Source organism: Phalacrocorax aristotelis, chromosome 15 (genome assembly GCF_949628215.1).
Source record: "Phalacrocorax aristotelis chromosome 15, bGulAri2.1, whole genome shotgun sequence".
NCBI lineage: Eukaryota > Metazoa > Chordata > Aves > Suliformes > Phalacrocoracidae > Phalacrocorax > Phalacrocorax aristotelis.
The window spans coordinates 2,720,055-2,861,905 of NC_134290.1; the positions used below are offsets into that span (position 1 = coordinate 2,720,055).

Sequence of the window (141,851 nt, forward strand, 5' to 3'; positions counted from 1 at the left end):
GGTCTGCTGACTTATTTCTCTGCTTAACCACAAAAACTCATTACGTTTGGCTTGGCTTGGAAAAGAACCACCCTTCAAGGCTCTGGTGTTTTGTCTTCATCCCTACTGATGAATTTCTTGTTGCAGAAAGCTCTTCAGGACCAGACCTACTTAAGCTGTAGCTGGGAGGTGGTGGGACAGGCAGCTACAACCCAGTGTGGGAAACCTCTGCTGCGATCTCACCATTGTTGTTGCAGAGATGGAGGGCTCTGATCTTGGTGGCTGGTGCTGGAGATGCATCGCTGAAGTCTCGCAGAGCCTGGGCATCTCCAGGGGGAGGCAGGGAGGAGCTGGGCTGGTGCTACAGTATCCACCTGGGAGCACCCTGGAGCAGGCTGAGGTGACCTTTTGGTACCAGGTCCCATACGTGGGTGCTGAGCACACCCTATGTTGGTCACCACCTTAGTTGGGAGAGGCCAGGAGAAGAGCTCTCCTGGTGCCGGCTGTGCCTCTGAAGTGTGCTGCCCTGCAGAAGGAGTCCTCCTTCATTCCCCCCCCCCTTGGTATTATTATTCCCCCCCCTCTTTAAATTCATCTCCCTCTGCCATCCTGGGCTGTCCCTGCTGGAAAATTACTCTCACAAAAGCTCCCTCAGCAGTAATTACCTAAATGGGGGGAAGGGAGGGGAGATCCATTTAGAATCCACTTCATTGTGGGATTAGCTAATTAATTAACGGTTTCACTGACAACTCGAAGGGGAAGAGTGTGTTAAATAGGAAGGCTTCGGAGCTTGATTTATATGATCTGACACCCACGGTCTCTCCGCCAAGTTGCCATCCTGCCTTCCCCTGGCCGTGGGGTCCCACTCACCACCTCTCTGGGGATGCTGTGGGGATGGTGTCTGCCCAAGGCTGCCAGAAGGCTGGGGCCCATGTGCCTGTGCGTGGGGAGAGAATGCAGAGGTGGATGGGAGCACGGGGTTATTAGCTGGCAGATGAAGCTGGGCTTGGAGGGGGTGGTGGCCACTGAGCTGGTGGGGCCACCCATCTGCCTGGCTCTGGCACAAAGAGCCCAGGAGGAGCAGGATGCTCCTGCCCATCATCCCTCCCCATCCCATCCTCTGTTTCTGGGGGAAGGAGGTCGTGCAAAGTTGGATGTGAGCTGCCTCTGCCTTGTCACCCTCCACCTCCAAACTCCCTGTGGTGACTGCAGTGGGTCTTTGGGTGGGTGGGGGATGGGATGGGATGCAGGGTTTGTGGCCCCTGACTATGAATGAAGATGCTGAGAGGTCTGGTAGCCCCAATCAGTGGATTAGTCCTCTTCTCTGCCACAGGTTCCTTGCACAGCCCTGGACATGTCTCTCAGTCCCACGATGCTGACCTTCCCTGCCCACCACCCAGTGTGGTCTCTTGGCTCCTTACCTGCAGACCTGCGAGTACCTTGGGAAGCGTCCCTGGCGCCAAACTTGATTGCATGTCCCCAAACTAGCTCCTCTCAGCGCTTGGACCGGCGCTGACCCCAACCCAGTCTCCCTCTGGAGACTGATCCTCATTGCCTAGTGGCCTGGGAAGACCCCAGACTGCACCAGGGATGGGGTTGGCTGGGGCTGCTGTGCAGAAGAAAGGACCAGCACGGCCCCATCCACACATGGCCATGCCCAGCCCAACGGGGACAGGGAGCCTGGGGGATACAGGCTGTCCAGGAGAAAGCTGGCAGCATTGCCTGGCCCAGGATACCCCACGCCATAGCTGGAGTGAGTTTGTTGGGTCTCAGATGGGACTAGCTGCCCACTAGCTGGAGTGGGATCCCAGCAGCAGGAGGACAGTGACCTCAACTCCCCCCTCAAGCATCCCTTGCTTTGACCGTGCTCTGCTCACCTTCCCCTTTCCTCTCCATTATTTTTTTGTGGACTTGGGGGTTCTTGGAACAGATCGGGCTTCCAGGCTTTCTCTGCCCACCACCCAAGTCCAGACCCTGCTACCTGATGCCTCTCACCCGCACTGGCATCTTGGGGGACAACCAGCTGTGTATTTGGATGGGAAAAAATAAAACTTGAGAGTTTCCAGCTGGATTTGTTAATTTGAGCCATAGGTTAAAACTTGTATTGAAAAAACCATGCTTTTTTGGGTTAATTTACATTTGTTTGTTTGTTTGCATTCTGCAAAGACTGTAATTCCCCTTGGAGGGAACAAAACTGCCAAGTTTCACACCTTTGCTGGAGGTGAAAATTTCTCACGTCCGTTGGTTGCAAACCCACAGATTGGTTTGGGGAGAGATAGGAGGGGGGAGAGCAGTAGGGACGGGTTTTCTTCCACTTTCATCTGCCTTTACAAGGATGAAAAGGAAATATTGATTAACAGTTGCACTGGATCTGCCCGTCCTTCCTGTAAAACTGGAGGGGGCCAGAGGGATGTGGTAGGGCAAGGTGGGACATCCAGGGCAATGGCCATGGGATGGACATGGGGAGCCTCAAGGGTAGGTAGCTCATCCCAGCCTCTCTGCCCCACTGCAGTGCAGGGCTGGGGGGATGCTCCTGCCCCCACCCTGCTGGCGTTCAGCCCTGATCCCCCCCCAGTGCTGCCCAAAATCTCTTGCCATTGACTTTTGACGATTGTTTCAGCCACTTGAATGCCAGAGGCAGGGAGCGGGTTAAATCTAAATAAATGTTAAAGCCCAAATAAATAAATAAAGGTAGTTCTGGGGTGGGGTGTGCCCATGTCTGGCAGGCCTGCGCTCCCCCCGCGTGTGTCCCCCCCAGCACTTTGATTGCTTTTTTTGATGGCTTCTAAATAGAGGCGCCCGATCGCATCTGGGAGGAAAATGAAACAGATTTCATTTTTCACACGCAGCACAATGGCCGCGCTGACAAAAGAGGAAGGCGGCCCATTGTCCCGCTCTGCATCTTCACATCCTACCTCTGTCCCCCGAATTAACCCCTTTCACCTCCGTCTTTGTGGCGATACCACTTCGGAGCTGCTGAACAAAGGCGGCAGAAAGCCCTTGCCGTGTACCGGGGGGGTGAGCGGCGGTAGGGGGGCAGCGGGCTGAGGCACGTTGGTGTCCCTCATCTCGCTCCCCAGGGCCGGCGGTGGCTGTCCCTGTCCCCTTCCCATCAGTCACTTGCCAAACAGGCCCTTCTCCATCAGGTCCTACCTGCACTGCTGGCTGCGAAGGGTGAGGAGGGGACGTTTCTCGCCCCCGCACCTCCTCTCCCACCAGGACGTGGGGTTTGCAGCAGCAGGATCAGACCCAGAGAGCAGCTTCACCCAGGGAGCCCTGGGGGAGCAGGGTGCCTTTAGCAGCATCGTGGCCCCTGCCGCGCCACACAGTTATATGGCACCTGGCTCCCTGCGAGGGTCCCGCAGCATGCTGCGCTCCCCCTCTGCTCCCTGGGGCTGAGACCTGCTAGACCAAGACCCAGAGCTTTGGTGGCCCCATTAACCACGTCCTCTTTTTGCACATTAAGGGTTCATTGGGCTTTTTTTGTTTTTTGTTTTTTTTTTCTATAGCTTTTTGTTACCAATTCCACGATGATTTGGCTTATCGCGTTTAGATCCCAGCCAAGCAAAAATACAAAGCTAACAGGGGAAAAAAAAGAGCAAAGTGCTTTTGAGCAAAGCTCAGAAGCGTTTGGGATTTGCTCAGGCCAGTTTTGAGCTGAGCCTCGTGCCTTCATGGAGAGCACAGCAGGGCTGGCACGGCTGCTGAAGCCAGGACCAAGATGCACACTAGCATGGGTCTGCAGCACGCCTTGGACAGCAGAGTTTTAAGTCCATGGGAAAGTGATTTCAGAGATTTTAGCGTTTCTTAGAGCCTGGGGAAATCTCAGGATTTCTCTCCCTGGCATGTTGGTTTATCTCCTCGAGGTCTCATTTTGGGGAGAATGCCATATTTTGTCTCGCCTGATCGTTTTGACTCCCATGCTCCCATCTATCTGACAAACCATTCTGTTCAAAGATGACACTGCTGCGATGAAGTCTGTGATAATTTCCTCCATCCCTGCAATCAATGCCCTCTCGCGCAAAGGCTGCCTTCAGCTGCAGCGGTATTTTTAGATGCAAAAAAAAAAAAAAAAAAAAGAAAAGAGAGAGAAATCATACCCGGAGATTTGTTTTTCTTTTTCCAAGCTCAGACTTTGGATTGGCCCCCGGGGTGCTGTGGTCAGCGGCTCATCATGGGGTCCCGCAGCTATTTGCTGCCTCCTTGGGCTTCCCCAGCTGGGATGTCCACTTGCATTTGAGTAGGGTGGGGGGAAGGATCAGGCCAGGCAGATATTTTGGGGGGGATTTTGCTAGCAGCGGGATTTCCTTTCCCCAATCAGAAGGTCACCATGTGCATTGCAGAGCAGACAAGGACCTGGCTAGCTGATGTCCCCAGTGGTACCCAGGGCCGCACAGTCCCTCTCTCTCGCTGTGGCTGCCTCGTGCAGTTCCCGACTGCAGCATCCCTTTAAATAGCAAGGGACTGCACTCCCACCCGGGGCCTGCAGAAGGTTAGATAAGAGAATACAAACCACGATGCTTGCCCTTTTTTTTTTTATCTTTCCTTTTTTATTATCTTCTTATGGCTTTAGAATTATCTTCACAGACACTACATGAATTTAGTCAGGGCAGGTAAGGTCATGCACAGACACAGTTGCTCATATTTATGTATATTCACCAGGCAAAGGAGATAAATGGGAAAACAGGCGCAGAGGGGGACGGGGAGGGGGGAGGCAGGTGTGGGGGGAGGACGGGATGCATCAACCCCGGGGTAGGATGGGGAGGGGCAGCGAGTGGGCATGGGCATCGGGGCCATGACTAAGGTAGGGCTGAGCAGGGTACCATGGTGTGTGATGGAGGGGCAGCTGGACAACAGCCAGGAGGAGGTAGAACAACACCTGGGCAAAGGTAAGGCCATGTCTCATGCTGTGGTGTTGGAGCCTGTGATGGGGGGGGGGGTGGGCAGGATTTCTTGCAAGGCTGGTGGAAAATCGCCCTTGAAAGCCTTGGGGTTTGGTCAAGCCCTGTCTTCTGTATGTTTGTGACCATAGGAGTCAAGCCAGCAACCTCATGGGTGGGCTCATAAAGTAGGTCTCAGATACATCAGGCTTTGATAGCTCACTTAAGGTACTGAAAAGGTAGGTGAGATAATTCTAACTCTTGGTTCTTGGCACAGAAGGCAGTGTTGTGTTGGGTGATGCATCTGGGCTCTGGCTTCCAGGTCAGACAGCATCACGGAGAGGTGGACATGACCACATTGTGGTGAGGTGGGTACCCTGTGACCTCATGCTTGCTGTGGTCATGGCAGAAGGGTGTGAGCAGTGGTGAGCTCCAGTGCTTAGTCAAGGTCTGGCTACAGGGAGCATAGAGTGGGAGCTGATGGCACGAGTGCTGCTCCACACTGAATCGTAGTAGCCCCAGGGCACGGGAAGCCTGAGCTGGGGTTTGGCAGGTGATAGGCACCCTCTCCAGGGATGTGGGAATGAGACACCAGCGGCTGCTGCAGCCTGCAAACCAGCTGGGGTGGTGTAAGCACAAAGCCAGCTGCAAGCCAGCCCAAGCAATTGCAGCCTCATGTGTGGTAGAAGGGACCTCGCACACATGGGCAGGGTGACAGATGACATTTGTAGAGCTGCTGAGATGACCAAAACACTGACCTGAGCTCAAAGAGACCCAGTACCTGCTCAGTGGCTGCTTGCTGGCAACTTTTCAGGAGAAGAAAAGCAGACTGAAAGGCCTAAAGGGCTGCTGAAATCAGGATCGGCTTGTCCAACCCTTAATCACGCCAGGTCACACCTACCCACGTGAGCCTTTTAGTCATGAACTGTAGGCTCACCCACCCCTTGGTGTCCATGAGCATCCCAAGGGCTGAGCATCATCTGTCTCCTGCAAGCAAAACATCCCATGGGCTCCAAGCTGCGAGCCCACAAACCAGGAGGCGTTGGGCCTGCTGTCAAAGAAATGCAGCGATAAAGGTGATTTTGCAAAGGTCTCTTTCTGTCGCAGAGATCTGGGTGGGAGGGGAGGTATAGGGCAGGGACAGGGGTCAGGGGGTCAGGGCTGGGCATCAAACCATTAATGGCAGGAGCCCTTCTGGGAATCTGGGTACCAGAGCAGAGTGTGATGCTATTTCAAGGGAAATATATAATGCACCTAAAGAAATTGTACAGAAATTGCAAACAAAGCATGCACAGGAGGATATAAAATACTGAGTACAAGGGCACCCACCGATTATAACTTGATTTAAAACCACTTAATTCACTAAATAATAAATGCAGATTTACCAGAGGTGTCAGGACTAAAAGCATGCCTAACAATGCGTTTATTTAATAACTGTTTGCTCTCAATGTCAGGGCACAGTGTCTAGAAAATACAGGCAGCAAACAAAAGGCTGCGAATTTTTTTTCTTTTTCCCAAGGCCTAGTATATCTAGGGGGAAAAAAAAAATCAAGAAAGAGAAGTCAGAAATTATCTAGTCAAGATGAAACCTGGCTTCCCTTTACCCAGGGAAATAGGAAACTCTGATGGGAAGTGGGAAGCAGAACAAATCAGCTGAGCGTGCTAATTCTCTGCTGGTGCATGAAGATGCAAAGGAAGGAGAAAGAGGTGCTGGTTTAAACGAAGCCGTCCTAAGTGAGCATCAGCCAAGGGAAATGGTCGCAGAAATGGGTCCTCATGTCACATACGGGAAGATGTTTTGTAATTCAGGATCAGATGCATTTTTGCCCAGGAAAACTGAAGGAGCTGCACTCTCTGCTGATGACTTGTAGCTGCTGTTGGGATGGTGTGAAGTTAACCAAGTGCTTTGTTGGCCTGGTTCATCCTCTGTGGTGTTTTAGTGGTTTGTGGGGACTGCGGACTTCTATTGGCTCTGCACTGGCAAGATTTGGACTGCCACCTACCAGGCTTTGAGGAAAACTGGAGAACTGGGGGGGTTGGTGTTGACATAGCAGAGTATTTTGCCAGCACAGCCAAGCTGGAGGAAGGTCTCAGGGTTTCTGGGGGGTTCTGCTCCACCCAGGGAAGCCCCATGCTACCAGCAATGCCCTGGGCTCTGGGTTTTTAGCCATTAAAGAAGAATGTGGATCATTTCACGTATCGCATGACTTTTCAACTCAGTGCCATGGGGTGCTGAGCCCACGTCCTTGGAGAAATGTACAGACCAGATACCACCATTTGCCAACCTCAAGTGTAGCCCATAGAAAATAATAAAAGGCCAAAAAGACCTTGTTCAGGAAGACCTGTCTTCTGCAAAGCTTGCTGAGAAGCATTTGCTGGAGCTTCACATCAACGCATCTTAGTAAAAGCAAAGCAAGAAACTCCCCCACCATGGCCACCACTGAGAGAAGCTCATTTGAACCACTGTGTTCCCTCTAGTTGGAACTGAGCATCCATGAATAGTTTGAAGTCTGAACCTGACAAGGAGGTGAACCGAAACATTCAGCTCTGCTGATGGCATCACGTGGGGACTTGCTCTGGAAGGGGGTGATTTCCCCCCAGGAGCCGCCTCCTGGTCTGTCCCCCCTTGCCCTCTGCTCCATGCCCAGCCCTGCTCAGCACGGTGTGGGAAATCCAGGCTCATTGCCTTACACATCCTCCTTTTTTGGTCTTTATATATAAATTTGGTCGCTATCTCCACTGCCACCATTCCAGTGAACATGAGCTGCTCCTTGACCAGGTCTTCCTCCCTCAGGAATAGCCTGTGGCTCTCTGAGGTCCACACAGGGCAATTTTCAACAGCTCCCCAGGTTCCCCAAGCACTTACTGTGCAAATTGATATTGACAAGGGTGTCAGGCTTTGCAAAAATAGCCCTGTGTTGATATTAGTAGGTGGTGTCCACTTCCGTAGGCAAAACATGAAGGACCTGGCAGGGCTACGTTGGGACCGGCAAGCCTGAGTCAGTGGGTGACTCTTCTTTGCTCATCTGAAGGGGGCTCAGCACTGACGTAGGCTGTGCCGGGGCAGAAGAAGGTATAGTAATGAATTTTCTTGTAGCCTTTGAAAAATCTAAGGCTGGTTTGTTGGTTACCCCATAAGATACAGCAAGTGCAGGGCGTGCATCGCCGAAGCCGCCTTTGGCCCTTGCTTTGGGAAAAAGGGCACATGCGAAAGCTTTGTTCCCCATAGCAACTTTCCGCTGAGTGCGGTGTTGACATAAAACCTCAGGCTGGAGGAATCTGTCATGCAACTCTGTTGTGCAAATGTTGAAGCTGGGGGGACAGCCCCTCAGGGAGCAGAGGACCTGTGAACGAGCCAAGCCAGTGGGGTGCTTTGCTGGGTGACCCTCCAGCTCTGCCCGGCTCTGCCTCTGGTGATGATGGAGGGATGGAGCATGATGTGGTAAATGGAGATACGTTGCTTTTAAGTGGCTAAAACCAGGGAAAATGAATCTCTAAAGGAAAATTTTAACACAGCGGTAGTCCCTGGCTGCATATGGGTTTCTCCAGGCCCACCCTTTTGCTTCCCATGGAAGCACTGCTCCAACGGGGCTGGCAGCATTCACGCTGCTCCCAACATTTGGATTTGACCGAGGGGCACAGGGGGTCCGGCATGTACCTCTCCAATGGCCCCCCAGGGTGTCCATCACCCCAGGGAGCTGCCCCTTCTCCACTGAGATCAACCCCTGCCACCTGTGTCAGTACCAGCCCTTTCCAGCCGTAGGAGTGGGGTTCAGGGAGAGGAAAGAGAAGCCCACGTTTCTTTCTGCTCTTTCTTAGTGACGCAGGTCCCTGAAAAGCTGGTTATCTTCCCCAAATCCTGCGCCTGTCAGGGCAGCGATGCACAAAGAGCCCCCAACCCCTTCCAGCGCTGCATCCAACCCACAGCGGAGGTCTCTGCTGGGCTCCTCTTCCTTATTCCTCCCCCCTGCCTCCCCCACCACTGTCTCCCAGCCTTATCTTCTGTTGTCTTCTTGTGGAAGAAGAGATAAAAGTAATTCTTATGGATGCTTCTCCAGCGAAGGCTTGCCTCCTTCCCCCCTCGCCTCCCCCAGCATCTCCCTGCTCCGTCCAGATAAAGGGTGAGGACCAAGCACATGTCATTTTCTTTGTGCAAAATCAATATTCAGCAAAGTTTATCTGTCCGACATAGCAGGAAGCGCTAATTTCATCCGCGTCAATTACTTTGATGAACGCTCATACTGTTCAGGGTGCGAGAACAAGATAAAAGAATTACTGAAATAAAAAGCATACACCCGCAAACGCACACAATTCCTCCTGCCCCCCCATCCCCGCGCGCCCCCATCCCAAATCGCCCCTCCTGGGGTTGTGCATTGCAGCGCGGGGCTAGGGGTGGCCACTGGAGCCATGGAGCAAGGGTCTGGAATGCCTGTGATGATGCCCAGGCAGTGTGTGCAGCCTGCCTCTACAGAAACAAGCCCAATTTGGGTGAAAAAAGCCATGGTTTGGGTTGGGTGAGAAGTCAGAGCCCGCTGCTCTGGGTACCCGGGCAGTTTTCGGCAGCAGGCACATCCCACAGGGGCTTGTATGTTTGCACGTGGCTTTTTTTGGTGTGCACAGAAGAGGTCATAGGTACCTCCAAGGTTTTCCAACACTCAGTTTTCCCCTGGTCTCAAAGCAGAGAGCAGCAAGGTCCCCACATGCTTCATCATGCCCGGCTCGACCCGAGCACTGTGACAGAAATGCCAGGGCAAGGCACAGGGCAGAGCATGGGTGGGATGGATGATGGATGGATGGATGGATGGATGGATGGATGGATGGATGGATGGATGGATGGATGGCAGCCCAGGTCAAGGCTTGGGGATCCACCTGGCGAGGGTGAAAGCTGTCGCTGAGATTATCCAGGACAAAAACTGACTTTGATGCTGCTTCATGTAAGAAATTACCCCAGGGGAATAAGATGAGCCCCTTCTGCCCAGAGCCACCAGCTCCTCTAGCCTCTGCCTCACCCTCTGTGCTTGATATGGTGCATAACAATTTTATAGTATTGCTACTGCAGAACTGAATAAGCAGATCTCAGGGCCCAAGTCTTTAATTAACCAGCCAGGCTTGATTTTCCAGCAAGGCTGGACATACACCCACGCTGTCACGCTGACAGTGTGGCCCAGACCTTGGAGACATCAGCTCTCCTCCTTACTCTGCAAAACCTGCCTGCTCGTGCCTGCGGGCACCAGCCTGGCCCCACCGCTTGTGTCCCCAAACCTGGGGTGGTAGGAGGGGTTGAGCCTTCCCAGGCTCAGGGCTTAGATCTTGGAGGATCATGTTGTTGGTTTTTCTTAGTTTCTAGAAACTCATCCCATTAGTGCTGGGCTTTGTTGGACCTGCGCAGCAAGCCCCCTTCTCCTTCCATCCCAAGCTCTGCGGGAATGGTTCCCAGTCGAGCCGAGTGTGATCCCCCCATCTTCACATGCTCAGCAGCTCTGGCAGGAACATGTACAAATGGCCCTTTCAAATATCTCTGCTGCTGTCCGTCCCAGGCAATTTGTCAGCCTGGCACTCCCCTCCCAGTCCTTGGGCACTTGGGGGCACGGAGCAGCACCAGCTCTGCCATGGGGGTCCTGGGAGGGATGGGAGTTTTCCATGTGGACGCCTCAGATTGTTGTTTTGGGAGACAAAAACCAGCACAGCTCTGGGTAAAGTCTCATCCTGGGTTAGAGCTGCCTGATTTTGCCCCATTTTCTTTTGGGAGGTGTCACCCTCCTTGCCAGGAGCAGCTGCCCCAGGTGGGCAGACCTTGCCCCACCAGGCAGTCTGGCAGCAAAGCCTCCCCCGGCTGAAGCACCCCACAAGCCTAAAGCAAATAAAAACCAGGATCCTGGGGGGTGCCTTCTGCTCCAAAATCACTATGCTCTACAAAGCCTTGATATATATTGGGTCACATGATGCATAAAGAGATCCTAGAATATCCCAAATGCCTGGGGTTGGATGTGGATGGATCCATGAGGGGCAGGCTGGACCCAGCTCCCCGTGTGCTGCAAGGGGACAGGAAGATGCTGGTGGGGGGGGGTCCCACAGGATGCAGCTGAAGCTCGCCCCAAGGCTGGGGAGGTACCCAGAGGTGCAGGGCCATGCCCCCACTGCCAGGCCACAGCTCCTGAGGGAGATGGCATTCGCTGGGGGATTGACGACGGCCAGCCCCTTCAGCCAGGTGACCCTTTGGGTGTGTTGCAAACAGTGGAGGAAAATGTGGCTTAAGCAAAAATGCTGCCTGCACATGTGTGGGGGGCTGGGAACGTGCACTGGAGCGATTTCCACAGCTCAGCGCGGCAGCGGGAATTTGTTAAGTCACGGCAATTTGCCAGCTTGTGGTGGTGTGATCAAGAGGCTGTCCTCATTTCCTAGCCGGCTGCGTGCGCCCCTGCCATGCCAAGGCTCCCGGAGCATCGTGCTGGCACCTGCAGCACTGCCCCTCGCCCGCACCGCGGGGCGTTTCTAGCCCTGCTCGGTGTTAAAGCAGATCTATCTGGTCCTATCTGAGGAGCACAGGTATCTCCTGCAGCCCATGTGTTGGGGTGGCTGTGGTCCCCCCAGCTTGCACACCGTGCCCGGCTGGGCGCAGCTCTGCCAGGTACCCACCCCAGGGAAGATGCTCTGTGCTGGGGCAGGTGGGGGAGGCCCCCAAATTAAGCTTTTGGGGAGCAATCTGAACTGGTGGCATCTCAGAAGCAGGGGGATGGTACCTGGTCTGGCAAGGGATGGGGAAGCCCTGGCTCACTGGGCTGGCAGCCGGGCACCCCTGTGCTGGGGGAGGCTGGGGGTGCCTCTCTCCCCACTGGCTACAGGGGGAGCCAAGACATCAAGCTAAGCCAAGATGTGCATTATCCACGGATGAAGGTAGGCAAGGCATATGGTGATGGTGTGCTCCCACGGGGACCCGCTGATGGGTCTGGGGGCAGCTGGGGCAAAGCTGCCAAACCCACAAGATTTTTTTTGGGTGAAGCTGGAAGTGCAGCATCTCAGTGCCCCAGGGGATATCTCCATCATGGCAGATGTCTCCAGCTCTTCTCCCTTGCTGGAGCGGGTAACCCAGCCAGGTGCTTGCCAGTCCCACCCCAGCCCACCTTTTGCCCCCATGTCTTGCAGCGAGGAGTTCCCCACTGTGGCAGGAGGTCCCTGTCCCTGACTCTTGCTGCTGGGGGTATTCAGCATGGGAGCAGGAGCACTGGTGCCAGCGAGGGGTCCCAATGTCCCCTGTGGGGTGGCCAGAGGAGATAACCTAGATGCAGGGCAGGATCCTGACCTCCTGTCCCCCCTGACCTCCCTCATCATCCTCCAGCCCAACCCAGCAGGTCTCCTTGATGTTGGTACCAAGCATCAGTGTGTTTTGTGCAGCAAAAAGAGACCCAGAAGAGATGAACTGAACTAAGAACGAGTTGCACAAACGACAAGGTCCTTACGACCAACCCAATTACTGCAGGATGATGTCCTCACCACAAAGCAAACCGACCGATGACCAGAGGCAAACACACAAGACTTAAAATTGTCCAGTAAAGAATGATTTAATTTTGGAGATACTTTCGAATCATGTAATTATTTGCTTGTTGGGTTTTTTTATTTTTGGTCTTTCTTAAATTAGACGTTGTTAATGACACTTCAACGGTCTTACTGCAAGTGCCAAATAAAAAGTCTGTCTAATTAGTAATACTTCATTTGGGAAGAATAATCCTTTTCCATTATTATTTGGAACAAGCAGACTTGGTCTGTGTGTGTAAGTATAAGTGTGTGTGAGAGGGAGAGACCAACCTACCAGCCGAATTATGCAACTAAATATTTCAAGGCAGCTGTCAGGGCACAAGGCTCTGATTTAAGTGTGCGCGTGAGTGTGGTCTTAGCTTTAAATGGGGCTGTCCAGGTGCTGGGAGCTGCCTAAGCCCAGCATGGGTGTGTCCCCAAAAAGTCTCCATCACCCCAATGGGTTGAGGAGGGATTGAGCTGTGCCGGCTCGGGACGAAGGCCCACCAAGGAGGGAGGCATCAGGCAGGATACGTCCCCCGGCTCCGAGCCTGCCCCATCCCCCGGCCCCCCGCTCCCTCCCAGCTCTCTCCCAGAGAACACAAAGCTGAGACTTGGATTATCTTAATTTCCATATGGAGAGCGATGTAAGCCCGTTCAATGCATGGCCGGTCATTTTGTTCACAACTTTACAGCAAGCAGGAGCAAAACCCACTGGGGAAATCAACTATTCAGCTCCTCTCACCTTGTGTGCACACGCATGGATCAGGCAATGCAGGAGCCTGCTTAAAATAAAGCTGCCTCCCTGGGCTGGCTCTGCCCACCCTGGATCTCTTGGTGCTTTTTTGGGGTTGAACTCCACCCTGGGGAGTCCACTTGCGCCCCGATGGGGGACAGATGTCAGCGCCTGGGCCAGCGTTTCCCAGCAAGGGATGGTATCACTGCCACCGCATCCTGGGATGCTGGTGCCCTCCGTGCCCCTTGCCCGCATCCCGGCCCAGGGCAGCCCCAGGCCCCTGTTCCCCCCGTCCAGGGCCTGGCAGCCCTGAGCTGCTCCATGCCTGTCCCCACCGGTGTCCCCTGCGATGTCCCTGGATTGTTCCCGCTCCTCCTGACCTGTAGCCCCCTCTGCCGTTCGCCGCTCCCGCCTCGCCCCAGCCTCATCCCGCAGGATGCATCCCGCCGGGAGCACATGCCCTGCTCGGCTCCAGGGTGCTCCTGGGTGCTGCGTCTCCTCTGTCCCCGCTTTTCCTCGGGGGCCGTGGCCCCCCAGTGCTCCCTGCATGCAGCCAGCATCCCTCTCGCAGAGCCGCCGGCGTTGGCACACCCAGCACAGCGCTGCTCCTTTCTTGGGCCCATGGTGTGAGGAGGGGAATCGAAGGAGCCAAATTCCAAGCAACTCAACCCAAAACGCTGCTTCCCCTCCCTCTTGTCCTCTTTGGGGAAAGGAGGTGAGCTTAAGCAGCTGGGCGTTGGGCAGCCCCTGCCTGGCTGTGGGGATGCTGGGGGCACAAATGGGGCTCTGCCCCCCCCCCCCCCCCCCGCCGACTCCGGGGCTGGTCCCCGTCTGGCTCAGGACGTTGTCCCCTGTCCCCAGCATGAAGCCCCGAGCGCCTTGGCCACAGCAGGGGTTGGGGTTCCAGCCCCCAAGGCCAGCCCCTGAGGACACTGGGAAGGGTGTTTGCTGGCTGGGTGAGGAGCCTTGACATTTCTCTGCCACAAAATTTTCCGGCAGGCACTAAGGCCTCATTAATGGCTGCGGGATAATTGCACGTGCTTCAGAGCAGCAGGCTGAGAGCCCTGCTGCAGCCAGCCCAGATGTGCCCATCCCCAGGACCGCTCTGCTTCCCCCTGGCCAGCCTTGGAGCCACGCTGCCCTCCCTGGATTTTCAGTTGTCTTAGACACCAAGTTTCACCTCAGGTCGGAGCCTGAACACCTTCCAAGCTGATTGCTGAGCCTGGTTCGGAAGAGGTGAAGCTGGCGGTGGGTGTATCACCCCTTCCAGCCCTATTCGCCATGGAGGTGACAGGCTTGGAGGCAAAAGGCTGCTGCAAGGCCAGTGCGTGCAGAAATCTGGCAGAAGTGTGGCAGAACACCATACCATCCATCCGAGAAGTCAAACATAGCTCCCCTCAAAAGGCGGGAGCCTCTCACCAGCAGCACACCACACCCCGAGCCAGGCGCCCCACCCTGGCGTGGCGGCACAACCCTTTGCCTTTGTGGGTAAGGGGAGCACGCTGCCACCCCCAGCCCGCCCCGAGCCCCCCGCCGCCGCCCCGCTTGGCGGCAGATGGAGGGAGGAGGCGGCGGGAGCTGGGCAAGAGGGCCCGCAGCTGCTCCCGCATGGGCCAGGGCGGCTGGGGCTTGTTTCCCTTCTGCTTTTTTTTCTCCTCTCTTTTCTTTTCTTTTCTTTCTTTTTCTTCTTTCCCCCCCTCCCTTTTTTTCTCTTTCCCTTCTTTTTTCCTTCTTCTTTTTTCCTTTCTTTTTCTTCTTTTTTCTCCTTTTTCCTTCTTTTTCTTCTTCTTACTTCTTGTTTCCTTTTTTCTTATTTTTCCTTCTTTCTTTCTTATTTTTCTTTTTTCTTCCTTCTTCTTTTTTCTTCTTTTTCCCCTTCTTTTTTCCTTCTTATTTTTCTCCCTCTTTTTTCCTCTTTTTTCTTTTTCCCTTCTTTTTCCTTCTTTTCCCCCTTCTTTTTCCTTCTTTTTCCCTTCTTTTTTTCATTTTCCTTCTTTCTTTCCTTCTTTTTTCTTCTTTTTTTCCCCTCCGCCTCCTCCTCCTTGGGTTTTTTTTTCCCCCTTTCCCGTCCCTTTCCCCAGTCCCCCTTCCACACTGCTCTCCCCTGGTGTCAATGCGGCACGGGTGATAGGACACGGTAATAGATCTGCCTCGGCCACACTCTACAATAGCTCTCAGACAGTCTATTAGTCAGCAATTGTCTGCCAGGCAGCCTGGCCCGGACCGTGTGCCGCAGTTGATAATGGCAAAGAACAAAGATGGCAGCTGCTTTGTAGAGGAACAGATTTGTGGCAAATCGAGATAAAATAAAGAGGAAGGAGAAAGGAGTGTAAGAGGGGGGGGGAAATCCCATATAAAAAGGGGGAAAGGAGGGAAGAGGAGAAAGCGATGGCTGGGGAGGGAGGAAGAAGGATGCTGTGTGCGAGCTGTCAGGCTGCAGGAGCATCGCCACGCTCTGATCTGGTGTAGTTATGGGAAAGGGGAGAAGGAAAAACACCACAGGAGAAACAGAAAGGCTGGAGTACAGGAAAAAAAAATCATTTTCAGGTTTCTAGTGTCAGAGGTGGAGATAAGCACAGACATGGAGGCTATCAGGCAGCAGGGCAGGGGGTAACGTCGCCGGCTGTGTATCTCTGCCTGTATCTTGGGGTGTCCCCCCCCAGGAGGAGCTGGGTGATGCCAAGGACCATGGCGTGGGGCACGCCAGCACTGCTTTTGCTTCCCGACGTCCATACACCCAGCAGGGCAGCGGGGGCAGCCCCAGCAGCACTCAGGCCCTTTTGGGCATGGAGAGCAGGGGCTTAGCCTGGCTGGGGGCCACTGTCCCACCAAGCATCCCTCCTGCGGGGTGCCCAGGGACCACTCCCCCCGCCAGCATGCCCTTCCAAGCAGAGGGGTACATGGTGGGGTACTGCAGCCTCTCACCACCCACCTGCCCCAGGAATTGCAGGTGGGCACGCAGGAGGTTGCCCCAGCGCTGACATGGGGGCAAAGGGAGGGGGGGACGGGACATTCCTAGGGACCGCTTGACACCACGCCACCCAGGTGAAAGTAGAGATGGGGCTGAGTGAGCTGCATGCGTCCGCTTGCCTGGCTCCCGAGGGTTTGCACGCAGGGCTGTGTGCGCAAGGCTTGGCATGCAGGAATTGCATGCAGCATGCAGGAGTGGGCATGCATGAGCTCGCATGCAGGGATGTGCACGCACCGATTTGCATGTAAAGGTTTATGTGCAGGAGTTTACAGCCAGGAGATTGCGTGCCCAAGTTTGCACGTAGGCATCTACCAACCCCACTTTGCTGAGGCACCTGAGCCCCTTACAGCCATTGCAGCGACGCTCAGCTCCTCCAGGAGCTGGCAGCTGCTGCTCTCCCCCTCAAATCCAGCCCATGGCTGTGGGGAGCAAGGGAAACGCAGCGGCCGGCGGAGGTGAGGGCTGGTGGCTTGAGGTTGGCTGGGCTGGCTGACCCCAGTGACCACAGTCACACCTGCGATGCCCAAGGACTGTTGCTTATCATCCTGAGCAAAGGGTGGATCAAAATCAATTACAAAAAAGAAATTAAAAGGTGGATGTTATAATTAAAATTTGATTTTTTGCTGAAGCTGGTGGTTTTTTTTTTAAAATTTAAGTGAATTACATTTTGCCTTGAAAACTTAATCGAATTAAAATGAAAGTTAACATTACGGTAAACCTAAGTTAAAGCCTAAATTTAGGATAATCTAGTAACATTTAAATTAAATATATACATATTTTCATATACATACATATATAAAAAAATAGCTGTACATATTTGCTGTTGAAGTTTTAAAGAAAGTTACATCATCCAACCGCTGAAAGTCAGCTGCTGAGTACTTAAATCCTGAATTGCCGGGGTGGTTTTTGCTAATAACATCCTATGTGCAAAGATAGGGTTTTTTTTACTGCATTTTGGCTTTCTCAAGTGGTGCGGCTCAAAGACTGGTTTGTCCAAGCTGGGGGAGTAATTAGAAGATTGAAGGCAGGAACACGTGGTTTTGTCTTCCCACTTCTGCAGGATAAACCCATGTGAGGGGTGAAGTTCGCTGGGCGGGGCAATCGGTTTAGGTCCCTCCAGTCTTCCAAGAGTCTATTTAAAAGGGAAAACTTATGTTTAGGAAATGCAAGACCTTTTTTCTTACGTATGCAGATTATTTAAGGTTTTGTTAACCTACAAAAAAATTGTAAAGTCCTATTTTCATACATGTTTAACTGAGTTCTGGCTCCCATCTAACTAGTGCTCGATATGACAGAAAAATTAATAGCCACCCATGTGATCCCTTCTGCTGTCTGTGTTCGGGGAGGAAATCCCGGGGCTCCCCTGGCCACCCGGCACCGAGTGCGTGGGGGTGGCCAGAGCCAGGCTTAGCCATTGCGGTGCCGGTGGGACTCCAGGGGAGCGATGCCATGTGTGGGGTGAGCCCAGCGGGACGATGGGGGGGTGTGTGCATGGACAGGTAACCGCGCTACACCCATCCCAATGCCAAAGGATGCTGAATTTCCCCATCCCGCTGCCTTTCCCAGCACCCCAGCTTGGTGATGAAGGCTGCCTCCATGCCTTCACCCCCAGAGCATCCTGAGCTGCCCTTCCGGATGGAGCCCAGCCGTTCCCACTTTAGCCGGACGGAATAGCCAGGTCGCTGCCGCTGGGGATGCCGACGCTGGGCATGGACCGGGTGATGTGAGAGCCCCCGGCTAATGGCAGCATCACCCTTGCCCGTCTTCCTCCCTCCTGCCTCGTCCCTGCTTTGTCCCGGGAGCCTCCCCCAGGGCCCAGCTCCGGGTTAGTTCAAGTCTAGCCTATTTAGATAACCTTCTGGTGGGTCTATAGAGAGCCGAATATCCCTGCTGGAGGATCTCACTACAAATGAGCCAATCCGCCTAATCTCCTTATCGTTGTAGGCCTCAGCCTCCGGGCCTGGTTATCTATATGGATAAAAGAAAAGGGACACTGCACAGCACCTATCCCAGCAGAGACCCCTCCCCTTTAATCCTGCCAGGGTTGTTTCTCCCTTTATCCCCCTATTGCAAATCCCCAGCGAGAAGCCCCCGGCCCCCCCAGGCCCCGCTCCCCTCCCTTCACGCCTGAGCAGGAAGGCAGAAAGGAAGCGAGAGGGCTGAGCAGTGCTGGGATGCTCTTATCACCAACACCTGGAGTGGGAAAGCAGGGCTGGGGGGCACAAATCCCCGCGGCCCTGGCTGGGAGGGGAGGCTTAGAGGGGCTGGGGGCTGCTCCCGTGCCCCTCCAGAGCTCCCCGCCTGATAAGTACCTTAATCACGCAGGGCCAGGAGTCCCCCGGGGTGTGGGCTAAGCCCTGCGCATTCCTGCCGCACACAATTAGGGCTCTTTCTCCCTCCCTCTTTACATTTTTCCTCACTTTCATGCTTGCTCTCCACCCTTTCACCTTTGCATTAGCCCCCTCTCCCCTGCTTGGCCCCCAGTGCACCCCTCCCCTGCCCATCCCCATTTCTTTCCATTTCCCTCCCTCCCTTTAGATTTCCCTCTTTATCCAATTTTTTGTCCCACTCCACCTCTCTCCTTCCCCCATCCCATATTCTCCCCTACCCTGTTCACACCCCTCCAGCCCTCGCTCCGCTTTCCTCCTCTTCCCTCTCCGTTTGCTCTTTGTCAGCCTGTTCTCCATCCCACAGTCTGCCTCTAATTTCTGATTAATATGTTCTTAGCCAAGGAAAAGGGAGAGTGAGAGAGAGAAAGAGAGCGGGAGAGAAAAGAAGGAATCTTCTAAATAAATCATTTAGTCATGTGAGGAGCTAATCTCCAAGTGACGGCCTGTGTTTATCTAGTTTTTAGCAGTGCATGTTAAATAGTGATATGGGACTAATTTTTTTTTTCCACTGGAGCTGCTGTGAAGGGATTTTTAACTTCATTTCCCAGAAAGAAAAATGGTGAAAGCAGAGATAAGGCCCCCGAGCAGCTCTGCCCCTGAACCGTTAGCCAGTGCAATTAAACAAGACACTGCAGAAAGGGCAGCGAAGCCCACGTTGCCAATTACTGACGCCTCCCCCCCCTGCACCAGGCACCGGCATGCTGGGTTAGCACCCCTGGGACCCCCTGGACCCCCTCTCCCCCTGCCGGCACCCCCTCTTGCAGAGGTCCTGCTGCTCTCTGCCACCGGCCTGATGCCTGGCCTTGGCCTTGTCACCTAACACAGCTCCCCCAGGGCTTCTGCAAGACCTGGTGGCACCTCCGATGGGGTGGGGGACTGGCCAGGGCCATGCACGAAAGGCGCTGGGTTTGGGCTGGGTTTGATTTGGGTTGGGTAAGAGGCCAGTTTGGTAAAGGAATCCTTTTGTTTTGCAGTGAAACAGGCAAATATTTCCCTTGGAAAAAAGCCAAACCCAAACATTTTCACTTTTCTCGGGGAAAAAAAGATGGTTTTTCCCTTTCCACTGGACTCTCTGACAAATCTGACCTCAGTTTTGAGCTCTTTCTGGACCCTCCCCCTCAAGAGATGAGCATACACAGTATTTTTTAACATATATATTATTCCCTGAATATTTTGTCACCTTTTCTCATTGCTTTACCTCCTGGCTCCCTGAACAGGGTTGCAACGTCTTGCTGCACTCACCTCCAATCCCCTCATCCTTTGGCTCATTTTCCAGGGGGATAAAATTGTTCTGGTTTGGTCCCATCTCCTTCCTTCCAGCAAGTGGTCCCACTCCCACCCTCACTCTGGTATGTCACAAACCCTTCCCATTTTCCTACTTCTTTTTTTGGGGGAAGAAGTGGACAGGTTGGGGATGCTCGAGTGATTATTTCTCTCTGCTATAGATAGAGGGAGACGGCAGTGAGCCCCCAGGGCACAGAGTAGGGGGATGGTTGGAAATATAAATAGTGGGGAAAGGAGGGTGGAAGCCATCACTGTAGCTCAATTTCTTGAAGAAGACCTCTCCTCCTTGCAGAAGCTTCTCCAGATGTTCTTCAGCCCCTGAAACCTGGCTGCTCCCTGGGCAGCTGGAGGAAAGTATTAAAATAGAATAATTTTAATGCTCCAGGCAGCTCCCACCATAAGGGGCTTTTCCTTGGAGCGCAGGAAAACCTCTGGGAGCTACCCAGACCTTCTCCCCAGACCACATCGGAGTCTCCCGGGTTGGGTGGATAATCAGTGGGCAGAAGAAGCAGCTAATTTCCACCGAAAGCTTGGAGGGGGAGCCCGCAAGCGATTGCAATTAAGCCTTGAGCATTAAAAACACGGTAATAAGGGGCTACGTTGAGGGGAGGCAGAGCGGTAATTTAAATGATAGCCAGCTCAAATATGGAACGTCTAAATGTTCTTTCAGAGAGATTTATATGTGCGCGGGCCTACCTCGCTCGTTTATTTCGTTAACTAGCTCCTTATTGGTATATCTGCCCGCTCTGCCTGTGGGAAGACGGGCATAAGGAGGGATGCTTGTGCATGGTGGTGGGCTGGGGGCTTCCTTTTGGGTGGGAAGCATCCCTGTGTGTTCATCCTGCTGAGCCCTGAAAACTCGTTGCACCTCACTAGGGGCCGGGCAATGCTTTCCATCCACTCAGTTTCCACATGGGGAAACTGAGGAAGGGGATTGCTGAGCAATCTGCCCTGCCAAGGGCTCTGCGGCTCATTGATGCAACCAGAGCCCAAAACATCTGAGCAGTGATGGAGGGGTTTGGGTCTGGGAGGGTCCCGGCACAGAGGTGGTCTGTGGGCAGCTGCCAGTGGATGCGGCCTCGCGGGCGAGATGGGATGCCCTACCTTTGTCTGCAGCCAACAGCTTCCCACCCTGGGAATCAATTTTTTAAAAAAGCAGGATTTGTCCAAGAGGTAGGAAAATGGGAGAGGTTTGTGAAGCACCAGGGGGAGGGTGGGAGTGGGACCACTTGCTGGAAGGAGGGAGATGGGACCAAACCAGAACAATTTTGCTTCTCTGGAAAAATGAGCCAAAGAATGAGGTGTTTGCAAGTGACTGGAGCAAGGCACTGCGACCCTGGGAAGGTGTAACCATTCAGCGAGCCAGGGGGTGAAGTAATGGGGAGAGGTGAAAATCCTTGGGGCAGCAAACCCTCCTCGTCCTCCTGCTGCAGGAAGGAGGGCTAACGGGAAAGATGGGCGCCCTAAATGCTGAAATGGGAATATCTTGTAGGGAAACAAAAGTGCCAACACCAAAATCTTCCCTCCACTCGCTGGCTTATCTGCCTTTTGGGAGGGCAGCTCATTGGCGACCCTTTCCCTCCTGGCCCCTGCCCCCCCTCCCCGGGCTGCCCCCCCTCCAGAGCATCCCTTGGGTGGGCGGCTGGGAACAGCTGTCGGAGAGCTGAGATCTAATGGCTGCCTGGAGAGCAGTTAGTGGATAATTAATATTTGCAGCACAGAGCTGTGATTGCTCTACATCTTCCTCCTGACAGCAGCGTGGGGAGGGAGCCTGCACTGGCCGGGACAGGAGAGACCCCAAGTCTGGGGCTCGGTGCCCTGCAACCAAGCAGGGAGCTTGACCAGTCCTGTCATCCAAAATGCTTGGAGACATTTAACGGTGCATGGGAAAGGGATCATAAAAAGCCCCTGGATGCAGAAAAAGGGCATCAAGGCACAAGCGTGTTGGTGAGGCCACTGCGGCTCAGTCCCTCCATCCCATGGAAGAACCAGCACCCAAGCAACCCTCAGCCCTGCCCTGGAAAAAAAAACCCTCAGAGAGCTTCGTGGGTGTGAAAACGCTCTTCTGCTTGACTTGCTTATTTTTTTGTCTTTGCTGCAAGCGCAAAAAAATGTAAGTAGAAAAGTGTCTCTGAGTTCCCTTGCAAAAAAAATTTGCTAGTTCTCTTCCCCGCCCTGTGGGTAGGAAGGATGAGGGTGCTCTGTGCACCCAAAAGCCTTGGGCAGGGGGATGAACGGGAAAAATGGGGCTCTCCCCACACTGCCCAGGCCTCTGCACAAAGCGCTGTTGCAATGCTGTGCCAGAGGTTGGCTGAGCAGCCACTAGAGAAGATGAAAAATCCCTCAGAGCAGCTCCTGTTTTTTATAAAGCGAGAGGCAGGGCAGCGCTGAGCAAGCCCAGGGCCCGGGGAGGGGGCAGGACTGCCTGTGTCTGGGAGGGGGTGCACCCCAGGAACAGCAAAGCCCCGTCACAGACAAGCCCTGGTGGAGGCAGCGGGGAGGCCGCTGGTGCTGGGGGCTCTGCTGGGCTCTCCTGCCTGGCATGGAGAAGGGCACTGGGAGACTGAGGTCAACAAAATCAGGAGTGAAGAGGGAGGGAGCACCTGGCCCTGAGCAGGGGCATGAGCAGATGTTGCATGGAGCCATCGGGGAGATGCTCCAATGGGGCACGTTCGGGAAGGAATATCCACCCCCCCCCCCCGGAGCCCTTGGCCATGGTGAGCTGAGCTCTGCCTGCCTTTGGGCAGCCCCAGCTAGGCTTTGACCTTGGGCTGAGCTTATGGCTGAGCCCAGAGCGCTCCTCTTTGCCAGCCAGCTGACAAATCCCCTCCCAGGCTCTGAGGATTAGGAAGGCACCAGCCCATGGTCCAGCCAAGCTCTGGGCAGACCCATCCCAGCCACCCCTCTAAGGGAGCAGCAGCCTGACCACAGAGCCCTCAAACCCACCCTGAAAAAATAGGAACGGGAAAAGAAGAAATACAAGCCCCCATGCAGAGGCAGGGACTCTGTTATCCTTCTTTATTAGCTTTGTTTTCCTAGTTTTTTTTGGCGAGGAACAAATCCAGCCATCTCTGGCTGTGAGCAGGTTTGCTGCAGCTCGTGGCATGCAGTTAATTCCCTGAACTGTTTAATTTAACAGCCTCTGAGCGTGCAGACAGAACACTGTCACTTGGCTCTTCGGAGAGCGGCCTCGGGGCCCAGCCAATAAAGGAAAAGCGCAAATACTGTACTTGGGAGAGGCTCAAATCCCACTCGATTCCCACTCCCTCTGCCGGCAGCGGCTCCTGGGGCAGCAAAACCCCCCTGGGGGTGCTGAAGCAAAACAAAATGTGCCGGGAGTGAGCCAGAGTGATCCCACCACACCTGGGGGGTGCTTGGCGAGGGGCATCCCCCTTGGCTGAGCCTCTTGCCAGCTGTTTTCAGGTGCTGGGAGGGCAAAGGCAGCTGGTGCAGCGTGCTCCATCCCCATCCCCATCCCCATCCCATGCCTTCATCCCTCCCGACATGCCAGTGGAGGGTCTGTTCTCAGCACCACCATCAGTGGCTTGGCACGGGGGGGGTCTCTCTGTGCCTCAGTTTCCCCACTGGCATGACATGGTAGCATTGCTTCTCGGCCACACTGTGAGATGGATAAAGCTATTAATAGCCAGCTGCTGCAGGGATGAACACCATGGAAAAGTGCATCACTGAGGTCTCCCCCAGGATATGGGTCCACTTCTCCACAGGGGCGGTGTTGCTGCCAAGGGACTGCCCGAGGGGCGGGCACAGTGGTAATTAACAGTGGCTAATTGCAGGCTCATGGGCTCCCTGCAGCGCCAGTGGAGGGAAGCAAACCTGCCAAGGCAGAGGGTGGGAAGTGCTGAGGAAGAGGATTGGAAGAGCCCACAAAGAGGAGCCTTATTCTTTGCTCTGCCACCACCTGCCCACATACCCTTGGCCATGTCCCTTCATCCAGCCCATTCCAGTTTGCAGCCCAGACCCCTCTTCTACTGGGATGGGCCGGTTAATCTGAAAAATTACCACCACAATCCCCTCATTTTATAACTGCCTCTTGGACTCCCCCTGTGTCAAGATAACAAAATTAAACCATCAGCATTTAACACCCCCTCTCTTGCCACTTGGGGAAAAAGGGACCATTTCCAAAATTATTATTTCCCAGAAAAATCCCCAAAGTCTAGAAAAATTCCTGCCAACATTTCCTATTGATTAAAAAAAAAAAAAAAAAAGAAAAAAAGAAAGAAAGAAAAGAAGAGCAGGAATTTGGCTGCCAAGGAAAATCTCTGGGTTTAGTGTAAGCACCGAAATGTCCCCTCCGGAGCCAGCACAGCCACGCAGGGGCTGTCCCCAGGGACACGTGGGGCTGTCCCCAAGGGCGCCTGGCGGTGATCTCAGAGGATGCTCTACACCTGATTTCTTGGCTGGGGGTGGTTTGCTGGGGAGGGCCGAGCAGAGGGGTGCTGCTGTCCCCGTGCTCCCGCCGTTCGCCAGCTTTTGGGGCTGGGGCCTGTGAACCTGTCACAAGTTGGTCAGGTCTCAGCATGGCCCAGAAGCTGCTGCACCATTAGGTAGAAAAATTAATTAAACCAAGCAGAAGAGGATGAACCTGGAGGGATTGGAGAAGAGAGCACGGCAGCCCCTCAACTGAGCACCTCCCCCTCCCGTCCTCGTGCGAGGATCTGGGGGTCGTGTCTCCTCATTGGCAGTGGGTGACACAGGGCACAAAGAGCTGCATCCAGGTGCCCCCCACCTCAGCGCCCGGGGACCCCCCCCCAACCCCACGCCTTCCCACGGCCTGCGCTGGGGCCGAACCAGCTGAAAATCAGGCCGCTTGTGCTGTTGCTCCCTGGATTAAAAAATCCTATAAATAGCGGGGCGGCTGCAAGCAGCACCACCCCACCCCACCGCCTGCAAGGGGGCCGTTTCAGCTCCGGCTTGATCCCCCCGCCTCTGGTATTATCCTTCCAATTTCTGCCGCAAACCCCGGAGTGCCTGGGCTTGCACACGCGGGAGTTCACACCTAGAGAACAGAGCCTTATCTCGGCGCTGTGTGCAGGACAAGGCTGTTTTACTCCTCCCTCCATAACCCTCTTAGACTTAATCCCATCTTTAATGCCGCTTGGAAGGGGGCTTTGAACGGCTGTGCAGCCTAACTGGCTCTGACCTCTCCGGCTGCTCTCTCATGCCCATTTGGAGAACTCCGACTTTCAAAGAGATAACAGAAGCCCGGTAAATCCTCGCTGGGAAGCTAAAGCGATTGTCACACTTAGGGGAAGTTTACTCAGAAAGCAAAGTTAGAGCAGCTTCCCGGCCCTGGCGGAGGAGTGGTGGGGGGGGTCCCTGCGGTGGGAGGGCGCGGGCGGACGCACCAAGCGGCTTTCGGTGGTGACGGGCCCTGTTTTAGTTTTGCTAATAAGGACTTGGGATGAAGCGGTTAAGGGATGCTATCCAGCGGCCTTCCTCTGCCTTGGTGGGGAGCCACAGGGGAGATGCTGGGTGGGATGCCGAGTGGGTGCTCCCGGCTCTCTGAACCCATCTGTGGTGCTCTCCCCCTACAACGCAGCAACTCACAGCTTCCTCCCTACCCCATCCTTAATGCAGTTGCAGGCTCTGAAACACCTCACTGTCACCCACCCTGCTAATTGGGCCCCATCCTCGGCTGCTTTCCTCAGCACCGTGATGCAGGAGCAGCTGTCCCAGTGCCCACCCTGGGGTGAACCCCCTCCCCAGGCAGCCCTGCGAGGTCCCTGGCAGCCCCGGGAATCGACACCTTTCTGTTCCACTTTAAATTAATCAAACCCAGAGTCCCTATATTAATACTGTGGTGGGAATTAAAATCATGCAACGCATTAAAGATGTAATTTAAAATTAATAACTCATAATTATTTATCATGGCGTATCAGCGGGGCTATGAATTTTCTCTTCTCACCCGGCATTCATTTCCTTCCCTTCCCTCCTTCTTGCACCTCTAATAGCTGCCGGACCATTATGAATATCTGCAAGTGATTTTTTGGAGATGCTGAGCTTAAGATATAACGTGCTTAATTTTTTATTTATTCCCCGCCAGTATTTCTCGGGGTGGATGGGAGGAGAAAGGCTTTGCTGTGCCGAAGAGAAGGTGGATGTCGAGTCTGGGGATGCTGCTAAATGCCTAAATGAGGGTGCAGGTTTTGCCACATGCTGATGGCTTCGGAGGAGCCAGCCAGTGCCTCCCTTCGCACCCAGTCGTGCTTGGACACGGTGGCTACAGAAAACCTGGGAAAGGCCTCGGGAATGGCAAAGCATTTCCATCTCCATCCTGCTTCGGACAAGTATGGGACCACCGGGACCTTCCTGCCGCCCTTCCCCACCAGTGCTTCAGGGGAAACATCACCATGAAGTGCAAGATAGATGCGTCCCTGATGGCCATCCTCCACCATGCTCTTGATCCCCCAGCAGCCAAGTGGGGCAGCTCAGCCATTTTATGGGGAAAACATGGAGAAAACAGTGGTGAAATCAAGGGAGGGGGGGAGGATGAGAGTGAAGCCCCGCATCCCTCCCAACACCATGCAGGTCCTGCACTCCCCGCCTCTGTCAGCGAGCTGTGCTGATAGAGGAAATTAAATCCCAAATAGTGGCTGGTGAAAGCTTGCAGGAGGGAAAAAAAGAGACAAGAACAGCTCTGTCTCTTTAAAAATAAATAAATAGATAAAGACTAAAAAAATGCAATAAGTATATGCAAATGTGTTGAGCCGAACATCGCTGTCTGTGAAACAGATGAGGGAGAAAGTGCTTGAAGCTAGAGAGGAATGAGGCAGCCAGTGCTGACCTCGGGGTTAATAATTTTTACTTCTCCATCTCATTCCCTCCATAAAAAAAAATATGAGGGGGAAGGGAAGGGAGAGGCAGCGTGGGAGGGAAGGGCTGGGCCTGGGGAGCCGCACCAGCGAGGGGAGCTGCCGGTGCCTGGAGCCAGCCCCACCCGTGGCAGCACCCTTGGGTGGGAGCTGGAGGGGCTGGGGCAGGGAAAGGGGCTGATGCGGTGTAGGGCTGAGCCGCGGTGCTGAGCGAGTGGTTTGCAGGAGGCACCTCTCGAGGAGGTGTGAAAAGCATCGGAGATCCCGGCTCCAGCTCTCCTCCAGGTGACGGTGGCCGTCGGGAATGAAACATCCCACTAAATACTCCAAATATTGTGACTTTAGCAAAGCTGCTGCGTCCCACGTGGGTCAGTTCAGCTTTGCGAAGACGATGGCAGATGGCAGGCGACGTGCCTCAGCATCACCCAATGCAACACTTCGACAAGCTGGTGAAACCTCTGCTGGAAAATGTATTTTTTTCCCTCAAATCAACAGTTCTTGATGGGAAACCCACCCGGCACCACCAGCTTTGGCACCCTGCCTCCCATGGTGCCTGCCGGACTCTCGCCTGCTGCTCCCAAAGGTGGCCCCAAAAGTGGACGCACCGAAGAGGATAAAGCCTCGACATATTTATGTGTGTAAATATTTCTTAGCCCTGCCCCAGTACTCCCAAAAGAACGGATCAGCCAGCTTTGGTGTTTTCTAAACGAAGCCTAAAATTTTGCTGTGCTAAATGAGGAAAGACAAGGCTGCAGCGCAGCACCTGGGATGGTGCTGCCACGTTTGCTGACCTGCAGCCGGCTGAATGCCTTACCCAAACCTCCGTTTCTGATTTCTTTCTAACCCAGGCTGTTTTTTAGCTACAAAAACCCTAAAATTCCTCTCTGGGCACAAGCGGATTCCCCCCATTATCATTTCTAAGCTCGGCAGTTGTGCAGAGGTGTTCGGTACTCATCAAGTCTCCAGGCGTTGGACATCATACGCTCTTTTTTTCTTGCTTCTCCTCTATTACATACTACCTTGCTCCTCATATGCTGAATTAAAGGAAAGGCCCTTTCAGACCCCAAACAACCCCCAAACTTCTGTGCTGCTGCAGATGGGAACGGGAGACCTGGCACTGGAGCAAGCCCCGCTGCCCTCCCGCCTTCGCATCTTAGGGCAGACCCTGCAGGAAGGCTGAGTGCCGCAGGGCTGCGGCGTGTCCCGGGTCTTGCTGACTTGTGCGGGTCCTCCCAAAACTTGGGGATGGTGAAACCCAGACCTTCTCCTTCTCCCTTGTGCTCCCCACAGCCCGTGTCCATGCTAATCTCCTGGGACAGAATAAAGGGAGTGAGGGGAGGCCCCATGGTGTGCTGGGGGCCAGGGCAGCCTTTGCCCACCTCCGGCCCCATGGCAACTAGTGCTGCCAGGGGGAGGATTTCAGGCCTCAGGGGCTACCGAGGAGCTGTGGGGAGGCAACACAGCTCTGCTCAGGCCTTTCTCTGGCAGGCTTTGCAGGCAAACCCCAGCAGCCGCCTATTGCCAAGGGGGCATCTCGGTGGAAGGATGGAGCCCACACCCCTCCTGAGACTGGCTGTCTGCATAGCCAAAATCAGCAGCAGGACCGGAACCTTGTCAGGAAAGGTGATGCTTGGCTGTCGTCTGGCTGTCCCCCACCTCTGTAGCCCCCTTGCCAGCCTTGTCACCACCAGCCCTCCTCACCTGCCTGCCGAGGGCAGCATCTTCTCTGCAACCCAGCGGCTCATGCAACCCTGCATCCTTCCCCACATCCCTCCCCTTCAAACCTGCATCACTCCCATGCAAGCTTGAGCACCCCCTTCCCAGGCACCCCCACCCCACACCAATTCACACCCTCCCAAATTTCAGCCCGACCCAGAGCAACAGGAGCACACCCCACCACCCCAGCCCAGCTCGGCTGAGCCCATGACCCCGCGACCATCACCGAGGCGTCGCGCCAACGATGCTTGGTGCCGCGCCGAGGAAGCACCTCCTCCACCCCCGCACTCGGGCGCTAAATGGAAGCGGCAGATCGATCCCGAGTGTGCCAAACTGACACGGAGGCTCATTAGGGGTTAGTTTTCATCCTCCTGCTCCCTGGCAGCCTTCACATTATCCCATAAAATTTATTTACTATTTCATGAATACATAAGCAGCAGGCAAACGCCGGCTTTTTATATATTTACACTGTATATATTTCACGGGAGAGTTATGTATGTCTCTGAGGCAGAGTGGAGGGAGCGAGAGGGGAGCAAGAGCAGAAGGAGAAAGCAGCTGTGAGGGAAGGAGGAAAGCAAGCCGTGGGGGAGGATGGGAATGGAGCATGCTCAGCCACCGCTGGCACGGGGCGGGAGAGGTGGCACGAGGCGGGGAGCAGCTTGGAGCATCCTTCGCCCCAGCCCATATAACCTGTCTGAGAGCCCCCCTGCATCTGGGGAGCCCCAGGATTTGGGGGTGGCTGCAGGGTCCAGGCTGGGGGGCTCCATGGGGGTTTGGGGAGCAGGGTGCTAGGGAGTATGAGCTCAGAGCACGGTGAGGTCCACATGTTGTTGTTGGGTGACGCCACGGCACCTTTGGGGATACCCTCCAGCCTCAAAATCCCATTCACCCCAGCCATGGAGCTGGACTTACACTCGTGCCTGCTGTGCAACATCACCCCGCAGCGATTCCCAAACTGACCCCGAGGCCACGGTGAGGGGCTCACGCCTGCACTGGGATCCATCACACAGAAGCCCTGCAGCTGCCACCTCGGGTACTGCCTCCCAGCCCGCTGGCACCAGGGACAGGCACGGCTTCTGCCCCACGGCCCGCGCTGCGGCGAGGCAGCGCTGGATGGATGCGCCAGAGTTCACTTCAACAGCTGGTACCTGTCTACCACTCTCTCCTAAACACGGTCCATATTTAGGGATCACACAATTTTGACTGTACTAAAATCTCGTGGCTGGGAAGTTGAACACAGTTTGTGTTTTGGGGCAAGGGGGAAGAAGGGAGAAATGGCAAACAGGGGACTTAATTCATAAAGCTTTGGCTTGGCAACACTATACATTTCTTTAAAATCCAGCTGTGATGTTTCTACTAACCCCACAAATTACAGGAGGATTGATTGCAATCTCATTTGTTTTTCCCTTGTTTGCTCCGTGTTCAGCCTGGCCAGAGGAGGAAGATCTGTCACCCTCCCCACGTGGTCCAGGGTGGGTTGGCTCAGAGGTGCTCAGCTGTTGGGATGCTTGGGTTGCCAGCACCATAGAAACATAGTTCAGAGAGGGAGAAATAACCTTTTTTTTTTTGGTCTAAAGTTGGTCAATTTAACTTCTGAGAAATAAACTTGGAGAAGCCCTGGCTGTGTTATTCACTATTCCTAGGCCAGCCATAAGGAGGGGGTATGGATTTATATGGTGCAGGGAAAGCTCAGGGCCACAGCAGCGTGTGTGTTGTCACCCATCACACCCTAGGGATGGTTTCAAGCTGCAAACCCTGCCCTGTCTCCCCTGAAGCACACATGATCACCCCTACAGCCCAGCCAGGAGCTGCATTTCGGGGTCACGCTGTGCTCCCAGGACCTGTACAGATCTTCCTCCCATTCCCATCACACACAGGTCCAGGAGATCACAGTCCCCGACAGAAGGCAGGAGTGTTACTCAGCCACCTCCCTCCCAGCAGGATGGGAAGCAGGGGATATAGATCCAAAGCAAGGAAAGCACCAGGAGAACACCACAATACATGGGACTCGTACAAACCCCTTCCTGGCACAAAATTGGGCTTGGTTCCCCCTTCTGCATGGGCAGAAGGGCCAGCTCCTCCATCCGCAGGAGTGGTGGCCACCCATCCCCAGCACCAGCGATAGCTTGGCTTATCCTACAGTTTTATTTGGTGAAGACATCAAAGGATCTTCCCCCTCCGCCCACCTGCTTGCCACCCCCAAAGGTATGGAAGGACCTTATTTTAAGGCCTCTCTGCATTCACCAATTCAGTAGAAGTTTGGTCAATGGGCTCAGAAGGGCACAGGCCCCGTCCCTTGGGAACCCAGCTAGAGAAGAGCAAAGATCCCCATTTCCAACATGAATGTAAGGAAAAAAAGAAAAAGCAAAAAAAAAAAAAAAAGCCTGATGGTGTTCATTTTAACTGTTCAGCCACTTGTAGCCTGATGCCATTAGAGAAAATAAATAGACAAGAGCCACTCGAATGGTACGCGCAAAGAGGAGACGGGAACAGAGACAAAACAAGTGCTGGAAGACAGAAGGAGGCACTATGGCTTTGAAGAAAAGCAAAGAGCCAGAGCGCTGCTGCTGCTGCCTCAGCTGCCTGCCAGCCCCGAGCCCCCCTCTCCTGCAGGGCTCTGCAAAGCTGGCACCAGCTGCCGTAAGACTCCCTTTAAAAGGCTGCATGCAGCGAAGCCCCTCGCCACGCTGCCTCTACCCAGCCTCCGTCCACCCGTGTCCTGTGTGGGCATGTCACCCTTGGCGCCTTCTGGCTGCTGCGGCGGGCAGGGAAGGAGGCAGGACTTGGGGGCCGGATCCTGCGGTTACCGAAGCATCCCTGAGCTCTTCCCGCTTGCTGCCGGTGCCATCCCTGGCTGCACGATGGATGAGCAGGGGCTGACACCGCCAGCACGGTCTCTGCAAACACCGCTCGATACCTCCTAGAGCGCGGCCATTTATACACCGTGATAGATGTGGCTATCAAGGGGGAGCGGCCGTGGCTCCTGCCACCCCCTCCCTTCACCGGGAAGGGGCATAAATTTGGCAAAACAGCTTCACTAACCTTTGGTTGTTTATTATACCTTCCCAGAGCCTCTGCAACCACACCAGCAGCTGCAGCCCTGTGCCGGGCACGCTGGCTGCAGCAGGACCTCAGCCCCTTGTGCACAGGGGACACCAAGTGGGAGATGCTAAGGGGTATTTCTCACCTGGAGGAGGGCTGGGAAGCACAGAGCAGTATCAAAGCATGGCTATCCAAACACACCTTGCCACAGGTGGAGGGTTTTTTGTTTGGTTGGTGGTTGTTTTGGGTTTTTTTGTGAGGTCTCCTGTTCCCCTGGCACAACCAAGCAGCCAGAAACCCCTCGTGCCCCCACTCACCCAGGTCCCCCATCCCCTGTGGCAGAGAGGCAGCAGGATCCGTGCCTGACAGACAGCCAGGCTCCAAGTTATCTTTCTACAGATCCTGCTTAAGAAATCACTGTTTGGTCTCACCTCCTTATGCCACTACCAGGCATGGGGCCACACACCCCCCAGGATACCCCAGTCTTACGCCTTCTGGCACACAGCTGTCTCAGCAGGACCCAACAGGTCTGCTGCAGAGGCAGCAGCAACACGGAGCCATCTCCTGGTTTCCCATGGAGAAATAAAGGTATTTCTTCTCTTGAGCTGTCAGACCATTGCATAAATTTGTTTTCGGTTTGGTTTCTTTGGGTTGGTTTTGGGCTGCTTTTTTTTTTTTTTGCGAGACACTTGATTTCTTTCTCCTCTCCTTCCTGTATCACTCTCTGCCCAGCCCACTGCAGCCCATGGTCAATCACTCTGATATTGCATGATGCCATGATGCTCCCTAAGCACTGACTAGTCCAAACCTGGGCTCCTAAGCTGAATATTCATGAGTGGAGGAGACGGGGCAAAAGGCACACAGCTGGGCCAGCGAACAGCCCAGCCAGGGCTGCAGCTGTGGGAGAAAGGGACACTTCCAGGGAGAAAAGGGGGAAATGCAAAGGAATTGCAGGGAGGATACAGTGCCAGAGGGTCAGAGCAAGCAGCTTGAGGCAAGGGTGGGGAAAGCCCCATCTGATCCAGGAGGCAGTGACTGGCCGAGGCTGCGGCTGGCAAGAGGTGATGGAAGAGGACTGGCCCCATCTGCTCCCCATGTCCCACTGTCTCTCCTCCCAGTGCTGTCTGGCAGGCATGTGCTCCTGACAGGCTGCAGAGCTATTGATGCCATTTGCCTCTGCCCCGGAGGCTTTTTGGTGATAGAAGATACCTCCATTAATACAAGAGAAAGCAGAAAATGTCTGGAGACAAAAAAAAATCGGTAGGGTTTGGGAGATTGATGTGACGGCCGCTGTCACTTTGCTGCTGGGTGTGCAGAAAGGGTTAACCACGGGTCCATGCAGCACGGTGGGAAATGGGCATCTGAGGAAAGAAGCAGAAAAGCATCACAAAACCAGTCCTGCACCCACACAGTCGAGCAGCCAGTGAAAGGAGAGATGCTTCGAAGCCCCTTTGCTTGACCCTTGACTGTCCCGGGCATCCCAGCGTCCAGCACCGCCTCCCTCCGTGCCACCAGTCATTTCTGCACCGCTGCTCGCTGCCGGCTGACAAGGAGCTGAACAAAGGCAAAAAGATTCCTCCTCCCAGAGATGTCACGGACAAGAAGGAACAAAGGCCTGGCAGGAGGTCATGGGCTTTGGTGCTTTGCAAGCCCACGTGGAGATGGTCCGTGGAGATGGTCCATGGAGATGTGGGCGCTCCAGCAGCAGCACTGGGTCGCAGCTCTCTGCGCTTTGATCAAAGCCTTCCTGGAAGCAGAGCTGGGACCTCTCACCTCCTGCATGGGTGGTTTGCAGGCTGGGACAGCTGAGCCACTTCCCGCTGGCGCTGCCACCCCTGGCCTCAGCAGGACCATGTGTTGTAACTGAACAAAACCTCACCCATGATGTCCCCATCGGGCTCCAACGCTGCTTCCCCTGCAGATGCCAGCTCCTCCCTGCAAACCAAGTTGGGGGCTGCCCCTTTGCTAGCCCTCCAGCTCCTCTCCCAGCACTTGTGCTGGACTCGGCCCCACTATGTCTAAGCGGAGGGGGTGCCCCAAAATACAGACTTCAGAGGAGCCACGGCACCGGGAAAACCACACAATCTTAATGCAGTTACAGCAGCATTACAGCATCCTCCCACAGCCGTCTGCGACAGTTGCAACAGACCAGGTTTTCCTAAGGCCACATCATCGCACCTCGCAGCTCCCCTTCCCAGAAATCAAGAGTTTTGTGTTGGAAACCAAGCCACTGATACCGCTGGTTCCCTGCAAGGTTATTTTCCCCTTGGAAAAGCCCTCTCCACAGCCAGCCCAGCCTTAGCAGACACTTCAAACATTAGCTGAGCAAATGCAAATGCAGCTTTTCCCCCCTGTGCCCATGTTACAGGTGAGGAAAGAGCAGAACGGCTGGTGCCAAGGGGCAGAGGGAGGTGGCAAGGGCTGCCTTGCCCTATCCTTGTCCCCAGCCCCAGGTGGCCTTGCCCATGGAGGGATGCACTAGACCTGGGTGGGTGCTTTAAATATTAAACTGAAGACCTAAAAGGAAATAAAAAATATTCCCAGGAGTGCTGAAGTGGCTCCTGTGACACTCCTGCCGGAACATTAATATTTGCCAAAAATCATTTGTCTTTAATCAGACACAGCAATATATTTAGTTTTATGTCTGTTCTGTATCTGTCTTTATTATCTTGGGCCACTTCAGCTCAGAAACCTGCTCCTCGATGCCCTGCCAAGGACCAGCACCCTGGGAGGATGCAGTGGCTGGTGCAGGTGGTACCCCAGGGAAGTGTTCCCAGGGACACATTAGCCATGCCATCTCCTGGGGATGCAGGCTGAAGTCCTCCCCACCAGCACATGGTCCCGCTCCACTCCGGGGGGGGGGCTGCAAACTCCCGAGGAGGGTCCTAAGCTCCAGCAGCATATGGGAGAGCTTGTGAAGAGACACCCACCTTCCCATGCTGAGGGGTCTTGTGTCCTGTGGGGAGAATGAGAAGGGTCTCTCCAGTCACCTCCAGGCCCACAGACCTGCACCGGCTGCCAGCCATCACATCCTCACCATGAGGCAGGGGGAGCCCCGGGCACGTGGTTTGTGATGTGCCAGCGCAGCCCGAGATGAGACCTCCAAGGGAAATGGGGCAGGAGCTGGGCTAGAAACCTTGTATTTCAAGTATTTTCATGAAGGAGGCTGAATGCTGCAGGAGGAGCTGTCTAAAGCAGCCTGGAGATGCTCTACCAGGGTAGAGCATGACATGAGACCATGTTCATGTCAGTGGCTCTCTCCTGTCTCCCCCCATCTCTCCCACACTCTCACCCAGCAGGTTTCACAGCTCTCTGTGTGGGATTGAGAGCAGGAGATGCACAAGATGCACAAGGAGATGCTTGTGGCCCTTGGCCGGGTGCACGGCCCAGCTCCGCTCCAGCAAGCCAGCCGTGGCTTGGTTACCCAGAGCACGTGGGCTTCCAGGAGATGAAGGGTGCAGAGGAGCATCCCTGTGTCACAGAGTATACCTGGCCCATGCTGGCCACCACATCCACTGCAGCATCTCTGGCACCAGGGTGGGAGCCTGCCCGTCCCCCAGAACAGGGCTGGGGCTTATGCTTCCCTCCCAGCCTGGCTCCAGGGGAAAGGCAGAAAGCGAAATGCCCCCTGTGTTATGTGGGGAGAGCTGGGAGTGGGGGCAAAGCAACCTGCACCAGCACTAAACAAAAGGGGCAGGAGAAATTACCATAATTTCTCCTGTGGCACGATTGAAATACCACGATTAACTGAGTCCCATTCAGCTGCAGGGCAAGCTGCCTGTCACTAACCCGTATTCTCTGTCCAGCCAAGCGGTTTGATTTGGAGGGAGGGGAGAGGGGAGTGTTTCCAAACACCATCGAGGGGAATCTCAAGATTCAAGTCTCAGGCTGTTTCCCCAGGAGGACTGATGGAAGCCCTCCATACAGCGCATCAGGGCACGGGCAGGGCGGACCTGCCCAGGACGCAATGGCAGGAGAACTTCGGAGTACAGTGCATTTCGGACTGCCACGCCACCAGCCCAGCTGAGCACCAACAGCTCAGGGCACAGCCAAGAGGTGACAGGGTAAGCAACGCTAGTGCCAAAAGGTACTTCTTCCAAAAGTGGGGAGGTGGCCTGGGGATGGCAGCAATAGGAGAGCATCAGGAGGGGCTTTGCAATGGGAGCCTGCAGCGGTTTGAGTTGTCGCTGCCCCTTCACCAAGCTGCAAGGCTGCCGAGAAGCGTCATCTCCTCTCTTGGGTCTCTCGTGCCTGGTCCCGCTCTGGGTGAGGGAGCTCCCAGCTTGCTCAACCAGTGCTAGGCAGTATGTGGTTGGCCATGGCAGGGGAAGGGAGATGCATGAGGCATTTCTGAGCCTGCAGAGAACCAGGACAGTCCCCAACAGGAGAGCAGGGCCCAAGCATGTTTTTCTGCTTTACATCCAGTCCCTATTAAAACAGCCCCCTGCACACACCCCTGCCCCACAAGCCTCCCGGGGCTGAACATCAGCAAAGCCCGTTCCAGAGCCCTGCACATCTCCACCTGGGCAACGCAAGAGGCCGGCCAGCCCTGCACCCGGAGCCAGTCACAGCCACCCTATCGCAAACTCAATCAATCCAGTGCTAATTTAAAAAGCAACACATTTATCCAGCCTCCCTCCTCCAGCCGACAGCTTCGGCATGCTCAGACCAGCCTGCCAAAGCCAGCAAAGCCCGAGCAAGCAAAGGGCAGGTGCGGGGCTCCTGCACGCCAGAACATCGGCTTTTTTGCTGACCACCTCCACCACCAGGTTTGGAGACCTGCAGCAGCATTAACCCAGCGTGCACGGGGTGACAGAGGCACAAAGAGCTGCAGGAAACTCTCCCCACACAGCAGGCGCAGACCTGCCCACAACAAGCCCGCTCCTGTAACAGGTTTGCACTGTTCGTGTGTGCCAATTACAGGGGTCTCACTGCCAGCACCGCAGCTGGGGCCCAGAGCCAGCCCCACACAGCGTCTCCTGCCTACATGGCTTCCAGCATCACCTGCCTGCAAAGCCAAACCAGCACCTCTCCCTGAGGAAGGGGTGCTCAAGTACCAGAGAATGGGCTGGAGGAAGAAAATCCAGCCCCAACAGCTGCTCAGCATCAGCCCTCTGGACCCCTGCCAGAGTCTCAGCAGGCACCCAGTGGCTCTGCTGCCACCCCCATCCGCAGGCTTCCTCCCAAAAGGTGTTCCAAAGCTGAGCAAAGCACATATTAATTAAAATAATGCTCCAACCCAGTGAGGAACAGCATCACTCTGCCACTTGAGCACACAGGGAAGCAAGCAGGGATCGTGCCCAGGATGTTTCTAGCTTCCAAACCCCACCTCATTTGTGGAGGCAGAACTATGAAAGGGTGAGGACTCCAGCTGATCAGGTTTCTTGTGGTCCTGGTGCGACCCACCTGAACCCACCCAGCTACGCCAGCTCTGTAGCCGTTCGCAAAGCCCAAGACCAGTGATTTGCTGCTGGCAAAGCCCCCAGCTTGCTCGTGTAGTTTGGGGACCATCCCAAATACCCCACTGCCTGGATGAGAGCCCGGCAGGAACAGACCCCATGTCTGCTGTGCTGCTCATTTAAGGAATACCTCAACACCGACTACAGTATTTACCAAATAAACCAGTGTCCCTAACAACGCAGTGTAACACCAGGCTTTGCTGGAGACACTGCAGATGTTCATCAGTGATTTTATAATCATGGTGAGGCTCACCAAAACCAGCCGGAGGCATCAAGGGGCATCTTCCAGCCACCAAGCGAGCCCTGTGCATCCCTCACCCTGGCTAACGCTGCCAAGAAACCTGAAGATCCGAGACCTGAATCACTCTGCAATGTTTCTCTTCCTCCCCAGTTCATCCTGCAGACATTGAGAGCATCCATCTGCGATGAGAGAAAGGCCAGCAGAAGATGGGAAGCCTACACCAAAGCTCAGAGTTTGCACGCAAGACCCAGTGCTCCCCTCAGTTCAGCTCTTAGCCCAAACCGACAGGTAACTGTAGTTCAGTTTAGAGGGTGATCACAACCAAGAAACAAAACTTGGAGTTAGAATATTTATGACCAAGCCACATGCTTAAAGCAGTTGGGAAAAGGTTTGTTGAATACATTCAAATAATTAATACATATGAGAATATTGCAATTCCCTCTTTGCTGGTCCACAAACAGAAAGAAGCTAAATTCATTAGATTAATATTTGTTGAGACTTATTAGTTTAGCTCTAATTTCACGATCAGATGGCATTTTTGGGAAGTTGAAAAGAAAGCTCTAAAGATTCATTGAACCTAAACCAAAAGCAAGCAATTTTAAAATTTTCCAAGATGAAAGTCTGTGCCCAGTTGCTGGTTTGCTTTTAACACCAATCTCCCACCAACCAGGAAATCAGCCACTTCTCTTCCTTACCCAGTCTCAGGCCAGGGCTCAGGCTTGTTATTAATAAAGCAAATAAATGGCTCCTCCAGCTGACTTGACATGACTGACTTGTCAGTCTACAACAGTTGACCTAACAACTGCCATTCAAGAAGTCCCCACCCAGTGTAACCAAACCATCTCCTGTGGGTAGATAACGAGGGCAAGGCAGCACAGGAGCCTTCTCCAGGGAGGCAGCCTTCCCGAGGCAGGGTTGCCTCCTGGCTTTGATGGTGGCCATCTCTGCACGCAACTCATAAGACCTCAGAAGGCAGCCCGGATGCTTTTAAGTCATCTTCTGACTGACCTGGATGAGTAAGACTGGGCTGATCTGAGTGGTGTCCCCAGCGGCCAAGAACCAGAGAGACAGCAGCAAAGCCCTTGCACCCGAGCTGAGACTTTCCTGCATTTCATTACCACCACCTGGAGACCTCATTCAATAAACCCAGTAACTGCAGTTTCAGCATGACAGGAACATAAACCACAGCTGCCCACCCCGCCTCAATCTGAGCTGCTCCATGCGTGAAATCTTCCAAGCCCCTGGATCCGGGCAAAATATTTCATCACAAGGATGACTTTGTACAGCAAGGAGGACTTCACTGCATGTGTCAAGGAGCTGGAAAGGGCAAGCAAAGCCCAGTGTACACTTGTCCAGCATGATTCCTGCCCCAAACAGCTCCTCTAAACAGGTCTGGATGCTGGAGAGCCTACCTGGGCCGTGGTCTGCAGGTGGTGGGGAGAACCTGGCCCCATCCCTGAAGGTAGCCTGGGCCCATGTCTCTTGAGAAGGGCACTCCTCTTGGAGGTAATAGCATGCTTCATTCTCTGCTCCTTAAGGAAACTTTTAGGGAGGCAGAATTGATTCTGAAGTGTTATTATCTTAATTAGAACACACATTTACCACTGCTGAAAAAGCCAAGGGCCAGGTTCTCAGCTGGTGCGAGCCATGGGAGGATCTCAGTGCCTTCGCACCAGCTGGGAAAAAACCCAAAACTCAGGTGATGCTGTCGCAGCTGAGATGCCAGCTACCTTCCCAGGGCCCAGCTGCGGCATCTTCCCCCCCCCCCCCCGTCCATGTTTGCTTTGGCCTCAAGCTCCCTCTTTGCCCGGCTGGAAAGGTCAGCACCCCCCCGGCAGAGGGGAGGGCAGGGGTAATCACCCCGCCCCGGGCGACCCCTCGCCCCGGTCCCCGCGCAGCCCGAGGCCGACGCGCGCCCAGCCAGCTGCTGGGTGGTTGACCCCTGCGGGTCCCTGCGCTGACAAAAGGCCTATCTTCTCTCCGCCTAAATGATTTAAATTCTAATCAAACATCATTTATAGCACATCTCAGAGCCGTCTCCCGGGAGCTGGTCCCACGTGAGCCGTTGCCAGGGCAACCGGGGGGTCTCATTTCAGAAATGTCAGATTGCATTATTGTCTTCACACTTCTCTGATAAGCCGGTGTCTCTCCCTCTCCCACCACCCCTCCTTGCATGCCAGCCTTCTCCCCCCTTGCCTTCCCACTCCCTGGAGGAGATCGCCGGCTCCGTTTCATTCCTTGCCCTGCCAGCACCACCCTCCCAACGCGGGATCTCCTTCGGGCTCCGCCGCCCTGGGCCAGTGTTGTGTTATTTTTGATGGAGAGGAAAAGGAGGGCTTGGTTTGTGTTGACCATGCTGTCGTGGAGGGGGAGATGCTCCCATCGTCCCCCCCTGCTGCTGCATCCCCTGCCTTGGCATTGTAGTATCCTGCCTGCCAGGGTGCTGTGGGGCTGTACAGGGCTACCTGCTGTCTTCAAAAAAAAAAAAAAAAGAAAAAAATAAAAAGGGGGCCAAGGGTGGACGCGGAGTTCAGAGCAAGCTCCTGTGCCTGCCCAGGTGAGCCCCACTCTCCCATAGCCTTCACAAGGGTCCCTCTCTCCTGAAAGCATCTCCCAGCACATCCAAAGCAGGTTGTCCTATGTGATCCTGCGCTGCAGGAGGACACTGCGGCTTCTCCTGCCAGGGCTTCACAGCCTGCCCCACTGCAGGGGGGAGCACTGGGGCCCATCCAGGTAAGGGGCTCATGGACACCCTCCAGAGCACAGCTGCTCCACAGGGTTCCCCTTGGGGAGCCTCACCTTGATGGTGGCAGCTCAAAGCCATCACCCTGTGCTGCGAGAGCTGCCCGTGGAGGAAAACAAGCAGCACGTGGAAGAAGAGCACCTTTGCAATAGAGAAACTTCTGGCCTAAGGTACCTTCCAGCTTCCCCCACCCAGCTGGGCTGGCCCATGAGCGGGGCTTCTGAGGCAGCTCCAGATCACAGCTACGTGGCCAGGTTCTCCCGACCAGCCCTGCTTCCAGCAAAGCTACAGAGCCCAGGTCAACCCTCTTGCCTCACTACTGCCTTGTAAAATGATATACAAGAATCACTTGATAACGACCTACAAACTACCCAACCAAGCAAAGCCCCTATGCCCCTTGCGCAGTACCGAGGGAGAGGAGGGCAAAGCAGTTAGACATCATCCAGTCATCAGGCAATTTTCACTAAGGTTACGACCATGGTTAGCCAAGACCCCATCTGATGCAGCCAGGTAAAATAACCACTAAAAGGCAAGGAGAACAGTCACCAGAAAAAGATCCCTGACACCTCACACAGCACGAGCTAGGTCATAGCCACCATACAATCAGACAAAGCCTTCGGGCCTGTTGGCAGAAAAACCCCATCTCTCTCCAACTCAGCGCCTTCTTGACATGGTTGGTGGTCACTCCACTTACTCTTAGCGTTGCCTCCATAGCCACGACACGCTGCCTCTCCTTGGAGCACCAACAACCCAGCTCAGCCCCAGGAGACTATACAAGTTTCAGGTGCCCCTCGCTCCCGCACCTTCCGAAGGCATTGCCAACTCATTGCAGCCAGCTGTGCTGCTTTGGCCCTCCTCCAAGCTGCGTCTGCCCCGCCGAGGGCCTTGCCTCCAGCTCGCAAAGGCCAGGCTGGTGTATTGGCACCACGGTTGGCTGATGAAACTTCAGAGAGGTCTTGCAGAGCTCTGAGCTGGACCCAGCACAGCCGTGGTTGTCACACGCCAGCAAGGACTGCCTGCTGAGCTGCTGAGAATTTGGTCCTTTGGGGAAAACAGTCCTGTTTCCACAATCCTGAGAAGGGTTTGGCCAAGAGCCAGCGATGGCCCAATGGCCCCAGGGCAAAATTGGGGTGTTTTTATGAATATTCTGCAGCAACTTTGGGGTGCTGGGGGGGATAAGCTGTGCCCAGTGCTTGGGTTTCAGGCTGTTTCCTACAGGAGCCGATGTGACCCCACTTGCTGTGCCTGCCCGTCTCTCATGACATCCCAAAAGTCCCGATTTCCCTATTTTTAACCCCATTTCCCTGCATCCTGCCAGAAGGTGACAGGGTGTGGCCCCAAAGAGCTGGGCTAGTGGTGGTGCCGTCACTGTGGTTCCCAGGCACTGGCATGAGCCCACGTGCGCTGTCCTGCTTCCCTCCACCCATCCATCCATCCATCCATCCATCCATCCATCCATCCATCCATCCACCCATCTGCTGGGCGCCTTGGCTGCCTGATAAACCTCTAATGAACCTCCCAACACTGCCTCTTCCCAAAGAATAAACCAGCCCTGGCCCAGGCGGTTAATATTTAACTGAATAAGGGCCATAAATATGGAAAATGGGACTTTTAATTAAATAAGCAGCTTTTAAAAGGGCCCTTGGGCCGAAGAGGCTTTTGTTTAAATATGATTGATTTGACATGTCCTTTCCCTCCCGCTTTCTCTCCCTGTCTCCCTCTCCTGCTCGGTGCAGGGACAGGAAGCAGGCTGGTGCATCTCGGTCCTGCTGCGGGACCCACTGCCCTGCCCAAGCCCAGCCAAGCTGCCTGCGCCCCTGCCTGCTCCCAGAAACCTGGCAGCGGCACTGAGACGCCGGTTTAGGAGCATGGGAGCACCATGGCGGGTGCCCGGCCAGGGACAGCCCTTCAGCTCATTACAGCTCATCTGATTTTTAAGATCTAAATCGGAGGTTTCCCCCGGCTGCTGAGCAGTCCTTACCCACCCCAGCTGGTGACGCCTTGCACCCCTCTGGGCAGGATCTGGCCTCTCCCAGCCACACAACTACGTGGTTTTCCCCATGTAGGGCATAGCGGGTCCCTTACACAGGGGATGGAGGGGAAACTGAGGCAGGGAGCAGGGAATGACCTCCCAGGTCAGCAGCACAGCCAAGGGGAGGGACTTCGCTCAGTGATTCGGGGCCAGATTCAGCCCCCTGAATTTCAGCACACACAGAGGCTTCAGCTGCAAAGGTGCTGGAAAAACAGGTCTTATTAGCTTTGCTGTTCTTTGACATTTGAGTTTTACTCGCTGTAGCAAGCGGCACTAATTACTTCTTAGTTACCCAGGCGTCACAGTGCAACCGGAGCAGGGGGTTTATGGAGTGCCACGGGCTGCCAGTGGGCACTGGGATGTTTCCAGGTCTGGGAAGACCCTCGGGAGGTGTCGGGGTGACTGTCGGCATCACCCCATGCAGCAGGCAGCTGCCTTGGGCTGAACCGCTGGCGGTGACCCATCGTGCCCCACCCCCCGACCGCCAGGAGCATCTCCAGGCCATCAGACTCAGCTCTTTAAGAAACCAGAGTGGGGTGAAATAATAGGAGGCTGAAGGTCAGAAATTATTGGGAAAAGCTGGGAAGACTGGGAAAAGGACCAAGCAGGATCGTCTCTACCTCACGGTATAAACCAGAGCTGCGCCCACATCTGCAAGGCAGGACACAGCATTTGTCCCTGGCTCGACCAGGGCACAGCGAAGCTGGAAAAGGCACCAAAAGCAAAAAGGATGTCCCTAAAGCTGAATGGCCTTGGGGTGAGGGATGATTACAGACTCTCGGCTGTTCGCTCTGAGTGTTTTCCACCCGTGGTTCTCTCCCATCCATCCCCATTGACGCCGTGGGCCTCAGGCTCCCTTCGCTCAGTGCAGCCGTGGCAGGTTTCAGCCGAGAGAGCACATAGTTAATTATCTCCACAAACAACCCCGGGGAAGCAAAGTATTCCCTGGGCCTGTTGCTTCGATGGGATTTCACAGGCGAAGATGCGGAGATGGGGGGGGGGGAAAAAAGAGAGCACTAACTTGGAAAAGAGCAGGTTCGGCTTCACATCGCTCTGGGTGGCCTCAGGCATGTAAATACCCATCCATAAGGTTCCCAGAAGGACGGTGTCCTCAGTCTGGAGTCAGACTGTGCTGCTGATGGGATCTTCTCCCCCAGAAACCACAGTGAAAACCCCTCAAATTAGTTGGCGAGGTCACAAACACTTGAGGCAACGACAGCTTCTCCCTGGGTCTAAACATCCCCAACGGTGACACAAGTCACGGATGGTGCCCAGGTCCAAAGTCCGCTCGATGCTGGGGTCACCAGAGGTCCGTGGGAGCAGGTAGGACTAGTGTCCATCGGCGGTGGCACAGGAGAGCCGCTCGCCCTGTGGGTCCCTTCCAGGCACCGCGGGGTAACTCTGGGTCTTCTGCGGCACGTGAAACTTGGTGCAAGAGGATGGGCTTCTGGTTTCCGTTTGCTCATAGATAAATTGAACCTTGTGTCTTCGCCTCACGCTTTCAGCAGGTCACGCTTGCCCATGGCATCTAGTCTGGGTTCCTCACCTCAGATGTCATCCCCCAGCCAATACCCCTCCTGGAGGACAGCTTTCCATCTACAGTGACATGCCCATCATCCACATCGCTAAACATCTTGTATTTTCACTTTAAAGCATGTAAGGCACTGTGCAGCTTAGTGATGAGCACACGTGCTGCATCACGGCACCGGTGCAGAACAGCTTCTCTCCTCCAAAGCATCCTCAAGCACCTCAAGCTTTGCGTGCCCTGTCTAAGACACTGCAGAGAGGCTCAATTTTTCTCCCCCTAAAAGCCGGACGTGTCTCAGCCCCAGTGTGCAGCTTTTGAACAGCGAAACATCAGTGAATCCTGGTCTTCCCTTGATCCTCAGTGCCTAAAATCACCTTCTCCGAGCCCTTCCCCCTCTGGCTGCCAGGGCTGCCTTCCCACTGGGAGGACAGGGATGTTTCTGGAAGGGGGAGCTTGGGAGATGGAGCCGGGTGACAGACCCCTTTCCTGGACAGAGGTTTCCTGGCTCTGCCCCTCCGCTGCTGGAGCCAGCCGAGGACTTTAAGGTTTTCCTTTTAACACCTGAACAACCTGTTTGAAAAGCAGAGCCCACACCTTTCCCAGCTGTCTCCCACTTAGAGGAGATGGGAGAAATCTGTGGTCTACATTTGGGTCAGACAGGGGCGTCCTGGATGTCCCCAAGCCACCGCGTCCATCACACGCAGTCCCCTGCTGCAGCTGCCCGAGTGAAACTCGGTGTTTGGTCCTCAGCAGCATGAGGGCATGGCTCCTCCGCGTCCCGCTGATTTCCACGGGTGCTGTGGATGCTGGTGACGAGGGGTCCCAAGAAACCCCAGCCCAAACCGCAGCCAAAACCCCCGGCCAGGCCAACTGAAGTGCTCAGCCCTGACGGAATCTGGGATTTTTTGGATTCAGGCTCAAATTAATGTGAGAAAAACCAATCCGGACACACAACCCGGAGAGATGCATCGCCCCGGGAGGTCTGATGCCACAAGCGGGTCTGACCACGGGGCTGCTCCTGGGGACATGAGGCGAAAGGCAGAGCTCGCCACAGCAGCGCAGAGGGAGAGAATTTTTTTTTTTAAAGGTATGCGGTTCTCAAAAAGAAAAAAAAGAAGAAAAAAAACGGCCCTGTGTTTGCAGCCAACACGTGTAATCTGTTGCAGCCCTTGTCAGACAAAACAGTTTTGCCATAAGACAGCGATTCCCAGAGGGGAAAGGGGCGAACTGAAAATACTTTATCAGCTGCGTACATATGTAAAGCGGTACCCTGGTTGAAAAGCAAAGCCTCTTTCCCTTTGAAAGCTGGGAAGGGAGGGACGGGAGGCGATTGCCTGAGAGCGGGGACAGAAATGACACAGGCACAAAGCCGAACGCAGCAAAGCCCAGGCCTCCCTCCTAAAATATGCTTATCTCCCTATCGGGCCAAAATAGCTACCTAGCTGAGGTGAATATGTATTAAACAAACAAATCCAAACAAACATGAGACGTGACTCAGTTTGGAAAACTCTTAAAATATACATGTAGTTTTTAATGTACAGAAATTATCATTTAATTCAGATGTTAAGAGCAGGTTCTGCCAGAGTCCCTGTGGTCAGCAGGGGCCTCACCTGCCTCCCCAAGCTCCTGTGCCGCCAGGCTGGGCTGTTTGTGACATGAGGGGAGTCATGTTCCTGCCTGGATTTAAGAGGAGATCCTGGGGCAGGAGCCTCCAGCAGACAAGGGCTTTTCCTCCTGCTGGAATTCAAGGTCTGTTTAAAAGGCTGGGAATAGCAAGACCTGGATGCGTGGCACAAATCAGCCCTCGGGTTCCCAGGACGAGTGGACTCCGCTGGCAACAAGTGTGCTGGCTGCCAAGTCCCCAGCGGAGGCTTCTCCCTCTCCATCCATCAGCGAGAGACCTGAGAGGATGGAAAAAAGAATTAATGTCACGTAGCAGCTCCTTGCCACTGCTGGCAAAACAGAGAGGGGGACTCGAGCACGCTGCTGTGGGCTGGGGGGGACACCAAGCGCCCGGCTCCACCCCAGGCACGGCTGGCTGCTCCAGTGGGATGGAGAGCCCGGGGAGGGGGAGAGATGCCAGGGTGCTTCCCATGAGCATGGATGTACGTGGGCAGGAGGGAGGTAAGAAACAGGATGGGGGGAGGAAGCAGGAAAAAGAAAGGAGAGGAGGAGGAGAAGAAAGGGAAAGAGAAGAGGCGGCGGGAGGAGAGGGAAGGAGCACGCGTGCGTGCCCATCTGGGCGATGCATCACATTGAAATTGTCCCGCATTAAAAATTCACCAGCCAGTGAATTTTCAAGGGATTTGTAGTAATTAGATGACAAAATGCTGGCAAATCTCAGGCTTGCCAAAGATGTTACTCAGGGGTCAAAGACTCGACACTTTTGGCTGGGTAATTTGTAAGTGTCAATCACACTCAGCCATCAGAGAGAAAGGAGAGATCTAACGGTTGAATCCTAACGAAGTCCAAGGCTCCTGCCTGCCGTCGCCCCGACACCCCCTCCCACCGCTGCACTCCGCGGGGCGCGCCAGCCTCCAGGCACACCAGCTGAAGCACAAGAGTGGGGTGGCGCTTTGTTTTTTTTTCTTTAAATAAAAAAAAACCAAACAACTTCCCAGTTTGCATTTTTAAGCCCCAATTTCAGGTGGGAGGAGCGCTTGCTCTAGTTTGCAGCTGCCTAGGGGTGATGTGCCTGCCCCATTTATCCTGCCGGGGGTGGGTAGGATGGTGAGCTGTGACGGCCCGGGGCGAGCCCTCCGCAGCCCTGCATCACTTCTTCTGACACGTGCTTAAAATTGCTCCTGGGACAGTCTGTCCTCCCGTTTCCCAGGGCTTTCTTAGCCCAAGCTGACACACTAGGCTGGGTTCGGCCGAAAATGAAATTAAAACAGCTCCTGCCTGCAATCTGCCCATTTCTCCCTCCCCATCAGGTGTTACGGAGCCTTCGGAGCCACCAGCACCACTGCGTGGGTTGTCGCTGCCTGCCTCGGCTCTGTCGAAATAAACTGGGTTGATTTTGACACCGGTGGGATGCTCCCAGCCCCAGGGCTGGCAGGGGCAGAGGAGGGGGTGGCCGTGCCACCGCGGTGGCTGGAGGGGGTTCCCACTTCGGGCTGAGCCGGTGGCGGCAGCGTGTGCCGCACACCCACCCAGAGCCTGAGAGAGAAAAGAAATTAAAGGGTTTTCTACTTCACCAGCTTAGAAATCAGACCACAAAAAGCAAAATTAAAGCTTTACTCAAAGCGCCACGCGAGATCTCAGTCCTGGCCATACACAAAGTCTCCGGTGTGGGCCTCGGGCAGGGCTCAGCTTTGCCAAGGCTCGGCAGGAGGGATGAGGCTGAGGTTAAGCCTGGGTTTTGGTGCTGGCTTTCTCCGGGCAGGGTGAACCCCGCAGAGGCAGGGTATGACCCCATGGGGATGGCTGCCCGGAGACTCAGTGTATGGCTGGGACAGGGAGCTCTCACGGCGCTTCGCGTGAAGCTTTATTTTGCATTTTGTGGTACCATTTCCAAGACGATAAAGTAGAAAACCTTTGGACTGATCAGAGGGCAGCACCCAAGCACTTCCCCAGCCTCAGCGGCATCAGCAGGACAGCGGCTAACACGGGCTACACTTAACTCCGAAAAGATTTTAGGTCACCAAACGTGGGAGAGGCGGGAGCGTGATTTCCTCTCCGTCTCCTGCGGCTTATAAAGCTGTCCTCACCACACCTGCGAAATCCCACCTCCGGTTTTGGGCTGTCAGGGACGGTTTAAGCTGTAGGGAAGGGACGGAGGGATGTGGGGGGGCTCTGGCCACCAGCTCTGCAGTGCTGCAGCTGCTGGGGCATTGAAAGCATCCGTCATACCCCAAGGAAAAACACTCTGCACACCCCAAAACCACCTCCCAACACACTTAAATAAGCCAAGTCACAGGGAAGGGAAAAAAAAAATAAAAAAGGAGGTTTGTTTGCCACCCAGCGCGCTAAATTTTGCGAGCGTTCTCAATCCAGCAGTACGGGGAGGGGAGAGGCGGCGAGGGGAGTGGAAGGGCAGGAGTAAAATCGCCTTTGGCCAGACTTGCTGCGGTTTATTTTGAATCCATTGCGATTCCTTGCTGTAGGACAGTGGGACTGTAATATCTGGTAACTCAGCCAAGTGGCAGCATGGTGCTCTCCAGCCATCGCGCTGCCCTATATAAGGGAGCTAAGGGGACTGTAAAAGTGGCTGTAGGTTTCTCCTCAATTTAGAAAGTCATTTAGCAGCTGCAAAACACCGCCTGGCAACAGCTGGCCCTCGGAGGGGTATCCTTCCTTCAGCTACTCATCGGCTGCATTCTGAGCTTCTATTCTGCGTATTTAAATAGCTCGAATCACAGTCCGAGATCTGCAGAGGTGCTCTTCCGTTTTTTTGTTTATCTTAACTCCATCTAACATCATTTTAAGATGCTGCTAGAGGAACATTTGCTGGGAAGCAGCAGCTGATCTGCGGTAGGGAGGGACTCTCTGACCTCCCGAGATCCCATTGCTGCTGCCCCGGCTGGTGTCCGGCACTTGGGAGCCGTTTCCCATGAGCAGGGGGAGCCTGCTGGCCTCCCCGTCAGAGCCTGCTGCCGGCACATGAAGACCGATAGCCCACCTTGCTGCACCTGAATGCAGCTCCTACCGCTGCCTCGCTTCCTCTTGCAAGAGAAAATGAAACAGCAGACAAAGCAGAATCTGATTTTCAGTTGGGCGAAAATGAAGAAAACCTTTTTCCCCCCACATCACCTCTCCTGACGCACGCTACAGACATCCCTCTTGCTCTCCTACTCTTACTTTCCCCTCGACAGGCAGCCCGCGTGCCATTGCTGTCCCCGCAGCTTTGCTAAGCCCTGAGCTGGGGAAGTCGCACGTGGGGACGCGATGACACCGGCTCTGCACCCTCTGGTCCCCGTGGGCTGCGGGACAGAAGCGCTGGCAGGACGCACGGGCTGGGCACGCTAACGCCCATCGGCCCAGCGCGGTCCTGGGGCTGGAACAGAGCTGAGCCTAATTAAATAGAGGCTGCTATAATATATAGCATTAAAATATTCTGACTGTGGAACGTAGGGATCCATGCTCCTGCAGCCCGGCCTGGCCGCTGCTGCCCCGCGGCAGGGAAGGTCGGACGTTGTCCCTTCTCCGGGGTCCTCCCCCGTCGCCCCTCTCCGGTTTCCCCACTCTCATGCTGGCATCGCTTCCCATGTTTCACCGATTCAGGTCACACCGTGCACACACCCGTCTCAGCCAACGACTGTTCGTATTCTCTCTGCATCTCTTCCTAGCTCCAGTTTGGGGTGAAAGCCTCCCTTATTAGCCAATTTGGATACCCATTTACTGTGAATTACTGAGCCTGATTATTATTCATGAATGGCTAAGTCTGAAATCGCAAGCCTTGCCATGCGATTTCTCTCCCTCTCCAATGCATATATTTAGGGAAAACAGGCGGCAGCGTGTCTCGGTCACACGCAGCCGCGCGCTGGAGAAAGGAAAGCTGCGCGCTGCCTCCTCGCTCTCCTGCTTTATTTCCCAGCAAGGAAGGTCGTGGAGGAAGCTGGAAGGTGGTGGTGCCGAGCACCGGTCACAGCGCGACCCGGGTTAAGGTCCAGACAAGCCGTAAGATCAAGGAGAATCGCGCGCTCCCCAAATCCCGAGCAAACCTCCAGCCCGCATCCCAGCTAACCGCCCCCCACGGGCGTCTGCAGCCCAGGGCGATGCCAGTTTGCTGCTGTCCCCTTCTACGATGGGGTCCAGCTACCGGGAGTCACCTTGGCTGGGGCCGAGCCTGGCTGATCTGTGGCCACCGGTTACCCAGTGGCAACTTGCCCGATCCCTTAGACACAGTCAGAATATTTTAATGCTGCCTGCGGGGAGGGTAAAGGAGGTTTCTGCGTGAGGCGGGGAAACGATGGGGCGGCAGCAGCGGCTTCCCTTGGCTAATCCTCTGGCGGGGGAGCAGCAAACGGGGTTTGCAATTGCAAAGGGCTGGTGGAAAAGAGGAAGAGAGACAATTAGGAGCCGAAGAAAAGCAAGCCCCGACTGCCGGCTAGAAGAGAAGTTTGCAGCGCACCTGCACACCCGGCGGGAAGCTGGGCTGCTCCCAGCAGGGCTGCGGCAATGGGCACGGCGCACAGCTGCCTCCACCTGTAGGTCTGCACCGTGCTCTGCAAATGGGGAAACCGAGGCGGCGAGGGAGGGTCTCTGCGGGAGAGCATCGCTCCCCCAGCAGCACGCCTGCGTTCGCGCCGCTTCTTCCATCTCAAGGGAGCAGCGCTGTTTTTTTAAAAGCCGCCCCCCCCCCCCCGGCATGTTCCCTGCCACATCTTTCTCAGGAAGACGGCTTCAAGCACCTACAGACACCGCGCTTACTGCCTCTGCGAGCAGACCAGCAAAGCTGGAAGAGTGGCTGGGGAGAAGGGGATGGCTGCCACTGCCAACAGGCAGAAAGAAAGGCCTGAGATCCCAGAGCTCCCGCCCAGAGCTGGCAGCTGCCTGCAAGGCAGGGGCTGGAAAGCAGCAAGCGTGACACCAGGGGACGCAAGCTCTTCCTGCAGCCCTGGCACAGGGCTGGCGAATGGCATCAACGGTGCTTGCTGTGAAGAGACGGGCTTGCTTGGCCCTTCAGCGCTTCCCAGAGCCCTGCTCCACGGGGCACACCTGGGAGGAAGACTTTGCAAAGGCAGGATGGGACTAAAGAGATGAGAAGAGCTGAAATTCATGATCCAGTGCTGTAGGCAGGGCCAATGCAACGGTGATGAAAAGAAACCGCCCGCGGCTGGGCAGAGGGCACGGCGCAAGCAGCAGCAACTCAAGCCCGCACCTCGGGCAAACAACAGCCCGCAGAGCAGGATGCTTACCCGCCTGTCCACGCCTGCGCCGAGTCCCCTGCCTCCTCCCACGAGACAGTGAGAAAAACAACACAGATCGTGGTCAAGAGTTTTCCAAAGGCAATGAGTCACTTTGAACAAAGAGGGCACCGGCGCACAGCCTGGCTCTGGGAGCAGCGGGAAGCATCGCTTGGCAGAGACACTCAGCCCTGGGAGCGGGGGGACTCGCAGTGCCCAGCAAAACCGCGGCCCCTTGGATATTCTCTCCGCGTTAACTTGCTTGCTGTCCCCTTAAGTAGATAACAGCCCACACAGGCCTCTGGCAACAGGCAGCAATAAAGTAAAGCTAGTTTTACATTAAAACCCGTTAACCCTCTAATTCAGTAAAAAGACGGCATTTGAATAATATCCTAATCCAATTCCAGAGCCGCCCTGGGGAGCGGGATACAGCGGGCGTCCGGGGAACAGCCGCTGCCGTCGCAGCTCCCGCGGCCGTCCAGCCCTCCAAGGTCTCGCCCCGGATGAGGCTGTCACAGCCTGGCAAAAGCCCACCCGCCAGGGCTGTGGGCTTCAACCTGGGGTCTGCAGACCCCACGGGGACCCTGCAGCGTGTCCCAGGGATTGCAGAAGACAGGAGTGTAAGCTCCTGGTTTCAGCTCTCCGCTGGGGAGAGCACAGGCCTCTCTCCAGAGTCTCCAGAGACTCCTCAGAGCTCATCTGCCGGAGGCCGAAAGACCCTGTGCAGCCCCTGGACGGTTGTTATCTCCAGCTCTTGCCCGCAGAGCGGTGGGCGATGACCCAGCCCGGGGCAGAAGCTCGGAGCGGGCTGCTCATCCTCTCCACCATCAGCACAGCCTGGATACAACGCACCCACCCCAAAAAGGACACCCAGAGCAGACGAGCGTCGCACCCTGAAAGTGCCCAGCTCTCCCCGGGGGGCAGCGGGCAGCCGAGGGCTGACGGGCACACACGGTGACACCAGCCCTGCGGTGTCAAGGGGCAGCAAGATGCGGGGGCCGGGGCTACCGCTCGCCACGGCCTCATTACAACAATTACTGTGTGACCATTTGCTATAGATACAACCTTTCCGAATAATAGTTACCGCTAAAAGAAACTATTATCACTCCCGAGAAAATAAGCATATTGCGATGGTGTTCAGCCGCAGAAGTAGTGCCGGGGTTAAGGACCGCTGGGACGCTATTTCCCAGGTTTAACTACGTGGACAGTTAAGAGAGTTTGCATTATTTCATCATTAGGATTGTTTCAGACTGAGGAAAAAAAGAAAAGACAGTAGGGAGTGATGAATTTCCTGCAGACCTACTTAGGCGTTCATTTTAATTCAGGGTAATTAGCAGGTATATGCTCGTTTTCAGAAAATTCCCGTTAAACCCGCTGCAATTTTAAGGGTGCAACGTGTGGGAATCTCAGTACGTAACAAAGAAGTCAAGTCTTTGCTTGCAGAGTAGGAATTAACTCAAACTGTTCTCCAGAGCTGCGATCAGCACTTCCATAATTAATGTACAGACATATATATCTGTATACACATACACAGCCCCCCCCTCCCGCCCCGCACACATCAAACAGATTTCCTTGATACCAAATTGCCTGAAAAATTAACCAATGTCAAACTGCTCAACAAGATAAGTATCATTAAGGGAAAAAGAAAATCTTCATTATGTTTGAAGGTGCGGGGAAAAAAAAAGACCCTCATGAATGTTTTCTAGCCTGATTCCAGACCAGGAAATAACATGTTTTAAAACATATCAAAGGGTTAAATTAATTTTCATTAAAATTTAAATTTGAGAAGGCTCCCTCTCTCCTTTCCTCCCTCCTCCCCCTTTGAACGTTTGACTGGCAACCATTTCATATTTCAATCTCGGCAGAACAAATTGAATTAGATGTTGAAACCAAACTCTGCTCTGTTCTCTAAAGCCTACATGCTCTGCTTGCGCTAATCCTTTTCGTCGCCGCTGCAGACCTCAGAGACGCTCAGCAAGAAACCTGCCCCGCCACAAAAGACAATGAAGGGAGAGGGGGAAAAAATAACCAGAAAAAAAAAAAAAACCCAGGAAAATCCAACCCCAGCCCGCAACCCTGCAAAGCTTCACTGAAATCGCGCTGGATGACACGTGTGCCTGGAAGGGACCCTGCCAAGCTCCCCTGTGCTGGCCGTCGGCTGTGCTGAGCGCTGCCGGTTGCTCCTTCACCCCCGGGATGCTAAAGCCCCATTTCCCTGCAGTGACACCCCCCCACCCCCCCCCCGCGCAGAGCCACCCTGGACCACCGATGGGTCCCACTGCTGCCACGCGCTGTGCCGGCGCAGAGGGCAGAGGCAGTGGGGAGCAGTGGGGAGCAGTGGGGACGGGAACGCTGCTGCTGAGCGCTGAGCAAAAAAAGGATTAAAAAAAAATATATCCCCCCTCCCCGGTGAGCTCGTCACCATTTCGGCTGACCCTCTTCGACAGCGCTGCTCCAACAGCCCTGCCTCAGTTTACCCACCCGTCCACCGAGTGCAGACGCCCCCCCGCTGTGTGGCAGGGCGGGGGCGCTGGAGCTGCCGTAAGGGATGAGCGTTTTACACCGCAGCCCTGCAGAGATCCCAAGGGGACACCCCTGAATTTTGGGGGTCTGTCCCCTGACCCGGGGGCCCCAGGTCCCAACAGCAGGAAAACCCAGTGTTGGGGGCCGGGAAGCCACTCAGAGACAGCAGCAGGGCTCCCGAGCTGCAGCACAGTTTAGGGGACCAGCACAGGGCGTTACAGCTCTGGGCACTGAGCAGTAGCACTCAGCCTCCTCCCCAGGGGGCTGGCAAGCCTCGAGCCCGCCGCTGCCGACCCCCAGGGCCTGTGGGACGACCAGTTTTGGTGAGGTTTGCAGAGCAGCTGGAACAGGGTATGTCCGAAAGCACGGGGCTTGCCTGGGCTCTGAGCAATGCTGCCTGCCCTGCCCCTCCTGCACCGCTCCCTCCCTCCCCACCTCCATCCCTCCCCAGCCGTGTCCTTGCGCTGGCTGCTGCAAAACGGCACGTACACCTGGAGCCATCCTCAAACCAGAGCTGCTCCAGGGGACAAATGTTATCCTGAGGCCCCGTCACTTACTGCAGACAGACTGCATGAAGCAGGCAGTTATTTAACCCAACTCGGATTATTCCCGTGGTCACGTAAGCACCTTCCCTTTCATTGGCAGGGCCCCAGCGCTGTGCTCGTGCCCGGTGCTTGTGGCGGCCCGGGAAGGCAGATGTATTAGCAGGGTTATTGGTCGGCTCCAGGCCCAGATGCGCTCGCTATTCAGGCAGCCAGCGGTGTTGTGGGTTGAACAAAAGTCCGGTAATAAGTAAGGTTATGAGCATCCCACTGCTAGGTGTATTGGGTACCGCCTCGGAGCAATAGGCAGATATTGCCGAGAGGAAAACAGCCTCTTCGGCAGTAATGTGCATCGCACATACACACACACTCCAGCGAGCACGGGAGGGCTTCCTGGCGCTGATACAGGGAGGACAGCCCCGGCTTCCCCCCCTGCATGGTGGGCTCAGCGCCACTTTGGACTGCATGTATTGCACAGCCCTAGCGGCACCCCCAAAAACCAGAGGGCCCATAGGCCACTTGAATGAGATTCAGGAACTGGCGTAATTTCTGTGGTTGCAAAACTGGGAGCCAGAATGCGTCAAAATCGTTCCCTTGGCGGTGTTGAGCACATACAGCCTTGCTGGAGAAAGTGCCGCCGAGACTTTCTGCCCTGCACGAAGGGTTTGGCAACCCGGCGCCTCAAGTCGCCTCTCCCCAGGCAGCGCGCCGGCACGATGCCCTCGTCTCTCTTGGCCGTGCATGAGTTTCTCAGCACGGGATGGGGTTTCATCACCATGGAGGTGGGCGTTGAGTTCCTCAGTGGATGGAAAAAGGGCGACAGGGCAGTTCAAAGGGATCTAGAAACCATCCTGGTGTTTTTATTGCACTTCTCCAGATGCTGTGGCTGCTGAACAGGTTTACTACCAGCAACCCAGGGTTTCCACTGTAGCCACGAACACATGCAAAGGAGATCCGCGAGCCTGTCTCCCATCTCTTGAACCCACACATGGTTTGCTGGGAGGTCTAAAAAGCAGGTGGGGGCGCTGACTGACCTGCCCGGTGTTTGACCACAGGGAGCTATTCCTTCCTGGCTCCCTCCCGCCAACCTCTGCCGTCCTGCACTCTCCAGCCTCTAGAGGTGCTACTCCAAGAAGACACACACCAAGAAGGAGCAATGCCAGCCCGGCCTCAGGACAGCATGAACTAGACCTTGGGGTGCATGGTGGCCTAGGAGGGAGTGAAGCTGTGGAGGGCTGGGGTGCGGGCAGGGAAAAGGCCTCTGCCAAACTATCTGTTTTGTGGCGGCAGCTGCAGGCTGGTGTCCAAATGGATGCTTTTTTTTTTGGCACCCCATCTGTTTTCCCCAACCACAGCGAGGGGCAATTTGTGACTTGACAGCGATTTCTGCTACAACAGCAGAAAGCAGACACACTGGGGAACACAGAGAAACACAAGCAGTGCACGCTGTCCGTTAAACGTGGAGCCTAAACCAAGCCCAAATCTGGGCTGTACCCCTTGGGACCATGGCTACGAGCCTGCAGGGCGACAGGGAGAAGAGGCAGAGGGTGGGATCCCACCTCGGGGGCTGCTGAGCCTTTACAATGCCACCTTCTTGCGGCAGCCCAAGGCATTTTGACCTTCAGGGCCAGCTGTGCCCGCCATGGCCCCACTGTCCCCATACCAACCTCACCAGATGCAAGGCAGCTGCTAGATGGCCTCATCTTTGTTGTTCTCCTCCTCTTCCAGGTGCTCCAGGATTTCACTCAAAACCTCCGATCGTTTTCTCTTCTTTGGGGAGTCTGTCCAGGCCCGGGTAGTAATGAAGGGGATGCAGTAGAACAAGAAGAAAAGTAAAGATTACAACCCGGGCCCACACACAACCGCCTCCAGCTCACCTCCTGTTACCTCCAACCCCCCTCATCCCCCCTCCCAGGTAAAGCCCCTCAACTATCATTTACTTCTCCTCGCCAGGCAGGCCCTGGCCGGGCACCGTGGCTGGAGGAGCAACTCCACACCAACCACCCGTGCTTTGCTTCACAGGCTTTGCTGGAGGCAAACAGCCCCAAGCGTCTGAACAGGCTCATTGGTGGCGCTGACCCTTCCTGTTGACCCCAATTCACCCATCTGCTGTCCAAGAGGGGTTGCAAGACCAATCTAGACACCAGCCTGGGTTCAGCAAGGCTCTTGGCAGGACACTTACCCACCAACATCCTTGCTGACACATAAGGAGGCAGCCCAGCCTGCATCTTCCACCTCGGCTAGCAGCAGGTGGAGGCGAGAGGCTGGGCAGGGATGTCCCTGCTTCGCTCCTCTTGTCCTGCACCAACAGCACTGCCTGTGACTCCCCCCCCAGCATCACCACGCGCCTGAAACTGCCGTGGGGCGCAGCCCTGTGCACGCAGACCTCCCTGTGGATGCTACAGCCTGCGGGAGGGTGAGAAACCCCCGGGGGCTGCCAGCACCTGAACGAGCATCCCAACCTCGCATCAGCACCCGGTGCTGGGGGTGACAAAGCCATTTGGCCCCTGTGCTGAGGCTGACGTTGGCGCTGCCTCCTCTCCGCCGGGCAAGAAGTGCCCTCTCGGCAGGATCCATGGCACAGCCCCCTCTCCCCCTGCTTGCTCCCCAGCCAGCGGCTCTCGCTTGTGAGCAGCACATGGAGAACAGCTGTTTAAATCCTGCTTTCAGACATCAAAAGCCTCGCTGGGTTTCTCAAACAAACAAACATACCATAGGACTAAAGAAAAGGTGTAAAATAAATAAATGGAACAAGCTGTGCATTTTCTTTTAGTATTACAGCTGCTGCGGGAGATAAACAACAAGTAAATGTCACAAAACATCAATACAGAAGAAATTAACCTGACAAAAGCTCACATCCCCCCCTCCGCCTCCCCCCCAACTCCCAACAATTTTGCATTTCTGGAGTTCCCATCTAACGATTTTATTTTTCAATTAATTCCTTGACAGAGCGCCAGAACCCGCCTCCCTCCCCGCGGGGGGCTGTGGGGATGGGCAGGGGGACAAGGGTGCCGGCAGCCCCCACTCCCCTCCTGGCACCCACCCTACCAAGCTCGCGAGAGCCAAAGGGGGACGCAAGGTGCCACCCCAAGACCCTCCGGTGGCTCTTCTGGATTCAACCATCCAAAGGCACAAGGGACAACCCACTCCAGAGGAAGGTGCCAGCTCAGTGCTTCTTCCTCCCCTTCACCCTACCCTCCCAGCTCCCGCTCCCCCGGCCAGCCTCGCGCTCGGGGCCTGGGAACGGCATCGAACATGGTCTCAGCTCCCAAATCCAGAGCAGGGAAGAGTGTGTCCCCCACCTGCCAGCCCTTCCCCACTGGACCCCGACACACCCCACACGGAGAGCCCCCGTGGAGGCGATGATGCAGGTTACACGGTGGGGGTGCTGCATGCGGGGTGCTGGATGCAGGGTGCTAAGAGAGCATTCCTAAGCAGTGCGGTGCACCCAGGGGACCTGCCGTGGCGTGGGCAGGGGGCTGGCAGGGCAAACGATCCCCACCGCGTGCTCCAGATTCACCGGCTCAGCCACGGCGCTGCTGGGGAGCACTGGGAGCATCTCCCCATGCGTCTAACAAGGAGGAAAAGGGGGAAAAAAAAACCCAGGAGGGTGGGGAAGCGAATTGGTTTGACTTCCGTTCTGCTGCTCCAAGCTGGTTAAGGTTTGCCTGCTAACGATCCCATTTGCTTCCTTTAAACAATAGCCAAAGCCGGCGGGGGTGGGCCGAGAGGGGGATTACCACGGGATTAGAACGTGGCAGGGTTGCGGATGCCACGCTAATCCTGCAGGGTTTTACTCTCCGGCTACAGCATGTGTTTGCATTAGTTACAGATGCTCTCCAAAAAAAAAAAAAAATCACAAAAAAAAAGAAAAAGAAGAAAGGAGCAAAAAAGGGAGCCCAAAAGGCTGGGAGGTGAGGGTGAGCGCGGCGGGTCTGTAATGCAGCTGAGAGGTAAAAGGAGCAGTTTGGGGGTCTGCGGCCAACGGAGGAGCGTGAGGAGCGGGTCCAGAGTGCAGCATGCCTTCCCCTGCAAACCCTGTGCTTCCAGCAAACAGCTGTAAATAAGCAGGGGTGAGGCGCAGCGGGGCTCTGCTGCTTCACACCCACCACAGCCCTCTGCCGAGACTGGGGATCCTGCTGGAAAAGCTCTCACAACCAAAATACAAGACAGACCACCTCCTCGTGCATCAATCTCTCATTCGCCTGGCTGCAGCCTTCACATCCCCTCTTTCCACCCCATCCTTCCTATAACCCTCCCCCCCCCCCCCAAGTCATTCCTTCCCCCTCCTGCGTCTCACACAGAATTCCCCATCTGTCAATTTAATTCTTTGATCGATGGGAAAGAGCAGGAAAAAAAGGCCCAGCACAGCTGGCTTCCCAAGTTAGCCCTGGCAGGATACCGCCAGCCCCGCTGGTGACGGCTGAGCGCAATGTTTGTGAAGCGCAGAGAACACAAGTCAATAGTAATTTAGCTGGATTGGGAGCAAGTACCTTCCCCGCACGGAGCGCGGGCTCCCGGGAGCGCGGGAGCGCGCACGCGGAGGGTACTGCGCCTTGCTCGCACATCCTCCCCCCGGCGAGGCTTGCCAGCGTGGAGCCGCACCGGCAACTGGTGCCCCGTGTCAGGCGAGCGAGGGAAGGGAAGGGGGATCGAGCTGTTCACAGACCTTACGCGGGCTGCAGTCTTGCGATCAGGGAGATGAAGGGGATGTGCTGGTCCGCACCGCGGCTCTGGATGCAACCCCAGGCTGCTCCCTCCTGTGCAGGGCTCAGATCCAGACCTGCTCCTCGCCCCAGGGCTGGCAAATTCAGCTGCAGGGCGTTGGGATCCCTTTGTCACTGTTTTGGCAGAGCCAAAATATTCTCCCTACTGGTTTCAAAGATGTCAGTGATCCTTGTTTTCCAAAGGCAGGATCCCCCTCCCCAAGTGAGGGCCAAGGTGCTGCTGGTGGCAGGGTTCGTGCGTCCCGCGCTGCCCTGATACAGCGTTTGCCATGACCCTGCTCCATGTTGCGGGCTGGATTAGAGGCCCCAGGGCCAACCATTGGCCAACCTTTCCGTGGCTTCTCCTTATCACATTACAGCAGGTAAGTCTCTTTATCTGCAGAGGCATCAGATCCTCCCCTGTAGCAGGCCAAGCTCTCGGGCTTTCGAGCCACTTTGCAGCAGCAGGTCCCACAGATTAATAATGCATGGTGGGGTGCAATTAAAACTCAAAGAAAGTGGTTTTTTTTTTCCTAATATAAGACCCTCCTGCCTCAGGACGAAGAGAAGATACACTCAGAAATGAGCAATAAAGACTTAAACCTCTTACAGACTGCGCCTGGAGGCAGGAGAGCAAGCGCAGGGCATAGCGCTGCCGTCCCAGCCGTCAGGGCTGGGCTGTGCCTTCACTCCTGACAGCATTACTGAAACCATCTCTGGCAGCCGGCGACCACTTCTGGGGTCCTCGCTTTCTTGTGGAACATTACAAAGACTCAGAACAAGCCATAAAGAATGACCTGAAAACTACACAAAATGGGAAGGAAGCCTATTCCATTTTATTGCATCTATTAGACCGATTGAAAAGATGGCTCAGAAGTGGCTTGATTGCCACGACAAGCACCTGCACGGAGAAAAGATTTAGGAGACCAGACCTCTCTTTAACCTAACAAGTAACAGCAGAGTGAGACCTGGGAACTGGAAGCCAAATCTCTATAAATGGTGTCAAGAAATAAGGTGCATAATTGTAAGAGAGAGAAGTCAGCGGTAGGACATGTCTTTGGCAGCCCAGACTTTACCAATTATTTCCTTGCTAAGACAAAAATTACGGAGCTGACACTGGAGCTGCTGGGTGAGGGGATTTGGCCGCTGCTACCCAAGACACCTGCTACTCAAGCTCAAGGTAGTGCTTTCAAAGCTGGAGACGCAGAAATCTGCTGTCATGGCAGCAAGATGGAGCAGGATGAGCTCATCGCTCAAGTCAAATTCGCCATCGAACCCCGGGGAGTGCAGGTCACCATGTTGTTCCACTGGACCTGCGTGATAACAACCCCCCAGGCCTTACAGCAATCTTCTCACCCTCTGTTAGCTCTCTGCAGCCTCTCCTACACACAGATCCACCATGCTAACTGTGGAAACACCTGCGCACCACTGCTGTGCCCACAGCAAACCAAAAACTGCACAGAAAAGAGGGAATGGAAGAAGAAGAAGAAGGGCCTTTTCAAAATACTTCAATTCCAATTGCAAAACACTTGGGAGGAATGTGTCTGAAAGCCCCGTGAGATGGGCAGTCTCAGTCCTTTGTCCCACTTCAACACTCTCACCCCTTCTGCTGTGTGCAAATTCCTCGGCAGGCTCCCTGGTTGCTTTTGTTTCTGTGGAATAACCAGGAAAAGGGCCAGGAGCGGCACAGGCCACATGTCACCCTGTACTGACGGCACAGCGCTGCCAACGTGGCTTGACACAAACAACATGGCACCGCTACAGCCAAGACCAGCCTCTCCAAACAGCATGGGTAGCTTGTGGTGTTGGAGGTCTCCAGGTCCAAAAGGATCACAGAAGACTTTCAGAGAAAGAAAAAAAAAAAAAGAAGGAGACTCTCCCATGGGATGGCAATGCTCAACTCTGCAAAGAAATACGCTGAGCTGGATGGTGGGATAAGTCCCACCCCACCTACCGCACTGTGCCTTTTGAAGGCATCTGCCTCCACATCCTGCTTCTCAGCTGCTGCCGGCTGGGCTCGGCCTGGGGAGCAACGCGAGGACCGCAGCAGCAGTGGCTGTTGGTGGCAAAGAGCGGCTGAAGACACCAGGGACCTTGGTCTTGACTCTTTTTCCTGAGCCTTTCTCTATCTTTTGTCTCCCATTCCCAGCTTGGTGCCTTCCTACCTGCAGGTAAGGGACCAGAGGGGCCTGACCACTGCAGCCTGAAAGTGTGGAAAGACCCTCCCAAGTCACCCACACTGAGGTGAGAGAGGAAAGCTCACGGGGACATCCACGAACAGCACAGGGACGGCTGAGCTGCTGCTGCGCCTTGTGGGGAGAGGAGGAAAGTTGGGGGAAACAGGTATCGGTAGGAAAAAGCAAGCTTGGCTTCTGGTCGACAGAATCCAGTCTGTATCACCAGCGAGATGAGATGCGCGGTCTCAGCCCGGCTGTTCGGTAGGCTGAAGGGGTGGGGAGGATTCAAGGCAGGGCAGCAATGCTGTACGGGCTCCGTGTCCTTCCCACCCTGGCTCCATGTGGGAAAATCAGCCTCCAGCTACACCGCGGAGGAAATGCGAAGGAGCTGAAGGCAGAGCGGTAGCCGCCCTCTTTTGCTCTTTATCGCTATTGCTTTCTGCACACCCACAGCAAAAGGGGCAGGGCGCAGCTCCCTCCCCTCCTCGGGGCCGCTGGGCATCACTGCCAGACCCGCCTCGAAATCGGGAGAGGGCGCTTCCCAAAGAAATAAAATCCCACCCGTGAAACTCCAGCCTGCCAGTGCGGTGTGGCGAGGCTGAGACCTGGTCCCAGGCACCAGCCAGCTCCCAGTGCCCACCAGTGTGTCCCAGGCGGGCTTCGTTATGGAGATCCGCGCCTGGCAAATCCCGCTCTGCCGCAGGATTAGCTACCAGCAGTTTTGCAGCGGAGGACACGCGTGTGCACCAGACAGGGCTGAAGTCGTTGGATGTTATTTCTCTCCCCTCGAGATGGGCTGGAGCGCAGCGATGACTACTGCCTTCCATCGCATTTTCAATCCCTAAAGATGAGGAGTGATAACCTTGCTCCTGTTTTTCAGCCAAGCCCCTGGAGCCACCGCAGCTCCAAGGCTGCGTCTTTCCTGGGATGTGAAAACTCGCTTTTGCCACTCTCGCAGAGTCCCCACCTCAGCGAGGAAGACCCCAAACAAGCTAGCTGGAGCAAATGCAGACAGAAATCAGGAAGCAAGCTGATTCCCTGGGGGAATCAGGGAAGCAACAAAACTCACAGGCAGCAGCCAGCACCTGCTCAAGTCTGCAGCTACCATAAAACCAAGACTATTTTTTCCCTCTAGACTGAGCAGAGTAGGAAGGGAGAAAGGAGATCCTGAATATAAAATGGGGCGCATGAAACATCACACCTGCTGCCTTTGTCACCCAGGTGGAGGCTCACATTACTGCAATCAAGCATGACGTGTTCCCTCTCCAGCACTGGGTTCTGGGTGGGCACATCCACCCCCAGGAGTGCCCGTCCTCCCTGCTGCCTCCTGCATGCACCCAGCAGCACAGCTCCATGCCCAGGCTATCGCATACACCTCAACACCACTGTGCTCCTTTTGGTCTCCTTTTTGGCACCTCATTGGAGGCCAGCCCGTGGCTCCCAGCACATCCCCCTTCACTCCACACCTCACATCCACCCTCAGCTCTTCCACCACCAAACTGCAGCTTCCCCAGCCTCGAATAACCAGCGCTGTGCACACCATTTCATGAACACACGGCCGGGTTCCACTGGAGTCAGGCTCGCTAAATAAGCGAGGCTTGCTGCTCTTCCATTGCCCGATGCTGCGAGGCGCGGCCCCAGAACTGCTTACGCCAATCCCCCGGGCGACGGGCAGGTGCGTGATGGGGAGGGGAGGCTGGCAGGGGATGCAGGAGGAAGAGCACTGATCTCCAGCTTAGCCCTCCAGCCCAGGGGAGCCCTTCCTCCATAAATATTTGCCAAGCAATGCATTTGCGCCTGTCGATGGCTGTCAATAGGAGCCTGCAGTGCTGTTATCTACAGAGCTATCATTCTCAGGAACCTGATCCAAACAGCCCCCTCCATATCTCATTTGATGGCCAAATTATTTGTCTTTTTTAATCTGTGTGCTGCATGCACGGAGCCTGTCCCCAACTACGGAGCACCCTGGGGTGCGGGCAGACGGAGCAAAAGCATTGCAGCTGGCAGGCGGCATCGAGGTGCCTCGGCAGCGCCAGCACACAGACAGTTAACCGGCTCACGTGCACACAGAGAGCTGTCAGACAAAGCCCTGGCCTGCACGTCTCCTGCTTCTCCCTGCGCTTGCATCGTCAGGCTCCGGGATCTACCTGCCAGCTCCGGCACGCCGGCAGCGGCAGGGAAAGGGCCGGCGTGGACCGGCAGCGTGCGCCAGATGGGACGGTGCCAGCCGGGGCTGTACTGACAGGCCAGAAGGATGCTGCTACGTTACCGTGGAAATGGTCTGCTGTTTTCCGTCTCAGGGCCTCCACCGTCTCCTCTGTATCTGCCCACTCCAAGACCAGCCTCCGGCCATACAAATGCGTGCTGTGGCACAGGGCGTTGAATGCTTTCTGCAGAATTAAGAGAAAAAAACAATAAGGGACAAAATAAAGACAGGCTCACATGAGGAAAAAGCAACAATGTCCCTCCCTCTGCCCCGAATCTAAAAGGCCACCAGAGAACAGCCTACTTTGAGCACTTTGGTCTGACGGGGCAGGATTCATCTCCATCAGTGGCTTTGACTCGATCATTTATCTTTTACACACTTGCAGCAGAGCAAATACCCATCGCCATTCCTGCAGGCTGTTGCTGCTTGCTACGGAACAGGCTGAAATCCAGCACAGCAAGCGGCTCAGGGTTGGCTACAGCCTTGCATGACCCTGGGGCCACACCTGAGCCAGGAAAGCTGCACCCTGGAAAGGCTGTCAAGACTTGGGGTAGCCCTAGGTGCAAACCAGGGTTTTCACGGGCAGGGCGGCAGCGCTGGGTTAGCATGGGCAGAACAACCTCGTGACTCTCCACCCACCCTGTCCTCTGCTGGCACGCAGTAACGCACAGATCAAATTGAGTAGAAAGGTTGCTTTCTGCTCAGGGGCAACAAGTTAGAAGAAGCACAAGCTCGCTGGGGAGAGCTGTCATCCTCTCGCCAACGGTTTGGTGATGTTGGCCACGGCGGCAGCAAATGTGGCAGAGCCAGAAGCCAGCGCAGAAGTCCTCTTTTTGCCTATGGTGGTTCACTGTGTTACAGAAATCCAGAGGTTTCCCCATTGTTAGATCCTGCTCAATAACATCCATAAAGCTATAACCTCTTGCTGATGTTGAATACAAGTGTGCCAGCCAGCACCGTAGCTCAGATGGCTTTCTCTGCCTGTAGGCAACCAGCAGAGGCATTCAGGAAACAGTGACTCGATCCAGGGAAGGTTGACTTTGTCTTTATTTCCTACAGACTTTCAAGGAAATTCAGGGCTGAGCAGGATTGGGCCCATAATGCAAATACACAAACACACCAGTGAAATATTTTCACCCCCAGGGGCCCACAAAGTGCTCCACAGCAATGCTACACATGGCTGGCTGCAGGGGTAGAGAAAAGGAGCCCAAAACGCTCTTTTAAAAACCCCAGCTAAGGCTGGGATTAAGTCAGGTTTTATGCTCTGCAAACTCACACCCCTGGAACAAATACGGCAGCTCTAGAACCCTGTCCAACAGGGACATGCCCTCCCATGCCATTTGGGTGTCCCCAAAACAGCGCTGAAGGTGTCCTGGAGAAGCCCAGACCTCTCCTCCGAGCTGTTTGCTAAACAGCAATTTTGAACAACTGCAGTTGTCCCCAAATGTCGCGTCTCTGGGCAGAGGGGCTCCTCCTGCAAGAGGCTTTGGCTGCCCGCGACCACTCCTCGGCAGGCAGGACCCTGCCTGAGCCAGCAGGTTACGAAACTCAGAGCAGCCCCCATTTCCAGCGATCAGCACTCAGTAACCCGTGTTCTCCTCTCCTTCTGTTTCCTTTTCACTCATATAATGCTTATCATAAAAAAAAGAGAAATGAGGAGCACCAGCTCCACCTGCTCCGTAGCATCTCTTAGATTCCCCACCTTTGCCAGCTCCCCAGGGCTGATCCCGGCAGGACCGTGTGCCTCCTTTTTTGGGGGGGGCTCACTGCCCTCTGAAGAGCTGCAAGCCTGGCAAGTGCTTTTGCAGCTACAGCTGTTTTTATTTGCCACTGCTGTTGTTTTAAAGGCCTATTTTCACTTGGAATGGTATCCAATTAGCAGAGCAATGTGTTGGCTTAAATAAACACTCGGGGGGAGGTGGCAGTTGGGAGTTGTGATGGCTGTTTACGTTGGCACAAAGAGCCATTTCCAAAGCCTGGCGAACAACTGCAGCTCTAATCGCCAGGTCTCATTTGTTAATTTATACTTTTTAATTTCTCACTTCCTGCAGCACAAGGAAGAGGAAGGTTGGAAGACAGGATACGGCCCCAGCAGCCTCGCTGCGCCCTGCAGGAGGTCACAGAGGAGGGCAGGCCACGCCGAACGCATCCACGATCACGGTGGGAAGTGCCGCACTCGGGCTCTCATCCTCAAAGCAGCTTGCTCTGCCACGTCCTCCTCGTTGCAGGATTGCTTCCATGCCCCGCCAGGCACATGCAGCCGCTCAGCCCAGTCCGGGATGAGGCATCCCCTAGATTTGCGGGGAGCACTGGGAAAGGTCATGGAGCAAGAGGGAAGGCGGGCGCTGCCATCAAGTTGTGTTGCATGGAAGGAACCCGCTGGGAGAGACGCATCTGCCGGCAGCCCGGTGACATCGGCCCTTCCCAACCGGACGTGCTCCGGAAGCGAGCTGTTCTGCACCCGGAAAGAAGCAAAGCTCAGGATGCAGAGGCGCGCTTGCAGGGACCCTCCCGCCCCACTGCTGCTCCAGCCCACCTGGGAAAGGGTGTGCTGGGACCTGCCGTCCCCACGGCCCCGTCCTCCAGATGGGCTCGCAGAGCTGGGGCTGCAGAAGAGAAGCCGTGCATTTCAGGTGAAAAACAACTGAACGTCACTTCATTTGGAAACGAGCTGAAGAATACAACTTCGCTCTTCATTGCTCTGAGAGGAGTTAAGACTTTTTCAGGGAACAAAAAGAGAAGCCACTGATGATTTAAAAGACAAAAGGATGAAGGGGGAAACGCCATCCCCATACATCCGTGCTGCTTGAAATCTTCCAGGGAGAGGAGGAAATTTGCTGCTGTTGCTATTCCAAATGAAAAGATAGGTAGGGGAAAAAATATGTTCTAATTGCACGAGAAATACAAAAAGAGGACAAGCAGACCGGCTTTCAAAGACAGTGGGGCTGGCGGCAGGAGCTATTCTCAGGGTGCAGCTCTTCTACCCAAGTGACTGCCTTCCCGGGACACCTCCTTTGAAGACCAAAGCACTGGACGGCCAGAGGCTCATTCAGTTGCATCCGAACTCAGGATAAAGAGAGGTGTGGTGTCTGGTCATCAGAGAGAGACTCACCGGAAAAGACCTCTAACTACCACAGCTTTAAGAAAAGGGGACCCTCTAAGGACCACCACACAAGGCTCGGTATCCTTAAATGCCAAAAAAGGGTTTACTTAAACCCACTGCCACGTTACACCAAAAGCTGAAGAGCCCTGGCAAGTCTCACAGGTCTCTTTTGCTTTCCAAATGCTTTAAGGGTTGCATGAAAACCCTATGGCCCTCTCCCCCTACACAATGTGCCAATATCCCAATTAGGATTTTGCAGAGTTTGGTTGGAGTTTAACGCGCCATGGCTCAGTGTGGCAGGATTTTGTAGCCAGCTCTGAATACAGCTTGGGCATCTGCAGACGGCGGAGGGAGACAGGAACGGGGCAGGGAAAAGCGGAGAGAGGATGGGGAGAGGCCTTGAACAACAGCTCAAAATGTTCGTGGGATTCAGAAAGGGAATTTCGAAATTAAGGGCTGGCTGATAAACTCACATGAAGCCCAGGCTTCCAGGACAAGACAGACACTGCTTTGGAGCAGAGCCTGCTGCGCCAGGGCGTTGGAAAGGCAGAGATCAAGAGACCGGACCGTTACGTCCACCACCCCCGGGTGCTACGACTCCATCCCTAAATGCCGTATTAATTTGGAAGACAGTGCTGTTCTGCCTATAGATTCCCCCTTGCCCTATTAAATACTCAAGCCAAAGCGTCTCCAGGCTGGAGTCATTAGAGGGACAAAGGGTCAACAACATTAGGAGATTGATAGATTTCCCTTCTTCACAAGAACCAGTCCCAACTGAGGATGCTCTCTGCAATGCCAGCTGCAGACAAGGATTTTTCCTTCTGTGTGCGTGCATTTTTAAAGGCTTGACTCTCTTTCCCGAATGGGCAATTTCTATTTGGAGACCAGATGTATTTTTATATCGACAGGGGAGAAAAGTGGAAACTTGGCTTCCAGTTAATAGTTCAAAAATAAAGACAATCCCACAACAATTCTGCACAGGGAACGTCAGGAAACATGTGAAATGGTTAATGCTTCCTTAACTGGAGTTAATTTCTTATTGCCGGTGGATCAAAGTTCCCTTTCTCATCCCCCAGTTTCCATGCACTCCCAGCTAGTGGTCAGCTAACACCGGAGATTTAAAACCAAAGGCCTGACCAGCGGGTATGCAAACCCTCTTTGTCAACGTTACTGTGCCCCTCCCATTGCTCTCTTTGACATGGGTTCCTCCCCATTTCCTAGCTTTGTACGTGTGCGTGCTGTAATCTGTTAAATGCTCATGACACAGAAGAGAGGGGGCTGCTAATTTCATCTGACGGTGGTGTAGCACTCTCATTTGAGACCCATCCATCACCCAGGGAGCCGCTGAATGACCCAAGAGACAGCCCTGGCTGCAGATGTCACCGTGGGAAAGCTAGGTGTGAGCCTGGGGCTGTGAAGGACGAGGATGCTGCCACCAGCATCATCCCACGCCCTGCCGGGATGCCACCTCCCCTGCCGGCAAGGCTGCCTGACGAGCGCGGCTCGGGCACTCAGCCCTCCCACAACAGCACCCTTCAGCAGGGCTGGCTCTCCTCGAGTGGGTGGCAGAGCATCAGGGGAGGCTGAGGAGGTGAAACCCAGCCCAGCAGGACAGGTCTGCAGGCACAGCACTGGGGAGTTTGGAGCGGGACCCTCACATCTATGTCCTGGCTTTGGAAAATCTCTGCACATGCTCCCACAGCGGCCGTGGTTGCTCAGAGAAAAAGACAAACATATGAGGTCACAGGCTTTAAATGCCCAACAAAGCCACCCTAATTATTCTATTACAAAAACAGCATGTTTTGTAAGATGCTTATATGCAATTTCCAGATTACCACTCTGAGCAAAAACGTCATTGACAGTCACAGCTATTCAGCTCAGAGGTCTCCAGGCCCACTCCCCTCCTCTCTCATTTCACTTAGCAATAAACTCTAAGCCAATTATGTCCGTGTTTACAATATTCAGGATCCTATTCATCAATACACAGTGCATCCTTTTCCAGACGGCCAATGGAGTGTACTTGATGTGCCACTTGTAAGACAATTAAATCCCTCAAAGAGACGAGGGCAGGAAAAAAAAAAAAAAAAGAAGGAAGAAGAGCTGCTTTGCTGGAAAAGAAGAACCTCCCCACCGAGTGATCTTCTGTAGGGTGGCTCGCTCGCCTCCCATGGTCTCTGTGAGCTTTAGGAGAGGTGCCCTGAGCAAGCACCCTGCCCGGCTCTCCCCCCTCCAGCCGGCTGCCGGCGCTCACCAGCGATAGGTGGGTTTCCTACTGTTGAGGTCTCTATTTGTCCATCAGCCACCGGGTCCCCCAGGGGCTGAAGAGGGACTGGACGCAGACGCTGAGCCTGTGCCCTGTTTCCTCCAGAAACCAAGCAGAAAAGCGGGTGCTGTCTCATTCACCCCAAACTGAGCAGCAGTAAAGAACCAGCCAGGCCCCTGTATGCACCTTTCCATCAAATGCTTCAGGTTTCCTTAGGAAAGATTAATTCAAAAACTGGGAACAAAGCCTGGACGACTCTGGAGTGAAGCAGAGGTTAAAGCAAAGCTGCCCAGTGCCAGGGTTTGAGCGGAGCCACAGGCCCAGCTCGCCGTGCAGGGACAGGAACCACACTCCTGGGGGGCCGGCTGGCTGCACCCCACGCTGCCCAGCGAGCTGGCCCCCAGGGGGAGGACAAATGCTGAGCGGAAGGAAGTTTGAATTAGGATCAATACAGGACTAACAAAGAAACTCTATGTACTGTGTTATACGGGAGGTCAGACTCTAACAGATGATCTAATAGTCCCTTGTGATCCTGGATCAATGAATCCTGTCTAAAAACATAAACACAGGCTACACTTGCTCCCCTCGCCTCTCTCCTTCATCTCCACTCGTGGTCTTGAAAATTTGGAGTCTCAGGGAGCCAGTGGAGCCACGTGGTCCCTCCCCTTCAGCAATAATACCCTTTGGCTTGTGCCCACAACCATTCCTCTTCCAGACACTGCTCAAATTGCCAGGAGCCAGCAGCAGGGATGAAACCTGCACCGCTACGGTGCTGGGAGCACCCACGCAGCAGCTTACAGCGGGGCCAAGGACCCTCTTCTGCCCAGTGCATGAGAGACTGTGCCGGGTCCAGCCTGTTCCTGAACCTCTGACAAAGGGTAAGAGCAGAATACTATCAGACAGGCTACAACCCCCTTGTTTCCTCTGCAAATATGGAACTTAAACATATAGGAAAGCTTAAAAAAATAAAATAGAGCATTTTGAACAGCAATCTATTCTGGCTTAAAAAGCTGTGGAATATTTTGCAGCATAAAAGTGCATACGGATTGCAAAAATGTCAGGATACTGGAATGATAGGTTTTGCATTTTCTGATTAAAGCAAAATGTACTTCGATTAAAGCAAAATGAACTCCGTTCTTGGCGCTGAGAAAGGCGCTTCCCAGGCACGGCTGCCTGCTGCTGCTGACATTTTCCATATTGCTGCCAAATAGCCAGAGCAGACCACTCTGAGAAAGCATCCTTGGCCAGCCCAGCACAGCTAGGTCCCCTCTTCGGACCAAGACAATGGCTGTATTACAGAACTGTATCTTTGTTCTTGCGTTCAGCAAGGTGAAGCAGACACACACCTTTCTCTCTGCTTGCCTATTCTTTTGACCAATTCACAACTACTGCTCTTTTGTTACTACCTGAAAAATGCCAGGGTAAGGCTGCTCACAGAGGGGTCTCAAAACACACAGAGGAACTGACAGAGATGGGCTTTGTGCAGTTTAAAAATCACTAAACAGCCACAATATCCAAAACTCCCCTAAAACCAACACAGTGTTGGAGATGGGACATGTACTGGGGTTTCCTGAGGTGTTATGTCGGGTCAAAACCATTCTTTCTCACCTTGCTTCTGACAAACGTGAAAAATAAGTCCCTGTCCTTCTACATTACAGGAGTTTCTAGCCATTGTATCAGGGTGCAGAGAAGGGCCACCAAGATGATCCAAGGACTGGGAAGCTGCCATACAAGGACAGGCTGGGAGAGCTGGGTTTGTTCAGCCTTGAGAAAAGGAGGCTCAGAGGGGATCTCATCCCCATGTGCCAGTACTTAAGGGGTAGCCACAAAGGAGATGGAGACTCCCTTTTTACACGGAGTCCCATGGAGAGGACAAGGGGGATGGACACAAGTTGCTCTTGGGGAGATTCCGACTGGACACGAGAGGGAAATTTGTCACAGTGAGGACAGTCACCACTGGAATAATCTCCCCAGGGAAGGGGTTGGCTCGGCCACGTTGGACACCTTCAAGAGCCGTCTGGACAGGGTGCTGGGCCATCTTGGCTAGCCTGTGCTCTTCCTAGAAAGGTTGGACCAGATGATCCCTGAGGTCCCTTCCAACCTGGGGTTCTGTGGTTCTGTGAAACCTCTGCCGATTATGGCTTAGGTTGAGGTTTGTTGTGTAACCTTCAGTGGTTGCCCACATGGGGTTTTAGCCTCAGTGCAGCTTTGCTGGTGGATGGTAACAGCCTGCCCAAATCTGGGCTACACCTCAGTGGGACAGAGCCTCCAGGCTCCCCTCCTCGCCTTCTGCTCCAAGACCAGGCTGGGAGGGTGCCAGAGGGGGAAGACTACATCTCACCTTGGCATCCTGCTTGGTGAGGAAATCCACAAACCCAAAGCCCCGGTGGGATCCCGTTCCTGCCATTTTCTTGGGCAGCCGGACAGTCTTCAGCTCTCCAAAGGTGCTGTGAATTAGAGAGGGAAAAGCAAAGACACTGTGAGATCAAGGGAAGAACCATCATTTTATCGCAAACCACGGCACAACCAGTTGCAGACCAATCTGCAGGCTTGCCAGTGCCGAGGACTCGGGCGACCAGTGTCCTGCAGCCGCTCTGCTTCCCTGTAAGCCCCATGTCCAAAGCACCCAGTAACAGCAGAAAATTCACCTTGGATTTCAAGGGTCATCCTTTCCAGTCGCAAACCTTAACAAAGCAAAAACCTTCTTTAACAGAACTGCTGTGTTTCTCCCTCTAGGAGATCTGCAGAAACCAAGGACCCAGCCTGTCCTGTTCAGGGTGGGCAAAGAGCACCTCCCAGTTACCAGGAGGCAGAGCTGCTCTTGACCACCATCAAAACAGATTTCTTTGCACCTTTGAAGAGAGGCACAGGATACGGGCATGTCCCACAGGGACCTATTTTCTTTCCAGAACAGCTCCCCAAAGCCCGTTGTAGGCACCTTGTTGGCAAAAGTGTCATCCCTCTGCTCCATGGATGCTGGGCATCATTTTTAAGACTGGATTTCCTCGCTTTAACTCTTCACTTGGGTACCTGCATTGTGCAGCCAGCCACCCAACCTCTTTCATGAGCTAGAATAAACCGGTTTTATTTAAGCTTGCTGAAGGTATAAGAGGAAACGGGTAAATTCAGCAAACCTAAGTCCTGCACAACAACCCTCAGATAGAGCAGTGTTTCAGACAAGTTTTTGAGTGCCAACGGGATGGGAAGTCAGGAACCGGGGGCTACGGGAGTTCCCGTTTAGCTGGGGGGGTGTGGGTTAGGGCTGGCGGCATACGCACTCCACCATAGCCCAGCTGAAACCTTGTCACAGCATGCTTGTCCCCAGAGAAGGAACTTGTCGCTTGAGCATCAAAGCACACAGCCATCTCACCAGCCTGGACCTTGTCCAAAAAGCCAGAAAACAGACCCAAAGGCAGCACTTGCCAGACACCCCTCTCCAACGCCGTCTTCTGGAGCAATTCCAGCACAAAGCCTATGCTTTCTCTGCATTCAAGCTCTTGCTTCCCCTTCTCCTCCCCTCCCCTTACGCCCATTTATCAAACACATATGCACAAACTGCAGGCAATAAATATTTAATGTGGACCGGGTCTGAATAGATGTGTTATTTTATTTGAAGATCTGCACACACGCGCGCATACACAAAAGGAGCCTGGGATGCAGCAGTGCCAAAGAGCACCTGGGAATAAACACAGTAAAGGCCATAAACGCTCTCGTGAAATGATATAAGCTAAATCCTGGGAGTTAACCTGGTGCACTGGCAGCATGACCAGGCATTCATCTACCCAATTTCCTTAGGCAACGTGGTGTGTAAATGTACCATTATGAAGCCTCAAAATGAATCCGCACGTCTCCTCCTCGGCGCTTTCTCTCCCTCTCTGCCTCCTGCCCCCTTTGAGCTGGTGCTACGCAAACAAACAAACAAACCCAAGCAGAGGCGAGGGAGCAGTCTCGGCTGGAGGGGATGCTTGCCTCCAGGAGCAGCGGGACCGTGGCATGGCTTCCAGCAGCAGGAGGGTTCTCCTGCAAGGGGGTGTGGGTGCTGGGGGTCCCGGGAGCTCTGCAGGTGGCTCCTCTTGCCTGCAGCATCCCTGTAGGATCTCAAATGCCACAGCTGGGTTAAGGGAGAGGTAATAAGGGAGCTCCGGGCCCAAGGACATGACCATCTAGCTAGGAAAGACAGGCAGTGGGTGGCACGGGCAGGGGAGAACTCGCTCCAACCTGTCACTCTGTGGAAAACATCATGGGCATTGCCGGGGGGCAGAGCAGAATATCTGCTAAAGGAATAAGAACAGAATGTTTGCTAAAAGGGAGGTCTCAACAACACTCGCTCTGTGCACTAAAACACCATGTCTCCCTTTGACACTGAGAACCAGCACACAAGATCGGCAAGGATGGGCACGGGGGTGCCCAGCAGGAGCGGGACGGCTACAGACCCCGGGGCTCAGGGTCCCGAGGGAAGCCGTGGTGACCCACATCAACCTGGGCAGAGACGGGAGAGGCTGGCTCTTCCCTCCTCCCCAGCTCAGAGCGGCCCGAGCCACCCGTGCTGGGGGACGTGTCCAGAGCAGGGCTGGCCACAGGCACCTCCGTGGGGAGAGGGCTCGGGGGAGGAGACAGACGCACCAAGAGCTCCCAGAGGGACAGGCCCATCGGAGGAAGCTGCAGTGCAGCTCCCAACGGGGAGCAGGGAAAGCTGAGGGGCACGGCAGAGTCGGGGCTGACCTCACCGGGGCTGCAGAGTAAAACACCCTCCCCCCCACTGTGGCGCTAATTAGAAACCACAACACAGCAATTACCATCCCGGGAGCTGCGAATGAAGTGGAGAGCCTGGGCCTTTAATGTTCTCCTCTCCAGCGCCAGGCAGAGACTCACACCTCTCTTTTCCAATTATTTCCTCCGGATTTGTGGGGAGAGAGGCAGAGGCGGAGGGAACCCAATTACCCCCTGCAGCACCAGGCTCCCCGTACCCAGGGAAGCCAGGTACTGCTGCGCTTGCTCCCACGCCGGCTGCATCAATGCCACAGCCTTCCAGCTCTGGGACAGCTGTGCCCAGATGGCACCGTGGCTGCCACGGGCAAAGCCACGGGAGCGGGGATGGTGGAAGGAAAAGGGATGCAGCCCATCGCCCAGGTGAAACCTGAGCAAAATGACATGGAGGGAAGCAAGCAGCTTCTATACAGCTGCTAAACTGCAGCTCGCTCATAAGATCTTGTCAAGGTGCGTTAAAACACATGCGTCCCCAGGGGTGGGGATGGCTGCGGAGGCAGGGGGGCCTCACAGCAGCTCAGACCCGGTGTCACTGCCACCTCCCTCCCAGCACACAGCTCCCCAGTGGCTGCGAATGGTGTGAAAACGCAGCACGCGCTCCAGGGGTGCGGGTTCCTCTTGGAGCTGGCGCCTCTCTCCTCTCTCTGTGGCAGACTGGATGGAGATCAGAAAGCGCTGGCAGCAAACCCCGTGAAGCACAGCACCGTGCCAGGCTCCCTGCCCGGGCACAACAGTTACAGGGCAGTCCCTGGAGTTAGCATGAGCGTGCAGCCTGAGCGGTTTCTGCATTCGTACCTACCAGCATCCATGTCTTCTCCAAGCGCTCCCGAGCCCCTCCGCCGGCTCAGCCACAGCACAAGCTCTGAAGGACTTGGTGGTTACGGGTGCAAAGCCCTTTCCTGCTTGAGACACCGACTTGTTTGCAGTCAGCCTGGCTTAACTTTGCAGAAGACACTATAACCTCCTTTCTGGTGAATCTTGGCCCTGCCAGACCCACGTGCCTGGCCTGGGGCTGGATTTCTGGCAGGGCACCCCCGTGGTTCTTGGTGGCACTGTACCGGGCTGCAATTTCACCCATAATGAGCACAGCCAAGGTCTGCAGCAAAAAGAAATGTCTGACATACACAACCTCCCCACGGAGCTGCTCATGACTAATACAGGCAGTTTTGGGGGAGGCAGCAAAAGCGAAGAGCAAGAACTTTGCCACAGAGATCTGCAAAGCCCCCAGTGACCTGCCGTGCGTGCGTCTGCTCCGTCGCCTCCCAGTTCCCTTCCCCACATATTTGAGGACACTGTCCGAACAGCAATCCTCTGAAATCCCGAGCTGGGGTCAGGGCCCAGGCAGAAGCGTGGGTGGGTCTGGAGGACGTGGCTCTCCCGGCCTCCTCCTGCCTGCGGCTCTCCACGTGCCACAGGCAGCTTGCCAGCCAGGCTGGCAAAATCCATCCTCGCTCTCCCAAGCTTGGCACGTTTTCATGCCGCTGGCTCGAAGGCATGACAGCCCTGAACAAATGCTGCAACTAAGATATTTCCTAAACGAGAACCTTTGTTTCATGCTGATCCAGGTTTACAAAGGCAGAGCGTAAACCAGGAAAAGCTTGTATTGGTCCTGGCTGAGCCACGATCCACATGGCTGCTGAATAAAGACAGTCACAACTTTTCCCTTGACAAGTCGCTGTTCCCAAGCTCAGCAGAAACACACAGTGTCACCAGAGATGCCAGAAGGGATATCCCCTCCCTCCCACCCATGAGGGATCCAGCACTTCAACACGGCATTGCCAGGCATCAGCCGCTCTCCTGATGCTTTGGCAGCTCTTTCAGTGGTGCTGCAGCCACCCCCTGGCTTCCTGGCTCAATAGAGAAGGAAGAGAACTAGATTTCTCCTCCATGCTGCAAGACGTATGCTGCAAGCTGGCTGCAGGTCAGAGGAACATCACTCCTTGGGATTGTAATTATATCCTTCTGGCACAGGCCAGCTGGGAGGCAAGTCCTTTGCCTGCTAATTATAGGACATTATATTGCTATTAAACAGAGCACACTCTAGCTCAGTAGACAACATACTGCTCACTTGGCTTTGCCTGTTTACTAGAAGGTGCTTGCGCATCCTTCGTCAACACAGCCAAGCAGCCGGAGGGCAGAGGAGGATGGGGATACAGGTGCTCTCCAGAAACCCTCTTCCCTCCTCCACCAGCACGACGTGCAAGTTCCCACCCTGCAGCTCCCTCCCCTTCCATCACCGCTCTCCTGCTGCAGGCACGGCCCCAAATCCACCGCAGTATCGCCAGGCACGTGAGCGCCAGCACCATCTTCCGCTGCTGACTCCACCACCACTTTTCACAGCTCCTCTCTTCCCATTGGGTTTTGTTCCAGTTTCTACCCCTTGCTTCCAAGTCACTCCCCAACCCCGCTCAGCCTCCGAAGCCTAGGTCTGGCCCCACCACCGCCCCAGGCAGTCACGACGGCTGTTGGCACGCACTCGTTCATGGGACAGGTGCCTACAGAGGCGGCTCAACATTACTCCAGCTGGGAAGTGTCCCCTCTATTTCATCCCATTCCCTGGCACAAATAGGAGCACTTAAACCGCAAGCTCCTTGGGACAGGACTAATCATTATTTTCAAGTCCCAAACACAAAGATGCGTTCATCGTGCTTGATCTTGGTGCACCCTCAGCTACGAACTGATCAAGGACTCTCTCGTTGTCAAGTTCTGTAGGGGAAAACCCAACCGATACTGCGAATCCATGCACGTGGTTGGAAAGACCAACTGCTGTCCACTGCCAGAAGAGCAGACCCTCTTGGAAAACAAACAGAAAGATTGCCCTCAGGTCTCTCCAGATGTGTACAGAGGTCCCACTGCAGGGGACAGTCCTAAACCCTTCTCTCTGGTTTATCTTCCTTCAAGAAACACAAACCAGTAATAACCACATTGGAAGGCTGGTCACGAAAACCTCTAGCAAGGCTCCCAACCTTCTCGTGGGTTGCCATCTACTGCTGCCACCTCCTCCTCTCTCCCCTCCTCTCCTTTCACTGCCTTCTCATCCCCAAGCTCTGATGCTGCCCAAATCCCCCCTCGTGACTGCTGGCAGCCCTAGGAGGGAGCTCAAGCGAATGAGCCAGGCAGTGTAACTGCTCATCAGAAATGGCTCTGGGCAGGGGACAGCGAGTCCAGAAGAGACAGAAGTCCTTCCTTTCCCTTGCTGCACAACCTCTTCCCCAGCAGCAGGCTGCAGCCACACGTCAGCCCAGCGGAATTCACTCAATCGCTTTGCAATGGTCTTAATTTTATCCCCCCCCCACCCCCCCCCACCCCCATATAGGACCTTCCCTCCCCCAACGAATTACCTCCCTGCCAGTCTCTGCTTCTGTGCCGATTTGCTGATTATAGGGGGGGGGTGTGGAAATAATGGTCCTTTTTCTTTCTCCCTCCTTTAGGAACGCAAGACCCTGGCAAATGGTTTTGCCCCTGGGCTGAGCCGTGGCCAGTTCCACCCCCTGCATGAGAGAGTTAATGAAATACGCAGCGGAAGGTCCCTCCCGCCTCCCGCTCCAGGACTTCAGCTGACTCCAGTACAGCTAATCCCATTACAAGAAAATAACGTGGATAATTCAAGCTAATGAAATCGTTACAAGAATGCGGACAGCCAGGGGTGGACATTCAGGGCCAATTTAACACTCCTTGGTGTTGTTATCCCCAGCACAGGAAATATCTGAAAGGAGGAAGGGAAAGGAGAGAGGGAGGAAAAAAGCCCTCCTCTCTTGTTAGCTTAAATCCCGTTAGAGAGTTCAGGAATTAATCTGCCACCTATCTCCCTTATTACAATTATCATCATCATCATCATCATCAATAACGTCTCCCCGGTAACCTCTGAAAATTAGCAAATGAATGCACAGGAGGGCCAGGCAGGAGCGGCAAGTGCAAACTGCCACCGCCTCCGTCTCCAGCGGAGCCGCGGGGGCAGGAGGCGGCGGCTGGAGGGACTTTGCAGCACAGCAGGTACCCTGGTGGACTCCCAGCCCATGGCTGCATGGAAGCGATGTGGAAAAGCACGTCCTCGCCCGCCCTGGCCCCACTGCAAAGCCGATCCTTCATTCCCGCAGCGGCTCCTCACCTGCAGCAGACAGTCCTGCTGGATAATAAGAACACCTTCCAAACCCCTCTGAAAAGCCAGCGGTACACAGGAGGAGGACACCCACACCTGCGCCTTGTTCTTTACTACGTGGATCATCAGTTTTTCCAGCTTCCTCCCCTCTTTGCCTAGGAGCGTCGTCTTTGTTCGGAGGCCTCTCGATCTGCTACCGCAGCAGAACCGAGCTTCGCTTTATGCAATTCCTGCTCTTCGGCGCCAGCCTCGTGCTGCCGGGAGAAGTGCTGCTGTCCTCTCCGAGCTCAGCTGCTTCCAAGCAGCGTATGCCTTCCTGAGGCCCGTTTTCTGGGGTAGACCTGGCCATGCTGCACAGAGCCTCCCGTGGCAGGTCTGAAGCCGGGCTCCCCTCTTGGCCACCCACACCCGAGGGAAACCAAGCACCGCTGGCATGTGTCCGAGCTCACCCGCAGCATTTCACCACATTTCAGCATTTCACATTCACATTTCAGCATTTCACCTCTTTTTGGCACCGAGCGTTTCCAGGAAGGATACTGCACTCACGGATGCGAAGTACCTCTTCCACACCACGTAAATGAAACACAGCCCTGTCTGCTTGTGGTAGGAGTTGTGGGAACCCTCACCATGACAAGATTTCAAAGCTATGCGCGCCTGTATCCTCAGCTCATATGGGATCACGGGTGTTCAAATGCCTCCTGCATCTTCAGCTGGGTATGGGTGGTTCCCACTTGTCCCTCTCCTGCACTGCTGGGTGATGGCAGGACAGGGTCACGCAGCCCCCCCCAGAGGCAGCTGCCTTCTCAAGGTGCTGCAATCTCATCCCAGACAGTACACTGCCTCGTACTCCCCCCAAAACACCTATAACTCATTCCCCGGAATCTTTAAGGAACTGCTTGACAGGGCAGGGAAACAACACAGTGAAGTGAAGTGAAGGGGAGAGACTCCCAAGTCTCAAAGAAACTCCAGGTCTCCCTGGGAGAAACAAGGCTTCTGAAATGGGAGCGCTGTTTGACCCAGACCCACATAAAGGGCCCACAAAAATCACAGGCAGCATTTTCAAACCAGGAGGTTCTCCAGGATCACTCACGACCGTCAGGTCCTGATGAGACAGAAACGAGCGGTCAGAGATGCTGCAGCCCTTGAGCTGCTGCTAAGGAGCTCAGCAGCCAGCATCGATACGGGGGAAGGAAGCAGGGACCCCCAGCTCATTTTCAGCCTCCACTCCCCCACATAGGTGACCTTGCGATGCTGCACCTCTCCCATTTTTCCAGCTCACTGCCTGCAAAGGTACGTCTGCTGCCTACCAACCTCACACAGACACACAGTGCTTTGATCAGTCCATGAAGGCGGCAGAGGGACTCATAAGTTAAAAAAAAACCCACCCTGCAACATGAACGTGAATGTCTTCTGCAAAAGAGAGAAAGCAAAAGCCCCACGGCAAAAGCAGCAGAAAAGCTGGAAGTCCTGCAAAAGGGAGACCCGGCCTTGCAAGGAAGAGGAGTCACCTAGGGATTTCCCTTCGACAGGAGAATCGGGGCCAGAGAAAGATGCACACGAAGCACGCTGCTGTGAGGGCTGTGGTGACGGGATACGCGCGGTGTCCAGCCGGGGCGGCCACCCCCTCCTTATCCCGCACGGAGGGTCTCTGCTGGGTCACAGAGCGCAACCTCCTACTTTTCTGCCGCTGCAGCACAAGTAACACCTTTCCCCTTTCGCCGGGCTTTATTCCCACCAGACCTGTAGGAAACCTACACCAGCGCGATTCCCACCTTGTGTCCCCGTGAATTTATCCGGAAGCGACCAACGCTTTGCCACAGCAGCCCTGCCTGCGCAGGGGAGGGGGGAGCGGGACGAGCCCCCCGGGACGTGCCCGGCACGAGCGGCACCATTCGATGTCTCTGGGATGCTCTCTCGCAAACACGTCTAATTACATCCAGACGGCGCTTTCAGCACACCTGCCGCAGCAACTGTTTATCTTGCCGATGACTTAAAGAGCATCATTTGCAAAGTTTGCTAGGAAGGGAAGGCAATTAGCATGTCGCTGGCTAGGCACTAAGATCCTCCTGCTTTATCTCCGCTGTGGCAGCTCGGCAGAGGACCCTTCGGTGCTAACTCCCTCCTGCTGCTCCCCCCACCTCTTTGGCTCCTCCAGTTGGAAACACACGGCTGTACTTTCTCCCAGAAAAGACCCCAAAGCAAAGCAGCGGGGTTGCGGAGGGAGGGGGCAGTGGTGGCGAGCCAGCCCAAGCTGCCAAACCTGCCCGTACCAGGACGTGTCAAGGGGCAGGGCTGTGCTTGAACGGGGAGATCCCGAGGTAGGGGGGCCATTGCGATAGCTGTGGTGGAGCGTCTTGCAAGTGACCTGTGTGTTTTGTTTATTTTTTTAAAACCGTGAATCTGGGGAAAAGGCAGGCGCTGTGCCTGTGGCAGGATAGCGACGCTTTGCCACAGATATGTGCCAAAAAAAAATCATCCTGGTAGACACAGCAGCCAGGGTGATGTGGCTGGGAGCGGAGGGGGGCCTGCAAAGCGCCCGCAGCCCCATCCCCACGCCACCCTCCCAGATTCCCCTCTCCAGCCACGGTGCTGGCCTGGCCCATCCGCCCCAGCTAAGCCTCATGGCTCAGGCTCCCCCCTCGCACGCCCCTGGCCCTTTGCAGCGCCTGCACCAGGCAACCCTTACCGATCTCTCCCCCTTCATCCTCACCTTCCCACTGGTTCAGGGTTCCTCTGTCCCAGCTAAAGCCCGCACCAGGACTCTCCTCTCTTCTACCTGCAGGCGTTCGCATCTCCTACCCCTCCTCATCAGCTCAGTGCCTGTGTCGCGCGGGGGACCACCAGATGACTTATTTATCCGTGCTGCTGATGCAATTTCACTGCGGCGTCTCCCTGACTTGCCCCCCGCCACGCTCCCCGGATTAAAGGCAGCACCGGTCCCAGCTCCAGCGCACGAAGGAAGCCCACAAGATCCACCTAGAAACACCCCCCAGAGAAGCTCATCCAGCTTTTGGATCGCCCTCTCTCCCCCTCTCTTCTGCAGGCAGAAAACTAAGCGAAGTTTAGCTCTTTTTGGATTTATCCAATTTTGGACCAGATCTTCAGGAGACATTCAGGTGGTCAGTGTCGCAAATACTGCCAGTGCCAGAGACTATATGCACATAGAGCTGCTTCTCCCAAGGAACCGTGAATTAACGCACAGGACTCCTGCTAACGCTCAGTCCCATTTCTGCGGACGGCTCGCTCAGCAGCGGCCTCCCTTGGAGCTAGCGGTGAAGCAGGGTCAGAAGCGCCACAGCTTCGGCCCCAAACCAACGCACAGATACGGGACCTTCCCGCTCCTCAGGATGGAAGACCAGAAGGCAGCGGCTGTTTTCCATCGCTTAAACGGCTTGTTTAAAAATGTAGCAAAACATTTTACCCCTTCTCGATTTATTTTCCTTAACAGTTGCTTATGAGGGACCTTATCAAAAGCTTTCTGAAATTCCAAGTAAATTAGTCATTAGGCAGGTTTTCAGAACAGTAATTAGGCCACTCCATGGCCCTGATGTATTATTTACCTGAGAAGATATACATAATTAGGGCTCTTCTTTATAACTGGTATTACACTCACTAAATTCTACTCCAGTCTATCGTGTAATTACGCAATTAGGCTGCATGCTAAACAGAAGGAAACCAATTCTGAAAACCAAGCAAAAAGGAAAGAATAAAACCAACAATAATAATTATTTTTTAAATCCTCCATCACCAGCACAGCAGCGGGTCTTAAAATTTTAATATCCCTCCACTTAAGTCATTTTTAAACAGGTGCTGCAACCAGGTTTGGTTTCTTAATTTTGCCGCACTTAATCCTACTTTGCGAGGTTTAACGTCGTGCGAGAGATTTGGTTCCTTAAAGAGATTTGCTTTAAGGGCTAATGTTAAAAGGCGCCTCTCCCCTCCCCAGCCGGCAGAGGTTTGCTGGGCCGGTGGAAGCGGCGCTGCATTGTCTTGCAGCCTCCCTTCGCCGCTCCTCGGCCCCCCGCTCCTCCCAAATGATTATTTTTCAACAGCTTCCCGGCTTGCAGCTGGCAGAGGCAGACAGGTACAGTTGCTATGGTACGACTGTCACAGTAATTTAGCCCTACAGAGCTGGCTCCTGCGCCTGAATTTAACGGGGCAGCGTGGCAAGAAGGCAGGCTGGGGGGGGAGCGCTAGCGGGGGACGAGTGCCGGCCGCTGGGCGTCTGCGGCAGGGGATGCTAACGTGCAGAAATCCGCCCAGCCGCCTCCGCCGGCCTTTCGGACAGAGGGACGAAGCCTGCCACCTCCCGATTTGTTCCTGCCTTCATCCTGGTCCGAATGCAAAGCGAAATATCAGCTCTTCCGCAGATCCCCTCCTACCTGCGCCTGCCCGCGGGGTGCTGGGCAAAGAGAGTCATGTCTCTGTCTGTCCTGCCTTTGTTTCTTGGTCCTCGCTGACAGAGGAGTGTCTGCCATTGGGTCTAACGCAGGGCAGGGAGTTTTTTATTAATCTACCTACCTGTTGTTATAAATCTATTTTAGAGTTGGTGAGATCAAAGAAAAACACCCAGGACTCGCTGAGCATGCCAGCACCTCCCAGAGAAGATACCTGCTTATTATCTGCCTTTATTTTCATGCTTTAAAGACACCAATGATTCACTGTTCAGTTAAAGCATGACGAGATTTCCTTCCGAAACTTTGCATCTCAATGCTCGAAATCGCCAAGCCCATTCCCAAGGCACTGGGGAGGTGCAGAGCTGGCGCAGGGAACACCATAAGCTTTAGGAAGCCCCAGGTTTAAACACCGCTGTCGGACTTGCATTGAACTCTGCAAGAGAGCTGGGGGCTCAGTCATCTGCTGGTCCCAAAGAGTGTGAGCTGGTGACTCAGAGGACTTCAAGATAACTGCTGTTGGACACGTGTGACTGAAGAGGTCATTCGAAATGAGTAGAGAGCTTGAAAATCCCACTCTAATTAATTATTTAGGTTTTGTTGCTGTTTCTCTCCTCTTTTGCCATCTTACAGGGGGGACTTCTGCTCCCAGCCCCAGTCACCGCAGGGCTCTTCCCTCCTCCACCCCCGCATGCCAACCCTGCCGGGGCTCTGCCTGGGCTCTGGCCACTCTCAAATTCTGTGATTTCACCCAACCAGCGGCTTCCTTCTTGATGTCACAGCAAGTTGTTTGGGTTTTTTGGTTTTTTTTTTTTTTGTTTGTTTGGTTGGTTGGTTTTTTTTTTTCAGGGGAAGAGAAAAGACATTCAAGTATAGTGGAGAAAAATCCAGCTTTACCTGGACAACTGGAAGATAACTTCTCTCGAGCCTTCCCCAGCCTCCCATCTCCAAGAACCATGCCAGGACCAACCTCCACTTCTGATACCCCCTCCCACGGTGGCTCTCACCAAGATGTACAAACCACCGCAGTCACGACCCTTATATCCCAAACCCCATGAAATCTCAATCCTTGCACAGACTTCAATGAGAGCCTCCAACGCTTGCAAAGCCTTTCACGAAGCTTGTACTCATAAGCCACAATTCTCCCTGCATGCAGCACCTTGCAGGACCAGGGCTTAGGAGCCACCAAGTCACCGCAGTAATCACCAGCGGGTCAGGATTTCAAAGGAACCCACAGCTCCAACAGCGCTGAGATTTGGGGATTTATCTCTCCTGGGCTCTTTTGAAAATCCTGATCAGAGTGCAGCTCTGGTCAAAAATAAGTTACGCTAAAAATAGCGCTCACAGGAGGGCCTGGTACAAATCTCCGCTCCTCTAGGATTATTATGAGTCAGCTTGTTTCAAAGACAAGAGGAAATTTGTACAACGAGCAAAGCAGTAAACAGAGAAGCGAGATTTAGCCATGCCTCGTGGGCTCCCAAAGGGTACCCAGGGCATCCTTTGGAGAAAGCACCCTTGCTGTTAAGATACTGGCTGCACCAAGAGTCAAAAAAAAAAAAAAAAGACCCAACAAAAAAACCCCCCAGATTCAGCTGTAGAACCTCCTGCGCTGAGCTGGAGGAGAATAAATATAGAAGCAATGAGATATTTATAGGCAGACAGCTATTTTAACACAGCTCTACTTTAAAGAGAATCCTTATTTAAGTCTTGTCCCTGTAAAGCTGCAGGATGACTTAGAAAAATAACCAGATTAATTATTTTCATCAGAACAGAGAAACGTGTAGGGAAGATCAAATGCATGCAAATGCATTAAGAATGTGGGAGCTCGAGTGAAGTGCTTCTGTTCTGGTGACTCAAATACAACAAGGATGTTGAGACCTCCTGAGCGCGGGCTAGTCTCCCGAGAGCCCAGCCTGACCACATCCGAAGTCTGCCAGGGATCAGAGCCAGACAAAGCATTAAAAACAGGCACACGTCAGCTCACTGGCAAGGCAGGCTGAGGGCCACCACGCCATCGCACTCCCCCGAGCAGCACTGGCCTCTCCAGAGATGCGACCAACGGCGAAATGTCAGATTCCCTCATTATACTGGAAAAGCAATGTGAGCAGGAGTATTTCTAGACATACTGTATTTACTCTGAGAATGGTCCTCAAAATTGGAGGTGCAGCTGCTACCCAAGCTACGATGGTCGTTCTCTTCCTGCGCCTGCCGTGCCCTGTCCTTTCCCAGCCTGCAACAACTACAAACCCTGCTAAACCTCAGAGGCAACTACGTGCCGTGGGACACATCTTTACAGGTCACCTGGAAAACTCTCGGAAGAGGAGAGCACAGGGAACAGGGACTTGCATGGTACAAGCATTATCTGACCCATCGTGGCATTCAACGATGATGTTTCTACCCTATTTCTGCAGAAAGCTTGTCGCTCACCACCCCTGCAACGTCTGGATGAAGAGGAGAGAGATTTGCAGCACTGCAGAGAGTGGCAGAGCCCAGGGTGGAAGTCAACAACCCCAGCCGATCCACGACCACGGGACTCTCCGGGCAAAGAAAACTGCAGTGGAAGGAACTGCTTGTTGGGTTTGGGGTTTTTAAATTTGGTTCCTTATTTCTGCCTTAGCATGGAAGAGCATTTTACCTGCAGGAGGGCTGCCCCGCAATAACAGTGCGATTGAGTTGGACAAGCAGGAGCGCGGATGCCTGCGCTCAGCAGTGCTGTCCCGGGGCCAGGCACACGCGTCCTGCCACCGCAGCAGAGGCAGATCCTCCCCGAGGGGATGGACCTTTGCAAGGCACAGAGTGAGCCACCTCTGGGCACTTACCACCTTCTCAGTGGAGGGAGATGTCCCGCAGGCAGGGACATGCCTTCCCACACTCTCCTTGCCCAGCATCAGTATGCAAACACTGGCAGCCATGAACCCTGACAATGCAGCCTTGCTAATTTAATAAATGGACTTTGACGAGGCTAAGCGTCTGCTTCAGCGCTCCCCATCCCCCTGCCCAGCCCTGCTCGCCCCCTCCCAGCTCAAAGCCGCTTCAAGAAAATAAATTAAACCACCCAACACCACCACACAGCCCGAGCGTTTTGCAGCTCTGCTCTCCAGCGGGAGCCAGAGAAATGCAAAAAGAGGGCAGAGCTGGGCAGGACAGTTCAAAGGCAGCGCCGAATGCTGAGTGGGGCATCTGTGCTGTGGGGTGCAAGCTCTCCCCATCATCCCCCTTCTGCTATCCTCCCCCCCCAAACCTTCAGGAAGGCTCATCACAACGCCCTGGGTGTTCACGATCAATTGCAGGCAAGAGCAGCTGACAGATGCCGTCAATGCAGCGTGGCAGCCACAGGCTCGCTGAGAAGGTGAACGTGAGGTAGAAACGAGGGGCTGAGGAAGAGAAACCATGTTCTTCTCCATCTGCTGGCGATGCCTGTGCCAGCTGACCTGAACGAGCTGTAACGCACGCACAGATGCCGGGAGGCAAAAGGAAAAAAAAAAAATAAAGAAGAGAGGCAACGACACATCTAAAAATAACCTGCAAGGGCTGACTGGGATCCAAAAGGGCCAGACTTTGCCTTGCCCAGAGGGGGCATGTCCAACAGCTTTTGACCGCTGGCTGCCCGAGCAGGAACACCCAGCTTGCAGGGAGCTGGAGGAAGGGCATTCCTCCATGCTGTGAGGCTTCTCGGCCAGATGCTTTCAACAGAAGATGCTGATTTTTAGAGGCCTAACACAGAGGTGCAGCTCTCCGAGCTGGTACACAAGCTGCCATGTCCATGCTGGAGTTGAGGGACTAAATGAGATGGGAGGGGGTAACGACTCCCCAAGAAGAGATGCTCTGCTTGAATAGATGCGCTTGCCAAGTTATGAGCTTTCTTCTGATTCTTGCACTGATGTCAAGCAAGAGGGCTTGGGAGACCACCTTTCACCATGGCTTGTCCTCCTCTGAACGGCCACAGCATCCCATGTACCTCCCAGAAGCAACATCTCTGCTGTTTCCTTCTGCTCTAAACCCATGCTTCAATGTCAGGTACAGACCAGGACACACTTAAGGTACTTTCAGTTGATGATGTCTCCAAAGCATGTTAGTTGCTAAATCCAGTAACTTTGTACTGAAGACTCCTTCCTGCTGCCACGCAGACAATGCCAACAGTACAGTCACAGATCTCTCTTCCTCAAGAAGAGTGAAAACGATTTTCAAATGTAACCTTGAACATTTTGCCTAACACCACCAGAGTATTTAACATTTCTGATGGACTCCTCTGTGCTCACAAGCCCCAAGAGGTAAACACCCCTTTCACAGCCCGCAGAGAAAAAGCAAGGCTCAGCCTCATGATGCTATTTGCCAGCAGCCAGTGAGATGGAAACAGGCCGGCATCTTCCACCAAACTGCTGGAAAAAGCCATTTCCCTAACAGATGCCTGACGTTCGCAGGAGAACTGAAGACACAGCCTTGCTGCCTCTCAAGCCACGGGCCATGCGACAAGAAGCAGCGCAGAGAGACGAAATCCCACGCAGTCGCTTCAGGCGGGAGATCCCCGACACAGGAAAGAGGAAGAGCCGATGCTAAGCGGCATCACTGCGGGCTGGTCACATCCAAGACGCCAGATGACAAGCAGCTGCTAGGTGTGGTGCTTTAGCCCTGTGAAAGGAGGTTCAGAGAGCTTCCCTGCAAGCACTCGCGGCTCATAAGGTCAACTCAAAGGTGGGAGAAACCCGCTGTGCCACAGAGATGCCAACGTCCCCAGGGGATGTGTCTCTGTAGGAGGAGCCTGCTTTCAGTTCACACACCAGGTGATGGCCTTTTTGAGGAAGAGGGGACCTCAGAAAGGAAGCAGAGCCAGGAAAGCACAAGCAGAGTTGATTAAAGAAATGGAGTAATGCCTAGATTCATAGATTCTCTAACATTTAATAAGCATTAGAAAGCACTGGCAACACGCAGCACTCGGCTGTGGGTACCAGAGGCTGATGCTGCTGCTGGTGCAGGATTTGCTGCCCTCATCCTCCGCTCCTGAGGGTCCAGGGCTCTGTGGGCATGAGAGCCATGGGACCCTTGGTGCTCGCAGGACTCCTCTTCCCACAGAAGCAGGTAGCTCCCCTCCCAAGGCTTATTGCAAAGCTTTTTAGTCTCAGATATGATAAGCCATCAGCTCTTTGCTGGGGGTAGAGCTGTGCCTTTTAATGTGCCGTTTCCTTCTCAGCTCCGCAAAGGCAGGGAGGCCCAAGCTGCTGCTGCTGCATTTTGCCTAGTGCTGCAAGAAGCGTGGCCATAAGGTACATGACCAGAGAAAAGGGGGAGGTGATCCTTTCAGCCCCAACCCACAAAAAAAATACAAGGGCACCCATGGGAAAAAGCTGAGACACCTTCTAAGGATAACAACAACAAAAATCCCTGGGGACAGATCAGAATCCCTGCCGCCTCAGAGCCTCACAGCGGGAGCGAGCTGCCAGCCAGGATGGGCTCGGGAGCACCGAGCCTGCGTGGGAGCTGTCAGAGTCCCAGCCCGACGTTGTGCAACGGTGAGAAGTCCCTGCAGAGGTGACAGCTCTGGCAGATGCAGTGAGCAAAAAGCCGAGAAGGGGAGAAATGAGAGAGGAGGCAACGGCAGCCAGGGAAGCAATCTTCGCAGGCAGAGCCAGGCTGTCCTCGCTTGCATTAAAAAATGAAAGGGACGAAACTGGTTAAAGACCAACTTTTAAGCAGCATCCTTCCTTCCTACAGGTAGGGCAAGGCAGGTTGGCAGCTCCCCTCCCTTCCTCCTTCCCTCCCCCAGACTTCCCCGCTGCAGCAGACCTAATTTCATGGGGTTTTTGCACAAGCAGCGGGGTGGAAAATGATCATCAGGAGCCAACGCATGGCAAAGCACCCCCCAGATCCCTCTGCAAGTTGAGCAGTCCCAGCCCAGTCCCGCTGGGTCGGTACTGCAGCAAGGAAAGAGGCTACCAATGAGCTTTCCAAATCACAGCCATGGTGCGGAGGGGGGACCCGCACTCCCCCCCATCCCCGTCACCCTCCTGGATGCTGACGAGAGAGACAGCGCAGTCCTGCATGACAGCGTGAAATTAATATGATTTTGGGGGAAGCTGGCAGTGAGTAATGAGCACCTGAAATACCTCGCCGCCACCCCCTCGCTCCCCCGAACTCCTTTAACCCTTCGGCTGCTAGCGCAGCAGCTGGCTCAAAAGGTGGGAAGAGTAAGACCTGGGTTAAAGAGAACCAAGGAGGGGCCACGCAGCCCATGCGGCACCTGAATTTGCAGGGCAAGTTTCGGCACAAATCCCGACGGTGCTGCTCGTGATCAGGCCCAGCCTGTGGAGGTGCCGCGAGCGGCGCTCAGCGGCTTCGAAGAGTCATCGCTGCTGCCTTTCCAAGCAAGGCTCCACAAGGAGGTGTTAAAAAACCCTGGGGGGCTGGAAAGGGACCAAGCCTGCCCTTCACACCTCCTGGGCAAGTCGCAGAAGACCACCCATGACGGAGACAGCCCAGAGTGCCCAGACCAGAGGCACGGCAGTCCCTCCGCTAACAAGCGGGCCCGTGAGAAGCAGAACAAGGGAGATGGCTTTCCCAGGGTCCATTTCCCTGGTGTCTATTGGAAAGAAAGGTTCCGTCTTCAAGGGCTTATGTGAACTCCTGGACGTCTAGTAAGGGTCAATCCCATAACACCACCTTCCTGGGAAGACAAGCCTTAGGAGCTTCATCCTATACTTACTTGCACCAAGTTCTCAGATTTATGATCTCCTCTCCTCTGCCAGATGCCTGGAAGTGGTCAGGATACTTCTGGGGGAGGAGGAGAGGGAGATGAGAAGACAGATGGTCAGCCCGATCTGCCTTAGCTTGGCTTTGTCGGGAAAAACAACTCAGGTGAAGGAGCACAGACAGAAATGTTCACAGTGCCACCGGCTGCAGAAGCCAACACGGTTCAAATGCCTCCAGCAGGGGCTCTGCCCCAGGGGAGGTAAGAGACTGTGCAACGAAAAGTCCTCAATTGTAACCATATCCCAAAGGCTTAAAATTCACTGGATTGGAAGAGGCAGAAATGCTGTAGCAGGCTTGAGGTTAAAAAAAATAATAATGCAAACAGAGATGCAAATAAAGGACACAGTGTCATCCTGAGGAGAAAACTGTGATTCATTAGAGGCTTGTTCAAGACCTTCTCATGAAGAGAGACTGAAAAATACCCTCACATATATGCTAGCGACAGACAGGAAGGTGAATGGATCAATGTCACCACACAAGAACTCTAGTTAAGAAATGCAAGAGAGAGAAGAATTTTAAGATCAAGAAAATAATTGTTTTGATTGTTCCTTGACTTAAAGGCTAAGACACAATCTCAAAAGTTAGTCCAGTGGCATTTCAACATTGTAGATTCTGCAAACACCTGGCTGCTGACCCCCAGAGTAGCCTCTGTGGCCAAAGGACAATTTTGAAAATGAGCAAGAACTGGCTATAAGACAGGGCAAAAAATAACATGTTTTTCCTTCCTTATATATAGACACACACATACCCTTCTTAACAATTCAGATAAAAGGAGACCATATAATACTAATAGCCCCGAGCGGGTTATTTACAGGAGACAGCAGCTCCTATAAGCTTTGTTTCTTGCCTCCTATCAAGGAGGAAAAGCCACGTGTACACATGCACACACGCGCCAGTCCCACTCAGAACAGAAAAATGGCAAAACCCCCAAAGCGAAATCCCAGAGTTACATCTGAATAAGACCTTTCAAAAGCGGCCCCTTCCCCATCTCCCTCCACCTCCCCAAGCCCCGCTGCGCTGATGAGCAATGGAGTCTGTGTGTAAAACTAATTAAGTTCCATCGGGAGGTTCGGCTTGGTGCCCTGGTGAGAGATGCTTCAGCAGGAGTCAAAAGGAAGCAGCCTAGAAACTCCCTTCATTTGCGTTGGATAACTGGACTGCGCAAAAGCAGGTAGCCGAGAACTCCTCAGCAGAGGTTTTGGGCGAGCAGAAAAGGGGACCTGTGGGTACGGAGTACGTGGAGTGCAGAAGAGGGGAAAAAAAAAAAAAATCTAAAAATCCAGTATTGCAGTGAATATTCAAGACAGGGAAAGGGATGTGCTGAAAAACATTCCTTCTGCTCTTGGGAAGATCCACCTTTTAAAGCAACCCTGTCAAGATAACACAGAGTTAAACATTTCCTTATCTATGTTAAACACCTTTATGATTCAAACTGAAAAACAGCAAAGAAAACCTGTTTCGCTCTCCCCCACCCCGTGGCTCATTTTGGATAGTCAAATTAAAGTAGCCAGTTACATTTCTGGTCTCTGAATATCAACCCAACGTTGCTATTTTTGTGTTCCCAGCACGTAAGGAAAAGGCTTGAAGAAGGACCAAAAATAATAAAAAGAAAAGTTTAATTTATGCTTTTTGAGATAATAAGAGAAATAAACCAGCCCAGCAGATCCCTGCATTCTCATCTGGAGTCTTAGCTCACGAGGCCAGCGCACATACCTGCAAGTTGCTGCCCAGAAAAGCACCTGCACCCTGTATTTCCCTGCGCACCGCTCCCAGGCACCTGCAATTTGGACACGGGAGCGCACAAGGATTAGTAAATCCCCTGTGCTAAGCCGGGCTGTAAGGATGCGCCTGGGGCGGGCTGTGCAGGAGAAGGTCGCACATAATCCAAAGGCATTAGAGAAGTAGATGGCACGGGGTGGTCCAGGGGTCCAGCCTAAGGGGCAAGACTTAAATCTTCCAACAGCACCAGCAAAGGGGCTGAAACGGGGCGGTAACAGAGACCAAGGGCAGGACGAGAGCCAGGTTATGCAGTGGGAGCACAGGGGAGACCACAGCAGCCCAACGCGACAGCACTGCAGCCAGGACCTGGTGCAAACACCAGCTCCGAGTCTGCTGGAAGGCTGCAGGGAGGAGACGCTGCCAGGGATGCTGGAGGGCAGGGGAATGTAATAGCAGAGAAACTCCATCTTCCCCTTGCAAACCAAAAAAAAACCTACGAAAAGCCACCAGTGGGGCAGAGCTCCTCAGCCGGGAAGCGGGGAGCAATTAACCAGTTTTCTAACCGCACCGAAGAAAACACATCCAACAAAGACATTTTTTTTGCAAGTGCCATCGAATTACATGGGAAGAGGGGGCCCACACAGCCGGCAGGCGGGAGGGGCAGAGCCGCACCGGGAACACCATGGTGGAAAGCGTCAATCCAGAGCAGCATCCTGCAGCCCCCCGCAGCCCCCCATGCCAGACACGCTCCTCCTCAGACGCTCAGCAGCCCAAGGCACAGACCCTGCATCCTAATTAGGAAGCTGAAATCCAGCATTAACGCAAAGCACCACAACATCTGCAGGCATCATCGGAAGCCGGTTGCATTTACATCTCTTGAGGATGTGGCCTTTAACCGGCTCACTGATGTTCCTTCCAGTGCATGCGGCCCTGCAGAGCTCCAGGCATGGTTTTGCACCATGGTTTTGGGAAGCCATCTTTAAAACGGGAATCAGATATTATTATCCCTAGGGACAGACTGAAACGTGGCAGAAAGTGCTGTTCGCACAGGAATCCATGGACACGCTGAAGACACCAGAGCACAGACATGCACCTACACATGTGCCCCAATGCAAACCACCACCGGGGAAGCTGCCCAGGCTCTGCCTTTAACCTCAGCCCACTCGACGGCCTAGAGCAGGAGCTCAGCTGCTCGCCCGCAGCGGCCTGGGCTGCCCCGCTGGTAGCACACTCATTTGCCTGTGGCTTTGCCATCTCATCTGAGCTCCACATGCAATTAGGAAGCATACCACATAAAACAAGGGCTTGATATAGGCACAGCCACTGGAGACCACCCAGGTGAACTCATATTCCCAGCTAATCTCTGTCACTTCCCACCCAACAGCTCGACACCAGGCAGGGCACGTGCTTTCCGCACGCAAGACGCATGCTGCTGCCAACCTGAGAGCACTGGCCAACTGAAACCAGGCTTCCCCAGCCAGGCATTCAGCCTTTCAGCCTGGAGATGGCTTTGGAGATCACAAAGAAGGGCCGGTCACATTTTCAAACCACCTGTTTGTTTCCTCGAGAACGCTATACCGTGATCCCACTCAACACCAAGCTAAACTCAGAGGCATCATTACTGCTGTCAGCACTCAAACATGTAATGAGACATGTTCCAGTTCTTGCTCCTAAAACTGTTTTTGACACGCTTCCACCTGAACGCATGCCTCTCGGCAAGATTCGTGTTCCACAGTCCTTCCGTGCGCTGGCACCAACGCCCCAATTCACAGGGGAAGCCGGAAAGCTGGAACCCCACGCCAGCGGACGGGTGCAGGGCACCCACCGATGCCAGCTGCTTCCCCGGGGCCTTTCTGCTCGTGCAGACTCATTTTTGTGCACCCTCTTCAAGCACAGTACCCTGGGACAAGCAAAGGTGTGAGTGCTGCAGAGGAGCTGGCAGCTCGGTTCTGCGCAGATACCTTCTGGCAGGGTACAGCCCCGCTGCCGTTGCATCTGAGCACTTGTTCTAATAAAGTTATTCTCCCAGTCCTTTCAGGAGTTGTGCCCGTTCTGCGAGGCACCTAAGCCCCAACGCGCAAAGGTCATTAAGTGAGTGATCAATACTGGCCGGAGCAACACGAGCAAGGAATTGAGCAAGGCATCCAGAGCGGACCCCACAGGACCAGGCTCTCCCCTCTCACCTGCAGATTGCTCCAGTACAGGAGTTTGTTCATCTGACTCCACGCCAAGTCACAAGGGCAGCTGCTGGGCCGCAGGCGCCAGACTGAGAAAGACCAAGAGGCCCTTCCCTCGGCAGCAGTAGCCTCCTGGGGAAAAGGGGTGGCTCCGGGGAACATCTCTGTTCACTGATAAGGGAGCAGAAACTACTAGCTTGTAACCAGTAGCTACACACAGGTAGAACAAGAGAGATTTAGATGGCAGACTCTGCTCAGCACCCAAACAGCTACCCCACACTTTTCCACGTCCTTCAGACCGAATCCAGCTGCAGACTGACAGTTGGTCCATCTTGATAGAATGACTCAGAAATGCAGCTTAATCTGTTCATGGATACAGGGAATGATCCCCACAGTGGTTTCTACCACAAAAAAGGGTCGATTGGTCTGCTCCACCTCCTTCCAGCAGTACTGTAGCCCAGCGTGCCCAGCGCCTGCACATCCAGTGACCCTGCCCTGCCCCCCCGCCCCTCAAATAATATTCTCAATATTTCATCTATGTCAATTTAATTTTGCTATGATTGTAAAGGGCTGAGAGCATAATAAATAGAAGTTTTATAGTCCTATGAATCACAGCCATGTTTGCAATGCACGTGCCCTTACCTAGACTCTGTAGGATGCCAGAGGGAGTTTCCAGCTGTTGAACAGTGGAGAAAGATCTTCACTTTGGCTTTTCCCAGGAGGGCACAGTACACGCTGTGGGACATCACTCACAGCAGACAGCAGGGAGCTAAGCAGGTGACGTGGCCAGGAGGAGGTATCTCCCCTAGGACAGATCTGCTGATGTGGTCAGGTGGCAGGAGGAACAGGCAGACCAATGCACCCATAGTTACTGGGAATCACTGGGCCTGCCCACCATCTCCAGAGCGGACCTCCAGCATGGGCTGAGCAGCTCCTGGGGCTTCCCCCCAGTGCTCCAACCACCAGCTTCATCTCCGCTGGCCGCAGCTGTGCAGCCCCTGCCCTAGCCCCAACAGACCCTCACACCACGAGCTGGTGCCCTCTGTGACTTCTGCAGCTCCCCCCACATTCATGGACCATCTAACTGCAGGGGGACAGAGCGGAGAGAAAAAATTTCAAGCAGCTAAGAGGAAGCCGCAATAGATTTCAAAACATTTCTAGCACAACATCTCGGGTTTTAAAAGCCAAAGCATCACTTGCAGAGTAATCTGACCGTAGGCTGTTCAGCAAACAATGCTTGCAGCACTGTGCATTCTAGGGCTCTTTGCACTGAATATTCCAATTAATACTTCCCAGCACTTGCTTAACAAACTCACATGTTTGTGAAGGGACTGATTTTTTTTCCCCTCCTCTGCCTTTTGGTAGCAAAGATTTCCACGGCTTCAGCAGGGCAATGGTACTCTGGAAAGGAGAAATTGTCTCCAGTCATGTAGACTCCATTACTGGGAGAAAGGTGTGAACAGCAAGCATGTCTGGCAGACGGATTGATTATACCACCGTGTCCTTTATAATGGGAAATGAAAAGCCCATTCTGATAACTACACTTTATTATAATAGGTCAGAAGAAGTGAAAGGCATCATCTTATAAAATTAACTTCATAAAGACTGCCTTTAAAAAGAAGTATCTCTGCCAGTTTATCCACCGTATCTTTCTTCAGAGATTTTTCTTCTTCCAGAAGAGACATGACTCCAAGTCTTGTCCCACCGGCTGTCTTCACTTTTACCCTCTATCAGAGGGAATAGATCGGTTTTCTCCTAATCAGTCGCAGGCACTTGTTTTGCCAGATGCAATAAATGCCATGTCTTTGTCAAGACGGAGAAAATAGTCAGCAAAGTAGTTAAAATTAAAAGAGACACCCACCCCCAAAGGCCTTCCTAAGCAGCAGCTTTTCTTTCGTTACAGGAAAGTCAGAACATGGAGACAAATGCACCCAGCAACCCGTTCTGTGCGCTGGCATACCTTTCAATTGCTTTTTCTGCTAGCTGCTTCCTCGGTCACACTGCAGTCCAGTGTCTCAGCTGATAATAATTTTATAATTTTACAGCTTTATACAGTGTGTTTGAATTCAGTTCCTACAGGTGAAAGGCAAAGGGTGGCCAGACGGAGATTAAAACACCTTCCGCGCTCACAGTGCTGACACCTGATCTTGCTCTGAATTTTCAGGGTTAGGGTCTACTGCAACTAACTGGCAGAGGAGGGCTGGAAGTGATGGTCATTGCAATTTTAGGGGAATTATAGATACGGACCCAACAGTAAGTTCTCTGATTTATTTTGCAAAGAAAAGAGGAAAAAATGCCAGCTCCAAAACATGCTACTTGAGATGCCACTCTAAAAACTGCTTCCTTCAGTAGTACGAGCACCAGGTATGTCAAAGTCTAGGCAGACTTTCTACAGTATCTGTCCCTCCGGTTGCATTTGATTGGGTAGAAATCTTTCAGAAGTCTTTTTCTAAATCTAATTGTTCCCCCTTTGGGGAAGACAAAACATACATCTTCTTGAAATGCTGAATTCTTGAAATATGCCAACTGCAAAATAGCCTTATTTTTAATACTCATGAAAGCTGGTGCAAAGAGGGGGAAGGAGAAGATGCTGTGAAACAAATAGTTAATTGGAACTTCCAATGAAGGCTGCATGGATCTAATGTGATAGATTTTAAAGAAGCCTCATTTTCAGAAATTGCCAGAGCTCCAATCTGTGAAAATGTGGCCTTTCACAGATCTCCAATTCAGCTTGCCACATCTAGACTTCCTTTTGAAAAAAAAAAAAAAATCTTGCCATAAAAGCCCCCCAATTTGGTAGCAAAAATTAGCAGCCTTCATGGAATATCAATCCCTTTGTCTCTCCTCCCCTAACTATGGCTCTTTGGAAAGAACTAAGGAGCATTTGTCTATTGTTATTTTTCCAGGTAGTAATGATAAGAGTAGAATCTAATAAAGAACAAAAATGGGGTTAAAAAAAAAAACCAACACACCCACAAAAGCTAAATCTTCACACCTAGCCCAAAAACAGCCCCTATAATTGAAAAGCATTTCTCCCTCTGAAGAAAAATAACACCTATCGGGTCTCAAAAAAAAAAACCCCAACCAATCCCCTGACGGTGCATGAGAGTCTGACACCTCCTGCAGAAGATGGCAAGAGACGCCCTGAACCAGCACCACATGGCCCAGCAAAGCCATCGGGTGTGGAAGGTGGGCAAGGACCATGGAGCCCTGCAACAAGACATTTATTTGGCAGGTGGAGGACTTCAGCTGTTAACCAGACCATTCACGACTCCCATTCAGAGGAAATTAAGCACCACCTTTCTCCAGCCCAAGAATTAGCACTCAATATCCCCAAACTCCAAAATTAAAAGAAGCACGTTTGCTTTGAATCTCCTGAAAAGTATGGGGTGGGGGATCAAATTGAATTTTACACCCACTCACAGACCTTTCCCGAGGGACCGGCTGGCCTCCTCCCTCCCAGGGATCCACCCCATTGCCGGGGACCGCCAGCAGGAACCTGCCGGGGAATGCGGCTCCCCGAACCTGCTGGTGCTCGTGATGCAGAGGACACGTGGTTGGGCGATGGGAAGCACGCGTGTCACCAACCACTTTCCAAAGCACAGCGAGGTCCTGCCCAGAGGATGGCGCAGAGCCTTTCCCCGTGGTTTGCACAGGCCGCTGGAAGCAGCTGGGGAAGGGCAACAGCGAGGCGGGGCACACGCAAGACAGCCACGGTCTCCTTCAGCTGCTGTAAGAACACGAACGATGGTGCAGGGCAAGTCTAAGCGTTTAAGTGATGGATGCATAAACAATTCTATTAAAAAGCGTAAAGACAACCAGGGCAGGATTTCCTGGGCTGTCAGTGCTGAGCAGCACAGGTACAAGAGCTTTCAAAATCCACTATTCAAAACACCCAACTCCCTAGTTTTGTTCTTCCGGTGTCATTAACACCAACCAGGGTCCATTTAGAAAGGAAGACACAGCTCCTTGGCAAAGCTCAAAACATAGGAATTTTTCTTTGACGAAGCATGTGTGTGTAGAGATATATATATTTTGAAATATATATTTGCATAATATAAGTATTTGTCTGGGGTAATATATACACACACTAAAATATATATTTATAAAAATATATATACACTGTGGGTACATACATTTATTAATTTTTCTCCTTCCCAGGTGACTGAGGAAAGGAAAAAAGCAAGCACAGAAGGAAGCAGGTTGGGAGACAATATCAGCTGCAGGGCTGGAAAGTGGCTTTTGAGTATGTGAAACAATAGAGGAGCTGCTCGCCCTGCAAAGCCTCCCACCTCCGCGGGCCCAGGGGCTGCCGCCCCGCGTGGCAACCCCGGTGGTGTGGCCCAGTGGTCCCTTGCTGGCTGTCCCCGGGCTGGCTGTCCCCGGCGTGGTGGTCCCCACCAGCCTCTCCTGGGCAGGCTAAGAGTGCCCCCTGCAGCCCCGCCATCCCTGCCGCCTCCGCCGCCAAGCACTTGTTTGCAATTTCAAATAAATAAATAACGAAATACAAATAAGACGGGTTCCTAAATGCAGAAAGAGCCAAAAACTCCTGAGCGAAGGCATCTGATTTAAAACCACAAAAAAAGCAATCTAGGAGGATGAAGTGTTTAGCAGCGCTCTGTCATGCCCGGTTTTAGCCTCTCTGAAGGGAAGGAGGGGTGGCAGGGGTGGAAGGAGGATTGTGGGTACCCCCCTCCCCCAAGCCATTGGCTTTTGTTTTGAGGATAAAAAAACCACATCTCTGCATATCCTAGGTAAATGAAACGGATGTTCACGCACCGCTCAGAGAATGCTGTCAACAGCGCCCGCGGCTAGAAGCCGCAAGTTCCTTGCAATATTAATCAGACTGCTCCTCCACCCCTCCTCTCCACAGCACTAAGGTGCTAGACAAGACAGGAGGAAAAAAAAAACCACACCAAAAGTCCCCACAGTCGCTGCTGAGCTTGTCTATCCTCATGATATACCATAAGCCTCCCAACTCCTTGAACTTAACCTAAGGGCCTAGAAGGCAAATAGATCCCCCTGGTTTTGTTTGTCGCAGCTTTGCAAAGGTCGCATCTGTAGCCAGTGTTGGGTTTTAGATTAGCAGTGCTTCACGTGCTAAGAAAACTCAGCACAGTGACTTGGAAGTCCAGGGTTTTTTTTGCCCTGTTTCATTCAGCAGGGCCTTTCAAGGCAGCTTTGAAGCAAAAGCATCCAAGCTGCAGAGCACGAGCAAGAACAATCTTTTCCTCTTCTACAGGGATCTTTACATTGTGCCTACCATCACCCTTCCAGCAACGTGTGTCCAAGAGCCAAGTCACAGTCTGTGTCCGGGTAAATCCCCAGAGCCCATCTCAATACAGCTTTCTTCACCACGTTAGAAGGAAACAGCCTACCAGCCACATGGGAACCACTGTCCTTACCTGTGGTCAAGCCAGGAGAACATCACACACTCATAAAGTAGGCAGAATTAACTGTACACAGGGAGATGCGTAGTTTCCTCTGCAATGAACAAATCACTGCCCCACAGCTCCTCGCAGGGCAGTTTTCACTGCATGGTCTAAGGAGGTTTCCAAGGGTTAAGCAATTCTTTAACTCAGTCCCTTTGGAAAGGGATGCCACAGCCCTGACCTGACAAACGCGCCTGCCTTCTGCTTAGGCAGACCCATGCTCCCAACGCAGTAATTCACCGTGAAGCTATCACCCTTAATCTGCAGATGGGAAAAACTGATGGGCAGAGCTGGACACCGACTCCCCCAAACTGCTTCTGCAAGGCAGCAGCAGAGCAGGGACCATGGCCTGGGTCAACGAGCAAAAGACTCTTGTCCCGGGAGCAGAAAAGATGCCCTATGCTGTATTTTCCAAAGTTTTACCTCTTTTCTGGGATGCATTACAAGGCTTAACGAGTCACTGCACAAAAGGCTGAGGATACAAAGAAAACAGATCAGCCAGCGCACAAAAGAATGCAGGCTGGGATCCTGAAATCCCTATTCAATGCTCAGCACCATCCCAGGCAGGTCTCACGGCTGACGAGGTATTTCTTGCCGGAGAGGGTATTACAGGCAGCGCAGTCCTGCACCCTTGCAGACACAGGGCTGCCAACCGCAGCGCAACACCCCGCTGCCCGCACGAGGCACACGCAGTGAAACGCTCGTGGAAGGCAAAGCAAGATATAAGTGCTCCCTCCACGATGGGAAGGAGCTACACCATCACGTGGGCAAGACATATGGAGGAGGGAGCCAGCCCCAGCTAAAACCTTTCACACCAGCTGTCTGCAGCGGCTCTCGGTGCGCCTCCCCAGCCAGGTGTGCCAAGCATCAGGGAAGCTGCTGCAAGCCTTTCAGGCAAGAGGAAAAAAAAATATCCAATGCTATGTTATTTACTTGGCAGGCAGAGAGATCTCCAGGCTCCACGGGTGTCTGCTGCACAGTGATGAGCCACCGGGTCTGACAGCTCACAGTGGCTCCAGCCAAAACCCTGGCTTACGGGATCTCTGTCTCACCAGCAGGATTTCTATACTGGTATAACCTGCCAAGCCATTTGTATTTACATTCAGTAGAAGACTTGTTTACTTCCATAAAGAAGACAAAACTCGTAATATTTACAATCCGATAGCAAGATGCTATAGGAAAATCATACCAGCTTCAGCCTGCAGAGCTCCACAGACCCGACAGAAAGCGCTTTCATACCTGAAGAGTTCCCGGATTTCCCTGACGGTGGCCTGGAACGGGATGTTTCGGACCAAGATCTTGGAAGTTGTCTGCTTCTTGACCGTTTGTTTCTTCCGAGATGATTTCACAGGTGGCCTATGAAGCCAACAGAAAAGTTGAAAGAAGAATTAGCCAGCTAGCTCACACTGACATCCTCACTGGCATCTTACTGGCGGCAGTGGAAATGTCACACAGTGCACCGACAAGGAATGAATTTCAGTGATTTAAACAGCTTTGGTTTTTGTTTTTTTTTTTTTAACTTCAGAACGGTATCGCATTTGGACAAGACAAGAACTTACCTAATACCAAAGCATTCCACATTGTAGACTGGATACCTACTGAAGGGTATCCCCAAATCAAAATGGATGAAAATGGTTTATTGAAGAATCAAAATACAGAGTGCAGACGGGGAGCGCTCAGACTGCTTCTGGTCCCCAGGGACCAGATTTTCAAACAGATTTTGACATTTAAGAGATACCTCCCCAGCTGGGTTTCCAAAGTGTCTAAAGACAGTTTTTAGGTGTCAACATTCACCTTCAAACATCGGGATTAATTTTCAACTTTGCATGTAGGAGATTCTGTACTGAATAAAAACGAGGAAGGAAACCCTAAAAAGCAGGACTCTAACTCCAAGACACCATCCCCTCTGCACCTGACTACCCAAATGAAGTTAAATCCAAAATTTTTTCAAGCAAGAAAGAAACCTGGATTTGTCTCGATTTGATGAGAATTGGCAGCAGAACGTTATTCTTAAGCTCCTGTTCTCCCTGATGAACTAAGGTAAAAGGTTTCATCACCCAGAGAATATTTGCCTTCAAGAACTCTTTGAACCCACTGGAACTTGGGCTATCGGTTGAGTTTGCGATGCGGACCCAACTGTCACCAAAGCAGGGGTTTTGGAGGCCCCTTTTCCTTGAGTGCGGAAGAAAACTCAAGCGCCTGGTTCTCACTTTGGGCTCCTTTTTTGGGTCCCACTACTGCATGCTACTGGCAATGTGTCATTTAGTGAGCAACACCTCTGCATCAGCTATTCATCATTTTTTTTTTCCTTTTCAAGTGAGGCTGACTAAGGTGACTCTGAGTAAAGCACAACAAAGGCTGATGTGTTCGACAGCCAGAGCGCTGCAGGTTGCATCCCTCGTGCTGCAGAGGTCCTACGTAAGAAATTAAGAATCTACCAAGCATTGCTGCAGCTTAAATGGAACCAAGTTACAGAGGTGAGACGTAAGCTTTACCTGACAGCTCTCTCCGAGATTTTCACTTCCAGCTTATGGCCATCTACAGAGCAGCCCTAGAAGTTAAAACAAAGAAACAACAACAACAAAATCACAATAGATTCCACGATACAAGCACAGGATTTCACATCTTCCTCTTTTCCATACACTCTTCCCCTTCCCCCTGCCACGGGTTTTCCTCTGTCGAATGCCACTCGTGCAAGGCAAGGCTTCTGATACGAGGCTGGAGACAGCTTGACTGACTGAAGCAGCAGCCAACATCCCTGATCTAGCTTTCCATCAACCTCAGTTCTGCCACTAAACTGGCAAAGATGGGTCACTTCACTGCCCTGGGGCTATGGTCTCCTCTCCCTCTAGGCCGCAAACTCTTCAGGGCAGTGACCGTCTTATTTGTTCTGGAACAAGCCAAGGATGTCTCATTGGCCATCAGTAGCCAATACAGCAAGAAAGCCTTCTACCTCTTGCTTCCTGTGCCTCAAAGAGCTTCCTGCAGTCCAGCACCGACAACGAGCAGCATCTTGCCTTACCAGCCCTGACAGGGCACACGAATGCAAAGGCACTACACCAGGATCCTGGGGCCCTGCTGCCCACAACCTCCACAAAACACCCGTTTTCCTGCTCTCTCTCTTCCCCAGGATTGTGTCTTTCAAAAGGATGGAGAACGCACATCTACCCCAAGACTATGAAATGCGAAAAAAGCACCTGTTGAAGGTGGGGGACTCATGGATTGTGGTCACTGAACATGCACCGATTACACAGTAATTCCTTCACATCTGCCCAGAAATGGATCACTCGCTATTCTAGCAGCAATGGGAATGATTTACTCCTTCTGAGTGCGGCCAAACCCTGTGGCATGTGTCATAGGGAAGGCAGGGGGCTAGAAGACCCTGAAGCCATGGCAGATTCACGGAAGGTAGAGCTGAACTTTGCAGCACTAAATACTAAGCAGTATTTATTCTCACTGTGAGCAGGGGCCTGGGTCTCTGTCACCTCTGCAAAGGGAACATTGCAGAATAAGCTCATTGAGTTTCAACTATTGCACATTTTCTGCCACCTCTGTATTGGATCATGGCTAGGAAACGCTCTTCTGCATGAGGTCTTGTCCCTTTACACACCCTCTTTCCTCACAAACCTGGCCCATTTTAGAGGCTTCTCCACCTGCACAGTGTAACTCATAGCACTGACATCCTCAGCTACATTTTGAGCCCCACAGCTCATCCAAGCCTTTGCCCAGCATCTCTGAAAAGGAAACTGGACCAACAATGCTAAAGCTTACCTGGAGCCGGCGCAGGGCTTTCTGGGCGCTCTCTGGCTTCTTGTACTCCACAAACCCAAAGCCCATTGAAAGCAAAGTGCCTGTCAGAAGAGAAAGGGGACTCAGTAAGCTAGCAGGGAACAGTGACAATATGAAGCAGAAGATTCAAAAACAAATCAGAAACACGCACTGTTTGCCAAAATCGGGGGGACAAAAACTAATAGCCTAGGCAAAGAGCCAGCCTGCCCGTGCCCTGACTCTGATGCTCCTTGTGAGCACCCCTTACTGACTTGTTCTGAGCAAGATGCTGCTCTAGAACAGCTTGTTTTGGGCCCGGTGACGAAGAGGACATAACTAATGTTGCGTGCAAAGCAGATTTTTTTGCTTTGCAAAATTTCAGTGCAACCTCCTTAAATAAAGCACCAAGTCCTACAAAACAGCTGCTGGTCGTAGTCAGGGTAAGTGGATCCCATTACAGATACACAAACATTTGTTTATACACAGGACTATTTTCTCACGAGTGAAACGAGACCTTCATTTGGAAAACTTGCCCGCTCCCCTGACATGGGTGTGACTTTCATTGCAGGATAGCGATATGCAGGTTGTAGTTTGGTCCCCAGAGGAGACACTTCTAACCTGCAATCCCTTCAGAAATCCATTTTGGCCAACGCTTGACAAGCAGACAGTTACTGACCACTGCTGAGAGCTGGGCATTGGAGTTCTGTTTCAGCTTGGACTGCCCCGTGCTGTATGCCGCATCATCACCAAGTACAAGCCCTGTGTTTCACTTGAGAGACAAAGTGCCTTGGAGTTCTGCAAGGCACAAAAGGAGCAAACTTCTGTAAACCTGGTCGGGCAGCTGCCGGTTCCATGCCAAAGGAGGAGACACTTCTTATACTTCCCTGCACAGCAAAGGTTTGCAGCACCCACGGTCACACCACGCTTCTGAGGAACACACTGACCGTTTCAAGAGCCATAAATAAGGCTGGGTGAGGAAAGGAAAAATCCACAAGGAAAACCATAACACCCAGTTTCTACCTTCAAAACCTCAATGGCAGCAGGCTAGAGAGATGACCCCACAGTGACAGAAGGGGATTGCTTTGGCAGGCGGTATAAGATCAGCCTAGACTCAAATGTTGTCGCCTGATCACGAGCGTGCCTGCAGCCAGACACATGAGCAGTACTGAAGAGTTTGCTTTATTTCTTTTTTCTTTCAGTCAATCTGAGTTTTCAGGCATCCCATGCAAGAGAAGCCCTGATAAGGCAAAATCCCATAAAGCTGTGCAACTCCCTAGCCTAAAATCTGGAAAGAAGACACAACCCATCTAGCCAGTGCTTGCTTTAAGCAAACTTTTCCCTGCCAAACCACGCCGAAAGCAAGTGCAGTCAATGCAACAGGCATAACCGCTCGTCACCGCAGCCTGCTGGGTTCGAATCGGGCAGGCAGAAGGCAAACAAAGCACAATCAGCACGGTATTCAGCCAGGCATCCTTGAAGATCCCAGATAAAACATGTCATGCAAAGGTTTAATCATTGGAGAGCACCGGTTCCTTTCAACTTGCATCCCGACCTCTTCTGTGATCCTGAAGGAGTTGGCTTCTCTATCCTGATCGCAAGAGAAGGCCACATCTCCGCAAATCCCACAACTGAGCTTAACCTTCTAGATTGAACCCCAGGGTTTTTTGGTTGCTGCTTGCAGCCGTTTCAACAGGCACACTTCTAGAAATATTAAGGATTTTGCCAACAAGAACACAAATGCTCAGCCAGATGAATGCTAAAGCGATGCCACACCTGAGCCCTCAGCAACCAGCTGAGGGAAGGAATTGAACAGCAACATCTAGAGTACCTGCTTTGTCTTTCTTCTTGGATATTGTGCAGCTCTTCACGGCTCCCACTTTGGAGAACGTCTGCAAGGAATTCGGACACGTGATTCAGCTCCCTTTGTCATAGGCTTACAACTCAACTTGAGTGACAATGTGGCCCTCTTCCAGAGCCAAGAGCACCCGCTCGCAGGCCCTCCTCCCCCAACACACACCTCACAAGCAGTCAGTGCAGCTGTGTCTTTCTGTTGTAAAATTATTTCTGTACAGATATACACCCAAACACACACAGACTTTTAAAGAAATCAATACATACGTTCCCAGAAATCTTCCACCGCTCCTCAGAAGCAGTGCAGATACCTGGGATGGCTCTGGAGGAACACTATGGATTACAAGATGCCCCTCTGCCAGGTAGGGGCCTTAGAGGTGGGTGACTCCTGTGATGCCCCTAGAGCACAGCTCTTCCCAAAGACATGCAGGGGGAGCTGGCAGGTAGCAGTGGCTGCAAACCACCTATTTGACTCCCTTGTAAAACTGCAGCCAGAGGCAGAAAAGAAGAGGGGACAAGTCCCAGTCCTCCTCTGAACATTTACATTTGCCCCCAGACCCAACTGGTCTTTACACAGTACCACAGTCACAAGGTAGAAGAGCATGGGTCCAGGATGGACTGACATCATGCCAGCACTCTTGGGCCATGAAATGTGCCATTTCATATAGGTACAAAAAGTAGCAGAGATGAGAAATCCCAGGTGCTTTTCCCTATTTTGCTATTAACATCCCGTACGACTTTAGAAATGCCACAATCCCTCCCAAGTGCTTTGCTGAGGTAAAGCAGCACAGACAGCTCAGTGTTGGTAGATGCTTAGAGGATGGTTTCACCGAGATGTGCTTTTCATTTGTTTATTTATTGCTTTAGCACACAAAGCAGAATGACAGCTGCAAAAGTGCTTGTCCCAAGGAGCAGCATTACAGAAAGCAAGGGAAATGGGGAGTCTTAATAGATTTCCTGCTGCCTCCACCTGTCCTGAGGTGGAATTAAACCCCACCAAAATGTTTTTTTTTGACAACGACTTATAGACAAGATACAATCGTCCTAGTTGATGCCTGAAACCCCAAAGTGGAGGTTCCCAGTCCCAGTACAATCCAGTGCCCCCTCATCTCCCATTAGGTCATACTGGCTGGAATTTAACGCCTTTAAACGCTTAATCGTCAGCACAACAGGTAGAGAACAGCTTGCCCCTTGCCTTCTGCAGCAGAATAGAGACCTTTCTTCTAGCCCGTGCTGGGAGTGGGGGCTTTACTCCACCAGGCATCTCAGTCTGGCCCTCAACCCCCTCCCGCTCCATCTGTGCGGACCACGCTAAGCAAAACCCAGTCCCCTCTCCTCGCTTATGGCTTACCTCCTTCAGTGTGTCTTCTGTGGTGGCAAAATTCAGGTTTTTGATGAACAAGGTACACCCAGGAATGCTTTCTTCTTCCTCTTCTTCCTCCTCCTCTTCTTCTTCCTGTGCTGCTGTTTCCTCTGATCCCTTTATAGCTTCACCTGAAACAAAAAGAATAAACCCAACTTTGTAAGATGTACCAAAGCCAAATTTTGGGGGAGTTTGCCCACTACACCAGCTCATAGTTACTTCTCCAGCAGGAACAGGCCACTCCTCTATTGGCTCTTTGTGGGTGGACATAGGCTGAAGCAAGCTCAACATACAATATATGAACATGTCCCCATGAAAACTAAAATATTGCCTATTCTTTGGGTGTAGAAACTCAACGAACCTGCTTCCTCAGCACTCAGACACCCTCACACCAAACGCAGCCAGACACCTGCTGAACCAGAAGGGGCCCCAAACTTGCTTAAGCATCCTTCTGCGCTGCTCTGAAACCTCCTCTCTTGCCGACACGTATCCGCAGGACGTGGAACGGTAGCTTCCCCATCAGCGTGTGAAGGAATATGGTCTGTTAAGCCCAAACACATACTGAAGGGCAAAGAAGAACTGCACCCAGCACAGAGGCTGTGGTCTTAAAGGGATTCACTAAAGTATTAATTCTTCCAGAGTTTATACTCTGTGAGCCACAAACCTCACTCAGGCCAACAGCAACGCATGCTGGTTTTTTTCAAATCTTGCTTTGGGATTCTGCAAAGACAAATCTGTAAAAATCCAGCTGCAATTCAGCAGTCAGTGCAACAGCTTGCTCTGGGGCACCTAAGCCCCACAGTGGTGCTGTGAATCCCTGCCCTGGATACCACACAGCTGATCAACGGACAAGTCTGCAGGTATTTGCAGTTGGTCTTAGCAAGGAAAGAAGCTTTGGCAACTGCATTTTGACCCTCTCCATCCATCCATTTCCCCCTCTTCCCAACTTCTAAAATGGCTGAATAGTTTCTACTGAACTTAATGCGATGGAGAGGCCTCAGAGCTATTGAGGACGTGCAACAGGGGAGAGACCTGTTAGAGCCTCCACTGAAGCACAGACTGCAGTGGCACTAGGCCCTTATTAGGCATCAGAGAATACACACCAGTGCTCTTGTGCTCCCTCTCTCTCACACACACACACATCCACTGACTTACCAACTCCTTTCCTCACTAGACCACTTGTCTTTTGGAGGTTCAACACCTACAGCACAGCCGATGCTGTGCTCAGAAGGGGCAAACTACGCATCTCCCTTTGGCATTAACACCCCCCTCGGTGATTGTTCTAGGCTCGTTTCTCCCTTATTTCATACAAGGAGAACTCGCGCTGGGCCAGGGGCATGCAGAGACCCCCCAGCTCCATCCCACGAGCTGTATTTCCCTACGTGTTTCCATCTGGCTGCCCTCCCTGCCCCCAGCACCACGCAGCCCAAGTCTTTTTAGTCAGGTGGTCTGACCCTCCTCACTCCAGCCAGCCGGGTATTTGCCAACAAGGCACAGAAAAAAAGCATCACTTTTGAAGGAGGTTTGTTTGAGGAAAGGGGAGGGAAGAGATTCAGTGGGACGGAGGTGGGATGAAGAGGTGCCGCCATACGTGGCTGGCTCAATAGGACAGTGCCATGTGTCACCAACTGAAGCCCTTTTTGTGAGCGATGTGCTCACTGTGCTTCCCCTCCCTTCCCTCTCCTGGATCCAGAAGCTGGCAGCAAAGACCATTATCAGTCCCAAACAGCCTTCCAGGAGCTCCTGCGCTTAAAGCTCTTTATCTCCAGATGAGGGTCTCAGTTACCGGGAGATAAAGCGGTTCCCCACCTCCAGCCTTCCCCTGTGACCCAGGTGCAGAATGGCAGCCCTGGAAGAGGCTTTTCATCAGCTTTTCTCCCCGCTGCCAAACCTTGGAGTCCTGAAATAGCTCCTAGCAAAACAAACCTACATAAGACCACACTTCTCCAGCCTCCTCTTTTTCTTTTTTAAAAGGATCTTGAAATGTTCTAAATATACAGGCAAGATTTTATTCTTAGAGCCCCTGGGATGGGGAGGAAGAGGGTGTACTCAGGGAGGGAAGATCATATCCTTGCAAGTGACAGCAGTGTGAAATCACCCAGACAAAGCATACAGTGGGGTTTGACTTAAGAGCAAAGCAATATGTACAGGGACCCACAGCCTGTCACCAGCGAGTCAGCCTCTCTACCCACTGCTGCCCAGTGCTCCCGTTGCTGCAGCTTCCTTGGCTGCCCACGGGCAGGGACGGTGTCCCTGCACAGCGCACAACCGCACACACGCTCGGGGGTCCGGTCCGGCTTACAAGAACAGCTGCCGCTCTCCCAACAGCTGCTGCCAAGACCAGACTGGACCAAAAATCTCTTCCCAGAGCTCATTTAGCCCAGTCCAAGCTGGACCTGTGCGCCACAAGCCAGACTTCACTGCCCATGTCTCATCCAGGATGAGGGAAGGGCAGGGACAGGAACGAGCACAACATTTGTATGGTATGATCAGCTAATGATCCTTAGGAGATCCTAAGGACGGTGCAGAGGACTTTGTGAGGCTGGTTCCATCCCCGAAGCGTCAGCAATATCAGCATTGCTGCTTTACATGCAGAGGCATGGAGAAACAACCAGAAATACCTATCCCAAAGTCAAAGCTCTTACCAGGTACCGGCCTTGCTTTGCCTTCCTTTTCTGAAGCCTCAGGTTTTTTTTTCTGAGGGGCAGGGCTGAAGAAGACACCCACTGGAGCCCATTCCAGGTACAACGGCACAGAATGAAACTGAAGAGAACACAGAAAACACATGAAGAGTGGAGGGTATGGCCTGAAGAAAAAGCTCTGCTCTCACCTTTGTTTTTCCCCTCAAACATTCTGTTATGGAAAACAGCAGCGGAAAAGCTGAGCAACATTTTCAGCTAGCTCAGCTCTCACCAAAGGAGAGAGTCTGTATCCAACCTCACGCAGGACCACAGCCTACCATGTAACAACCAGCTAGGCAAAGGGCCTCCAAGGGCTTCAGTAACGCTCCTGTGTTGTGAGACGTAAAAACAACCTTCTTGAGGCCAACAAGGCTTTTCTAGATGTGTTAGCCCCCTCCTTCAGCTGTCTTCTGCAGGTTGAGAGCCCAAGAATGCACTGGGCATCTCCCTAACTCCAAGAGATAGAGAGCAACAGCAGTGGCTCTAGGATAACTCACTTCCCTCAAAAGCCCTCTGCCCCTCACATTCACACCAAGCGCTCATTTCTGCAGCTTCACAACTAGCCAAGATCCACGCTCCCCAGGCAGCCATCTGCCCCTCGCCATGCTCACCTTAGAATAGGCCAGCTTGGTGAACGCTTGCTTGGCCTCAGTTGGCTCCAGGAACTCCACAATGGCCGTGATGCCTCCCTCTGGCAGCAGCACCCGGCCCAGGCTGCCGTATTTGCCAAAGACGTCCTCCAGCTCTGCCACGCTTGTGCTGGCAGGGAGGTTCTTTACCAGGATCACCGTTTTACTCCGCTCACCAGCAGCCTGCCACATTATGTGGGAGCAGAAAGGGGAGATTGGATTTTAAAAAGGAAATCCCAGTATCTTACTAACCGAAGATTTCAGATCCAACATGCCGTGCTCTCTCAACTCTATGTCACCCCTTTCCAGGATCCAAGAGGACCAACAGCCATTTAGAAAATACCTCCTCTAAGATCCACACCCCAATACAACCTCCTTGTTCCACAAATGCTCATGTATGGAGGTTTCAGCTCCAGATCCACGCTGGGAAAGACACGGGACTCCTTCTGTGCCTACAACAAGCTGACCATCATACTATAAGCCATGATATCATATATTTTAACCATGCCAAGGGCAGCAGCATTTTCAAATGGACAGAACATTTCCTAACCCATGTAAGGGTTACATCCTGCAAGACACTAAGGATTTAATTACTAACTTCAAAGAGAGCTGAGGGTGCTAGGACTAGGCCATCACATGGAAGGGGTAGGCCCACACTGCTGCCTTCAGCTGGGCATCTCACCTGACTGAAGGAATCCAGGCTGACCCCGTTTTCAATCAGGAACTGGCGAATTTCCTGGACCAGCTCAGTTTCTCCCAGAGCGACCCTCACTGCCACGCTGTCTTTACTCTCCTGCAGGCAAGAATATCAGATGACAATGTGACCAAGCTCAAAAGAGGGAAGCAAAGAGCCTGATGCAGGAAGATGCTGGGCACCTGTTGTTCCTGCTGCTCTCAAAGAGCTGCAAAGGGAATTTGGCAGAGAGCTTGGAAGTAAAATGCTTCGTCTCCTCTGAAGCTGCTAGGAGTTTTGTTGTTGGAGTTGGAATGTTTCTCAAGACAAAATGAAGTTTCCAGGAAGAATCTGAGCTTTAGGGTGTAAATTCCCAAACAGCAGTTATGTAGAAATGCAAAATTCAGTCACAGAAAAGCAGAGTGGGTGGGGGAGTTGGGAGCGTTGACTTTGCCTTCCAGTGACAAAGGGATTGTTAGGCTCAGACCCCACAGAGAGGCTACAGCACCACTGATCTCAGCCTGTGTGGTGTTTGTGGATACACAGAGGCTCTTGTTGCAGAAGAGGATCAGGCAGGCCCTAGGCATGAGGGATCGGATAGGAAAGCGATCTCCCATCCCAGCTGATCAATAACCCAACTCACATGATCCAGCACTTGGCTTTTGGAAGCATTGTACTTCTGAGCAATGGCATCAGCCACGGCGTTTGTCCCCACAAACAACGTGTTCCAGTTGTGAGAGCTAGAAAGAGAAAGAAGAGCCAGGTCACACAGTCCCTTTTTCCACTGGTGTCTCTCTGTGCAATGGTCCTGGGAAAAACAGCTTTGAATGCCACCATTAGCAGCCAGGAGGAAAAGCTAGAGGGAAAGAAGCAGAGAACATCCTTAGAGATGGGTCAGGATGAGGGAGGCATGACTGGAGAGGTAACAGAAAGGCAGCAGTACAGGCACCTTTACTCTTCTTCCCTGGAGGTCACTGGCCACAGCTCTGCAGTTACAGCTGAAGTTCAGATGTTAGCTTAGAGGAACACGCTTTTTTTTCAACTAGTTTCCTAAAAGCACAGAGCCCATGCGAGTAAGGTTGCATTCCTTTCCCTTCGAGTTTGAAAGTACTGGCCACTTTCAAACTAATTTGTCACACAGAAAGAGTTCCTATGAGTTTTATAAATACAGGTGGTCCAGTAAAGGGGAAAGACCCAGCTGATGTGAAATCACTACCCTAAAGAATTACAGCATTACCAACTTTTATTAGACGTCAGAGAACATCTCATACCCAAGGCCATTGAAAACCATGTTTACCTCAATTTCTGCTCCTCACTGAGCTACCGGAGCTACTCGGACATAGGAATCAAGTAGGTGAGAGATAAAGGAAACAGCAAGCTGCACAGCAGATGTTTCACTGACTTTGGTAACCTATACAGCCCCTGCAAAGACCCCACATGCATTCCTGCCACCTGGGAATCTGGCAGGTTGTCTTGTCCTGCCCCGCTACAAGACACCTCTGTACCTGGCACTGTTGGCTTTGTCCTTGGCCTCTTTCTGCTTTTTGTAGGAAGACGACTCCTCTGCATCTACATCTTCAATTTTTTCCTTTTTGATTGTGGACGGTAAAAGATGCATCATTCTACCCTAGAAGAAAGGAAGAAGAGGTCCAGCAGGTCTGGAATAACCCACAGAAGTTCACGAACTAAGCAGAGTGGAGAAAATTTTCTGGCCCATTTCTTAATCAAGCAGCTTAGTTAGGTGGAAGGAGGGAACCTTCCTTCCCAAAGGAGACAGGACTGCAAGTCTGAGTAGCCACACAATGTGAGAGACTGAGATTCAGATCTCCTCCTCCACCTCTAGCTCAGATTTTGGTACCTGCAAGGCTGTTCAAACTGGGCTACTCTACCAAAAGAAGCTGTGTTCACAAACAGCAAGGCAGAAGAGACTCAACCTTTTCAGCACAGCACAGAAGCAAACACTTGGCCACGTTACTAACAAACATTCCCACCAGCTGCAGTCCGACAGCACAGGAAAGCCATCGGTGACCACACCTGGAACACTTGCCCATCCATTTCTGCGTAGGCCTTCACCGCATGCTCAGGAATCATATAGGTGATGAAGGCAAATCCTTTGGGTTTCTTGGTCAGTCTGTCTATAGGGAAGTGGATCTCCGAGAGGGGTCCTGCAAAAGGCAAGGCGTTACCATGACAGATATCCTCGCATGGCCATCGCATGCTCTGAACTGGCACCTGCGGGCCAAAGCAGGGAGAAAGGGAGCCAGGGAGGGCAGAGCAGCTCTGGATATCGCAGAGGGTGTGCAACGAGCTACCAGCCTGGGTGAGGAGCTGCTGGCTGCAGACTGACAAGGCGGGCCCAGCAAAAGCACCCCAAGTCTGGTTGTGCACCTTCTGGCTTTGACACACGATGCAAACCAGGCAAGCTCTGACCAGCTGCGTTTACCTTCAGGCAGGAAGAAAGATTTCCGCAACCTAACCCTCTCTCTGCCCCAGGACAGCCTTAAATTTGTTCAACTTTGAGCTAGCGGAGGGAAGCTTCAAGCTTCCACCTGGCATGCCAAACATGAACGTGAATTTGGGGTATATCTCAGAGATTTACCTCTTACCTACAGTATTTAGAAATCTCCTGTGTAAGCAGTATTTCATCCAGCAGGTGCTTCTCCTCATCACCCCACTAGGACGCAGAGCCTACTCTGACTGGCAAGAGCTTTTACTGTTGCATAGAGATGCAATGAGAGGGATGAGAGCAGACGCACATGGCAGCACATGCTTCAAGTGAAGGAGCACAGAGCCAGCACCAGTTTCAAAGCCAAGCAGCCACACACTACCACACCAGGCAATAAAGGTGATGGGAGTTGGTCCATATCTGAGAGGTGTGGGACACAAAGCTTTGTCTATTCGCACTCAGCATGAAAACCTCTGTGTTCACAAAGGAAAGACGTAGCCCTGCAAGTCCCAGTCCCACAGTGAATACTTACCATACTTGGAAAAGATCTTCTCCAAGTCCTCTTCAGTGCTAGTAAAGGGAAGATTCCTGACAAAGAGTCTCCCTGATTCAGACAAGTCCTCTTCTTCCTCATCATCCCTCCTCCTTCTTTGCCAAGGCTGGTTGTCAGGTTTTGCTGTTACAGTTTCTTTCGGGGTATTCCCACATCGGAATACCTCAATGCATCGTCCACCTAACCCATAAACAGACACAGAAGGACGTTTGTTGCTTCCCAAGGCCATGGGCAATCAACACCAGTGCACAAAGAGCCTGGGCTTACAGCAGCGACACAAGCAATTAAAATTCCACAGCTTTGAGCATCTCTACCAGATTTTTTTAAAAAAAAGGGGGCGGGGGGGAGAGCTGCAAAGGATCAGTCTTCATAAAAACCAGGATAACATTTGCTAAACAACTCCAGTCTTCCTTCCCTTCAGAGAGCTCCAGCCTTTCTGTCTGTGCCAATCCAGCCCACAGCCTTCCACACAGATATTCCCATTCTGCATATGATTTTAGCAAATATAAGTCTAGTAGTTCCACTAGGCGCTAGGCCAAGAACAGGTTTCAAACACAGGCTACAGAATCATTTGTACACCCCCCCGCACTATCCCAACCAGATTTAAACAACAACATTTGTATATGAAGAGCAAGATACACTTCAAGCAGGTGAGGGCCAAAGAGCAACACGCGCAGCTCAGTCACTTGCCAATTCTATGCTGCTCCTGACATGGCACCTGGTTTATCCCACGTCAGCTGAGCAGAAGAAACCACCCCCACCATCTGCCTGGGAAAAACTAAAACAACAGGAGATATTTCTGCAGTGAACACTTCAGCAGCTGAGCACCCTGCCATCGACATCAGCCAGAACAAGAAGGAACAAACAGCCCTTACCTATGTATTCTTTTTTTCGCTTCAAGGCCCTTTGCACTTCTGCTTCACTCTTCAAATCAACAAAGATATAACCTTGGGGGAAGGAAAGGTTCAACTGAGCATCATGTGGGGAACACACAACCACTAATTGGCTAATTAAGGGTGAATTGGGCTTTCTTTAATATAGATTCCTATAGATAAAGCATTTGGCTCCCATTAAAGTTTCAATCCAGCCTGAAAATGGCCATGTCAGACCGGAAGGCTGCCTTTTAAAAGCTTATTCTCTACATGCAAACCAAAGAAGCCCAACTGAACAGCTGAAGTAGGCTTTCACAGGTGTCTGCTCGAGCAAATAAAAGGTGCATCTGCTGTTAGGCTATGAAAGGAAAACAGCATATAGCAAAGCTCCCTGCTAGCCCTGAGGACCTGCTCCACGCTCTTTCTGATGGGTACCTCCAGTAGCCACAGCCTGTCAGGAGACACACCTTGGCTGAAGACTGCTCTGCAGCCGATCTGCACAGGTCAGCAAAGTCCCTGGGTGCTGCTGCAGCTAACCCAGAGGAAGAAACATTTCCTTGGCATGGTTTGGGATGTTTAGGAAAGTTCTGGAGGCAGATCAAAGAGAAGGCTCCTGCTGGTACTCCTACAGGAGCACAGCCAACATTACTCTGCCTATGGCATCCTATGGGCAGCAACTAGGGCAGGTGAGCTGCAAAGTCACAGAAAGGTCTCTAAAAATCAGGACACGAGCCAGCAGTTTGGCATTGCAGATTAAAAGAGCAGAGGTGTGATTGAGAGGTCCTCTAACTCATAGATCCAACCCCCCTTCCACATATACACGTTACCTGTATTTTTACCCTGGGCGTTTTTTCCTATCCGGACTGTCACTGGCTTCAGAGGCAAGAAAAATTCACGGATCTTTTGCTGCAGGAAGAATAATAATTGTTTAAATAAGTTCTCAGATACAGGTTGCGGCAGGTTTCAGACTAGGGTTTTTCAATACGCTATAAAGCCACTATGTGCAACATAAAACATCTCTGCACAAAGCCAATTCAAAAGTTTCCCTGACCACCCATACAACCCTCAGAACAGCTCCATAAGTGAAAATAGAAGCATCTGCAAAGATCGTGCTGGGTTACACACTGAGAACACCCCTAAGCCTCCATTCCCGGCCCGGTAACAACGCCTACCTCAGTGATGTTCAAGGGGGCACCACGAAGTTTCACTGTGTATGGTGTGCTGGCTTCCACTAAGCTGCCTTGGGTCTGGACAGAAGGATGGGGTGGGGGGGGAAGAAAAGGAGTTGAGTGAAAAATCAGCAAAAGTCACAGTACAATAAGCTGGTCTTGCCCGACAAGTAGGAGGCTGAAGCATGTTTTGAGAATCTCTTGATATTCTCTCCCTACATCAGCCTGGGCAGGAGGTGCCAGGTGAGGGTGCAAGGTTGGGCTGGGATAGTTAAACCCAGTTTCTAAAAACAGCCTTCCCTGCAGACAGAGACGGACATAGTTAAAACAGAAAAGCCTGTGAAAAGGGTACTAATAACACTTGTTAGGAAACCCCCTTTTCTGAGGGGGGGGGAAATTCAATGAGCACTAAGAGGAGATCCAGCAAAATCCTTAAAGGCTCCCACTCAGTGAGCCAAGAAAGCTGGTACCTACAGAGTCGTGCAGACTCCAAGCTTTTAGCTCATCCCTGGAGTGACTGACAGACACATACTGTCTCATAAAGCTCCTGCTTTAGGTAAGACAAAAGTCTAATTCAGCTATACCTCTAGCGTGGATCCTTTTTTCTTCTTCTCCGCTGGTGTCTCTTGCTGTGCATGTTGGGCTTTTGGCTTCACCATTTTGTCTGCGTGGGTGCCGATGGCTTCTGCAATGCCCGAATCCTCCTCATTCTCACTGTCCTCTTCCACTTCCTCACTGTCTGTTTCTTCCTCTGTACTGGATGAGGAGGAAGAATCCTTCACCACTTTAGATTTCAGGTAATCCATATCCGAAAGGGCTTTGCTGGTAGCTGCCGTGTTCCCTCCCTTCTTCACTGTCAGAGAGGAGAGAGCAGAGAAGTTGTGCACACAGATCCTGCTGCTCTCTCCCCAGCCAGGTAAAAGCTAAGAACTGACACAAGCATAAGAACCACCTTCCTTTCCTCTACCCTCTCCATGGGAAGGAAAGGCTTGAGAATAGCAGAGCAATATTATCTCAGCACCTCCAGACTGACAGTTTGGATCACTGCTTTTCAAAGCAACAGTTCACGTATAAATCAAATTAGAAAGGAGCTTGAGGAACTCCATGGCAAGTATTTTGCCTCATTTTTAATTAAATACTTCAAGCAGACCCCAAAGAAGGTTTTCAATTTTTCAGTTCCGTTTTGCAGGGTAAAGGACAGAGGAAGCTGTTTCTCCAGAACACTCCTCCACTCCCCACCACAGACCAGCTGATCACACCTACATTTGAGTTACCCAAAGAGAGATGAGGAGCAGCAGGGAAAACGCCATTCACTCCAATAGAACAGCATAAGGAAATACCACATAAGGAGGGAAAAAGGCTCCAAAGCGACATTCACCACTGGTGTAGGGACACTGGATTCTAAGACAACATACACCAGACTGCAGCCCAGATTCCTCAGTCTTCTAAGTTAACCCACTCCTCCACTAGACACCGTTTCCTTTCAGGATCCAGGATACTGAACTCTGTCCCTTCCCATCAGCTCTGACAGGCCCCAAGGACACACCACTGTTTCCAGAAATATGCACCAAAGGCAGACCAGACAAGTTCACAGACACCAGCTGCAAGTTACTAAATAAACAGAAACCACATCCAGCTCTGGAAATCCTGGAGATGAAAGCAGCTGCAGGCTAGGAGAGTATTTAAGGGAAAGATGCAGATGTTTGCCCTGTTACTCTTCCTTAGACACTGTTTTAAGGACCCAGGGAAAAGCACAAATGCCATCCCCTTAATATCAGAAACTGCATTTGCCCCATTTCCCCAAATTTGGGAAAACAGTCACACAACCACAGCACGCAGAATGAGTCTCATGCGTAAGAAACCACCTTCCGCATTACACTGTCTCCATTTGGAGGCAGGACTCCAAGGTAGGTCTGATCAGCACACCTGCTTTCGCACTCACTGAGACAAGCAAAGGGTGATAGTTTCTTTCAGTACCTTTAGTATTCTCCTCATCTTCAGAGGGTTCATTCCCATCCTCCTCCTCCTCCTCACTCAGCTCCTCAGACTCATCTGAATCAAAGTTGAGATAATCAGCTACTGGCTTTGATTTTCCCTTCTTGGGCTCCTCTGCCAAAGTGTCATTAGCCCAAGTGGCCACCTGAGACCGTTTCTGGTGAACCACCAAGAACTCCTGAAATGTCTCATCTTCTTCCAGCTGTTGAAAAAGAAACCGAGCAGACAAGCTGTGACAGGAGAGCTAGCAGCAAGTTTTAGTTCAAAGATTATCATCTCAGTTCCAGCAATGTAAAATATCCCTATGAGGGAAGTCCACTTTTCACTCACAAGGTAAGGACCTAAAGTGACCAGTCTTCTCAAGACCTCTCAGTCCTACCCTTTCTTTTTTGTAATTGATGTTTAGAAAGCACTTTAAAGAAGAAAACAAAACATTAAAGAGAAAAATGTACAAGTTAAACGTGACAAATCTTGCATACGGTTAAAAACTGGACTTGTTGAAACAGGGTTGTCCTGGATGCAGTGCTCACGGAGGAGTAGCTGAGAATTAAAAAAAAAAATCTGTCCCCAACGTTGGGATTGTTAAAATCATGGTTTGTTACAGTAAAACTGGACTCTGACGGAGCTGGTTAGATCATACCTTGCCCAAATTAACAGCACTGGAAACAGCACAGAAACGTTATTCAGCTCTTACTCTTAAAAAAAACTAGCAAAAACATAGGGATTGCAATTCAACCTCAGCTCACCTTCTTTAAGTTTTCCGTTGGATCTTTCTTCTTTTTGTCCTAGGAGAAGAAACCATTTTTAGAAAGGCTTATTACAAGAACAGCCAAGATAATTTCTCAGGTAACCTAATGGTACAGGGAACATAGATCCTAGGGCAGAAAATACCAGAACCAGGACTCCAACATCGGCTGTCCCAGCTACTCCATCCCCTTCTCCACACACCAGGGTACCCTTCTCTCTGCCAAGTCACTGACATATATCAGAGCCTCAAGGAAACAAGCCAGACTCACTTTCTTTGCCCCTGCAGGGGCTGCACTTGTCACAGGTTTCTCGGTCTGTTTTTCTGAGGCCGGGGCCTTCTGAGAGTGCTTACTCCACGCTTTGGGTTTTGAAGGGTCACCAAAAGATTTGCATAACTCAACCTGAAAAGAATCAGATCTTTAATTAAACATACATTCAACAGTCTGGTTCTGTAACTGCTGGATAGGCCCCACTCGGGAACCCTTCTTATAACCCTTGTGGGATCAAGGGGGGGTGTGCAGGAGAAGAACAGGCAACTTCATACAGGTGTTAAATTTAGAAGCACAGGGCTACATGTTCACTCAACATGGGTAACAGCTGTTGTGCTCATTTAAGCACAGTCAAATAAGTTGTCCTGTTTATTACAAATCATCCTCTGTCCGGAACAGCAAGATGAATGACTTTACACAAAAAATGATCTCAAGTTCAAAAGTTCAGATTGTGACAGCTCAAAACCCCACAATTGTTCCGGCCAGCACTGAAATCACTGCCAGTGCACGAACACAGCCCATCTGAATCAAGCACCTGCTTGAGACTCCAGCAACGAGGCCCGGCATCAGGCTTTGCTGTTCTGCTGCCGAGGACTTAATCTCTCACCTTTTTTGGCCCCTGGCTGTTCGTCCCTAAGACTGCCATAATCTCCAACAACAAACTTCCTTAAGAATCAAAAGAAGATATTTTTAAAGATCAACTCACTGTGACTCTGGAGGTGTCTATGAAACTTCTGTTGAAGTGGTTCAGTGCCGTCTGAGCTTCATCTTCAGACTTGTAGCCAATGAAGCCAAATTTCCGGAACCGGCCATCCTTGGTGAATTTCAAGCAACAATCGGTCAATGTGCCAAAGGCAGCGAACAGCTTCCGAAAGCGATCTTCCTTCATCTGGGAAATGAGGAAAGACAACAGGAAGACAAATCAGCAATGCAATGAGATGTTTTGCATCCAAAGCAAAATATTTGCTATCAGACAGCCTCCGAAGTGCTATTGGAACCACCCTATATTCACGGAATCACAGAAGGGACCTCTGGAGATCACCTCGTTCAACCCCGCTTCTTGAGCGGGTACACCTAGAGCAGGGGGCACAGGACCGTGCCCAGGCAGGTTTTGAACGTTTCCAGGGAAGGAGACTCCACAACTTCTCTGGGCACCCTGTTCCAGAGTACTGTAGCAACACTAATTAAAAACGCCCCACACATGAGACACCAAACCGCTTCATCTCTTCTGTGGATCAACTACACGCACAGATCTCTGTCTGCAACGGCCCCGCAGCTAAAGGGTGCATCCAGCCCTCAGGAAGCCCGTGGCCCCACAGCACCGACCTGCCACAATCAAGCCCCTGTTCAATAACAGGCATGGTAGGACCCTGCGGGGGACCCGGGTGGTGGCAGAGCAGCACAGCGCACACCTGTGCCCAGCTCCAGGAGAATGAGGGGAGGACAGTGGCCGCTGCAAGCTCTGCTCCCCCACCCTGGGAGGCTGCCAGCTCCCCTCGCCTGGGACACCTCCCCAGCCCATGCCCCATGCTCTGCTTCCTCCTCCCAGTGCATCTCCCTGACCTCTCCTACAGCACGCCGTGCACCATCCCACCCCCAAGGATGCCACCCCGCTCTCCCACGAAGACCCCCGCCCCAGCACTTCCCCATGACCCCTCACCCCCTTGGAGCCCCTTCCCCCAGGACACGTCCCTGCTTGCCAAGGCTTCATCCCTCCCCCCACCCCCGAACCGAGGACCCTCTCTCCCAGGGAACCTCGGCGCTCACCCCCGTCCCCAGCACACCGAGGACCCCCTCCCTCCCCGGGTCCTCTCTCTGCCCAGGAGCCGGCGGCCCCCCGGCGTGTCCCCTCAGGCCCATCTCTGAGCCCGGAAGGCCCCCTCCGCCCCGCAGAGACCGCAACCGTGCGGCGGGCTCACCCCATTGGGGAGGTTCTTCACAATGAGCCGCGACATGGCGGCGACAGAAACCAACCGCGCAAGGCCCCGCCGCGCTCAGCGACGCACACGCCGGCCCGCGGGCGCCGCCATCTTCCCGCCGGGTCACGTGAGCGCGGAGCGGCAACGCGCAGGCGCCAGGGGGGCGGGGCCCGGGTCTTGGCAACGGGGACCCTAGCAACGGGGCGGGGGTGGCGGGAGGCGGTGGGCCCCCGCAGGGGGGCTCGGTGCCCGGGCGCGGCACCGGCCGCGCCAGCCTGGCCAAGGGGAGCCAGCCGGGGTGGCCTTGCATTTCGGGTCCGGCACCGCCCGCCCAGCCTCCTCCCAGGCAAGGTGTCCGGGGGCAGCACAGGGACGGAATCCGTGTGGCCAAAGCTCAGTCGGGGCTGAAGCGGGCCGGTACTGGGAGGGACAACGAGAAGGGCTTTCTAAAACACATTAATGGCAAAAGGCAGGCCAGAAATAACATTGGCCCATTGCTTGATGAGAACGGTCACCTCACAAGCAGGGGCATAGTCAAGTCAGAGACACTTAATGCTTTCTTCGCCTTGGTCTTCAACACCGATGGTGGGCTCTGGGGGTGGGCTAGAGAACCGTGCCTGTGGGAATGATAAACTCCCAATAAACCCTGAACTTGTGCAGGGCTCGCTGCTCCAGCTGGATCCCTGTAGGTCCATGGGGCCCGATGGGATACGGTGCGAATATTGGGATTGTCCTGGGCAGGGACAGGAGCTGGGCTTGATGATCCTTGTGGGTCCCTCCCAGCTCAGGGCACTCTGTGAGCCTGTGGTACAGCTGGGTAGACAGGCACGGCAGCGTGGGAGCAAGTGGCGGACAGGTGGGGCTCAAAGGGTTGTAGTCAATGGGGTTACATCGGGCTGGCGGCCGGCCACCAGTGGGGCTCCGCAGGGATCCATCTGGGGGCCGCTACTCTTTAATCTCTTAATAAATGACTTGGGTGCGGCACTGGAAGGAATACTAACGAAGTTCGCTGACAACACAAAACTGGGAGATGCTGTTGACACTCTCAAGGGCAGAGAGGCCCTGCAGAGGGATCTGGACACACCGGAGAGCTGGGCAATCACCAACTGTATGAAGCTGAACAAGGGCTAGCGCTGGGTTTTGCCCCTGGGGCTCGGCAGCTGGGGCTGTACAGGCAGCCTGGGGAGCGAGGGGCCGGGGAACAGCTCTGCAGGGACCTGGGGGTTCTGGTCGATGGCAAGTTGAACACGAGCCACCAGCGTGCCCTGGCAGCCAAGAGGGGCAACCGTGCCCTGGGGGGCACCGAGCCCTGCATCGCAGCCGGGCGAGGGGGGGGATTGTCCCGCTCTGCCCCGCGCTGGGGCGGCCTCACCCCGAGCGCTGTGGGCAGCGTTGGGCACCGCAGGACATTGAGGGTATAAAGCTACTGGAGAGTGTCCCGAGGAGGCCACGGAGTTGGGGAAGGGTTTAGAGGGGAAACCGTACGGGGAGCGGCTGGAGTCCCTGGGTTTGTTCAGCTGGAGCAGAGGGGGCCGAGGGCAGCCTCATGGCGCTCTGCAGCTCCCTCCCGAGGGCAGGAGGAGGGGCAGGGCTGGTCTCTGCTCGCTGGTGACCAACGCCAGGCCCCGAGGGGATGGCAGGGAGATGTGCCAGGGGAGGGTGAGGCTGGGCATTAGGAGAAGGTCCTTCCCCCAGAGGGTGGTGGAGCCCTGGCACAGGCTCCCCAGGGAGGCATCACGGCACCAGCCTGGCGATATTCAAGCAGCACTTGGACAAGGCCCTCAGAGACACGGTGTGAATTTGGGGTGTCCCATGCAGGGACAGGAGCTGGGCTCGATGGTCCTTGTGGGTCCCTCCCAGCTCAGGGCTTTCTGTGTTTCTCTGATTTTTGGGGACCCCGGGGGCATCAATGGACAGGGACCGGCAGCGTATGGAGGCGGACGGGGAGATGCAGAAAGGACAGGGGACCCGGCCGGGGGCAGAGCAAGCACGGTGGAGGTCACCCGTGTCCCTGCCAGCCGCTGTTAGGACCCCCGGGGCGATGCTGTCCCTTCCCCATGAGCGGGGAGCCCCGCTGCCCGCCCCCGGGTCTCGCCGGCGGGGGGGGGGGGGCGGCTGCAGCCCCCGGCCCGGCCGCGCTGCTCCGCGGGGCCGGAGGAGGGAGCTCGGCGCCCGCCGCTGCCGCTCCCGGCGAGCCTGGCAGCCCCGAGCGGGGCTCGGCGGCGCCCACGGGGGGAAAACTCCCGCGGGGGCTGGCGAGGGGTTGGGTATAACGCGAGGGGAAGCCGCAACCCCGCTCTCCCACCTAAAACCCACGCAGCAGGAGCAAGGAGGTAACAAGACTAAGCAAAAACAGCTTCTCTCCAAGGAACAACTAAATAACCACGCAGCCCGCGGACGTTGTGGTTGCAGAAGCTCCCACGGGCAAACGAGGCCAAAAATCATGGAAGAAAAATCCCTTGAGGGTTACTAAACACTGAGGGTCCTCTCCTGCCCTGAACATCCACTGCTGGAGGGAGAGTGTATTTTGGGGAAGCAGGACTACCCTCCTTCAAACATCCCCGCTTGCTCGCAGCCCCTCAGTACAGCTTCTGCCTGTCTTACATGAAGGGCAGCGGTCTGGGCCTGAAATCTGGCATTACGCCTTTATTCCCAGAGGAAGATGCTCAGGACAGCTCTCAGCTGCAGCACAGCCCTCACTAGTTTTTCACCCCCATTTGGCTCCACACCCGATTTACCCCAGGGACAGAGGCTACCTCTGCCCAAGCCCGAGAAACCCTGGCACAGATGACTTCCACCCTGCAAACAGCACAGGCAGGGGCACCCCCTCCTCATGCCCCTTCAGGGTGGATCCAGGTGGCCGTGCCCATCCTGAAGGCTCAACGCAGCAGGGAGCACACTGCAGAAAGCTATTTGGGGAAGTCAGCCCTCAACCCAACCACTCTGTGCTACATCCCAGCATCCTGGTGGGACTGGGATGCCGGCTTATTAACTGGAGAATGCAGCTTGAGCCTACGCTCTCGCCCAAGGTGAGCAGCAAGGTAAATACTTGCATTTTCCAGGGAAGGAGAGCTGGGGCAACAGCCAGGCTCAGTGCACAGGGACAGGAGAGGGTGGGATGCTGCTGGGACTGCCAGCTGACGTCCTGCTCAAAGGGAAAACAAGCAGCACAAACCCCTCTCACCCCGTAGCCCTGACTGGGGGTACACAGGGGGAGGTGCTCCTGCTCCCATTCACCTGGCCCTTCAGAGGGCTCTCCATGAAGTGTCACTGTACCAGGGACCCAGCTCCCTCCCCCCCTTGCCCTCTGCTCCTGCCTTGTCCTTGGCCAGGCTGTCAGGCCCATCACTTGGGATGAAGGCTGGCACTGACAGGGCCACACTCACACCATCACTAACGCTTCCAGACCTTGCACTCATCACTCCTCTCCAAGACACTTGGTCCCCCCTCACCCTCCCCATCTCCTCCTCGCCCGCTGCTCGCAGCCAGCAGCAGTGCCGGGTTCCTGCCTCCTAACGGGCACCGCCGGGGCACCGGGGAGCGAGAGGTTCCCTGGCCATAGCCAGCTCTCTGCCCTCAGTGGATCCTCACCTCCAGCTGTGACTTCACCTGGGGCTGCAGTTTCCCTCCTGCCAGCCTCTCCTGCAACTGGGGCTGATTTTCCCCACGTGAGATCTTGGCCCCAGCACTCGGCTACTGAGGCTGTATCCTCTGAGGGTGCCTGGGGCCGCAAAGGGCCAGCTCTCCACTGATGTTTGGGAGAGAGGTGCTTAACTGAGCCAGGCTCTGCACCAGATACCCAAGATGACTCTTGATCGCAGCAAACAAGCCTTAGCATCCACATGGGGACACAGGTTTTGCAAAATCCATGGAGATGCTCAGCTTTGTTAATCTCACTTCTTTGAAAACAATATATTTTAGCCCTCCCCAGATGCAAAGATTCAATATAGAAGCATAAACTTTACAAATACTGTCTTTAGATTTTATTTCCTTTGTGGCTTCTGCTTCCCAGGGTGGGTCAAGTTTTTAAGTTTACATACGTGAGTGTTGTAACAACATCCTTTTCCTGGAAAACTGGAGATTTTGGGGGCAGAGAGAAACAAGTTGCTCCTTCAGCAGGTGGTTCTGCATCATGGAAGGCCCTTCTCTGAGGCAGATTTGTCTCTTATCAGAGACCCCTGCCCTGAGCAGACAAGAGGGAAACTGAGGCTGTCTTGAGGAGGCTCAAAGGAGGTTTTGGAAAGCAGCTCCTAGTGCTTGAGTATCTGTCCTGAAGATCATCTTTAACCCTGCTGCTGCTGGCACGCAGGGGATAGACTCGGTATCGCACAGCCAGCTTGGACGGCTCACTGGGTACAGGTCCAACAGCCCTTGCTCCAAAGCAGAGACTGGGAAAGAGACTGAATAAATTGTTTTCTGGGTGTTTTCCCCCCCCCCCCCCCCTCAAGGAAACTACTGTCTTTGGCCATGCCAGCGTGAGATGCTCCTGTCCCAGTGCTGCAGACTGACCCCACGGTAGTGCTGGACCTGCTCCCAGCAAGGGGTCCCTCCCTAGCAGTGGCTGATGTGGATGATGGGCAGGGAAGTGAAAGAAAGAGCAACTCTGCCCAAGTTTTCTTTCTTAAACTGGCTTTTAGCAATGAGAAGCAGAGGGTAACTGGGAGGTGACATGCCTGGCAAAGGTGACATATCAACCCACAGCCAAGGTGCTGTCTGGAGAGAACACCGGGTTTGCCCTCCTGTCCTCCCAGTTAGCTCCGTGTTGGGGTGTCGCTGGGCTGGTGGCAGGGTCCAGGCGATGACCGTCCCTTCACCCTCACTCCTCCAAATCCCCCCCTCCATGCTTGGCAGAGAGGGGGGCGCGACGCTCTGTCAACCCCGCTGCCGACAGGAGGGGGAAGACATGATCCCTCCGCAAGCTCCATCCAGTCAGCCTGTCACAATGCGTTAGGTGGCCAGCTCATCGGCCGGCCGGACAGGGGGCTGCGCTGCACCAAAGAGCAGGGGTCACCTTGCTGTAAAGCGGTATTATGGGCTGCCTGCAGTCAAGCAGCTGAACTTTGGAAAGCAGGGTTAGGGCAAGGGACTGCAGTGTCGGGGGGCATCTCTCAGTGGGGAGACGCAGGTGTGGGCGAAGGGGCAAAGGGTCCCTGACATTGTGCCCCAGGAGATGAACACACCAGAGGTAAAGTGCTGTTGAGAAGGAGGGAGAGAAAGGAGCTGCCGCAGATCCCATTTATCCCTAGGTATGATAAGAGAGTGGCCAGATGCAAAGTCTGCTGCAGTCTTTGGAGAGATGCTTCTCTTGGTCTATAGCCTCCTCGGTGTCCAAAGGGGCACCAGAGGTTCCTCCCCAATTTCCCCACAGCACAGCCTGTCACTCCTGCCATCCTGGGCTTGAGCTGTGACCCCAAGCTGGGACAGCTGCTGTGGTGACAAGCCAGCCTGCCTTCGACTGCCCCAGGCTGGAGGCAGGCGCTGCCAGCCCTGCCCAAGAAGGACAAGCACAGCCCCAAGGAGCCCTTCATGCCTGTCTGATCAGGAGCACCTCAGCCACTACTGGGCACTTGTGAAGGTGAACAGGGAAGGTAAGATCCATTTGAGCCTGGGTCACCCTTGCCAAGACAGCATCCCCCACGCAGCCTTGCCAAGCGGCTGTTCTAGTGCTTGCAGGATGCTGCCGAGCAGGTCTGGGGGCTGTAGGGGGGGTTCTGAGCATACTCACCCCCCTCAATGGCAGCAAGAACTAGAGGTGCTTAGTTCCCTTGACACTCAGACCTCGAGTCCCTCCCTTTTCTTTCCTTTAGATGTGGGTAACGAGCAAAATTTAGCCTCAGGGGATTACCACAGGACCTTCTTCAGCTGATTAAATTAACCCAGAGAGACCAGCAAGGACAGGGATAAACATGACCCAGCAACACTCACTGTCTCATTTTGGCATGCTGGCACCCCACCAAGGCGCTCTGCTTGCGCAGGTAACATTATATTAACAGCACCATTGGAAATGCTGCCCAAACCTCCTCGGTTTTACTGCTAGAGGCATTAGATTTTGGGAACTTAGATGGCTGGACCCTCCCCACATGAGCAAATCGTCCTGCCCAGACCTAGAGAAAGGAAATAAAAGGCAGCCTTCAATAATACAGCTGCTGTGTGGAAATGCAGTGCCCGATATACCTGCCCCCCGTCATGCGCTGCACGACAAGATGGGGCCAAGGGAGGAGCAGGAGGACAAACTGCCCTTCTAAGGGCTTCATCCCTGGGACAAACTGCCCTTCTGGGACTTCATCCCTGGGACTCTGCCCAGCCTGGTCTGCCAGACCCTCTGCTAGGATGAGGTGTTGCCTTCATCCTTGCCTGGGGGATGCAATTGCTGCAGTGTCACTGTGGGCAGCAGAATTTGGATTTCAACTAGATAAACCTTCACCTGAACCTGCCACCTCAGCTAAGAAAACAGTCTGCAAGCGTGTCCCATGGTCCTGCTCTCTGCCCTCTCTGTGCCTGCAGTTTTGGGGTGGAGATTGTGTCTTTTCAAAACCTTAAAGCTAAACTGCAACACTGAGTAACAAGCAGATGGATGTGAGGATGAGGAAGGGAAGAAGAGGTTTTCCCCATCACATCTCTGAGCATAAACAAGCTGCTGATGCCAACTAGGCTTGCCGTGGAGAAGGACTGGGAGAGGACTTGGAAACCCAGTCAGTCCAAGTTCTTTGCATTACAGGAGCTGGGGAGCAAAGGTAAATAATGTGCTCAAACAATAAATCATCTGCTAAAACATGATTATCAGGACCACGCTTGCCCTGGAGAGAAGCCACCACCAGAGCAGGTCTCAGATCTCCTTCATCTTCCTTTAGAAGCAGCTGACGCTGGCGGCTGGCAAAGCCGGAGGAGATGGTCCATGAGGTCAGACCCCTCATGGCATCGCTGTGCCCATGGGCTGGTGAGGAACACGACCACTAACCCACATGTCTCCAGCAACACCTTTCCCTAGCAGAGCCATCCACTGTCCTCCAGAGGGGACTGCATGGACCTTGGCATTGAGCACACACAAACTGCTGAGATCAGGGTGGGCCTAAAGGAAAGGTTCCTCCAATCTCCCTCCTGACCCCATCTAAAGCCATGAGAGGTGTTGCTGCAGCTGCATCTGGCCCAGGCAATTGCTGTCAACCACCAATGACACCATTTCCTCCAGAAGATGGATGAGGTCCAACTCCTTCCCACAGTGCCCCAAACCAGCCTTCAGTATCTCTTTAGACCCACGACAGAGTCCCCACCAGCCTCCCTAGTGGCTGTGCGTGAGACCCACTGCAAGCAGACCAGGGAGAGGGATTTTGCCTGCTGCTGCCCCTTGCCCAATCTCTCCTCCATCCATCACCCTTTCCACCTCCTTCAGCTTCCTTTGTATTTCTGTATTTTTGGGTGTGTGTGTGTGTAAATGGACTCAGGGGAGGGTCCAGGCAACAGCTGCCTTTGATCAGCGCAACATGTGGGAGATGGAGCACTTCAGGAATGCCGACTCCTGATCAAAGGTGGGAACACAGTGACAGCCGGGACTTGGCAAAAACCCATCCCCACTAATCCCTGCCAAGGAGCTGGGGGGTCGGATCAGCGACCCACACAGGCAAGCCAGTCCTCAGCCCATCGAAGGGGCACCTCACCCGGTGTCAGGGGCAGGAGGGTCGCTCCCATCCGCCTCATGGGGCTCCGTCCTGAGCAAGGCGTTCTCCTTTCCGCAACTAGACATGCAATGGGATTTCCACCTCTTCTTTTGCCCTCTGTGGCTTCATCCCTGCTCCTGCATGCTGAGCAACCCTGCCCGCCCCTGCTGGCACCTCCACCAGCCTGGCACGCACCAAACCCTGCAGCTCCTGCACCTCCCCCTTGGAGGGGATGCCAAAGGGCAAGGCAAGTCAGCGATACCCTAACATTTTTATCGCCTCCAAAAAGATGAGGCGAGGGTTGAAAGGTTGCTTGCTATAAAAACAACTGTGAGGAAAAGGGAAGACAAATTAACCTGCTCCAGAGAGACACCCAGGGTTTGGGGACAGCAAGGAATCGGCTCACATCACTTCCATCCCGGGCACATGGGAGGCAGTGTGTGGGACAGCCTCATTTGTGGGCTCGGCCCCAACGCCGAGCCTGTCCGATGCCACCTTCCCCACCGTGCATGTTCTTATCTCCCAGTGGACTTTCTCCTTATAACTCCAATGGGAAGCTGGAAAGCCCCTCTGCCCAGAGCAGGTGGGTTCAGGCTTGCCTGAGGTGAGGGCGAGCTCAGCCCCCCGAGACGCAGCCAGCCCCACTCCACCACAATGCTCGGCTCTTCCAGTGGGAACCAGGTTGATGTTTTCAGCCAGGCAGAGGCTCTTCCCAACCTCAGCAAACATTCTCACCCTCTGCCAGCAGAAATGATCCCACCCCACACGCCTGATGCGTCCTGCGCCCCCTTGTCCCCACACACTTTCCTCCACCCCATCGCTATTTAGGTATGGCTTGGCTTGGCCAGGGCTGCTCTGTCACATTAAAAAGGGCCGATAAGGGTTATTCCCACGGGGTCACCCCGTCTCCCCAGGCAGGGTCACAGGTCGCTTCCTCGTCGTGCGTTGCCTGATAATGAGTCAATCAAGGCCGGGGTTATGGAGACAGGATTTATCAGCAAACCCTGGGAAAATAAAGACATGAAAATGTCTGCTCATTCAGCAGGCTGGGGGATCTGGCAGGGGCGAGCCTTTTTATGCACGGATGGAAGGCTTCGGGCTTAAGACCTGATGGGGCCAGCACAGAGGAAGGCAGCGCAGGGGATTTGGGAGGAAAAGAGTAGTGGGAACAGACCAGCAGCTCAAGGATTATGCTCCCAGCTTACTCCCAGAGCGGTGATGTTCTGTGCCATGATGCTGCTGACCATCTCTGCAGCAAACCATGGGCACACAGAGGGGCTGCTGTGGCAAGCAGGGCCATCCGAGATGTCCCACGCTGGACCAGGATGGGCAGCAGCCAGGGAGAGGGGAGTCCAGCTCCAATTCTGCCCTCATGGGATAAGGGAGTGCTGTGCCCTCTGCATTACCCTGTGCCAGACCCACTTTATTCTCCCTGCTGATGCCAGCACAACACAGGGCTAGAGGGTGCTGGGTGTCCCCAGGGAGTAAGTGAGGTTTAAGACCCCTGGGAAAGGTTTGCAAGAAAAATGAGGACCCAGTAAGGGGAATTAAGGCAGGAAGGATGGCCTGATCAACACTGCCACATCCCCATGGACATAGTCACATCATATAAGTCCCAGTCCAAGCTATTTACCTGCCAAAATATCCCACAGGCCACAAAGTGGTTTTTCCCCCCTATCTGGTAACAAACCAAGTATCTGCAGCCTCCACCTACAGCCGTGCCTGCACAGGATCTGGCACCTCAGCACTTGGACACTGAGCGTGAAATCAGAAGAGTGGAAAGGGAAACTGAGGCACAGGGAGGGGAAAGCCTGGTGACACCGCCAGGGATGCAACCGCAGTCTCCCCTTGCCATGCCTGGCCTGTTTTCGCTCCAGAACTAGGAGTGACCCAAGGACCATCCCAAGATGCTCACTTTTGTGTGGGTTATGGAGGTGGCCGGGAGGTTCCTGAGCTGCAGAAACAGCTCTCAGTACAGGGATGCAGCTGCCCCAGCCCATCCCAAATGGGCCAGCAGAGCCACCACCTGGACATGGATGGAGGGAGGATTTAGGAGAGCGGAGAGGCAGCAGCAAGGGGCAGGCGCTATGGGAAAGGAGGGGAAAGCATCGGGCACTGTTCAAGCTGCTCCGAGGCAGCATGGGGTGACAGGCCACTGCCGACACCTCGGGAGAGCTGCACACAGCGAACACGCTGACAGGCAGCGCGGGAAGGGCAAGATGCGATGAGGGACGGCTGTGGCACGAGGCCACGGGGCAGACCGGACCAAGGACATGCTACCTACCCAGGCTGAACTCCCTCCTCAGCCTCTCCTCCACCATATGCATCTTGCAAACACTTTTCCCTATCAGAGAGGCTTAGCAGGGTGAATATTGAAAGCACCTGCCTCCCTTGGCCAGGAATCAAAGGCCCCAGCACTGGGGTCCTGCCTCTCACACAGCACAATTATCCCTGACCAAATGCCGTGCGCAAAAATGTAGGGCACCCTCTCTCCTCACCAAGCCTCCATCAGAGCACAATGCAATTAAAATAAGCAATGCCAGATGGTTTATTAGCAACTACAGAGCTGGGAGCCGACACTTGTTTTCTTGTTCCAGAGCAAAGGCATCAGAAGCGGGTCTATCACAGACGTGTTTCCCCTGCCAGCACACCCCCCCAGCCCCACAACAGGGCAGGAGAGCTCGGATTTATTTGCGAACGTGGCACCCTGATACCGCAGTAATGAGTTCAGCAGCTGAAGAGATGGGATTAGATTAGGTTGTGGCATTGAGGTGGCAGATAATGGAGAAATGGAGGCGGTCACCTGGGTTAATAATCTGTTGTTTATCGCATTAAAGGCCAAAAAGGTGCTGTGCCACAGGCTGCCCAGCCCCGCTGCTCACCCTCCTCAGAACTTGATGCGAAGACCACAAGTGATGTCAGCTCCACTGCATCCCAGGGCTGTTTCTTCCTCCCACCCCATCGGAAGCGCACGTCCCTTCCCCAGGGAGACAGCCTCGCTCTAGCAGCCCGGGCGAGACACGCTGAACCACCGGCTTCTCAACAGGCTCGTGGCAGGGTCAAACACCCTCACAACCCCCAAAGCGCATTCAATGCCCTCACGCTTTTTTCCTAAGCAAATTCTGTGACTTAAGCGGTGGGCGGGCTCTGCCCAAGCAGCGTGGTCAGGCACCACATTGCATCTCACTTCGCATCAGTTTGGTGGGAGCAAATAGGACTTCAACAACAGGTGCCCCAGTGGAGGAGCAGCCTTTGTTAGTGCAACACAGGCTGGCCTGAAAACACGCAAATCTGCAGCACCAAAGAGAAACATGGGAATCCTCTGAGATTTTCACACTGAATATGAAAACATTTAGGGGGTATTGCGTGCTTAAGGCCATTAGCTTGTCTCCCCACGCCAGCTCCTCTGCTGCAGCTTCAGATGTGTGGGTTTAGCAGAGATGCTAAATCTGCCATTTTTGCCAGGGATTTCACTCCCACTTACACCTTTTGTACCACCCCAACCGCTCACGTCACGTGCATCTCAACTGCTCCTTACAAACAGAAAAGTTAGTCCCAAACCTCTGATGCTGAGAAAGCCAGAAAACCCAACTTTCATGTCATCTACAGGCGGCTGATGAACTAGTCCAATTCCTTAGAGGGGTTCACCAGGCCCCCAGATCTGGAATTGGATTTGAGTTCTCTGCATTTAGTTGCCTGTTGCTGTCACGTCACTGGGGACAGTGTCCCCAGCACTGGGAGGTGGCCTTCACCTTGGCCAGGCTGCTGTGGTCACCCTGAGCAACCCCACCAAGCTGGAGAGCGCAGCGGGACACAGCCCTGCCCGCAGAGGACTCACAGCCTTCAGCTCATCTCCATCAACACACAGCTGAGGCCATAATAATTCTTAGGAGAGCGTGCTGCATCTCCCAGGTACAGCAACGTGCAGGAGCAGCCATCCAATGCTTTCATCTGCAGAGCCCTCTGCTTTACCAGGCACATCTGCAGGGATATTTTGGTTGGAAGGAGCAGTTTCATTAGGCCTGGGACGTGTTAATACCCTCTGGGCAGAGCAAAACACCACACCGCTCCCTCTTTTCCCTGCAGTTTGGTCTTCAGCATCATCCCCACCATGCCAGAGTGCCCATCTGGGCTGCCCTCTGCAGCACTTTGCCTTCCACAGTGTTTACAGCCCCATAAGCCACCGCATGAACCTCTCGCTGGACGCCTCCAGCAGTTTATATACCGCACTGGGCTTCCCCGCCCTGGGAGGGGGAATTTATAGCGCTCTTTTAAGTTGGGTGAAGTGCTGTAGCAGAGCAAGCCAGCGAGGGGACAGAAGCAAGCTGTTCCCACGGGGGAGAGCACTGCAGCCCTCCTCCCCCTCCAGCGCATGGGCTTGCCTGGCTACCTCTGAAGCCCCACTCCACCCCTGGATGCTGACAAGAGGTACTGAGCTTCACACTGAGCATGGCAGCCAGGGGAGCTGCAGAAGAGAGAGCAGGCTCTCTGAACCCTGTGCCACCCTGGGCTGAACAGAGATATTTATCTGGGGGGGGGGGGGGGGGTTGGTGCAAGTGGTTGGATCTGAGCTGGGAAGGATGCTCCACACAGGTGTATCAGCTTGTGGGTCCCAGCATGCAGGGAGAGGCAGCAGGCTCCCATGCTCCCCAACCTCCTGCCTGGAGGGGGTTAGGGGTCCCCCAAAGAAAATCTGCATCCCGGCTGAGGGAAAGCACGGTGCGTTCAGCATCCTCATGCTTTTTTCCCCAAGGAAATTCTGTAACTGCAGCAGTGGGCGTGCTCTGCCTGACCGGTGTGGTTGGGCACCACGTGCATCTCACTTCGCACCATTTTGGCAGGAGCAAATAAGGCTTCTTCAACACTAGGTGCCCCAGTGGAGGAGGAACCTTCATTACAGCAACAGAGACTGGCCTAAAAACATGCAAAGATGCTAAATCTCACTCTTTCTGCAGTGTGATGCCACAACTTTGCCTCCTGCAAAGGCATCTCATGCACTTTATTTTTCTGCTGGCAAGGCTGGATGTTAGAAGTTGCCAGGCAAGGGGCTCTCCAAGCAAGGAACTACAAAAAGGGCTGACACCTCTAATGAATTACAGTAATACCAGCTCGGGGTGAACTCTAAAGTGCCTGTTTACACAATCACTGACCTCCCTTCACCCGCTCTCTGGTGCAAGTCCCCCCCTGCCTTGATGGATCACAGCTGAATGGAGGCAGACCCCAGTGTTTATCATCTCCCAGCTTTGGGAAGGGAAGAAATAACGGTATTTCCTGGCACACCGGCCACCACTGGCGATGAAATGCCCACCCAACACTTGCTCTGGGAAATACCTTCTGCATCATCTTCTTTTGTGAATCCCTTTTTATCAGGGAGGAACCCACACACGGGAGATGGCTTTTGCACCATCAGGCACCAGGACCCACAGGCAAGCCCCTCGCATGGGGCAGGGATGGGTGCTGGGGTGGAGAGCAAGGACAGCCCCGTGCTTGCCTTGCCCTGGTCAGTAAGGTCAGTGCCCTGCAGGGATGTTGCAGGGTGTCCTGCTCTTGGCCAGGAGACACCCTTTGGGGCGTCATTCTGATATTTTTGCATTTTGGTACAGGATTTCCCTCTGTGCTGGTGCTCAAGGGCTGCGCCAGCTCCTGGGTCTCACAGCTCAGGGGCTGCCGGCACAGCTGCTCGCTCGGACTGGCTCAGCACAAAGCTGGAGGGAACGGCTCCTTCAAGAAGCCCCGAGCTCAGTGTAAGGGTACAAAACTGGTGTTTAGATCGGGGGGGGAGAAACCAGCAGAGCAGCAAGTTCCTCCTCCCACCACCTGTAACACTTCCAGCCAGAGCCGTGTCCAGCAGAGACACAGCCCCAGTACCTCGCTCTGTCCAGATCAAATCCCGCTCTGTGAACAGGAGCTGGAGGTTAGTCCCCAGCAGAAGGGATGGCAGATGTCCTCATGCCTCTGCCTGGGTTCATGCAAAGCAGATCCCAATCCTTCCTCCCTCTCTGCTGATCTCCCCTCTGGTGTGGGCTGAGCTCGTGGTGTTGCACCAGGCTTTTCCATCCTCTGGGTGATCCCATCCTGTTCCACCTTCATGTCCAAGGCCAGACAGCCCTGTGCTGGGCATGGACCAGGGACCAGTGGAGGCCCTCAGTCTCCCACCTGTCCTGTGCCACCACTGCCACAGCCATGGGGGAGCTCTGGGGTTGGGGAGCAGCTGCAGCATCATCCCGCAAAAGCCGGAGACCCAGGCAGTGAGAGCTCCTGCCAGCAGAGACACGGCCAACATGTGATGCCACCACTGCCCTCTTTGGCCACGCCATGCCCTGGCTCTGACAGCACAGAGAGAAAAATGTTGGTTAGAGGATGGGCTGGAGGAGGTTCAGCTACAAACCACCAGTGGGGAGGAAAAGCAATAAGGTGCTCTATGCCACGGTCACCCGGCTGCTCTCACCCGTGCCTCTGCTCACTGTGCCGCAGCTTGTTTTAGCCCTGGCAGCAGGGGATAGCCTTTCATATAGCCGAGCTTTCCTTCCTCAGGTACTCAGAGGATGAAAACTTCAGTGCTGGCCCCTGGGGAAGGCGGTACTTTGTTTCCTTGCTTGCCCTTCAGCCTCTTCATTTTGTTCCAGAGTTATTTTTGGAAGTAAAAGCTTTTTTCTCTGCCCTTCCCCGGCCCCTTTCTTTCTGCCAGCCAAAGTGGCATTTTAAGCCTTCTGCCCACCCAACCAGAAAAATGGTGGCTGAGGCAGGGTAGAGTTAAACCTTTCCATTCAGGAGGCCTTCTCGACTCATTAACCCTCCATCAACTCAGCCACCCAAAGAGGAGCTCTCAAAAGTCACTATGAGAAGTACCTACCCTCCACACGGGTCCATAGAGGGAAAGGAGATCCACAATCCCAAAATAGGGGCTCACCCCATGCCTCCTTCCCTACAGCACTACAAAATCCACTTGATTAACAGCAGTACCTACAGCCCCCCATCACATACGAAAACCCAGCTGCACCCCAAATCCTGCTTGCACTCAGCTGTACAAAGCAATAAGGTCCTACCCCAAAAAGTCACGGGGACTCAAACCAGGGACCTTGCACCATCAAAAATACACTTGCAGAGTGGGAGATGGACCCTGCTTCATACTGCTAGTGTCAGGGAAGGGATGTCAGAGCCAAAGAGCAGGTGCCCAGCAACCTACAGGTACCAAAACCCCCAGAGCCGCGTTATTCCGTGCTTGCTGCTGGAGCAGCTCTGCAGCGCCAGGTGCCCGAGGGACAGGCGTGCCAGGGACTCGCTGGGCATTGCTGGCTGCAAAGGTCGAGGCTGCTCCCACGGCAGCTTGCAGGAGGCAGCTCCCTGTCACTTGTGGGGACAGCGGCAATAGCGTCCTGGGAGCCAGGGGACAAACAACGCTCAAGGGGAATGAGAAAATCCCCGAGCTGCTCAGCAGTAGCACAGTCCCAACCATCACCCCTGCCTGGGGATTAACCTTTTCTTCCACAGAATAAGCAGTGAGAGCAAAGCCCTAGAGCCAGACACTTAAACCCTCCCCATCTCCCAAGAAAGTAGGGTGCTAGTCCCTCCTCCACACGCCAGAGCACAAGGGCAGGCACTGGCTGCAGTTTGGGGTGTGACAAATTTTCAGAGCTCTGCCCTGATGTTATATCTCAGCATCTGGGAATGAATCAGATTCCCAAAAGACACAAAGTCCATAAAAACCAGCAACAAGGGGCCAGTCTAGGCACCCAGCTGGCCCAGCATCCTCATCCTTCCGCCAGCCAGCATCAGGCTCTCAGGCAAGGAAGCAACATATGCAAGGAGTTACTCCTGCCTCAGCAGTGGTCTAGGGACATCCCCGGTTATCTCCAAGCCATGGTGTTTAACATCCCCTGATAGACAGCCCTCTTCTTTCTGAAGGTTTCCAGCCCCTTTTGAAGCCACCGATATTCCTGGCTTCCATGACACCTCATAATAGTGAGTTCATATTTGATTACAGACCCTCCACTGGACAGGACAAGGTCTTGCTGCAGAGCATCAGGACACACTAAAGCGAGCACCCTGTATCCCCATCGGGGCACGAACACAGAAAGCCTGGCCTCATCCGTGCTTATTAGGATCAGTGAAATTTTCACTCACTGGCACAGATGATAATTGGCAAAAGCGGAAAAGGAATTTGGCCTTCTGCAGGGCACTGGGGCTGCTTCGCCATCAGCTTCATCCTCACACCCTGGCCAAACCCGAGCTGTGCACCTGTGTGGCGGCACCTCGGAAAGGAGCCAGCAGTGAAGCCTCAGGTGCATCCCAAGGGACCGGAGGGGCTCTCCCCATCGCAGGCTCCAGGATTTGAGCCGGAATGGCCAAGCAGCCTTTGCTGTTGCAGCCACGTCACTGCATGGGCCTGGTGAGGAGCTGTTGCCACAAGATGTCACCCGCAGCCTTCACCCGAAGCCCCCCGAAAGCCCCCGCAGGGCTGCCTTCCTGAGCGGGGCCGGGGGAGCCTGCCCCGAGGGTTCCCCCCCCTCCTCCGGGGTGCTCCAGCCTTGCCGCCTCGTCTCCTACGACATCAGTGGGGACCAAACTGCATCTCAGACTCAGCATCTTCCCGTTTCCATGGAAACCCCCTGGCTGCAGCATCCACCCGCGACCAGCGCTGGCCCACTGGCTGCTGCAGATGCTCAACACAGCGCAACAGGGCCGGCTCCCACAGTCCTAGTCCTGAACCCCTTCCTGGGCTGGAATCACTTGTCCTTAAAGTTTTCATCCACCCAGAGTGGATCCACCCAGTGGAAAGACTGCAACCCAGTCTTTTTAGATCAAAAAAGAGTGGAATAAATTGCTTTCAAACTAATAATTATAAGCTTTCTGGTTCAGAGTGCAGTAGGTTTCTGTGCAAGAAAGTGTTCATCTGCGTTAGCACAGAGAGTTTTTCAGTAGTATGATCCCAATTCAGAACAAAGCACCCTATTTTTACAAGTAAGTAAATTGGAAATTCCTTTAAAGCACGGACCCATCAAGATGCTTTGCTCCAAAATAATGCATTCCATTTGAACAAAATTCGAGATTAAAAGGAAAGATTACTCCAAACTAGGCAGACAGCAGGGCTGTTCTACAAAAACAAAGAGGTGAGCAGTTTTCACTCAAGGAGAAATTCGTTTTCTAAAGCAATATGCCAGAGAGCCTGGTGCTCCCACAACATTCCCATGTTGTCAGGTGTCTGTTTTTTCCAACTGAAAATATTGTCGAAAAGTGCACCAGTGCCAACCTCGGTGTCAGCACACGGACCCGCAGCAAACCTCAAGCATTTTCTAGTGACCCCTTTTCCTCCCCCAGCCCTGGCAGGGAATAGAAGACCTGCCAACAGGTAAAAGCCTCAAATTCAAAGTGAAATACTAAAAGCACTCAGAGAGGACAAGCATATACAAGTCTTCAAGCCTCCTTGGCCGGCACGAAGCTGCTCAGCTCTGTTCAAACCACAGCAAGTGACAGCAGCTGAGGACCAAGGGCAGCAATTGCAGGGAAAGGACACCAGTGGGGCTCAGCAAGGCTAAGTTTGATGTTAAAATTATTGCTTTGTTTCTTTTTCTCTCCCCAGGTAAAGTCCACCATGGGTTTTGCTACACCCGGGTAATCCCCAAGGCCTGTATGCAGCAGGCTGGGCACCCAGGATTTCCACTCCACTGGCTGAGAGGGGAAGGGCTGGAGAGGAGGGAAGAATTTAAGTGCTCTGGATGGCTTTTTCTTGAGAAAACACCAACAGATGCAGAAAGGGAATAAGGCAGTGAGCATCTGTGCCCTTTGCATACGGCCAGGGCAGCCGGGGGCTGTGCTTGCAGGGGCTTTGCCCATCAACAGCTTCTCACAGCTGCTGTGAAAAGCAAGTGCCTAATCCTTTCCTCTCCCCTTTGTCCATTGGCGAAACAGAGAGGCAGGGGAAGGCAGATGGGGCAGGGATGCTGGATGGTTATTTCCCACCTCACAATCGCTGAGCCCAGTTTCACAGCTCAGTATTAAAATGGGAAGCCCAACCCCTCCCCGGGTCTCCAGCTTTCAGAGCGTCACATTTTCACCCAGAGCTGCTCCTGTGGTTCATCCAGCCTCAGCAGCTCCATGTCCAGTGATGGTGTGGGTAGCCAGGCTCTGCCCTTTAGGGAATACATCAAGCAAGGGCAGAGAGAGCAGGCGGGGCACCCCCTCATCCTGTCTCATGGTGCACGAGGAGTACCTCCAGGTGCCGATCAGGTGGCAGATTTTAAACAGGAAAGAGATTTTTCTCCTTAGACCTGTAATCCAGCTGGAGAACACGCTGCCACCAGCCATGGAGACCAACTGAGAGCTCACAAAGACTTGAGAGGTTCAGAGAAGGGCTGACTGCCCTCTCTGGCTTGGGACATCCCTCAGCCGACGTCCCCAGGCATGTGCCATCGGGGTCTGTGGAAACCGACCACAGAGCCGTCTCATGCTGCCTGCTGTAGTCCCTGCCCAGACAACATGCACAGCCCCTTTCCTAAGAAATCACAGGAAGGATGCTCCTCCCTGAACGCCTCCAAAACACACCTTTCCGCAGTGCCCCAAGGAGCTGCAGCTTTCCCACAGCAGCTGTTGCTCTTCCAGAGAGACACAGGCTTTACCTTGTGGCCAAAGGCCACCCGGGAAGAACTAGGAGCCCAGGTAGAGACCGTACCAGGACAAACAGGAGCACCCAAGAATGATGGTATTTCAGAGGAGCTGGAGCCAGGGAACAGGGCCCGTGCAACCCCCAACAGGGCGGCACTCGGGACCATCGCTGCCCACTACACCGGGGGGAGGAAGGGGGAGGAAGGAGGACAGCTAGTGATGTGCTCAGCAGCACCAACACAGCAAATACCCTCCCTGTCTCCTTCCCCTTCTGCTCAGGAGCCACTGACAGCTACAAGTCACACTGACAGCTACAAGCTTTGGGGTTTCCTCGGTCTCCTTGGTCCAAACAAGACCATGGAGACTTTTGGCTCGGATATTTTAGACTGCATTCTCAGAACTGAAATTTTCATTCAAACCACATGGCATCATTGTGCTAGCCCCATGCTCTTTGAGTGAGCATCCAAAAACCTCCCCTGTGCCAGCAGAGGTCCTGGCAATCACCGCCCTTAACGCTGCATTGCCGCCAAAGCTCCTGTGCCACCACGCTCTCCCTGCATGCAAACAGCACAGAGGAGTGCGAGTCCTTCACTTGATGCTGGAAGGCAACAGGTCCTTCATTCTCTTGCAGCCCAAGAGAGACAATTTATCACCGAAATTCACGTTGGGTCTGTTTGAGGTAGTTTCCAGGAAATACTCCTGTCCCTGAGTGGCAGCTGGAGAAATTGCAATGCAGCTACATGGGGCGTCCAGGGCCACCACAGCCACACTGCCCAGCAAGAGATGGGAACACAAAGATACCATGAGCAACCCATGGTTTTCTGGCAGGGTGGGGGCCATTGCCCAGCACACAGCCACTTGTCCTGGGCTGCAGACCAGTATAATACCCACAAGATCAGCCCAACCCTTGGCAAGAGAAACCTTCTCAAGAAGGATCCGCAGATCCCAAACCCAGGGCTTGAAGTACCACCAGCAATAAAACCACATGGACCAGCGGCATTTTGGCCAACTGATCCTGTAGCAACAATCAAACCCTCTGGAAAAATCCCAGCCTGGGCCTTTTCACACTTGACCTTCTCTGCAGCGATACATTAGCCTCTCTGTACAGGCTCTTTGCTGCTGTAAGTGGGATGCTGCTGAGTTTATTACAGAAGCAGAGGGGTCGGCTCTGCAAGGTCCCCGGAGGCTCTGTCCCCCACCACTGTTTAGCTCAGGCTGCGTTGTTTAATGGACTGGTTTACAAAAAGCACGTCTGTTGTAAACCCCCACAGTGTCTTATAAAAGTCAGCATCAACAATAAGCCACAAGCTTGGCTGTGTGGCTTCACTGCTCTGCTTCGCAAACAGGTTATTGCTTGTAAAAGTCCCTTGCTGGAAGGAGCAGCTCTCTATGAGGGCAAGTCAATGATGCCTTTTGATACGTTAAATAAAAAGACCCCCACACTTGATTTCTTTCCCAAGGAATATTGGATGTGTGTTGCTCTGGGGCGTCCAGAAAGGAAGAAAATTACTGGTCCGTTAACAACTGCCCCTTGGCCTGTTTTTCCGGATTCAAAACAACGTACTCAAAATTGGCAGTCGAGTCAGCCTTAAACATTTGTTTTGCCTCAGATTATTTGCAACACCCTGTAAACTCGGTGGCTTTTCACTCCCTCGCTAAGGGGATTTCTCCTGTGCATTTTTCCATGTGTATCCAACATATGGAAAAATAAAAGAAAATCTAGCTTGTAGCTGGTGTCATGAAATATTTTGGGGGTGGGGGGCCCTTGGGGAGGGGAAGTGGGACTCAGATCAGTATGACCTGGCAGAGACCCGGGCCTGAAGGAAGCTCATGTTTTTACGAGCCAGGAAATTGCAGGCTCAGCTTGGGCCGTGCCAGTTGTCCATACGTGTCCAAGTTTCACATCATAACTTGGGTCTCGGTGGAGTTGTGGAGGTGGAGGGAGATGTATACAGGGACAGATGGCAGCTGCATGGAAGGGTCACCCCCATCGAGATGTGGGCACCAAGAGATGGCTCAGAAGGGTGGCCAGGAGAAGACAAGTTGGTGGTTGGAAGAAACATCTAAGAGCCGGTCAAGGGAGAAAAATAATCTGATTTCTACTCCCCACTACACAATTGCCAAAAAGCTAATGAGTTGGCAACAAGTTGATGAGACTCCCCATTTACTAGGGGCACAAGTGAGCCTGGAGCTCTTCCTTGCGCTATGTAAGAGCGGAGACAACCACCCCTCCGCAAGGTACCGGCTCTCCATGTAGCTGGTCTACCCACACCTTCCCTGTTCAACAGGATGTGCATTAAGGGTAGGGCGGGAGGGCTGGCAGAGGAGGTGGCGTGCAGGGGAAGGGCTGTAGAAGCACATGGTGAGGTGGGACCAAATGGTGGAGAACTACAGATTTAAAGAGAAGAAACCCAACACACAGTAACCTGTAGAGCAGAGATATCAGCCAAGGGGATACCTGAGGAGCACTTAGAGCATTTTCCTCTGTACATCAGCAGGAAAAGTTTCCTCTTTCCTACATTTAAGTTTCCCAAATACATTTTCTCTGCCTCTGCCTGAGAATTTCACCAGGCTCAGGGATTTCTGGCTGCCCTGAGGTCTCAGATGCCCACCTGGGCACTGCACATGAACTGGAACGTCCCTGGCAGTAGCTATCCAAACACACTGACACATGCAAGATGCATTAGATCGAAGCACATGGGCGCAAGCAGCGAAGCTGGTATTTCCCAGAGCACGACATTCAACACACACGCTCTGTGCTGCCCACACGCGCACGCTGCTCCTCAGGAAATCCAGCTGAGCAGCGCGGGAAACTCTGGGACACTCAACAGTACCACTGAGCCACGTAAGACAGTGAAGACCCCAGTGAGCACAGCTGGCGCCCAGCCTTCCAGGTGCTCCCTCTGCTCCTACCCAGAGAGTATTCCCTTTGAGTTACAGGGCTGTGACTTAAGTTTTCAAGCTGCCACCGTACCTCAGCTGCTTCCCCCACCTCCTCGCCTAGGCGCTGCAAATAGCCCGTGCACAGCGAGCGCAAGACGCTTGCATTGCCTGCACACGCGCCGCTCCAGCACCGCCAGGCATCAGCCAGGGAAATCCTCAATTCTCATTTTGAGAGATGTCAATCCTTTCAATTCCTCAAAAACCTCAACCTAAGGAAATGGGTGCATTTAGTCCTCTACTTAAATAAAGGGCAGAAGATCATGCAAACAATCCAAATTCTGGTGTTTCTCATCTTTCTTGATTTGTCACTTCAATAATGTTGTTTCAGTGCAGGCTTTAAGGGCGAGACATATAGCCCAGTAATGCTCCAGCAGCAGCCCAAGGGCTTAGCAGAGCAGGGAGTTAATTCCCTTCCACCTCTTCTGCTCAGCTGTGTGGTCACCAGGAGCCTCAGCCCTGTCTCCGCTCTTCAACACCGTGCTTAGAGCAAGCCCATCGAACCGGACACGTCTCTTCAGGGCAAAACACATCTAGGGACAGCTTTTGAGCCAAGCACCGCCCCAGTCAGAGTCCAGGACCCTCAGCCAGAAGTTTTCAGCCAAAACCTTCCTGCATAGCAAGAAGACTAGAGGTTTCTCTGACTGGTTTTGCTCCTTGCATCAGGCAGACATTAGAGGGTGACAAAACCCCACCGTCCTTTTGGAAAAATCCTCATCTACCTGCTCGCTGCCTTCAGCTGCCCTGTTTGGTGATACCCGGTGCACGACGCTGCTGGTGGGGTCCGGGCACATGTCCCGGGGGAGCAGCCAAGGTCCCAGCAGACCTCAGCCCATGGCTGCAGGCTCAGAGAGGGCACTACATACAAATATCTCAACACGGCAAAGTGGAACACAGCTCTCCTCCCTCACCTCGCTTGGGGCGGGCAAGCTGCACGCAGGGCTGGAGCGAGGGCGAGCAGAAGGCTGGAGTTTGTAAAGCGGCGGCCAGCTGTCATCGCTGGCATTTGTCAAATGAAGTGACCACTCTCGGGACAGGTACTATTTCAAAAGTGGACATCACTTTAAAAAAGTGCTAATGTACAAGGCTGTCAGGTCCTGGCCTCAGGAGCAAGATCGGTTCTCTGATGTTTGGGGGAAAGATAAGGCCACGGCGCAGTCGCCGGCCACGGCCGCTCCCCGGGAGGGACGGCAGCCTGGGCTATTTCTGCAAGTCACTCAGCAAAGCACACACAGATCTGGTCTCCCAGAAATGTTTGATCAACAGCCTCCTCCTCATGTTGCTGCTACAAGCAAGTCACCCTGGGCTGCGAGGCGAGGTCCAGCCTGCTCAGCTCAACGCTGCTGGTCCCCAGCATCTCCCCAAGCCTTCCCCGCATACAGAGCTGTGCAGTGCATCACAGAGCCTGGGAAGGTGAGGCTGGAGGCAGCAAACCCTCAGTTAAAAACAGAGCTGAAGCACACAGCAAAAGCTTTACAAAGTTAAAACTTCACATATTTCAATTAACTTCCTAAGAAATCCGCGATAGAAGGTGTATTTATCGAGAGCAGGTAGCATCTTCCACTCCTGCTCTTAACCCCAAATGCTCTGCTCACCAAGGGCTGCTTCATCTTCAGCATTTGGGAGCTTTCCCAAAAACCCATCCCCTCTGGAGGCCAGTAGGGATGCTGCAAGCCTTTACCATCACCCCTGCTCCTAGCCAGGGCACGAGGCACCCGATGACCAGAGCATGACCCGCACCAGGCTCGTTTGAGTCCTCTCCTTATTTAACACCACTCCAGCAGAGGAGCTGCCTCCCCACTCGCTTCTACAGTAAGGTCAGGTGAAAGTGGTCCATCCGCTACACTTTAGGAGAAAGAGGAACGAAAAAAAACCCCAAACGCCAGAATTCAGCACATCCATTTCTCCTTCCTACTCTCACTTCTAGAGACAGCCAAGCCCCAAGCTAGGTGCTTTTAGGGATTTTAGAGATTATCCACCTGATCTACTGTGTTAGCTCCAAAATTGCCCCAGCTGGAACAGGAGCTCTTCCCTTTGAAAAGCACAAAACAGCCTCTCTCTGATCAAGGGACTCAGTGTAATCTTCATCTCTAGGGGACACAGAGATATTTAATCCTGCCCCTCAATCCCCCAGGGCTCCCCACTTGTGGGTGCATCCTGGACCACCATATCCACACAGCAGGACATCCCCCCCGAAACACTGCTCCCTGACCACCAGCAGCACCTAGGGCAGAACATTTATGCCCCCCAAAATAACACAAATAAGCAAACAACACCTTCCCATTCTATGTATCCTCCTCCCCATATGCAAAAGGCTCCACATACCTTGTGAAAAGCGCATCTCTCGATCACCCAAACACCACCAGCATCACTGTAACTACTGTGATACCAGGGCTGGTGCTGGGGCTTATATAGGGTTTGCCACCCCAGGGAGGGAAAGTCCTGCCCTTTCTCTAATTACCAGCAGGTTGTTCAGGTAATTAGCTTTCTTTCCTTCATTTCTGGGCCTTTACCAGCTGTGCTGACAAGGACATCCCATTCCTTGTTAAAACAGAGTGGAGGTCTTCTTGCTTGTGTCTCCGCTGTGTGGAGCCCCACAACTGGCCTGCGGTGCATAGTGGGAAACACAATGATACTTAAGAAGTATTTCCTTAAATGGTGTAGTATTTATCG

General features: G+C 53.5%; 1 protein-coding gene across 2 annotated transcripts; it reads right to left on the reverse strand.

The window, feature by feature from the left end:
* Positions 1-44,844: 44,844 nt before the first annotated feature.
* On the reverse strand, positions 44,845-118,118 carry RBM19 (RNA binding motif protein 19). 2 transcript variants are annotated; one of them, XM_075109989.1, is made up of 25 exons: positions 117,982-118,118; positions 116,769-116,951; positions 116,063-116,194; positions 115,793-115,831; positions 115,029-115,248; positions 113,636-113,904; positions 113,055-113,129; positions 112,710-112,788; positions 111,886-111,957; positions 110,990-111,190; positions 110,046-110,176; positions 109,517-109,638; positions 108,655-108,751; positions 108,021-108,131; positions 107,321-107,521; positions 106,674-106,791; positions 104,017-104,159; positions 102,643-102,703; positions 100,818-100,897; positions 99,542-99,597; positions 98,286-98,402; positions 70,056-70,161; positions 62,412-62,532; positions 54,932-55,040; positions 44,845-45,247 (listed from the first exon to the last, which is right to left on the reverse strand). In XM_075109989.1, exons 1-24 carry the CDS (start codon positions 118,015-118,017, stop codon positions 54,949-54,951), a joined length of 2,862 nt encoding a protein of 953 aa, XP_074966090.1. In that variant the 5' UTR covers positions 118,018-118,118; the 3' UTR covers positions 44,845-45,247; positions 54,932-54,948. The 2 variants fall into 2 exon arrangements, with proteins under 2 accessions (XP_074966090.1, XP_074966089.1); XM_075109988.1 differs by having other exon boundaries at positions 54,927-55,040.
* Positions 118,119-141,851: the final 23,733 nt, after the last annotated feature.

Coding starts and splice junctions, on each gene's coding strand:
- RBM19 (XM_075109989.1), bottom strand. CDS start 118,017: ATGTCGCGGCTCATTGTGAAGAACCTCCCCAATGGG. Junction 113,130..113,635: donor AAAAAGGATCCACGCTAGAG/GTATAGCTGAAT, acceptor CCTTCTGTCCAG/ACCCAAGGCAGCTTAGTGGA. Junction 98,403..99,541: donor ATCTCGGAGAGAGCTGTCAG/GTAAAGCTTACG, acceptor TTGGCTTCATAG/GCCACCTGTGAAATCATCTC.